We start from the raw sequence: 102,080 nt of genomic DNA, 5'->3' as shown, positions 1-102,080 counted from the left end.
AATGAGAAATCATTGTGGAATCCAGCCATGGTGAGTGCTATAAAACGTCTCAGGCATGGTGGACGCACACCTGTAACCTCAGCAGTTGGGAGGTGGAGCCAAGAGGATGGAGAGTTCAAAGTCAGCCTTAGCTATCTAGCAAGCTGAGGTCAGTGTGACCCCATCTCAAACAAACACACAAATAATGAAACCATATATAAACTGAAATAAGCACTGGGGGACAGGCATGCAGAGCTACAGTCACATGTGTGCATGCACTACACACACAGGTACCATACTCATACATATATATACACACAAACTGAAAAAAAAAAGCTGGTGCAGATGCATCTGAAACCCCAGTACTGGGGAGGCAGAGACAGGAGGATATCCGGCTTTTGCTGGCCAGCCAGACCAGGCAATCTTCCATCTCCAGGACCAGAGGGAGACACAAAATCTACTCTACAGAGATCTATGCAGAGAGGAGAAGAAAGCTCGCCCACCTCGGGGTTGCGTCGACCAGGACAGAGAAGGCATCACTGGGAAGTCAGGGGTCTACAGAGGTAGGTTCCAGGACTGCAGAACAGGCTTCAGGCAGAGTAGGAGATGTAGCCACTGCAGGGCTGTGTGGAGACTGGACTCTAGAGCAGACATGAGGATTTGGTTTCTACCTTTTCAAGCTCACAGAGCTCTGTGACGCTATTAAAGGAGTTAATGGCAGAGCTTGAACTTTAAAAACATCTGCAGCTCAGATATGAGACACTGTGGAAGGGCCCAGAGTGGCCCTGCCGGAGGGTGACTGGCCTGCAAGGCAAATGCTTAAGGGATGGCAGAGGCCTGGGAAGGTCTTCTAAGAGGGAAGGTGAGGAGTCAGATTCTGAATTCAGCCTGCCTCCCTCACTAAACATGGCATGGCAGTTCCAAGGTTGCCTGTGTGCTGATGTGCCTGAGGGTGACCAGCCCTCACCTTCCTAGTGTCTGTCCTTCATGGCCCTCACCAGATGTGTGAGAGACAGAAGTGCCCTCTTCCTAGAAGATACACCCAGTAGTTTTGGGTGCTGAATCAAGACTTAGAATTCCAGTTTTAACAAATTCACCCTTAGCCTGCCCAAGTTACCCCCAGGCACTGGGTTTGAGGAAGGGCTGTTCCGAGTGAACCTGGAAGAGGGCCTGTCTCAGGAACAATTCACTGTATGAACAGATCGTGTCCCTAAAACCTCTGTCCTGGTCATTTGCTTGTTCTCAACTCAACACAAGACAGAGTTTTCTGAGAAGAGGGAACCACGATTGAGAAAACGCCTCCATCAGATTGGCCAGTAGGTCAACTGGTGATTGATGTGGGAGGGCCCAGCTCACTGTGGGTAGGAGCGCCTCTGGGCAGGTGGTCCTGGGCTATATAAGAAAGCGGGTTGAGTAAGTCATGGGAAACAAGCCTGTAAGCAGCACTCCTCCATGGCCTCTGCTTCAGTTCCTGCCTCCAGTTCCTGCCCTGACTTCCATGGATGATGGACTACAAGCTATAAGATGAAATAAACCCTTGCCTTGCATGGTCTTTGGCCATGGTATTTGACCTCAGCAACAAAAACGCTAACCCAAACAATGAGTTCTTCCGAGTCCCTATCTTTGAGAGCTGGAAGTAGGTTGATCGGGTACTTCATTATCCAGTCAGATATCTGACAGAGAACGGAGGTTCTATTAATAAACTGCAAAGGAGGGGCTGGGGAGAGGGTTCTGTCCGTAGAGTGATCACCAGACAAGCTGAGACCCACCTCCAGCACCTGCGTGGAAAGCTGGGTACTGGGGCAGGAGAGAGCTCGGTGTGTAAAGTGCTTGCTGCATAATCATGAGGACCTGAGTTCAGGTCCCAGCACCAACATAAAAAGCCTGGCATTGCCTTGCGTGCGCCTGTCACCCCAGTTTTGTGGAGTGGAGACATGAGGGTCAGTGGGGCTAACTGGCCACCAGCCTAGCTTTAGGCTCAAAGAAATAAGGTGCAGAGTGACAGAGTGGACACCTGATACTCGCTGGCCTCCATATATGTGCCTGTGTGCATGCACCCACACTCGCTTGTACACATACACTACATATATACACAAATTTAAAGAGAGGGGGGAGAGGTATAGATGCAGCTGAAACCCTGGTGCAGGGGAAACAAGGACTGGAGGATGGATGTCTCAGCTTGCTGGCCAGTCAGCCTAGACAATCTTCCATCTCCAGAGTCAGTGGGAGACTCATATAAGGCAAAGGGCTGGAGAGAGAGTTCCGTGATTAAGAGCACTAGTTCTTAGAGAGACCTGGATTCAGGTCCCAGCTCTTACGTGGTCACCTCCTGGACATATTGGCTCACAGCCTTGGGCGACTCTGGTTCCTGGAGATCTGGTGTCACTTTATAACCTCTTCTGCAACAGGCACGCACACCGTGCACATAACAGAAGTGAAGGCAAAATGCTCACACATAAAATAAACCTTTAAAAATAAACCAGGTGACGTGATTGAAACAGACACCGGATGTGGGTGGACCTCTGGCCTCCACGTGCCCCACACACATATGCACACAGTGCACACACAGAGCCCGGGTAAAGCAGGGATTGTCTCTGGAAAACATGGTCACCCCAGGAAGAAGGGAAACTTGAAGGATGTACTACTGTCTTGCCACAGCCTTTCTACCTTCAGTCGGATATTTTCTTCCCTTTCGCTCAAATTATCAAAGAGCAATCACTGGAAAGCAGGAAGCAGACCCCACCACCAAAGACACTTTTATTCCTTATGGTTCTGGCCTTACAGGCTACGTCCTGAAAATATCCCCACCGCGATCACATGGGTGACTATTTGGCTTCACCCAGCAGACCACGCCCAGGAAATGGTCCTTCCAATGGGAGGCTCTACCCAGGTGCTCATTAAAAATGCAGACACTCCCGGCCCAGACCTACTGAACCAGAACCTGCATTTTAGCTGAATTCACAGTCCAAAGTGACTAATACGCACATAAAAGTCTGAGACAAACCCCTGGATTTTTTCCTCACAGTGAGAATAGTCCTTTACAACGTGATCACGCCTGCTTGCACATAAAACTGAAACCAAGCTCTCGTGAAGCTGTGCTTACCGTTATTTTATTAGGGAAAACAATGTGTTTGGGGGTCTGGAGCTACATTTCCGAACCCCCTCCTTGTTCTCAACGAAATTATGAAGGCCCTGAGAGCAAAGCCTAGAAGGTGTGGGGGGTGCTTGGTGGGGTATCAAGGAAAGTGGTATGTATAGGCACTTTCTAGCTGGCTTTGCGAAACGTGCGCTTAGTCACTTTTGAGTTTGAACTTGGAGCCGGGACTTCGGGGCGAGGGGGTGGGGGTGCGTGGGAGAGCTGCAAGGGGGCAGCTGAAAGTTTGCAGAGTCCTCTCAGGGGCCTTGATTGGCGTCCGGAGGAAGGCGAGGGCTGGAAGCTAGAGAGGGCTGGAGCTGGAAGGCTCTCCGGCGGCGAGAGGTCCTGCCCAGCTGTTGGCGAGGAGTTTCCTGTTTCCCTCCCGGCGCCCGAGTAAAGTTGATGAGTGAGTCACTCGCGCGCACCGACCGACGACACCCCCCGCGCGCGCACACGCTCGCCTGGGGGACGGAGCCCCAGCCTTCTGCGCAGCTCTCCTCGGCCGCCGGGGGCCTCCTCCGGGCCTCCAAGCTCCCCGGATCGCCGGCCACATCTGGCCCGCACCTCTGCCCGGCGCGCTCAGGGCGGCCCAGGCACCCTGAGAAGACGAAGAGTAAAGGCGCAGCCCGGGGTCCCCGAGGCTCGGTTCGCGGCGCCCCAGGGGCCGGTCTATGACGAGCGACGGGGGCTACCATGGGTCGGGGGCTGCTCCGGGGCCTGTGGCCGCTGCACATCGTCCTGTGGACGCGCATCGCCAGCACGATCCCGCCGCAGGTTCCCAAGTCGGGTGAGTGAGTGACCGTGGCGCGATGCTGGGGGTCCACTAGGGCTCCCCTCTCCTCCTCCAACCCCCAAGGCAGGGATTGACAGTCGGCCGCGGGTCCCGGCGAGAAGGCGGAAACGGGAAGTTTGTAGCGGCCCGAGTCGTCCCAGCGGCGGGGATCCGGGGAAGATCTCTCGCGAAGGAGGACAGTTCACTTGCGGGAGACTTGGGGACGCTCTTGACCCCTTTGTGCGCGCACGAAGGACTAGGGCGGCCGCGAGGGGCCTGCACCCCCCCGGAAAGGGAAGTTTAAGAAGTTGGGGCTTGGAGGAGTCGCGGCAGGGGACTGGCCGCCCAGCTGTTGCACACCTGGGCCGCGTACTGTCCTAGACACCCCGACTGAACCAGATTCTCGGTCCCCAATTCTACCACCTCCGGAGGGATTCTGGGCCCCGACACACAGGATACAAGTTTGGGAAAAGAACTGTTCTCCAAGGGTTGTCATCTATCCCGCTGGCCTGCCGGGATGGGGACCCAACGAGGGTGGTCAGCTTGACGGCTGAGAATAATTTACTGCGTGCCTACTTAGTGCTGGACTCCAGAGTTGTGCCTGGAGTTAAAGATCTCAGCAGTTGCCATTCAGTAGAAACACCTAACTTAGGATGCCCACCAGGTCCCATAGCAGGGCGGCAGTTACCGCAGAAAAGCAGGAACCAGGCAGGACTTCTTCCTAAGGACTTGCCTGGGAAGTGCAGAATCGCTGACATTTTAACTCAAAAGTTAGAGTTGTTGCCGCTATTTGTGGTCAGTGCCACTAGTTGAGTAAATCACGTGACTCTGGGCCTCTGTACCTTTGTATATCTCTGTGGTTCAGTTTGTTTAAGTTTGTACTCTTTTCATCTTTGGCTTTCCATGCCCTTCTCTGGTGTTTTGGGTGACTAGGAGATGGCCAGGGTCACAGGTGAGGCGATTCTAAGAGTTAAGGATCACAGCAGTGGAGCAGACAAAGCGCAACAGCAAAGATCCTAACAGGGTTTTAACTCTACACTACAGTTTCTTCAACTCTGTTGGGTTTTGCTCGGTCTCCATTGAGCTGCAGCCTCTGATGTTACCCTAGACTCCTAAAAACTGACATGGGTGATTGGAGACTCTGCTCACTTGATAAGAACATTGGCTGTGCAAGCTTGAGGAGCTGAGTTCAAATCCCCAGCATCCATGTATAAAGTTGGGCGTGGTTCCTTGCCAACCCAGTGGTAGTGGGAGAAGACTGGAGGCCCTTTGGAAATTGAGGGATGCCAATCTGGCTCTAGGTGGGGTGAGAAACCCTGACTTAAGGGAATCATGTGGAGAGTGACAAAGAGGAACACCTCTTATCCTCCTCTGTCCCCCACCCACACATGCACATAGACCCTCCCCCAACACACATAAACACGAAAAATTTTAAAAAGAAATGAAAAGAAAACCCGCTGGATTTAGCTGATGACCATCAGACATGACAACCCTCTTTTTCTGTGTACGTAAAACATTTGCTTTAGACTGGGAAAGGACAAAACTCAAGAGGCCCCAATTTAAGTTTTGTTTACAAGATTAAGGTTTGTGATTTTCGAATTCCAGGCTCTGTAGCTCATGAGTCATTTACACACACAGTTTTAAACAATTAGCTGACGGGCCTGCTGGGTCTTTTTAATTTGGGCTTTAAGTAGTTTTATAAAACTGAGACTTTTCACATTTCTATGGAATCGCCATTCCAGAATGTTTGGACAATTCATTTTGTGTTGTACCCATGTGGTCAAAGTTTTCAGAGATGGTTTAGAGTAGGAAGACAGCTCCCAGAGAAAGGCTGCATGGAATTCCACTTGCCTCTTCATTGTCCACACAAGGGAAGGGTGTCAGGATTTCTCTGACATAAGTAGTAAATCGTGAGAACCGTTTTCAAGATAACTTGATGCAAAATAATATGTGAAGGAATGAGAAATTGTTTACAAAGTCTTAGTAAGTCCTTAAAAGAGAAAATTAAATAAAACCCATCTTATGCTTACCAGCCTGCCATGTGAGCAAGCGATTTCAGCGCAAGGTATATATAACTTCTTTTTTTTCTTGTATCTGTGGGTGCTATACATGAGAACTGGAATTGACTGAGCATCCACTTGGGTGCTCATGGGTGTGGGGGCCAAGGGTTGACATCAGGTGACTTCTTCAACGGCTACATTCACCGAGGCAGGTTTCTATGATGGTGCAGGGCCTCTAGCTGAACCCAGAGTGCACTGTGTTGGTTTGTCTGGCTAACCAGCTTGCCTTGGGGACCCTCTGTTTCTGCCTCCTGGGTGCTGGTACTGCAGGTGACCATCCTCCTGGCATTCATGTAGGTGCTGGGGATCTGAACTAAGGTCCCCACACTTGCCTGACAAGAGCTTTATGAGCCAAGAAACAGACAAATTTCAATTTAAAAATATTTGTGTGTGTGTGTGTGTGTGTGTGTGTGTGTGTGTGAGAGAGAGAGAGAGAGAGAGAGAGAGAGAGAGAGAGAGAGAGAGAGAGAGAGAGAGAGAGAGACTGCCCTCGTGTCAGAGAAGTCAGAGGACAACTTCGGGAGTTGGTTCTCCCCCTCTACCACATGAGACCCAAAAACTCAGATCTTGGAGCTTGGCTGCAAACACCTTTACCGGCTGAGCCCTCCTGCAGGCCTCCAAAAACTTAAAATGTTTGTTTTTGATGTATTACATTCACACTTGTAAATGTTCAAAAATCAGAAATGACTTTTAGAGGAAAACAAGCTCTGGACACGTCAGACCTGGGAAGCTTCAGACCTCAAAAAGTATGGCTTTTATTTTTTAGATGTCTACAGAAGGCTCCTCACAGAGGCCTAAACCTCGGTCCCAGTGTCCCAAGGATCACTGGTCCCTGCCGACTCTTTAACTCACCTTGTCCAGGCCAGGGACCAGAAATCTTTTAGTCCTGGAGTTTAATCTTTGGGCCTACTCTGCAGGACCCCCCCCCCAAAATCTCCGCGCCGCCCCCCACATCCCATAAGGTGCATTTTCACCTCCAGGGCACCTCCCCTAGTGACATCTTATTTTTACCAAGTGGCTTTAATGCGGTGCCTCTGTTTTGACTTAGTGCCCCACACTGAGGACTCCTCATTAAACGCCCACCCTCTGTAGGTCTCCGAGACACCCATATCCGTTTCTTCTCCTGCCGTCAACCTGCCTTCTTTACATTTTTTTTTACATTTGTGAATTTTTATTTTAAAATTTGGTTTTGTTTATTTGATCATATGTGACTGTGAGGCAGCTGTGGGTATAGACGTGAGGGTGCCCTTAAAACAAGTGCCCACAGTGACCAGAAGGTGTTGGATCCCCTGGAGCTGGAGTTACAGGTGGTTGTGAGCCTTCCAATGTAGATGATGGGAATGGAATTCAGATTCTCTGCAACACCAGTATGTGCTCTTAATAGCTGAACAAGCTCTCCAGCCCTTGGGAAAGGCTCTATTTCCTTAACGTTAATGGCACCTCATTACTGTTATCTTCCAAACACCTTATTATTCTTCCTTCTCCACCATATTTATTGAATATCTCCTCCTAAGGCAGAAGTTTTCAAGCAGTGGGTTGTGACCAACCCTTTCACAGGGGTCGCCTAAGGCCATCAGAAAACACAGAGATTTACATTACTATTCATAACAGTAGCAAAATTACAGTTATGAAGCAGCAAGGAAATAATTTTTATGGTTGGAGGTCACCACAACATGCAGAACTGTATTAAGTGGTCGCAGCATTAGGAAGGTTGAGAACCACTGTTCTAGAGGGATGTGAAGGCCCAGAGGACTCTACCACAAATGAGTGAGACAGACCCATTCTTACTCACTTTCTTTCTTTGAGCTCATACCAGCATTATGTCACAGACAGCATGGGACACATCAAGGACTTAAAGCATTGTCATGTCCTGTTTGGCTTTCTGGTCCCCATACCCTGAATCCCTCAGGTTCTGCTGAATGCACCGGAGGGTGTGCACACTGGATAGTTGCTTCTCGGAGCCTCTGCATGTGGTTTTCATTGCCGTGTTCTTACTTCACTGTCTGTCCGGGTACAGACCAACCCTAGAAGAACTGCAGTCCTCACTCATTCCGCTTACACAAGCTGGACCAAGTGTGTCTAGCCTGACCTTCTGTTGGAAGGCTGGAAGTAGGGTGAGGGCCACACACCAGGTTGTCTTGAGTTCCAATCCTGCCTCTCCCTTACTGGCCATGCAGCCTGTGAGTCCCTGGCACTCACCTTGTAAAACTGGGATGGTAGACCTGAGGTAGGATGGAATAAAATAGTACTTTCAAGTGCTCAGCCCCATGTTCGTGTCCTACAGATAGCTCTGGTCATTATTAACTCTTCAGTCACACTTGGCAAAGGCTTCACTGACCCCCTTCAATCTGACTTTGCATCCTTCCACAGCCTAGAACATGCCAGGCCTCAATTTAGGCGGCTGTTCCTCCATTCACCCTCTGCTATGTCTCTCTACTGACCACTTTTTCTCATCATTGAAGACCTAGCTTGGGCCTCATAAGGAAACCTGCTTTGAAGGTGCCAGTTGGTCCAGTTGCCCCTCCTCCACTCTCTCTCTCTCTGCTCCTAACAGTCATCTTTGTGTGATTTCCTAGTCCATTGAGCCTTGCAGCCCCTCAAAGGCAAGCAAGGTCTGTCACTCAGAGACCTATCTCCAGCCCCCCCCTCCGGCCCCCCAGGCTGACACATCACTGGCTGATTTCAGGAAGGGCTGAGCTGAGCCCTCCTTCATCCTGCTGGGGAAGTGTGACTGGGGCAAAGCCTTTACCACCCAGGCAGTCCCTTTGTGTTGGGTTTGATCTTGAATGGTAGAGCATCTGATCAACGAGGCTTTGGGTCTGGCTTTGCAGCAGCTGCGATTGAACCCAGAGCTTTGTGCAGACCCCATCCCTCTCTAGAGTCTGTATCTTGTCTCACGAAGTGGCCCTAATCAGCCCGAAGTCCCCTGGGGCAAAGCAGCCCTTGGCCTGCACTGCTTTCCCCTCAGCTCTTAACCGCCAGGGCCCAGCCGGGCCTCAGGGCTCAGCCTGGCTGTTTCTTTGCTATATCATTGGTTCCTATATTCTGACCAAAGAGAGAAAAAGATGTTTTGACTTCTGACATACTCTTAAACTGGTATAGAGGCTTCAAACCCATGACACTTTAGAAAAGTTTTCACCTATAAATTATCCTGTAAGCGCCAGATTCTCTCTCTCTCTTTTTCTCTAAAAGATTGTAGAAAGGAGACAGTAATCGCAAAATATAATGCTGGATTTAAATGCAGGTTTTGTCGTTTTGGGGTGCTGTTTGTTTGTTTGTTTTTGAGACAAGGTTAAACTGTGGCCTACGTTGGTTTGGAATTTGCTTTATAGCCTAGGCTGGTCTCACACTCATAGCAATCCTCCTGTCTCAGCCTCTCACATGCTGCCATTACAGGAGTGAGCCCATCTTGAATTGAACATTTACATTTACTTTTCCACCCAATCTTCATGTTTTGGTGTCTGAGCACTGTATGTAAGGGAAGTATTTCCCCCCCAACACCAGCTGTCTATCACAGAGCATCCTCGGGATTATTTAGGTCAGATATAAACCACTAAGGCACTTCAAAATAGGCTGCATGGAACAGTACTTCCTGGCCCCACCTCGGCACATTCAGCCAAGTGCTGCATAAACGTTTACCCTAATACCTGGCTGGATTCCCTTGCTCCCGCTCTTATGGATCTTTGGATGGCTGACTCATGGTTTTCGGAACCAGCCCAGCAGATAGATGAGCAGTAGTAGCACAGTGTCCGTGGCCTCTTTTGTCCTTCCTCCTCCCTCCCACAGGCACTGGCGGTCTCTGACGGGGCAGAGGGTGACTGATCACTGTGTTTCTGTGTGGGGTGCTCTGAGGCGTTTAGAAAGCTACATAGACACCTGGGCTCACCTTGGAGAACAGTTAGAAAGATGGGTGACATTACTTATTTTGTTTAATCATAGGACAAGACCAAAGATAATTCTTACAATTCTCCATTTTATAAATGAAGACTACTCATATTCATTTAATGTGTGTGTGTGTGTGTGTGTAAGTGGGTCTTGATAGAGAAGATGGAAGGGCCAAAGAGATGTCATATTTGAGAGCGGGGCAACCTTTCCACCTCAGATACCCTCAGTGTGTCGCTCCTGATTGGTTCACATGCTTTTGTGACCTGACATCTTTTTTTTTTTAATTTCATTTTGTACTTCTCCTTATGCATATCCATTGTACATAGTACTGTTGGTAGAAGGACATTTTTCATGGAAATATGCATTGCACCTCTTGATGATCTTTGAACTACAGAAAATCAAAACAGGAACAGTGTTTGGCACATGGATACCTTACTGTTCCTGGCATGACGGTAGCATCATGGTAATGAGAACCAGGATAACCTGGGCTTTCATATCCATAGCAACTCAGCTGAATCATGTTCAATAAAGTTAATTGTAAAATTTAAGTTCCAAGCATATAGGACCATCAGATAGGCCCAGGGCTTAAACAGCTGCTACTGATCAAAAGCAGAATAAATTTGACCTGGCTTAATGAAGATGGAAACATTGACTTTGGAGGTCCAGCTCACTGAAAGCCTGTAGCTGGGTAAGATTCTCGTTTACATAGCAGCTTAATGTGACTTGTTTGACCTAGGTCCTCCTTCGCCTCCTTCTCCTCCTCCTTCTCTTGAGTCAGGGTCTCTTGAAGCCCAGACTGTTCTCTGATTCACTATGTAGCTAAGGTTGACCTTGAACTCCTGATTGTCCTGCCTCTAATAACTGAGACTAGTCATACTGTATATTATACTCCTGGTTTATGTGGTCTTGGGATAGAATCCAGGGCTTTGTGACGCTAAGCTAGCACTCTACCAAGTGAGATTCCAGATGCCCCCCATAGAGCAACTGTCCCCTGGGCTGCTGTTGACTCGGTCAGCCTCTGGCCTCCTGCCTAGGTTCTTGAGGGGGACCTGGCATCTGTGTGTGCTGTTCCAAGTGCTGGAGCTGTAAACCATCAGAAGGAATTAGCTGCAAGGCAAGAACTTGTGATTGGTGAGATACTTACTATCTGGAAAAGGTCAGGCATGCAGGCTCGCCCTCTCTTATCTGATGGAGTATTTTCTTTCAAATTCTTTCAGCATTGCAATTAAAATATGAGCCTGGTATATGAGCAAAAGGAACCCATGTCCTCAGGCCTTGCCTGGGAGAGGGACACTCTTCAGATTTCTGACCCTTGCTCTGCTCCCTTTAGGATCATGTTTTGGGTTATCTGGATTGCCAAACTTCTTTTCCCCAAACCTACATCTGCACCCTGCAAGGATGCTTGGGTCATTTTGTGAAGGCCTTCCTGGCCTCTGTTTGGACATCTTATACTTTAGAGGGGTAAGAAATGAAGTGGGGTTGGAGTGGGGAGAAGGAGGAGGGAGAGAACTCATTAGAAGACATAATTGTTTATCTCAATGTCTTGCTTTTAAAAATTTATTTTTATTTATGTGTACATCTGCATGTTAGTATGCACATGTGCATGTGGGTGCCTACGAAGGCCCGAAGAGGGTGTCTGATGCCCTGGAGCTGGAGTCATGGGTGGTTGTGAGCTGCCTGATGTGGGTACTGAGAACCATATACTTGGATCCTGTGCAGGAGCAGCCCATGCTCTAACTGTTGAGCCATGTCTCCATCTCCTCATGATGGAGCAGGCAGGTCATGGAGAGGAAGACAAGATGTCAACCAGGGCTCCCATTTCCAGGGAAAGTCTTTGAGCAAGGAAGTACTTCTAAAGTTCGCCCAGGCCCTCCAAACACTGGGGAGTTGTATTTGTCAGTCAAGGCACAAGGTGATGATTCGTTTGGTTCAGCAGTGCATTGGTTTGGTTTGTGATTTTACCCATTTTGGTCCATGGCATTCTAATCCTGGGCCTTCCAGTGTCTGGGTGGGCTTGGCATGGGCAAGAAGAATTGGGCAAAAAGTTACATCTGCTCGCTGCATCCTGTTTTCCTGGAGCAGAGAACATGCCTGTTAATGAAATCCAGGACCCTGGCCGTCTTCTAGGGTGAGGAAAACTGGGCTCGCACAGTCGCAGTGTTGTGGCAGGAATGAGGGCTGGTCCCCTAGGCTGTTCTGCTGCAGCGGCTTCCAGAGTTGGCAGCATCTTGGTTTCGTCTCCCCCCTTACAGAGGCGATTAGCACAGGGCAAATGTGTTTTTCTGTATTATGAGTATTTCATTTGAGCAATCCATTGCTTCTCAAGCATTCTTTAAAACTGGGGATTCTAGGACAGTTTAGAAAAGTAAAACCCTTTCAGCTGCTCCAAGCCACAGGACTGATAAAAGCAGGCTGCTTGAAGAATTGCAGGTTTGACTGAACACGCACATGTCCAGAGGAAAGCAAGGGGTGGTCCATATTTTCAACAGATGCCACAGTGGCTCTTCATCGAGTAAAGATCTAAACTGTTTAAAAAGATGGACTCCTTCTGAGGAGGGTCACTCACTAATGCCTTCCTTCACCCCCAAGCTCTGTAGCCTTCTTCCACACAGAGAGATGCAGTTGTTCTGTGCACCTGGTAATAGAAGGATCTGGAATCTTTGTGGACACAGTTACTAACCATGGCAGGAGCTCCCTGAGCTCATCCTATGGACTGGAACATGCTGAGATCTCCCTGTGTGTTAGGGAATACTCAAAACACTTTGCAATTATAGTCTCTTAGTTAGGTTTCCATTGCTGTGATAAACACCGTGACCATAAGCAATGTGCAGAAAGGGTTTATTTTGCTAATACCTTCCTGTCACAGTTCATCACTGAGGGAAGTCAGGGCAGAAACTCAAGGCTCTTAGGAACCTGGGGGCAGGAGCTGATGCAGAGGCCAAGGAGGAGTGCTGTTCATTAGCTTGTTCCTCATAGCTGCTCAGGCTTCTTTCTTATAGAACCCAGGACTCCTTGCCCAGGGATGGCACCCCCACAGTGAACTAGACCCTCCCACATCAGTCCCCAATCAAGAAAATGCACCCCATGCTTGCCGCAGGACAATCTGGTGGAGGCATTTTCTCAGTTGAGGCCACCTCTTTCCAAATGACTTCAGCTTGTGTTTCATTGACATAAAAACTAGCCAGCACATGTAGTAAGTCTGTTAGAGGATTTGATTTGGGGATCTGAACCCACAGTTCTTATGGCATACTGACTCTAGATGGACTCAGTCCATACTAGCAGTTTTCTACCTATAAGAATTAAGAGAAATAACTATGTCTTCAATATCTTTCTACTGCATCAGCATTTAAAATACAGTATCTTGTTTCATTTCCTCAGTGAAATAAAATAATGCCTGATCCATGTACCATGTATGTCACATCTGACAGATGGCCTTAAGGCGAACATGCACCCTGCACTGTAAATGCTGAGCTCTATCTGGATCCTGGAGGAGTTACACACCAGGAACACTGGGTAGCTTTAATAAGACGGGTGCTGGATGGGGAAGGACTGGGGAAGGGTAAGGCTGTAGTGAGTAGTTGAGGGTACATGAGGTAAACCCAGCAGGATTTTCCATGAAGCATTTTAAAGTTAAATTCACGTCTCTTGCCTGGTAGAAGCCCAGCTCCTGGTTTGGCACTGTGGCTAACAAGTATCATCAATGCAAACAATAATTAAGACACCTTGCAAGGGTTTTGTTTTCCTAAGACTGGAGGCAAACCAAATTTTTATATGGTATTACCTATAATGAACTTTGAAATGGAAAGACAATTTTATAAATTATTAAGGAATAAATAATCAAGGGGTTGGAGACATGGCTCCAGGACTGCCCTTCCAAAGGAAGAGTTCCCAGTACACACTTTTGACAGCTAACAAGTAACTCCAGCTCAGAGAAACCTGGCGCCCTCTTCTGGCCTCCACAGGTTCTTCATTCACATGAGCATACCCGCACAGACACACATGCACACAAAGTAAAATTAATTTTGAAAAGATAATAAATGGTAAATTCTCATTTGGGTCTTAGAGGAAGGATGGAAGACTTATTTTTTTTCTAACAATAGAAGATATTACAAGATCATCGGGTAAGATGATCAAAAAGCATGCACAAAATGTAGGAAAAATATTGAGAAGTTTGTTAAGTCATTAATGGACAAAAATATTTTTATGAAGATTTCTATTTGTGGCACTTGTAATTTGTATAACACCATGCTAATAATTCTAAATAAATATTCACTCTCACAGCCAAATTTCTATTCTTAATCATGTGTTAGTTTCTCAACAGAGTGTCTCTAAAATGTATAAACATCACCTTCCCCAAGACTTGAAGGCATGCCTGATGGTATTGCTCACTCACTGGTGCAGGAGATGTAGTTAAGAATGCCCCACCCCGTCTCCCTGATGCACACATTCTGAAGTCTGCACTATGGTGTCAGCAAACAAAAGCCTTCTCCTCACCTCCCGCCTCGGGTTCAGCTAAAACCCTTCATCACTTGCCTCACTTTCCAGTCCCGTGCCAAGGAGAAACCGAGTTGGAAATGTGTAATTACCACAAGACCTTGATCTTAAATGAGAGGTAACCCAGAACTGACCCTTATTTTGAGATCAGAGGGACAGACAGCACGTGGGGACTGAGGCACCGGGCCCGGGGAAGGTGTGCGGGCGGACCCGCTAAGTGTCGGCTTCACTGAGGCTTGCTTTTCATTATTTGTGATGAGAATTGAACTAGAAGAGGTTTTCTGCCTTTTTTTTCTTTACTTTCCCTTTCTTTTCATGTGTGTGTGTGTGTGTGTGTGTGTGTGTGTGTGTGTGTGTGTGGTGTGCGCCTGTGCACACACGTGCCAGGGAGTGGGGAACAGGTGCACGCCTATCACAGTGCGTCTGTGGCGGTCAGAGGCAAACCGAGGAGTCAGTGCTCTCCTCTCCTTCCACCTGCGCTGTGGGGCGGTCTCTCTTGCTTTTACTGCTGCACCACAGAGGTTCCTGGAACTCAGGCCCCAGGCTTGCTAGGTAAATACTTTTCATCTGCTGAGCCACCTCCCTTGCCCAACATTTTTTTTTTTTTTAGACAAACTCTTTAATCGACTTGGAAATTGCCAATTTGGCTTAGGTCCAGGGAGCCTCTCTCTACCTCCCCAGTACTGAAATTACAAGTCTTCACTATGCCTGGCTTTTTAAAAAAAAAAAAAAAAAAAAAGATTTATTTTTATTATTTTTAGTTACGTGTAGGTGTGTGGGTGTGTGCATGTGAGTGTGGGTACCCATGAGGCCAGGAGCACCAGATCCCCACGGGAGTTGGTATTACAGACAACTGTGATCTTCCCAGCAACGGTGCTGAGAATCAAACTCAGGTCCTCTCTAGAAATGGTACACGCTCTCCATCCCCCATGCCTGCCTTTTTATATTGTTTCTGGGGACCCAAACGCAGGTCTTTCTGCTTGGGTGCATTCCCACCGAGCTACCTCCCCAGCCTTCTGAAACATGTAATTCTTTGTGCTAATAGAGAAATTTAACGAAGCTGACTTGGAAAACATGTACTAAATCCCGAACTAATCCAAATATAAAACTACCCAAATCCTCACAGGTCGGACCCACCATTTCCCTGGAGTTTTAAATTTGCCATTATTAAGGGAAAATGTAAAAATGTAGTACCCGGGTTATTTTAGGAACCCCTGGTGCAGGTGTGTGAGTGGCAGACTGTGGAAACCGTGGCTTTGCTTCAGCTGGAACTCCGGCCTCACTCAAGGCAGCCTCACTTGGTTGGTGGGAATGTCATTCTCTTCGGTGAGCTACAATGTTTGCTTCAGGTCTTCCCTTGAGTGGACAAAATGTCCAAGAAGGTTTTTCCCATGGTAGAAAAATCAAGAAGGACTTCACTTTATCCTGAAGAAGTAGACCCAAGGAGTGTCTATGTGCCTTGGGTAGGAAAGGGAATGTGTGTGGGTATAATTAGTGTTCTGTTGCCCTTCAGAGACTGGTCCATCACTTTCCTTAACATACTCTTAGAGAAGACAGACATGGCCATGGCCTGGCAGCTTCTAGACTGCTGTTTTAGGCAGGGAGGAGCTGCTGAGACCTGTAATTGCGTTTCTGTTTAGCTTGCAGACACTTGTTAGGCACAGGGTATGGATGTGTGTGTGGGGGGGGCGGGGCAGGAAAGAATCCGTGTGCAGGAGCACATGCACATGTCCGTGAAGGCAGGGGACCACCTTGGCTTTCATTGCAGGGACCGTCTGTCCACCTGGTGTTTTTGAGGCAGCGTGTCTCATTATCCTGGTTGGCCAGTGAGTGCCAGGCATCACCAGTCTCTACCTCTGCACTGTTGTATTATAAATGTGTGCCATCCAGTGGCTTCTGGGGGTCGAGAGGGTCCATTTTCTTTAAGGGTGTGGCTCCTGGTAGTTAGCTACACTCCAGTGGATGGCCCCATGCCCAGATGTATATGGACAACACCAGTTGAAGTTGATGGGTTATGAAAATAATTTTGTTAAAAAAAAGAGCGTGAAGTTGGGGGGGAGGATAAGGAGGAGGGGTAGATATGGGAGGAGTTAAGGAGAAGAGTTGGGGTCAATGTGATCATAATACATTGTCAACGAACTAATCAAAATATCTATTTGATAAAAGAAGGAAGCATTAAAAAATAAACAAATAACAAAAGAAACCAAAATGCATACCACCATGTCCAGTGTTTTATATGGAGCTGAGATACAACTCAGGTCCTCACATTTTTGAGGGAAGTACTTTATCCACATAGCCATCTTTCACCTCCAAATATAGGACTCTCAAGTGACCATATATCGTGTTCATATTTTATCTCTAGAACCTATATAATGCTTGGAGGAAATGGTCATTTTGAGATCATCTGCTTTGCAAAAATACATACAAAGGAAAAATGAACCACAACCTTTGACTGGCAGTCAGGAATCTCTAAAGTTATGTGGTTCTAGATGGAGGGCCAATCTCTCAGCCCATGCTGGGCACTCTTATTTTTATCAGGACCATGGTTAAAAAAACTTCTGTGGTCATCATTCACAGGGCCATTCTCACGACCTGCTTTTCCCTTCTGGAGGGCAGGGGCCAGTCTGTGTGCCGTCCTGTTTCCCTGTCCCCTCCAGCTGTGGCCTTGCTTGTTCTCCATCCTTCCGCAGTCTCCTCCCTCCCATGAGTTCGTGGGTCAAGACCCCCAATCTCGAGCCCCGGGGCTTCGGCATTGAACATAGTAGGTGTCTGTTTCTTATTGCTGGTGGCAACTAAAGATTTTTCTGATACTCACTGTTTCTTGCAGTCCAGCAGAGTGGCATCCCTGGGAACCTTGAGCCCTTCCCCACACCCACAACCTTGGAGTTTGCATTTGTCAGGACCCTCGAAAAGCATTTACCAAGAAGGGTTTACTTATCTGCTGTGGTTTCAGTGGGTCCCCACAGGCTGGATCCGCCACTCAGGAATGGGAGGATTCTCAGGGGAGCTGGCCCAGTGTCACCAACATCCTTCACAAAGCTTGTACCCAGCACACTAAGCTTGGCAGGGGACTGTGCTCTGGCTAGCCGCCAGTCAACCGAGGCAGTTTCCGTCACTGCCACCTCCCGAAGCTTTTCAGCCACCAATGCCCATCTCACCCAAGGATCTGATTCTCCATGAGACACACACCATTAGTCATGTCTCCATCAAAGTCTGCCTTGACACATGCAGGCTTTAATCCCTGCTGGGCTCTTTGTACCACGCCATCCCTTAAAATGTGTGGCTTCGTCCTCCATGCTCAGTGCCAAGTATGTGCATGCCCAACAAATTAACACATTCATGACAGTTATTTGGGGAGTTCTCAATCTCTCAATGTTGTTACTTTTGAAATTATTTATTTACACAATTTATATAATAAATATCTTCTCTTTACATGTTTATTATTTGTTTATTTTGCTTGCGCATGGGGGAGAGAAGAGGCCTGTCATGGAGAGCATGTGGAGGGGAGAGAACACTCATGAGAGTGAGTTCTCTCCTACAGTGTGGGCTCTGGGGACCAAACTCAGGTCTTCAGGCTTGGAGGTGGGCGAAGGAGCGAGCACCTTCACCCACTGAGCCCTCTCAGCAGCCCATCCCCCATCCTTGTCCAATCTTCCTCTTTTGTTTTGAGGAACTCAATTTGCTGAAGCTCAGAAAGGACCCACTAGACTTTTCCCAATGCTGGGCATTGACTTAAACTGCTCTGAGTGTGCCCCCTCGGATTGGCTTCTGTAGTTTACCCAATCCTAAGGCAGTTTTTAAACCCTGGCTACTTTCATCTTCTGGAATTCTCAGTTCCTGTTAGTGATTCACACCCCTAAGTAATACTGTAACAACACACGGTTCTCAAGACTAAGTTTCTGACCTTTCCAATTGTTTTCTCACGTTTTTTCAATCCCTTGCCATCTGAACTGTACTTGGCATAGAGAAAAAAAGAAGAAAACATTTCCACTGCCTTCTGTGTCTCATGCTGCTTCCTGTTGCGTCAAAGCGCAACTTCTTCATCAGACCGACTTGCGTGCGATCCTTAGTGCCTGGACCCCTTTAGTGAGACGTTTGTTTACAGCAGAAACCTGGTGGTGTGAATGCAGGGCTGCTTGCTTTCAGTTTTACTCTCCAGCTGAGCGGCCACAGCACCAACTGTCTGTCATTGAAGACTCTCCTCATGGGCTTCTCCTTGGTCACCCTTGATTGTCTCTAATCAGTCTGCACATATTTCTGTCAGTTGAATCTCCCTTGGCCCAGCCTTCTGTGGGTTCTCTCCCTGAATCCTCACACATACTTGAGGCATGTGTGAGGGTACATATGTGTGAGGTGACCACAGGACTTCCCTTCCCCATTGAGGTCAGACACTTCTTCCGTGTGCCTGGTGCACACACTAGACAGAGCCTTGCAGATCCATTTCATGAGAACATGCACGGATCAGACTGGGTCTCTCTCATAGCCCATTCCACTATTGCATACTTCATGCCCTGGCTCCTGTTTAATTAATTATTTTTTGGTGTGTGTTTATGGTATCTAAGAGGATATACATTTGTGTGTATATTCACAGTTATGTGTGAAGGTACATGTGTGGGATTGGGAATATGTCTATGGTATATGTGAGCGTACACATGTATGTGTGTGCATGGGTTTTCCTGGTATGTGTGAGGGTATATGTGTGCGTTTTGCTTGGGCACACTAGAGAACAACTGGACAACTTTGGGTATCATTTCTTAGATTCGATCAACTCTTTTTTTTTTAAATAATTAAAACTATTGTAAAGAACTTTCAAATGAAAAGCATTACTCAGTGAGATTAGCCAGACCCAAAGTTGATGCATCTCATGGAACTTCTATAGATCTCTTCTCTAGGGCCTTATTTTGCCAAGTAGACTGGCCTGCCTGGCCAGAGTCTCATATATCTGCCTGTCTCCAAATCCTCAGCAGGGGGTTATCCATGGAGGTCACTAATGGTTGTGAGCCACCATGTGAGTGCTGGGAATCCAACCCAGACCCTCTGCAGGAGCAACAAGTGCTCTTAACCATTGGCACCTCTCTAGCCCCCGGGCTACATCTTTAGCTCCTGTGAGCTCATTTAAATCCCCCATCTTCCTCTTGCTCACTGCCTCTCTTGGAAGCTCATTCATATGGCCACTCACCAACCTTGGTGTATGCCTTCTCACTTCAGGATTAGATTAGACTGAAAACTCTCCAAGGGAACCGCTATCCGTGTCTGAGTCTCCCCACTCCATAGCAAGTGTTCTCAGTACACATGCTCATTTGTGTGCTGTGTTACTTGCTACTCTCAATTCAAAGGCAAAGGGGCAGGCTTGTGAGTCTAGAATACGTGCCTTCTTGCTATCAAGCATTACTGCCAGGGCTTTGCTACCTATAGCTACAGGTGTGCTTCAAAGCATTCCGGGCTTGGAGCGAGTCTGGAGTGATCCACCCTGTTGCTGTCTACAGTGTAACCTCCAGTCTTTCATTCTGTGAGTCTGAGGGTGCTGCACTGGGTGGAGGGGGCACTTAAGGCTTGCTATTCTTTCATACATTGCATTTGTCTTTGATATATTTATTCTTTTGTCCATTGCTTCAGACAATATGATTCTGGATGCTCACGGAACTCATAAAGTCAATAGCCATATTGTTTAGGACAAATATTGGCCCCTGCTACCTTCCTTTGTATGGACTGTGTGTTGTCTTCTGCCACTGGGATTGTTGAAGAAGGGATGGGAGACTGTTGAGGAAGAAGAGAGAGCTAGAAGACTTCCTGTCTGAAAGTGTGCAAGTGTCCTTGTCACAAAGGCGACTCTTTCTGGAAAGCCCTGTTAGAATGACACATTCAGAACAACTGAGTATGAAGCCTCCTAGTCATATGCATACTTAACAGGAACAAGCCGGGAGGGTGTTCTGGAAAGCCCTTAACCCTCTCCTCCACCACGGTGTTCTCAGCTCCATATGGCAACACCAGTGCACATGCAGCCTGGGCACCAGGAGCTGTGTGTTTCCTGCTCTGCCTGCAGGCAGATCACCACCCAGTTCCATCTGGATCATCCCTGTGATGCTCCCTCTCTGAGGAAGGCCTGGAGTAGCCACCGACATCATTACATCCCTCAGGCTTTGTGTGAGTTAGTTTTTCTCACCACTGTGACAAAAGTGCTACATAGAAGCAACTTGAAAGTAAATAGATCCTTTAGTTTGGGTCCATTGTAGTTAGGAAGGCATGGAAGAGAGGCCATGGCCACTCTGGCAGGGCGCCTGGAGCAGGACTTGTTCACATCTTGAAAAGATATGGACAAAAGGACAAGGGGGCAGACAGCTCAAGCCAGAGCCAAAAGCAGCTGCCACCTGCAAGGCTCTCCCCCTGCGACTTATTGCTAAGGTGGCTATGGTCTGGAAGATTTCATGACCTCCCCAAACAGCACCACCATCTGGAGATACAGTGTTCAAACATGAGCCTATGGAGGACACTCCACATTCAGAGGAAACAGCAGGTGTGTAGGCGAAGGTTTCTCTGTCCAGCCAGCAACTCCCAAATACCCAGCAGCCACTTCCCAAATAATTGACTCAGAGACTTACTATTACTTATAGGTGTTTGGCCGATAGCTCAGGCTCATTACTAGCTAGCTCTTACATTTACATTAACCCATTTCTATTAATTCTTGTTTTGTCACATGGCCCATGCCTTACCTGTGCTTTCACATCTTGCTTCTTGGGCAATTCACAGTGTCTGCCCTGACTCTGTCCTTCTTTATCTACCTCTTCAGTTTGAATATACTGCCTAACCTTATTCTGCCTGACTACTGGTCAAAGCAGCTTTATTTATCAACCAATGAGAGCAACACATATTCACGGCACACAGAAAGACCATCTTACAGCAGCAGGTGTGCACCACCCAAGCTTTTACCCACCCTATGGAGTCAGAGGAAAGGAAAGAAAAGTTTGTATCCTTAGTCTTAACAGTCTGACACTTTTCAGAAATGGTTGAGAGACAAGACTCTTAATTTGACACTCCATTGGTTAGCTTTTTAAACTGCTGAAAACATTTGTCTTTCAAGATTTTAATGATGGTTTTGGCGAGGGTGCTTGTGGCCATCATATAATCACTTACACTGTCCCGGACATTACCAGGCATTTTCACAAACTTAGAGTGTCACCTCTCACTCACTTACTAATGAGATGCCTGGAGAGTCCCCAGGGCACAAAAGGACACCCAGTTTCTTTTTAATAATGATTACTTTTGTTATTTTTACAATTTCATAACGCATATAATGTGTTCTGACTACTTCCTCTTTCTGTCCTCTCTTATCTCCGCCCCCCCCCACACACACCCGTCACCCTTCCCTATCCCACCAGTACGTGACTTGGTTTTGTGACCCATTTAGATAAGCAGGGCCACCCGTGTGACAGTTGAGTTGGTGGCATCCAGTTTCTTAACAGTTCAATGTTATCTTCTTGAATCATAGCTATAACTTTAGCTCCCATGAACCAAGTCCATTGGTTTTATCTCTGCCAATATAACAACTTCCCCTTCCACCTCCTCTGTTTCTTTTGGTGTACATATGTATGTGTTGCATGTATGTGTATGTAGTTCATCTGTGTGTGTGAGAGAGTGAGTGTGTGTGTGTGTGTGTGTGTGTGTGTGTGTGTGTGAGAGAGAGAGAGAGAGAGAGAGAGAGAGAGAAGAATGAGGAGACCAGAAGTCAATGTTGAATGTCTCTTTCTATTGCTCACTCTCTCTCTGTTATTATTATTATTTCTATTATTATAGAAAGAGTCTCTCTGAACTTGGAGCTCATCAATTAGTTTAGACTTGCTGGTCAGCAAATCCAGAGATCCTCATATCTCTGTCCTCCCAGTGATGGGATTGTAAGGAAGCACTGCCATGCCCAGCCTTTTTATTTGACTACTGTGAATCTGAACTCAGATCCTCTTGCTGACATGCAGACAGTTTATTAACTGGGTCATCTTCCCATCCCTTGCCACTCTTTGTATATAAAAAACAACTGGCCTAGGTATCCAGTATCTATGTGAGTCATGCTTTGCCAATCAAAACATCTCTGTTCTCTGAATATTTCTTCAGATGTTCATCTTTTACAAGTTCTGGGAAGGGAAATGAAAAACAATATGCAGCCTCTGATACAAGTTTAGTTGTTTTGACCAGTGTAGTAGCAGGCTGCAGGAGGAGCTTTGAGGGCAGCCCTGGGAAGCTTGGGCGCCCATCATTGACAATGTCATTTCTAGTAAATCTTCACTATGATATCACCAGGGTGTCAACTACTTGGCTCTTGTGCTCTCTGAATGGCAGGGTTCTAAAGTCAGAAGAAAATGGAGAGATTAGAGGGTCAGGTGACATGCACTGGTTCCAAGCAGAACTGAGACCAAATTCCGGGAGGTCAGTGTGCACTCCATTGTAGTAACGGGGTCACTCCAGTGAACTTCACACCTCTGTTGGTTGTTCTTCTCGTTGCTGTTGACAGAAGCAACCCAAGGAAGGAAGGCTAGTTTCGACATACAGTTGGGTTTCCCGTCGGTGGTGGTGGGGAAGACATGGCGGCCGGTGAGAGCATAGGGTGCTGGTCTGACTGACCCACAGTCAGGAAGCAGACACACGCATGCTGGTCTTTGCTTGTCTTCTCCTTCAGTTCAAGGACCCAGCCTATGAGATGGGTGGGTCTTCCCTCTTCAGTTAAATCTCTCTGCACACACCCTCACCCCCACCCCCCAGAGCTGTGTTTCCCTGACTAGTCTAAATCCAACCAAGCTGTCAAGAAGTGTCATCTCAGTGCCCATGTTCCCCTTTGTTCCATATAATCTAGGAACACATCAAATGTCTTTTACTGTAGAATGGGTAGAAATGAATATTAAAATGAACATTAAAATGAAATGATGAATATTAAAAACAAAACCCTTGTGAGGAGTGGGAATATAGCTCAGTAATGGAATGCTGGCCTAGTGTCTGTGAGGCCTGAGCTTTAATTCTCAACACCACACACACAAAAATTGCCAAAGTGGTTATTGACCCGCCTCTCTAGTAGTGGGAAACCAGTGCCAGGTGGGCAGGACAGAGAACCAACTTGAATTTTTTTTTCTCAGTGAAGTGGGCAAAGAACAGCAGCCAGGCTTGGGGACTATAGTCTGATAGGTTTGAAGACACCCTATTGACCATCCCTGGCTGTGATATTCTATACTTAATCTTCTACATGATTACAACACTTGGTTAATTAAAAAATGTGTTTGCTTGCATGCCATTTTAAATCTGGAAACTGCCCTCTGAGAGGGTGTAATTCTCCATCCCATTTTACAGATGTGGAAATGGAGGCCCAGAAAGATGCACCCATCCACCTAAGCTGTAATAGGACCATCCATCCACTGAACCGCTGTAACGTATTGCGAATTTATCTTCTCATCTTTCTAGTGTCTGTAGTTATTATGCTCTTTCACTGCTTACTTTATACATAAGTCTAAGATAAAAATCTGTGATCTAGGGCTGGAGAGCTGGGAGCTGAGAGCACATGTTGCTCTTACAGAGGACCTGAGTTCAGTTCCCAGCATGCACATAGGGCAGCTCACAGTTGCACAAAATTCCAGCTCCAGAGGATTCAACACTCTCTTCTGGCCTCCTTGGGCACTGTACTCATGTGCACAAACCAACTCACAGACATACACATGTGCACATAATTTAAAGATGTCTATGTCTGTCATATTTTCACATACTAGTAGCTAAACTGTAGATGAGGTAGGGGGAAAGCCTACTCCTCACTTTGAAAGTTAGAATGCTGGAGAATTTCTTCTTTCAGATCACACTTCTTAGAGGGTTTTGCCTCTCCACCCCAATCTCAATGGAATTCACTGTGCAGTGTCCGTTTTTCCTCTGTTGCTAGTGGGACCAGTCTCTCTTCTGGGCTTGTGGTCTTGTTAATCCCACTGCCGAGGATAAGACCACCACCACAATTTAAAGCCAAATGGAGGCAAGCTTTAATTAAATACTGGCCAGGTGGATGGGCTCTGGCCAGGTCCATACCCAGTTTCCCAGGAAAACAGTCCCTAGTCACGGTTTGCAGGGGCTTCAGTGTTTCCCATCGGGGCAAGTGTACATCCTGATGTACTTCCTGCCTGGGAACCTCCCACCCACATGTAATTAAGCACAGCCAGTGCATATGGGTCAAACAAACTTGTTTAGGGGAGTGAAAACATGTGGCTTGTTATTGCCTATCAGCAAGAGCCTCCAGCATTTCAGGAACTATCTGTCCTTGGTAAGGGGGTTGCAGATCACAGGCATTTTTGTTTCATGATCTCTAAGGCATAGTAATTAAAACTTAAAATGTAACTTAGGCTTCCACAGTCTGCCCTCTTCAGGCTGTATCACCATTCCTAGGAAACACATGTTGCCATTTACAAATGGCTGTGTGTGCCATGCTGGCAATGGTGGGACAATCCTAGAATCCCAGCACTTGACTCATGGAGAAAAGAAGGGTCAAGGGTTCAAGTTCAAATACCTGGGCAGCCTGAGTTACAGGAGCTCTGCCTCAAAAATAAATAAATGAATGAATGAAAGCATAACAGACAGCTAGTTGCTGTCATTCTGTGATTCCCCTTTTCCTGGAGCTTCAGGTGCCCACACATCAGAGGTGTGAACACAAGCATCTCTATATAAGAAGGGCAGGTCTTCACCCTGGGGACAATTATTAACTTTGTGTGCCCTTCCCATAGCTGCTTAATCATGCGTCTCTGAATAAAGGTCTGAAGAAGAAGAAAGGTGCTTCAGATTCAGGATAGGAGTAAGACAGACACCCAATGTGTCATCAGATTGCTTGGATAGAAAACAAGATGGAGTTGGAAAGGTAGCACAGCTTCTGTACAGCTGTGGCATTTCCAAAGGACATGGGATGAAGAATGACCGGAAAGACTGGGGAGATGGCTCAGTGGTTAAGAGCACTTGCTGTTCTCAAGGACCTGAGTTCAGTTCCCGGCACCAAGTCCAGTGGCTCACAACCACCAGCTCTCGGGGATCTCATGGCATCTTCTGACCTCCCTGTGTGCTTGCACACACACACCCATAATAATAAAACAAGTCCTTTTTTAAAAAGAATGGCTTTGGCTAGCAGACAGTGCGTGGCCTGCCAGTTTGCCAAGCTAATTGGCACTCCCAATTTTCCACAGATTGCTTGGCTGAAGCGTTATTATAAAAAAGGAGAAGTTGAGTCATGACATCCTCTGTTTCATTTGGGTCAAAGCATGAATTAGAGCTCTGGTGACAGTGGCTTCATTCTCCCCTGTCCCACTGGTCCTCAGCAGGGGGAGTTTCCTGTGGCTGGAGTGAGCTGGAGGGGCCTCGTGATCCTCCTTCCTGCTGCAGACTTTCCATTAAGGTCAGGCTTCATTAAGTAATGACTGGATTAATGGATTTATGTTAGAACTGGCAAAGTTTTCATCAAATTCTTAGGGATTTTTCACTGTTATGTTTTATGTACTTCCTTCTTTAAAAAGATTGCATATTTTTAAGTCTTCTGAAATAACCTTTTTATGTAATCCTTAAATACTCTATTTTTACATACTGATTTTTGTATTAAGGAAGAAGCCACTGTAACAACAACAACAACAAAACCCTAAATTTGAACATTTCAGAATGACCCTTCTTCAGATTGGGATAAAGGTAGCACACAAAGGCTAAGGAAGTGAATGAAATTGCAGGGATATAGTGCCTTAAAATACATAGTGTTTGTGTTATATCTGTGTAAACTTGCACTTTTTCTGAATGACGAGTTCATTCACGGCTGTCACCTCTGAACCGAAGGACCATTTTCTGTTGAAGAATAGGAAGGTAGTAGAGTCCATGGCCATCATGGCAGGTAGTGTGGCAACAGACAGGCAGATGTGATTCTGGAGCAGTAGCTGAGAGTTACTTATGTCTTGAGACAACCATTAGGCAGAGTAGATCTAACCCACCCCCTGAAACCTCCTCCAACAAGGCCACACCTCTTATTCTTTCCCAAACAGTTCTACCAACTGGGAACCAAGCATTCATACCCTATGGGTGCCACGCTCATTCAAATTACCATAGGGTCCCAAGAAGCCCAGGCAGGTCTTGAACTCCCCATGTAGGTAAGAATGACCTTCAACAACTGTTCCTCCTGCCTCTGCCTACTGGGTGCTAGGGTTACAGTCTTGCCCCCATGACCAGTTTCTTGGATGCTGGGGATCAAGGTCAGAGCTTTGTACATGGTAGGCAAGAACTCTACCAGCTGAACCACATCCCCAGACCTCAAGACACATTTTCACTTTTAAAATTATTTGTATTTAATTTATTTATTTATGTATGTGGCTGGTACACATGTGTCCACATGCATGTGTAGGTCAGAAGACAAATTTGAAACTTTTTGAAGTTAGTTTTTTCTCTTCTTTTGCTATCCTTCCTGGTGCTTGAACTCAGGTCATCAGGCTTGGAAATAACCACCTTGACCCACAGAGCCATCTCACTGGCCTAAGAGACATTACAGAAGTTCATCTTTCTCATGGATGGGAAGGGAAGCACAGGGCTGCATATCTATGGAGAAGCTAGAGGCAGTTGATGACTGCAGGGGTGATGAAGTTGCTTTCTTCAGGGCTGAGACCCATGGTAGGTTTCCCAGGCTACAGTGCACAGCTCAACATCCATATGCCTTCAGATCCACTAACTGGCTCTCTATCTATCTATCTATCTATCTATCTATCTATCTATCTATCTATCTGAAAGCTGACATAAGGTAGAAAGATGGGGGGAGGACTTAAGAAGAGTTGGAGCATGAGAGGTGGATTTGACCAAAACAAGACACATGCATACATAGAAAAGGAAAAAACAAAGAAACAAACAACAAAACAACTAAACAGAGAAGTTCGGCTTCATCAGGACATTCTCCAGGCCAGTCTTTCTTCAAATGAATCTGTTTGTGTCCTGCAGTCTCTGTGAGGACTGGCTAAGGAGTTCCACCCTTTCAAAAGATCACAACTAGCAGAACTCATTCTGAAGAATTTGCCCAGAGTTATCTTCTTCAGAGAAGAAGAATGTTCACAGTGAAAACAAACAGCCCTGGAGTCATGTGCTTATATTACCTGCCTCATCCCCAAACAGGATTAGAGGCTGAGTCATGTAGGAAGACGCTTTGGGCTGGGCCAGACCACACCTGCATAGAACTCTGGAGGTGCTATCCAGACACTCAGAGAAGTGCTTGTAGGCAGCTGCTCACTGGAAGTCGAGCTCTGATGAACTTCCGTCTGTTAAATTCACCACTCTGTAGAGACTGTTTTTCTCTCCCTCTCATCCGTGTTTTTATTTATTTATTTATATTTATTTATTTATTTATTTATTTGTTTATTTATTTATAGTATATACAGTATTCTGCCTGCATGTGTCCCTGCAAGCCAGAAGAGGGCACCAGATCTCATTACAAGTGGCTGTGAGCAACCATGTGGTTGCTGGGAATTGAACTCAGGACCTCTGGAAGAGCAGTCGGTGCTCTTAACCACTGAGCCATCTCTCCAGCCCCTCATCTGTGTTTTTAAATGTTATTGTTTTTAGATTCATCTATTTTGTTTTATGTGTATGAGCGTTGTGTCTCCGTGCATGTATGTGTACCATGTACGTGGCTGGTGCTCAGAGAGGTCAGAAGAGGATGTTGGATCCCGTGGATCTGGAGTTACAGGTGGTTATTGCGGGGACTAGAACCTGGGTCCTCTGCAAGAACAGCAAGTGCTCTTAACTGCAGAGCTGTCTCTCCAGACCAACTTCCTAGTGTGTGTATGTGTGTGTGAACATTTGGATGTACATGTGTGTGAGGGTGGGTGTGCCTGCACATGTGTGTGTGTTCGTTTCACTGCAGGCCAGAGCACAGCTTCCAGTGGCTTCCTTAGAAATGCCTTCTACCCTCTTTTTGAGACAGGCGCTTTCATTGGCCTGGAGCTCACTGAGCAAGGTAGACTGGCTAAGAAGTAAACCCGAGGGCCTTCTGTTCCCACCTCTGCAGCCCGGAGTACGAGCCCACCCCACCATGTGCAGCACCTCTACACAGGCTCTAAGGGTCCAACTCAGATCCTTGTGCTTGCAGGCAAGAGTGTAACCAAACGAGCAGTCTCCACCCCAGCCCCACGACTGTGTCCTTTGCTGAACTGTATTTAATTTCCAACCCTGGCTGCACATCTAAATCATCTGAGAACTTTTAAAGTAATCGCACTGCCTGAGTCAACCCCTAAGTTCTGGCTCACTGGTCTGAGCAAGGCCTTGGCTGCATCTCAATCTTAAAAAAAAAAAAAAAATCCCTAGATGCTTCTGATGTGCAAGCCAGGATTAAAAACACTGATTCAACCAAACCCAGTGAGAGTACAAATAAGGATGTGTCCAGGAATGGCAAGGTATTTAGGCAGGGTCCCACAGTAGAGAAATGCCATTTCCTGGGATCAGCAACTCCCATTCATTGACATTCTAACCAAAAATGAGCAAGGCTTCAGAACAGAACTATGCAAGAATAAAGATTCTTTTGTTTTGGAGACATCCACAGAATGGCGGCTTCCGTGGAGATGGGGTGTAGCTCAGTAGACTAACATGTGTGAAGCCCTGGGTTCCGTCCCTAGTAAGGCATAAACTGGGTGGGAAAGCAAATGCATGTAACCTCAGCTTTCTGGAGAGTGAGGATTCCAGGATGAGAGGTGATCTTTAGCTATATAGTGAACTGGAGGCCACGATTTCCTGCTCTTGAAGCCTACCTGGGATATCTGCAGCAGGTAGAAATGGGGGCAGAGTCTCTCACTGAGCCTGGAACCTGCTGGTTCCTTTAGGGAAGGCTGGCTGGCCTGCTCACCCCCAAGAGCTTCCTGTCTTTGCCCTCCAGTGCTGGGATTACAGGCATGTACTGCTGCTCTTATTTAAGTGGGTGGGTGCTGGGGATCGAACTCGGGATTGTCATGGTTGCAGGACAGGGGTTTTACTGACTGAGCTATCTCTCCAGCCCTTTAAACATTCTCTGAAAATGACAACATGTAGCCATTGGCTATTGAAATCTTTTCAAATCTCACTCTTCTTAGATCCTAAGAGGGCACGAGAGGGACAGATTAAATTCTTTGTTCCTCTCTCTTCCTGTGTCCTCTGTCTGGTCATCTAAGGCTGAGAGTAGCATGGTTGAGTAATATACTCTAACTATCCTGCTTTGTTGGAGGAATGAATGTCCAGCCAGGACATGTAGGATTTTAGCTGTCAACTGTGAAGGGCTCTGAAAACAGTATTGTGGACAGGGAGATGGCTCAGTGACTCAGTGAGTTAAGAGTGCTCGCTGGTAGGCTTGAAGACTTGAGTTCAAATCTCTAGCACCCCTGTAAAAAGTCTGGGTGGTGGTGACTGCATGTGTTTGTAACCGCAGTGCTTAGCAGAAAATGGGGGATCACTGGGGCTTGTTAGTAGGCAACACACACACACACACACACACACACACACACACCACACCATACCACACCACACACATGTACATACACCATACCACATACACATACACACACCATGCCACATATACATGTACACACACACCGCAACACATACACACATACACCACACATACCACACACACATATACACCACACACTCACAATACACACATACACCATATACTCACACACACATGTACACACACACCACAACACATACACTCACATATACCACACATACCACACACACATATACATAACACACTCACACATACACGTGTACACCACACATTCACACATACACACATACACCACACACTCACATATACACATATATACCACACACACATACACACACTCACACACATATGCACACATACACACCACAAAACACACACACATGCACAACACCACAAACACACATTATACACATGCACACAAACACACACACACACACACACACACACACACACACACACACGGAGGTGAAAAAACAGCATTGTTTCGTGGGAGTAGAGTGTGCGTCCAGTCTCAGCGTCTGCCTATAGGGTAGTGGGATTATGGGATTATAAACAGCTCAGACTCATCCTGGACAGAAAAGCAAAAGTTTGGAAGAGTTTGGGATGAGAAGGAGCACAGGGAAGGCTGTGGGAGGGGATGGGTTAGAACAGGGCATGGATGGTGGCTGGCTTGCATGAGAAAGCCATGACGAAACTCGCAGTTTTGTATGTTAACTTTAATCTGTCCTGGAGACACAGGGAAGGAGGGAAAAGAGTGTGGAGAGAAGGTGGGGACATCTAGGGCTGAAGAATGCCTGCTTCTAACTGGGCTTGATGTCTATCAACATATCCTGCAGAGAATTGGCTTCCCTGGGGCCTTGGGGTTTCCCCTGTGAGCTGCTCACCTCTTTCTGTCCTGGGAGCTCAGCAGCATTGGTAAGCTGTGGCTGAAACCCTACAAAAAGCCTTGCATTTAAAAAAAAAAAAAAAAAAGCCAGTGTTTTCTCTGAAATATTAATTTCCTTGCTCTAGGCTGCTGTGGACTTTGACTGGAAACTTAATCTCAGTGCCTCAGCTCTGCTTTATGTTTCTGTCATTGAAATGAGGCTTAACGAGAATTACTTGATACCTTGGCAAGCCTCCCTATTTTGAACAGTCTTTTATCTTGGGGCCAGGGATTTGCATTTGGAGAGGCTAGGCCAGCTGACTCCAGTCCTGGCAGGTTGCAACTTGTTGCATTGCAGACCTTGTTGGCCCATTTCTCTCACTATTAGAACCTTCTGGCCATGCCACTCAGGGCTTATGGGTTTAGCAAGGATTGCTAGTCCCTGTCCTTAATTGTCCTCTGCTTTTGCTCCACCAGGGACACCAGAGCCATCAAACCATCTAAGCCACATTCCCCGAGGGCAGCGCTTTATAGATGGCACCCAAGGCAGGAGCAGGTCTCTTTCCCCTTCTCCAGAATTCCGCTCCATTCCCAGCCCTGCCCTACATCTATGACCTCTCTTCTTGACATCTTTGTTTATCTTTTTTGTTTGCTTGTTTTGTTTTGTTCTTGCTGTTTTCATTTGCTTGCTTGTTTGCTTGTTTGTTTTGCGACAGGGTCTCATTCCCTAGCCCAGGCTGGCCTGGAACTTCTTGCCTCCTGCTTCCCAGTGCTAGGATGACTACCAGGAGCCATTTTTAACCCCAGAGAGTCTTCCTTTTCAGGTCTCCCTGAAAACTGAGGCTGCTAAGTTGACAGGCAGTTCTTTGACTGACTGAGAGATAGTGTAAGTGGTTGTGAATGTGTACACATGTAGATGCACACGTGTGCAGTTGTGTATATATGTGTATGCATGTGCATGAGCATATGGAAGTCAGAATTAAAACCCAGGAACCATTAAACCACCCTGGTCCCCTTTTGGAAGGCATGCCACATTGGGCTAGATTGACTGGCTGTCAAGCCCCAGAGATGTGCCTGGATCTCTTCCCTAGCACAGAGATTACCATCAAACAGGAGTGCCTCCTCCTCCTCCTTCTTCCATGGATTGTGGAGATTGAACTTTGGGTCCACATTCATGCAAAGCGAACACTTGACCCTTGACCCAGTGAGCTGTCTCCCCAGCTGCTGGGAGATCTTTTCCTGATGAAAATCTCTCTATTATTGACCACATGTGACAAGTGGCTAGTGTGACACAGAACTGAATATGTGATTTTATCTACCTATTTACTTTTATTTTTTATTTTTTTAACGTTGGCAGTATTGGGTATTGAACCAAGGGCCTCAAGTGTGAGAGGTAATTGCTACCACCGGGCTACTGTGTCCAGCCTGATTTTACTTATCTTAATCTTAAATGTAGTTTGATTTTGGCTGCCTTGCAGCTTGGGATCCTGCCCTTGACCTCAGGACTTCAGGAAGGTGCCTCTTGCCAGAAGCCATTCTGAGGGCTCTCTGCCGTCTGGCTCCAGGGCCTGACCACTTCACGGCCAGCTCCTGAAGGAAAGAAACTCTCCTTGACTTCTAACCCAATGTTCCCTCCACTGCTAATTTGGACTGCTTAAACCTTGAGCTTATCTTTTACAGATTATTTACACTCTTGTATCTGGATTTAACACCACCACCACCACCACCACACCATTGTCTCATTTCCCCTGTGAACATATTCCAGTTCCTTGGGCAACAACTATAAATACGATTTCATTTATTTTGAAGATCAGATGAATTTGGCAGAAGAGAAGGACTTTTTTTTCCTGACACCTGAAGATGGGATATGGGAGGAGTTGGACTTGGGGGAACGATCAACAAGTGTGCACTAAGAGGCTGCCAGGGCAGGACGGCCAATGTTAGAGAAGGCCAGAACAGCTGGAAACTTAAAAAGTCTGTTTAAGCTGAAGAATGGACTCAGGTCATAAGTCAGAAGCAAATTTAATGGAAAGGACCATTTAGAAGGGTTTATCAGGAATAACCTGGGGCCATGACTCATCCTGTAAGTGCTCAGGCTTGGGAACCTGGTTTCTGCTTCCCAATACACAAAACTGGGCATGGCATCTGAGCCTGTAATTCCAGCCCTGGAAAGGCAGATGCAGGAGGATTCCTGGGGCTTGACCAGAGAGTCTAGCCAAATCAGTGAGCTTCAGGATGGGAGAGACTCAAAAGTTAGGTGGAGGGTGATAGAGGAAGGGCCCCAGACACTGACACCCAGCCTGCGAGTGCATGCAGGAGAATATCTTACACACAGAAGAATATCTGTACACACAGGAGAATATCTGTACACCCAGGAGAATATCTGTACACACAGGAGAATATCTGTACACACAGGAGAATATCTGTACACACAGGAGAATATCTTACACACAGGAGAATATCTTATACACAGGAGAATATCTGTACACCCAGGAGAATATCTGTACACCCAGGAGAATATCTGTACACACAGGAGAACATCTGTACACCCAGGAGAATATCTGTACACACAGGAGAATATCTGTACACACAGGAGAATATCTTACACAGAGGAGAATATCTGTACACACAGGAGAATATCTTACACACAGGAGAATATCTGTACACACAGGAGAATATCTGTACATACAGGAGAATATCTTACACAGAGGAGAATATCTGTACACACATACAACACAGGTGCAAGAATTTAAAGTAAAAGAAGTAAAAGCAGCCTATGTGGTAAGGTTATATTTGAGCAGAGGTTGGAATCAAGGTACAAAGAGGGGGGTCTTGGAAGTGAGAACACTACAGTGGAAGGGAAAACAGGATGTGCGCCCCAAAGCTGTGGCTTGTCACCTCCTGCTTTCAGCCCACTCTATGTCTTCTGATATTCACTTCTTTTGCATGTATTGGTGCGTGTTTTTACAAAAGACTTCTCGAGACCTGGGATCCAGGTGGCCTGACTGGTCTGGATAAGAACACGATTAGGTTAGAGTTGATAGAACACTTCCTACCTACATACATTCCTTAGTCACCTCCAGCCCCGAAGGCCGCCCTCTCTCCAGCATGGAGGTAGGTTTCCTGAGCAAGTTGTCTGAATGAGGGTCAAAGTGAAGAGGTCAAAGTTAAGTTGATGGTAGAGCTTCCATAAAAAGGCTTCTTCAGAGGTCTGAAGCAGAGCTGAGGTTGTAGCTCAGTTGATGGATAAAGTGCTTGACATGCAAGCATGAGGTCCTGAGGTCCTGAGTTCAATCCTCAGAAACCATGTTAAAACAACAACAAAAAACTGGGTGTGATGGAATCCTAGCATTGAGGCAGAAACAGGTGGATTTCTGGGGCCCATCATCTAGCCAGCCTAGCCAAATAGGTGAGCTTCAGGCTAGTGAGAAACCTTGTCACAAATAAGCGTGTGTGTGTGTGTGTGTGTGTGTGTGTGTGTGTGTGTGTGTGTGTGTGAGAGAGAGAGAGAGAGAGAGAGAGAGAGAGAGAGAGAGAGAGAGAGAGAGAGAGAGATCTGAGGAACAACCACCAGGATTGTCCTCTGTCCTTCATACATGTGGCTACACATGTGAACACACATTTATAAGCACACAGGCGCCCGCACAAACATTTGTGCTGGATCTCCCTCTGTAGACCAGGCTGGCCTGGAACTCACAGAGATCTGCCTGGCTCTGTCTCCCGAGTGCTGGGATTAAAGGTGTGCGCCTCCACCGCCACCACCACCCGGCACCATTTCTATTCTTAATAAATGAGCCAGCCTTGGGTACTTTGCCACCACAGCTCAAATGAGCTAAAACAGCAGCTTTAGTGGAATCCTCCTGGGCTGTTGCTGTTTTACTTTGTTTTGTTTGTGGCGGGTGGGGGAGAATAGCTGACTATTCCTGTTGGAGGGCAGCCTCCTGCAAGTCACACATACAGACCTTTATGCTGTATGCTGCATATCATCTTCCTGTCAGGACAATGAGTAATGCCCAAGGAAGGCAGCCATCAGCTCACACTTTCTCATCTAAGCACTCTGTGAGAAAACAAGAAAATTGCCCAGTTTAAGGGCAGATTCTCAGATTTCATTTCAAATTTCCTGCCCTTTGTTGTCTTTTCTTGACGTCTGAACAATGCTGGAGACTCAGTTCTTCTTCCTTTCACTTCCTCTGCTTAGAGACCACGCAGGGGAAGGTTCCAAAGGGCCCGGTGTTATCTCAGAAACGAGGTGGATCAGAACTCACAGTCTGTCTTCCGAGGCCAGCCTGTCAAGCAGATTTGACTGCTGGAAATGACCATTGTCTTAAAACCACGCCAGGGCCGCACAAAGAACTGATTTTGCTTTCATTTCCTGCGAAAGGACTGCATCTCTGGCCTTTGATTTGCATTGAGAGGAGAGAGAGCAGCTTTACTACGTGATATTCAAGAACAATTTTGAATTTTTTTTCCACTGTAAGAGTTTATTAGGGGAAGGGCAACCGAAAGGATGTGTTTAGGCCGATGGGAAAGATTGTGCAGAAAGAGCAAGAGTTTGTGGGGGGTTTTTTGTTTGTTTTGTTTTGTTTTTCAAGACAAGTTTTCTTTGTGTAGCCCTGGCTGTTCTGGAACTTGCTCTGTAGACCAGGCTGGCTTTGAACGCACAGAGATCAGCCAGCCTCTGCCTTCTGAGTGCTGGGGTTAAAGGCGCATGCCACCGCCGCCTGCAGTTTTGACTTGTAAGTGCACTGGTATTTGTTGGACAGGCTGGGCATGTGGCCCAGGGGGTAGAAGGCATCCCTAGCACACACAAGGCTCTGAGAGTCCAGAACTGCTGGAAACTGGATGTAAGTAGTGGCACACCAGCCAGGGACTCCAGCTCTCTGCGGGTGGAGGCAGGAGGATTAGAAGTTGAAGGTCATCCTTGCTCTATAGTGTGTTCAAGGCCAGCCTGAACTACATGAGACCCTGTGTCAAACAAAGCAAAACAAAACAACAATAACAACAAAGATGGGATGGCTGGGTAAGATGGCTCAGTGGGTAAAGCTGCTTGCTGCCTAGCCTGCTCCTGGAGTCAGCCTCCGTGATGGAAGCAGAAAACCAAATCTCATAGCTGCGTTAGCACTATGACATGCACGTCCACACATGGACACACACAGTAAATAAATATTTTAAAAAACCCTAGAATTTAATACTAAAAATATATCGAGCCCATAGTAGATGGTAGAGCCAGGGCTGGAATAACCATCATTTCCCAGGAGTGGACAATCCTTCCTCAGGATGCTTACAACTGGTTGTCTGGACCAACTTGAGCAAGTTGCTAAACCACCCCCCCACCCCCCACCCCCCACCTCTGAAAAACAAGAGAGCAGACATCGGTGTTCTACAGCTGCTCATCACACACAATCAACTCATTGATTACGAACTAGATGCAATCGCCCCTGGGCTACATGTTTCCTTAATGTTCAAGCCGAGGCCAGGCGGGATCAAGTGGACGCTGGCACTTCTAAGACTGAGGGTGTTTGAAATTCTCACAGTATATGACTGACTCTACACTGGAGCGTCCTCCTTTGCCCTGGAAAAGCAAAAAGCAAACAACACACACACACACACACACACACACACACACAAAAAAAAAAAAAAAAAAAAAAAAAAAAAAAAACTAGAGGAAATGCCTACAGGCTCTGTGTGAAAAGTGGTCTTTTGTCACTTGGAAGAATTTCCCTTCCTCTGAACTTGTGATACCCAAATGACATTGTGAGTTTAGTCTTGAGAGCATGCTCAGTTGCAGTGATTCATTCAGTTTGTATGTGAGCTTTGGGTGGGATTGTGGACATTGTAGAGAGGGAGTCTATGCAACAAATAAAGGAAACACAACAACATACAAGGGCTCATTGGGCTCCATGGCCTCCCTTCTTCTTGTCTATGTACGTGTGTGAGTTGGTGTGTGCACGTATGTGCTCCCCTGAGTAGAGGGCAGAGGACAGCTTTGGGAGTTGGCTCTCTCCTTATACCACATGGGTCTCAGCCACTGAACTCTAGAAGTCAGGCCTGGTAGCTAATGTCTTTATCTGTGGAACCATCTTGCCTGCTTCATGTCGTTTTGTGAGTCCCGGGCTTACTGCTTCAGTAGGCTGGCTGGCCTGCAAGCCCTGGAGCCCTGCTGTCTCTGCTTCCCCAGGACTGGGATTATAAGCCTGCACCACCACACTTGCCCTTTTTATGTGGGTTTTAGCGATCAAACGCAGGTCCTTATATTTGCATGGCACACTTTACCCACTGAGTCCTCTCCCCAGCTCCCTTTTCTTACAGGCTAATCCACAGCATCCTATTCTGTTTGGCTGGGGCTGAAACACATTTGTTTCCCAGCTCTTGGGAGTTGAATTGAAAATGTTGTCCAAAACAAATAGACCTTAAAGATCCTCATAGACAACTGACCTGTTTGGTTCATGAAAAGACACAGAAAGTTGAGCGGCTAATTGCTCAAGCACCCAAAGCCCGGTTCGGAGCCTTTTCTACGTTAGCCAGCTTGCATTTCCAGCTTGCCCCTCTCTCCTCCAGAGCAAATCAGAAGGCAGTGTTACTCAGTTAGCCCTCATGCAAAGAAATGGCTGGAGGAGAGAGTACGGAGTTGTTTTCTGTCTCTCTGGATGAGCAGAACCCCTGTTACCTGGACGCCCGAAGATGCACTACTGCGTCTGTCACCCGAGTTTCTTTCCAAGTCTCTCGGTGCCTGTGAATCTACGTCTTTCTTTCAGAAAGCTGAACACAATATAACTTCACTTCAGTACTTCAGAACCCCACCGTTTAAAGGTGCATTGTTGCCTTGTCCTGTGTACACTATCAACGTTCTAATGAGCGTGTTACCAAGCAGAACAGTTCTCACCTGACGAACGTTCGAGAAGTCAGCAGAGGACCTCACGATTGTGGCTCTTAAGTTGTCGGTTCCAAGCTGGTTGTGAACAATCTCAACAGACAGACAGACAAACGCATCTAGGGACTGTCCTCAGGACCTCACGTGTGTGTGAGGTGGGTGCTGTACTGCTGAGCTGTGTCACAGCCTGCGTGCGCACAGTTCAGAACCGTTGCTTTAGTTCGAGAAGGGTTGTTTAAAAGTCCTTGCACACACTGATTATTAGAACACAGACGCTGCCCTTGTAGAAGGGCCACATGTGCCTTATGTTCTGTCTAGAACTTCCCTGTGCTGCCAGACTCCTAGCGTGTAGCAGCCCCTAGACAGGGTGGGACCATGGGATTAGTTTCCTAAATTATGATCTTATAGTCTATCTAAAACTTTCATTAATCTGCTAACCTCAGAGACCCCTCCCCTCCAAGCTCAGCCACCCCCTCCCCTCCAAGCTCAGAACCCCCTTCTCTCCAAGTCCAGACACCTTACCCTGCTGCAGTCTATAGCCAGGTTCACTGGGCTGTTGCCAGGTCTCTTGTCTCAGCGCCTCCTGTGGAGGATGGCCAATTTTACTGAAGGAGATTCATTTGAAGCCCATCCGAGCACATCTCTCTGTTGAACCTGGGAAGAATCTTTATAATTTATGGTTTTATTTTACCTGTTGAATGTTTTGAAGTACAGTGGTAATAGAACATACTATGCCGCCATTGTCTGTTCACTCAAATTACCAGAAACATTTGTCAAGGTCCTTAAACTGCTGCCTTCCATTAGAATACAGTGACAGATTTACCATGTTCTTCATTATCTTGTCATTATTTTTTAAATTATTTTTTGATTTACTTGTTTTCAATAGTATGAGTATTTTGCAGCATGTATGTAAGTGTAACATGTGCATGCCTGTGCCTGTGGAGGTAAGAGAAGGTCAGAAGAGGACATCAGATCCTCTCAGACTGGAGTTACAAATGATTGTGAACCACCTTGTAGATGCTAGGAATCGAACGTGGGTCTTCTTCAAGAACAAGTGATCTTAATCACAGAGCCATCTCTCCAACCCCCTCTTGCCATTTTTTTCCTATAATTTTCCTCATGGAGGGACTATTGTATGGAGCATTACTTGTCCAAAGAGAGGGCTGAGGCATGCTTAGAGCCTTCTCACACATTCTTCTTGTGTGTTCTCCGTCTGAACCCTGAAAGGTGCCTTGTCATTGCTCAGGAAATAGAGGCTGCAGGAAATTGAGTGGATGCTGTCCATGGCCCCACAGGAAGTCCAAGGCTAAGCATGAAATCACCCTTGGTCTAGTTAACTTTATGGATTTGACACAGACTAGAGTCATCTGAGAGGAAAGCCTGATTGAGTAACTACCAAGATCAGGTTGGTCTGTAGGCATGCTTCTGGGAGATTGTCTTGCTATTAATTAGTGCTGGAGGGCCCAGCCCACTGTGGATGACAACATCCCAAGCCATGAGCCTGTGTAAAGCATCATGCAGCATCCTCCGTGGTTTCCGATGCAAGTGAGCTCTCCAGTCAGAGTCAATGCTGCACGGAATAGCAAACAGTCTGCCTTGCCACTCCTTCTCGGAGTTCTATCCCGACTTCCCTCAGTGATGACTGTGGCCTGGAAGTGTAAGATGAATAAACCTTTTCCTCCCCAAGGTGCTTTTAGTCAATGTTTTAGCATGGGAACTAAAGAAAATTAGAACGACTCTTTGTCGAGTGCCTGGGTTTCATTCACTTCGCCGCGCTCTGTTATAATCGTCTTCTAAAGAAAGTGAGATGATGACCAAGGGCCAATCTCTTGTCTAAGAATCCCATTGTTAGGCTTGGGATTTAGTCTAGTAGATAAGAGTGCCATGGGCAAGCATGAGGACAAGAGTTCAAATCCCTAGCACCTATGTAAGAAGCTACACTCCTAAGAGTCATTTTTTAAAACTTCTCTTTGTCTCTCTCTGCCTCTCTGTCTCTCTCTGTCTGTCTCTCTCACTGTATGTATGTGTGTGTATGCGTGTGCGTGTGCGTGTGTGTGTGTGTGTGTGTGCGCGCGTGTGTGTGTGTGTGTGTGTGTGTGTGTGTGTGTGTGTGTGTGTGTACAGGCTAAAGGTCAGTATTGATTGTCGTACCTTAGGAACCATCCACCTTAAGAGTTGTTTTAAATGTTTGTTGTTTTCCCCATTATGGTGTCCTGATTTGGGAACCTGTGACACCAAAAGGAGAGAGGAGGAGGGAGATGGGGGAGGGGGAGGAAGAGGAGGAGGAGGAGGAGGAGGAGGAGGAGGAGGAGGGAGAGAGAAAGATTCTCCTCAAATGCCCAGATAATCTAAATTCCTTCATTTCCCAAACCAAGGGAAAGCCAGGAAACTGTACTGTGGAGGTCTTGGAGTTGCTTGGGTTCTAAACAAGGAAGGAGGGAAATGGAACTCCAGTTCAGTTATTTGATGTTTGGGACTTAAAAGAAAATGATCACTTTTCCATTCACCTAGTTTGTTTTATTTTATAAATGGCTTCTTTAAAATGTCCTTGTCAAATATATTTTTAAAAATCTTCAGGGACAGCCAGGGTTTCCCCTGAAGTACCTATTGGATTAATCTGTCTGAAATACAGATAATTATTCCTTAATCCCTAAATGTACTTGCTTGGTGAATACAAATTTGTGTTTATGTGCTTTTCTTGAAAGAGCTGTAGAGACTATTAAACTCATGAGCTATTAATGGAAGCTCCTGAAACCCTCCCAGCCAAATTCTCCTGGTAGAAGCAGTCCTATAAGCCTGGGTGCCCATGCAGAAGCGCCTGCCCCTCTGCTGAGCCCCTTTCCCATAGCCGGTATGGTAGTGGGTTTTAGCTGGGGCCACAGGAAGGTGGTTTGCAAGTGGTGCACTCATCAGCCTTTAACTCGGAGATTTTAAACCAGGCATAGAGTTTATACAAATCTCTCTACAGACAACTAATGAACTGTGCTTTTGAGATGGATACGATCTGGGCATCTGCTTTTGTTAGTCCACTTTTATTGGGGCTTTCCCCTCTTCCTTTCCAGTCTTCTTGCATTCTGTAACTCTGATTTTTGCCCACAGTCAATCCTGTGAGTAGTGGACAACCCTAAAGTATCAGCATGCCCTTCAGGTGAGAGACTCAGCCACCTGGGGACCATTGCCCAGGGATGGAGCTAGGCAAGGATGCTCCAAAAGAACTTGCCTTTGCCTCTGGGTAAAGTTACTGGGTCTCCCCATTGGCCAAACTTCCAGAAAGCTTGAGGATACCCAACAAGTGAGCATAGTCCAATGAAGAGCAGCCTCCTGCAGCAGAGAGGCAGGAAGTGGAGGTGGAGAGCACATCCCTAGGGCAGCAGAAGCTGTCCAGCCCAGGTGTCCACTCTGTACCCGTGTCTGCATCTTGCTTCTTTCCCTGAGTGCTGTAGCTTGGGCAGTTACAACGACAGAGCTGCCTCCTGCTTTGGGTTCACTCTACTGTGCTGTTTGTGGGGGCCTTGAACATGCTGCTGTTGCATTGAAACTGTCAGTGAATGGAACGCATGCCTAGAAGTGGAAGAGCCAGGTGAGAGGCTGCTTGCATTTGCTCTTCTCATAGATACTGTCAACTCGCCAGGAGTGCAGGCCTACGCCACCCACTCTGTGAGGGTGTTTCTCCCCCACACCTTGGCCAGCTAGCTGTGGGATTTGACTTGCTTATCTTTTCTTTCTTCATCTCACTTTCCCTCTTTCTTCTTGCTTATTCTTTTTCTTTCTGTCTCCCTCCCCTCTCTTTCTCTTTCTCTTTCTTTCTCCCTGGCTTCCTTCAATGCTCCCTTCCAATTTTCCTCCCCATCTTCCATTTTCTTCCCTCTGCTCCCCTCTCTCTTTCTCTCACTCTCCTTTAAAAAAAATGAAAATGAAATAAGGTCTCGACCTATAGCCCAGGCTAGCCTGGAACTTACTATGTAGCTCAGGCTGTCTTCAAGTTCACAGCAACCCTCCTACCTCAACCTTGGGAACACAAGCATGAGCCATACCATGCTAGACTTGGATGATCTTTGCCAGGACAGGGCAAGTGAGGTCAGTGCCCACTGTAGCCTGAGTTTTTCTCTTAGTTATGTAGTTCAGAGGCTTTAAGTCCTTACTCTCTGATGACAGGAACATGAGCTGCTACTAAAACGTTTCCCTTTCACAACAACAGGAGAGAGGAGCAGCCCCAGTGGGCTGGGCCACTCATTTTTAATAACCCTCGATTCTTGCATTATTCATTGAGATTGTTTTACTCACAACACTGGAAACATAAGGCACTAGCATTTCAAATAGATTTTAGAGCATTAACTGTCATCCTTGAAAGGGTTTAACAAAGTGTTAATAAAGTATTTTGCATGTGTATACATACATGTTCATGTGTGTATATTGGGAGCAGAAGATAACTCTGGGTCACATTCTGAAAGAATGCCGTCCACCTTTTTTCGAGACCGGGTCTCTCATTGGCCTGCAGATCACCCAGCAGGCTTTGCTGGCTGCAGATCACCAGCAGGCTTTGCTGGCTGCAGATCACCAGCAGGCTATGCTGGCAGCAGATCACCAGCAGGCTTTGCTGGCAGCAGATCACCAGTAGGCTTTGCTGACTGCAGATCATCAGCAGGCTATGCTGGCTGCAGATCACCAGCAGGCTATGCTGGCTGCAGATCACCAGTAGGCTTTGCTGGCTGCAGATCACCAGTAGGCTTTGCTGGCTGCCAGCAAGTCCCAGGCATCTTCCTGTCTTTGCCTCCCAGCACTGGGATCAGAAGTGTGCCATTGTGCTCTGCCTTTTTACATGGGACTTAGGGTTGAACTCAGGTCCCCATGCTTTGCAAAATAAACACTTTACTGACTGGACTGTTACTATCTCCCTGCCCCTCTTAATAAAGTACTATGACCACAAATCAGTTGTGCAAGAAGGTGAATGGATGCCTCTGGCCACTGGTACCTTCCTGCAGCCTCCATGGTTTCCCAGTAAGATAAGTAATAGCTGCCTAATAACAGTATCTAGGGACTCACAGGACACTGCCACCTGAAGAAACATGCTCCACTCTCCCACATCAAACTATTTTAATTACACAGGGAAATGGAGTCAAACACATTTTTTTAAACAAACTAAAACTCAATGAGGAAGCATTTTTGCATTTGTTGGATGGACTGCAGTAATTGGCCACCATAGTCGGTAGAAAAGGGAATTTCTGATTCCCACTGACTTGCTTCTTTGCTCTGGGTGGGAGGTCATGTGACTGGCCAGTGGACTGGTCCCACCTGGTCTCCGGAGCCGTGGGTGTTAGCTGCCTGCATTGAGAACCACATCGCTGTCTGCCGGATGGTGGCCTGGGTGTCTGACTCTGAAATGCCAGCTACAATTAAAATCCATTCAGAGAGTGAGTCTTTCAGTGTGGGGCCAGATGGTGAGCTGGCCTCTGGGCCTGGGATCACTTAAAGAGGCCGAGCTCGAGAGAAAAGCAGATGGAAAGAACTGTGAGAGGAGACACGCCTGTGAAATGCAAGAAATCAGCCTTCCATTTTGTCAGCTCTAAAATCCACAGAGAAAGGGGAAAATGGCGAGTCTCCATGCTGCCTACAGTGATCTCCTACCCCAGAGGAGAAGGACATCAGGCTTGCTAGGTGGGTGGTTGTGTTGGGTATACGTGGCTAGATGCTTCTAGTGTGTGTGTGTGTGTGTGTGTGTGTGGTGTGTGTGTGTGTTTAAGCCAAAACACAACTTAAGGTGTCATTCTTCAGGTGACAGACCCACATAAAAAAAATATTGTTTGAGATAGGGTACTTCACCCCTCACTAGTTTGGAGCTTGCCAAATAAGCCAGATTGACTGGCTAGCAGGCTCCATGAATATGCCTGCCTCTACCTCCCCAGTGCACTGCCCTGCCTACCTTTTCTTCCTTTCTTCCTTTCTTCCTTTCTTCCTTCCTTCCTTCCTTTCTTTCTTTCTTTCCTTTCTCTCTCTCTCTCTCTTTCTCTCTCTTTCTCTCTCTCTCTTTCTCTCTCTCTCTCTCTCTCTCTCTCTGGTTTTTTGGTGTTTGTTGTTGTTGTTGTTTTGTTTAAATCATGGGGTCTAGGGACTAACTTTAAGTCCTATGTGCTAGTCAAGCCCTTTAATGACCGAGCTATAGTTCCCATTTCCCGCTCAGCTTTAAAGGAAACCTTAGTCCTGGTGCTGTCATGAGGCTGTTTTGCAGATGCGATCGGCAGCTGGAGTCAGTTGGTTTTAACTTCGGGAGCTTGCCCTCCATCATGTGAGTCAGTTACACACCAGAAGAGTGAACACTGTGGTTTCCTGGGGAAGAACTCTGCCCAGAAACTTGAGCACGAGCTCCTGCCTGGTTTCCATCCCTCCAGTCTGCCCCACACATGTCTGATGCACCAGCCCGTACAGCTCTGTGAGCAGGTGCACTCCCTACACCTGCAGAGTCAGTGATTCCCTGGAGGGCTTCCTATGCATATTAATATTTGACAAGCACAGCTTCAAGGCATAGTGAGTTCTATTTGTGGCTTGGTGTGAGTTATTCTTTGAGATGTGTGGCCTGTCTTTAACTGCATCAATGGCAATGATATTCTGAAATATGCAGCACCGAGGCAGACATCACAGGTGTCTTTGGAGTAAATGAGCTGTCGGGTTCTCCCCAAACTGGGCCCATAATAGGGGAGTGAATGAATTCAGAGTTATATGAATGAATAGGGCTGTTGAAATGGATCATCGGATATAAGTCCTTGTACAAACCCAAAGATCATAGCTGGATCCCGGAGACCCATGAAGAACTGGAAGGGAGAACTAAGTCTACAAAGTTATCCTGTGCCCATGCTAGGACATGCTGTGCCCCCACCTCACACACACAATTATGATAAGTAAGGAGAACCAGGTTCAGTTACATGAACACATGTCTGTAAAATGTTAAGCAGTCTTGGTGAAATCCTGATTTCCTCCCAGCCTTTCAGGTCACTGGTAGACACCATTTCAAAGACATGGAACAAGAAACCTTACTCCTAACTGAAAAATCTGACTCCTCCTTAGGCTGCTCACCATAGACTCTTAGACAACAGGACTATTCTAGAAGTCAATGCCGCCATTCAGGGTCAGAACCTAGTGCCTCTGGCTGCAGGCAGCGAATGTGGGGAAAATATGAGAGAATGATGGTGTAACCTGGGGTGAAGGTTTTGCTATTACTCAAGGGCTTGTTGGAAGAGAAGTGAAATGTGGTGAGCCTTGTGAGTCTGTCACATGCTGTGACAGCTGTCCCTGTTTGCAGGCCAGAGTGAGGCTTTCTAGGTGAGAGAGCCTCTTACTGGAACTTCTTTTTCGAGAACATTTTGAATAATTAATTTGACTGCTAAGGGTAGAAAACTCCCTAAGGATGGCCAGCTGCTAATAAGAGGATCTGTAGCAATTAAAATGTGTTGCCTTAATATTAGACTGTTTAACTAAACACAGGAGAGTAATTCAGCTATCGGATTGGAAGGCATTTTGAATTTTGGTTAGAGGTTGTTGAAGAGTAAGTTAAGTTGTCTTGGTGGTGGTGGCTTTTTTTTTTTAATGTGTGCACATAGGAGGTATACAGGCATATGTAGGTAGACACATGTAGTGTGTGTGTGTGTGTGTGTGTGTGTGTGTGTGTGTGTGTAGGCCAGAGGATAACCCTGGGTATTGTTATTCAGGCCCAGTTCCCTTTATTTTAGAAGTAAGGTCTCTCATCTTTCTGGATCTCACCAATTAGGCTAAGTTGGTTGACCAGTTAGCCCCAGGATTCCACCTGTCACTGCCTTCCAGCACCAGAATGACAGCTGTATGCCACCAAGCCCAGTTTTTGTTGTTGTTGTATTGTTTTGTGTTTTTACACAGGGTCTGAGGACTGAAGTTTGATCTCAGGCCAAAAGTTTCTTTGGAGTTTTAGAATTATATCTTTGTTCTGAGCTGTTTCTCTAGGTGCATTTCCTTGCATTATAATCCATTTGGCCCCTGACATATCACAGATTAAACATAAGAAATTACTGCCTGATGCCGAAGGGCGTGGCTGGTGTGGTTTCTTCTTATGGACGGGGATGGGCAGTGTGACTGTCTCCACCCATCCTCATGAGCTTACCAGGTCTTTAGGGATACTTGAGGACACAGAGGGAAGCTTGGGATTCTTCTTGTTGCTTACAGCCTGCCAGGCATCTGTGGACCTCTTGAAACATGAATAAAAGCTGATATTTCTCTGCTCCCTAACCCAGAGTGAGTTCATAAAGCTTTTATCAGAACTTGAGACCCACAAGATGGTGAACAGTGTTGTAGTCTGAACATATCTGTCTTACTACACAGTTTCACAAAGACCTCGAGGGCTGCTGTCACATAGAGGAAAGAGGATGTTGGCCTAAAGAAAAGTCTGAAGGTTTATGGGCTTCTGAGGGCTGATGTTATTGTTCAAGTGGGCATGTCCTCTCTCAGCTATAACAGGGTTACGGGGTGGGGGTGAGTTGTAGCTGATGTGCCTCAAGTTAAGTTTACAAAAAGGAAGCCAAGGAAGTAGTAAAGGAGAAAGAGGAGGAAAGAAAATACCCTGGGCAAACCTTGACAATGGTGGCTTTTGCTCTCTTGTAATGGTGGGAAAAAAATAAGAGAATAAAAAGTGTGTCCCCAGCCAGAATATTGAGATGGTGCGCTGTAGCTCCAGCCTATTTCTTAATACACACAGTGCACTAAGCAAGCACACACTCCCCTTATCCACCACCCCTCCTCCAAATGCCCGTGCTTCCAAATGTGAGGTGTGGGCTGCTGTTTGCCTCCCCCCCAAATTTGACGAAGATACTGCCCCTTGGGCCTCCTTGGAGGGCAGCATGCATGCTGCATCTGTGCATGTCTAGGCATTGTCAGCTCAGACTGCTGCAGAGAGAGGGATGCATCAGGAGTGGTGTGCATTGCTGTCCTAAGCTCCTCCCCTTCTCTGCCCTCCTCTCCCTCCCCTCCCTCCCCTTCCCTGTCCTCCTCTCTCTCTCCTCCTTTTCCCTCCCCTTCCCATTTCCTCCTCTCTCTCCCTTCCTTCTTTCTTCCTTTCCGTTCTTTTCTGTATTTTCATGGCCCCTTCTGTTTCCTCCCTGTTAGGTATGTTTTCCAGGCCCCAGACCCAGGCACTTCCCGTCAACACAGCCGTATGGCGGCTGCTGCTGTCATCAATCTCATCTGCTCTTCTTGCCACTGTGTCACTCCCGACTTTTGTCACTTCTCTCCCACATCTAGGCTTTGCTAGCCAGGAACTGGCCAGCCTGGGAAAGGAGATGAGCATGAGCTAACCCTGTCTTTGCAGGTTGTTTTCCCAGGGAAACTCTTCCCGGCGTTGTTGAGAGGCTTTCCTTCAGCACCACATACATTGTGTAACTGTTTGTAGGTTTTGTTTTTGGTTTGGTTTTGAGACAGGGTCTCACGGAGCCCATGCTGGTCTTGACCACCCCGTGTGACCAAGGATGATCCTGAACTTCTGACCCTCCTGCCTCCACCTCCAGGGTGCTGGGATAATAGGCATGCACCCATGGGTTCTGTTTATGTGGTCTTGGGGGAACCAGAACTTGAGCATGCTACCAGCCGAGTCGAGTCGCAGACTCATCTCTTGTTTGGTATTTGTTGTGCACTTCCCCCCTTCCATTAATTCTGTCTCGGTGATCTTAGTCTCCACTGCACATCAGAATCATCTGGATAGCTTCAAAATCTCCCAAGACCTAGGGCTGGAGAGATAGTTAGTGGTTAGGAGTGCCTAGTTCAATTGCAAGGCCTGGAGTTCAGTTCCCAGAATGCATACCTGGGATCTCACAACCACCTGTAACTCCATCCCCAGAGGGGCTCCAACTCACCCCCAAAGGTAACCCACAGCCACGTGAGCACAGAGACTTTTCTGTTGCTGTGACAAAACATGGCCATGGCAACTTATAAAAGAAAGAGTTTAATCCGGCTTATGGTTTTAGAGCATCGGAGTCCATGGCGGTGAGCAAAGACATGGTGCAGGAACAGCTGAGAGCTCACATCTTGATCCACAAGTAGGAGGAAGAGAAAGCACACTGGGAATGAGCTAGTTTTCAAACCTCCACTAGCCCCAGTTTCTCCAGACTGAACTGAACCTCTTAACCGGTCCCAGTTTCACCAAGAAGAAAGCAAAGATTCCACTATACAAGCCTATGGGGGTATTCTTATTCAGCACACCACACCTAACACAAAAATAAAATCAATCCTCAAAAAAAAAAAAAAAGACTAAAAGTCTAAAACCCAATGGCCAGGCTAGCCTCCAGAACCATTCAATCAGGACACCTAAAAGCTACCCAAGGCTTTGCTGTTTCTCCATCTGTGTTGACACTGCCCTGTCCACAGAGAGAAAGCTGATAACCACCCTAAGATTTTAAAATGCTAGGCTGGATTGCATCTCCTAAAGACTTGATTATCTGTTGAGGAGACCACCAGAGCCCCCTAACCAGCAAATAATGTGTTTTTAGAACAGAGCCAATGCCAAGAAAAGAAAAGAAAAAAAAAACTGACTGTAGAAAATTCAGTCTTCTATTTCATTTTATTATCTTATAGGGAAATCTAAGGGATCAAATGAATTGTTTCACAAGTGGATCCAAACATAACCATTGCTGAAAAAAGTATATCCATTGTTGTGTTGGTACCAAATTTAAACAAGGCTCCGGGCTCTTGGTGCCTATATTTTTAGCTAAGCAGAACAGTCTGGGAGACATTGAGGATTTCAAAATAGCTGCTTACCTAAAAATACACTTCCTGAAATGAACTGGAGACCTGAGAGGGATGAATGGGCTCGCTTTTTTCCCTTCTGTGTTTACCGTCACCACAAGAAAGCAGATCTTAACTACATACGCTTGTATTTTTAGAGACCCAGGAAGCAGGTGTTGTGCCCAAGCAACAAAAAAGGTCACAGGGTGAAATGTTGAGGACAGAAATCTAAAACTCACATAAGGGAGAGTGACTGGGGGGCACTGAGCTGGTACCCTCTGGGCAGGACAAGCGAGCGCGGGGAGAGTACAGGGCGCCCTTCTCAGGCCTCTCCCAGAGGACCTCTTGGAGAAGCCCTTCCCAGTTCCTCAGGCCAGCATCTGTCCTACAGCCACTTGCAATCCAAGTGTCTAATCTCAGTGCACCATAGAACACTAGTCCATTCTCCTCTGCTTGGTTGAATCCACAACAGCTTTGTCTTACTCCGTCAACTCTGAACCATGTTTCTAATAAGATCCATTCCTCTCTGTTTACCGACTGCACACAAACCTGACCAGCCGCCTCCCATGCCTGCCGCCATGCTTCCTCACCATGGTGGACTGTCCCCTCAAACTGTGAGCCCGAAGAAACCCCCCTTCCTTAAGTTGCTGCTTGCCAGGTGTTTGGCCAGCAGCGAGAAAAGGAACTGAAGTAGATGCTGTCTATAGGGCAGGTGCCTCGTCATACACCAGAGACGCTGTATTTAAACAAGGCAGACTGAGACTCCTGGAACTTCCGCGTTGGTGGACAGGTTAGAGGGAAGTGTGTGACCCAAGAGCTTGGCCAACAGTAAGACAGAATCTTGTGGTACTCACTAGTGGTCATTTTAGGATGAAGGGTGTCATTTAATCAGAGACCAAAAAGGGTGACAAAGATGTAGAAATAGACACTAAAAGCTAAACTAATGTTTTCCTAAAGGCTGCCATAGCCTCCAATGTAAGGAGTAAGGGGTGAGCAAGCGGCAGTGTGAGGAGATGTGGTCAGAGAGGTGCTAGGCCACTAGTGGATCCTTAAGGTGCAATCAGTTTTCCACGTAGGGTAGGGGCAGTGGAGGAGGGGCAGAGGGCAATGGTGGAACATGAGAGGGAGCAGGCCAAGTCTGGGGAGTGCGAGTCTGGGAAGACATAAGACCGGCCATCTTGTTCCTAGCCTACACCTCGAGAGCTGTCAGGGCCTTTGCACAAGGGATGGTTCCACCAGTGACTTCCGCTCCTGGTCCACTGCCTCTAGGTGGACAACTGACTCCACCTCAAGGACCTGCTAGTGGCCTGCCACTGCTGTGACCACAAGTCCCCACTGCAGTCACCCCAGCTCGCTCACCCTTCTTTCCTCACCTTGAGGATGTGGCAGGATGGAGCACATCAGTTCAATCCTTCCTTCAGCTTCTGCCACTTGGTGTTTCACTTTGGCAGTGACCTCTCCACCCACTGGGGTGATGACCCTTTTCTGGTGCCTCTGTCCTATGTGCCCACCTCCACTTTGTTCCCCTCACCCTGGTCTGTTTTAGTTAGTTAGTTAGCTAGCTAGCTAGTTAGTTAGTTAGTTTAGACAGGGTCTCATGTAGCCTGGACTGGCTTCAACCTCACTATATAGCAGGGGATAACCTTGAACTTGTGACCTTCTGTCCTCTACTTCCTAAGTCCTTTGATCATGGGTGAGCACCTCCATGCCCAGCTTACACAGTGCTGAGGATGGAAGTCTGAGTTTCTTGATAGTCAGACAAATACTCTAGGAACTGAGCAACATATCCAACCCCAGCAGAACAAACTTTCTTCAGAAGAACTTGGAACACCAGGGCACTGGGCCAGTCTGTGTCTTCATTGATAAGGTTTTTGTAGAATTCGTGCTTTATGTGCATCATGGACAAAGCCCGAAGCCACTATGCATCCCTGTCACCATTCCATGCAGTGCACATTCCTCCTGGTATGAATCTTAGAATTCTAATCTGATACGGGATTTCTTTTTTGTTACCTTCCCCCACATTCTTTCTTTTGCTTATTTATTATGGAGGGTGCATGCACATGCCATGTCCCTTGTGTGGAGGTCAGAGGGTGCAGTTCAGGAGTTGCTTTGCTCTTTCTCACATGGGACCCTGGGACCTAGCTCGGGCCATCAGGTGTGTGTGGAGAGGGATAACCCTTTGCTCTTTCTTTCTCCGTCCTCAGTTAACAGTGACATGATGACCAGTGACAACGGTGGAGCAGTCAAGCTTCCGCAACTGTGCAAGTTTTGTGACGTGAGATCATCCACTTGTGACAACCAGAAGTCCTGTATGAGCAACTGCAGCATCACGGCCATCTGTGAGAAGCCACACGAAGTCTGCGTGGCTGTGTGGTAAGAGGGCCTTTGGAGAAAGGGGGTATTGTCTTTTGTATTGCCTTACATGACCCTGCGACCAAACACCTGGCCAAAGTGGCTTTGGGATGAAGGGTTCATTCTGGCTAACAGTTCAAGGGGGAGCTAGTTCATCTTGGCAGAGAAGACATGGCTGACAGTCACGTGGTGTCAGCATTTAGGGAGCAGAGAATGAACCAGCTGGAAATCGAGTGTTCATATACCTGAGCCAATCGGGCGCATTTCACATTCAAATCATAGACTTTGTTTTCCATCTTTGTAAGTCATGCACGCTCATGGCAAGAGTCGCTGTTTGTGTTCCTCAAATATGGATACTGATATTTATCCCCCCCCCCCTGTCAATTATTAAGTCTGATTTCTAGAATACTTATCTTCTTATTATGGTTTGAATGTGAAATGCTCCCCCACCCCGCAGAGGCTGGTGTATTTGAACACTTAATCCCCAGGTGGTTCAGTTCATTTCTCAGCATCCACATGGCAGCTCATAACCTCCTGTAACTCCACTTCTAAGGGTTCTGACACCTTCTTCTGGCCTCTGCAGTAAGCACACACACGGTGTACATACAGACACCCACAGGTACACACAAAATTAAAACAATTCATTTTTAAACAAATACAATGCACATGTAGAGCCAGTCACCTGTGCATTTCTCAAAATGTACACCATGCCATTTATCCTTTGATCTCTAGGCCAAATTAGTCTCCAAACATGTAGATGGCAAAAAGATAATCTGTTTCCAACACCATAAATTGTTTCTACTTTTCTGTTCTGGAAAGGTCATTCTCTCTACTATTTTAATTATTTGTTTTCTCTCCCTGCCCCTTTCTCAAATTTCAGGAACTTACATTTCAATTAAGATCTTTCTTCCCACATTGTTTTTGGAACCAGCTGTTGGCATGAAGTGCCCCTGTTCTCGCCTCCCCACCCCAAACACACAGACAGAGTGACTAGTGGCCAGCCAGCAGGAAAAACAGATCATGGGCTTTAGAAATGGCTTAGTCAGTAAAGCGCCAGCTATACAACCATGAAGATCTAAGTTTGATTCCCTGAAACAGCCAGATGTGGTGACATGCACTTGTAACCCCAGTACTCTGGAGGCAGAGACAAGAACATGCCCAGGTTTGCTGGCCATCCAGCCTAGCTGAATTGGCAAGTCCCAGGCCAGAGAGAGATGCTGTCTTAATAATCAAGGTGGACATCTCCTGAAAAACAGCACTTGAGGTTGACCTCTGGCCCACATGTGCACATGTGCACAGATACACATATATGCACACACACACACACACACACCAAAAATTTAAAAAAAAAAAAGATCTACCACCATGTTCCTAGGTAGCCTCTTTACGAACTCTCTGGTTAGACAGGACACCAACGCTGACACATATGCTAGAGGCAGAAGGCACAATGTGAGCCTGTGGTGGCCCAGGAGTGGGAGACTTAAATGAACCAGGTCCTCAGGAACCCACTTTTCCACACCTTTTCTGTGTAAAGATTCCAGTAAGGCTAATGCTTGAGTTTTTAGGTGGAGATCCCCCAAGGAGAGTTGTCTTGTTTATAATCATAAGTAGGCTCTGAGATGAGCAAAAGGAAGGGAGATAAGCAAAGCTGATGCAGGAGAGTATGGGACAGCTTAAGAACATTGGAGAACAGGAAGTGACTGCTGTTAGAAGTAGAAGTAGAAGAAACTACTTCCTGGGGAATGGACAGACTTGACTGTTCTATCCAGAGATTCTCCATTCATTCTCTCTTTCTGTTCCTCTCCCTCCCCTCGATGACCCTCTGTACCCCAGGAGGAAGAATGATGAAAACATTACACTGGAGACCGTTTGCCATGACCCCAAGCTCACCTACCATGGGTTTGTGGTGGAAGACTCCGCTTCTCCCAAGTGTATCATGAAGGAGAAGAAAAGGCCCGGTGAGACTTTCTTCATGTGTGCCTGCAACGTGGAGGAGTGCAATGATCACATCATCTTTTCAGAAGGTGAGCTCTCTTCTCAGGTTGAGTCCTCCAGGAGAGCCTGCTGCGCGGAGCTCTGGAGCATGCTGGGAGGCGTGTCCACTCCTCCAGAGACAGAGCTCTCAAATTTAATTCCCTGGGCTTCATCTCGATATCTGGCCTCGACCAGTAGTTTCTTTCTCCTAAAGCAATGGCTCCCCAGGTCTGTTCTCAGGGCAGCAGCAACAGCAACTGAGGATTTGTTAGAAATGCAAATTATTATTATTATTTAAAATTTATTTTCTCTATGTGTGTGCATAGACATGTAAGTATGTGAACAGTGTGTGTGTGTGTGTGTGTGTGTGTGTGTGTGTGTGTGTGTGCCAGAAGCCAATTTTGGACATCATTCCTCAGCAGCCATCCACCTTGCTGTTTGAAGCAGGGTCTTTTACTTGGGACATGATTAGGCTGGGCTGGCTGGACAAAGATATTGTTTTATATAATTATGGATAAATAATGAGTGTAGCCAAGTATGCTACTGAGATATTTTTAATTAATGAATTAATTAATCTGTATATTTATTCACTTTTATTCATTTTAGACAGTCACTATGCTGCTTAAGTCAGCCTGTAATTCACTATGTACAACCCAGGTTGACCTCAAATATGAAATCCTCCTGCCTTAGCCTCCTGAGTGTCAAGACTACAGGAATGATTACTTGTAGCAGGAATCTTAGAGAGTCTTATTAATAAAATCAAACCTGTGAGCCAGGTATTTGGGTGAAGCTGGAAGATCAGAGATACAGAACAAGCCACAGCTACCTCACCTTACCAGATCCTCAGCTGGTCTTGTTTCTTCAGAGTGGAGGCCTCTGAGTCCTCATCTAGAATGGGTCTCAGATGAACTGCTGCTGGAAAGCCTGAAGCTTAACCAGCCAAATGCTTAACCAGCCAAATGCCTCTAGTTCCTGGTCCTCACACCTTATATACCTTTCTGCTTTCTATCATCACTCCCTGGGATTAAAGGCTCACTTTCTGGGATTAAAAGTGTATGTCACCATGCCTGGCTGTTTCCAATGTGGCCTTGAACTCACAGAGATCGAGGGATTTCTGTCTCTGGAATGCTAGGATTAAAGGTATGAGTGCCACCATTTTCTAGCCTCTGTATCTAGTGGCTGTCTGTTCTCTGACCTCAGATAAATTTATTAGGGTGCACAATATTTTGGAGAACACAATACCACCACAATTACTCTTGACATCAAGATGTTTAAAAACATTCCTTTCATTCATTTATTATTTCTATAAAATAAAACTCCCTTTAAAAAGCCCAGTTGCTGGAGCCTGATGACTGTGTACAATGAATTGGCAGCTCCACAGTCCAGAAAGTACCTTTCTGCAGCTCCCAGTAAGTTTCCTCATGCCCTTTGGCACTGAGTTCCTGCTGGGGCTCTTATTTTTGCTTTTTATAATGTTTTTATTTTCCTCTTGTGTTTTCTGTCTTCTGGTTAAGATCAATAGCCATGGCCTTGACACAAATCCTTTAAAGAATGGGTATTGGGTGCCTTCAGTGTCTGAGGGCATGGTGTTATTGCATTATTCAACCTCCAGATGCCCCAATCTCAATCTCTGGATGGATAGATGGATGGATGGATGGATGGATGGATGGATGGATGGATGGATTGATGGCTGGAGAGATGATGAATGGACAGACAGAAAGATTGGCAGGTCTTTTTCACCTGTCTACCTGCTGCATGCTAGACCCTCCAGAAGAAGGGACAGATTACAGAGAGACTTTGTCATCTAGTCAGAAATCCATCCAGCTATGAATACAGACCAAAGCAATATCATAAACTTACATAATACTTTGTGCGATGTGTTTTTTGCAATTTGTTTAGTATTTTACTTTGTGTGTGGTTGATCATGTGGCTCTCCAGTGTGAGCTTTGTAGTGTAGATGACAGCATGTCAAAAGGCTAGGCATGCCTGGAATTGTTAAAAAAAAAAAAAAAAACTAATGTCTTTGCTTATGCTGCCATCAGCCATGAGGCCAGGCTTTGTGAGATGCCTGGGGGCTTCAGTGCATTCTACATTAACCAAGGAGGAGGAGGAAGAGAAAGTCTTTAAAGCATAGGAAGCAATACCCTGAAACTGCCCAGTTCTCACAGCTGCCCCTTAGCACATCTCCCTTCCCAGCTCGGAAGATCCTTTAACTGCAAGATGTGAGAACCTACCCAGTACTCATCTAAATTCAGAATGCAAATTAGAAGAGGGAGCGTTATGATGGCCAGGTGACAGCCATCCATCAGGCAAGATGTGGTGGGTGTCAGGACTGAAGTGCTGACTACGGTGTAGGAAAGGAAAATGTTTTCAAGAGCAGTTGCCTGGTACCCGGGAGAAGGCATACCAATTTTGCAAGACATTTATCTATTTAATTTTTCTTTGTTTTTTTTTTCTGTGTGTATGTGGTACCTGTGTGTGTGTGTGTGTGTGTGTGTGTGTGTGTGTGTGTGTTTATGCATATCTACACATGTGTGTGCACTTGTGTGTGCACCTGTATTCAGAGGCCCAAGGTTTACATTGGTTGTTTTCCTCTATCATATTCTACTTTGTATGTTGAGGCAGACTCTCTCTGAACTCAGAAGTCACCTTTGGGCTCTTCTGGTTAGCCATCTCACTCTGAGGACTTCTATCTCTGCTTCTAGAGCACTAGGATTCCAAGAGGGTTGGCACAGCCACAGCAGCTGACTTTGGTGTGGGTTTGGGGATCCAAACTCTGGTCCTCATACTCTGAGTGCAGCAAACACTTTGCCTGCTGAGGCATCTCTCCATGCCCCCTGCAAGACACCTGCTGATCGTCTCTTGGCTGAGTTCGTTAGTTCCTTTCTTATCCCATTCCTCTCTTCCTTCCTACCTAGATAAAATCTTGTGTATCCCAGGCTGGTTTTGAACTCACTATATAGCAGAAAATGACTTTGAACTCCTGGTCCCCTCGCTGCACCTCTCAAGTGCCAGGATTACAGGTGGGCACCAAGCCTACCCGCTTTTATGAGTCTATTAGTGATCTGAACTCCAGTCCTTAAGTTTAAACACTTTATCTGCCAAGACACCCCCCAGGCCAACCTTGCTTTTTGAGACAAGGTCTCTTGATGACCCAGAACTTGCCAAGGAGGTTAGGCTGCAGTGAGGCCCCAGGGATCCTTCTGTCTTTGCTTCCCTGATGCTAGAATTCTGAGAGTGTTTTCTGGCTTCAGGTCTATTCTGGCATCTGGGTCCACAGCTAAGTTCTGGCCAGGCCCTGCCAACAGAACATCCAGATGTCTGGGTACCACACCACAGCACACTGGAAAGGCTTGCTTTGTTTTAATATGTGCTTCTCTCAGTCTTCTCTTTTCTCCCCACATACCTTCCCCAGTCAAAGGGAGCATGCTGAGTCTAGGATTTCTGATCAAAGCTAGCCACAGCCCTTATGTTGCTGGATAATATTACAAATTAGGCATGCTGTTCCCGGGTTGACTCAGGATCACAGCAGGAAACTGTTAAATAAGAATGGAAGGCGTGCAGGGCCTTTCAAATCAGTGACTGGAGCAATCATGCTCTGGACCAGGCCCTCCTGCTTCCTTATTGCCGCTGAAAAGCTCGCTCAGGGCTCCGTGGCCTTCTCTCAGTGTGGACATGCCATGCTTTTGACTTAGTGTTGTGATGGCATCTCCAGAGCCCCCAGCAGCCGCCACAGAACCCATCTGTGTGAAACATAGCTGTCCTAGTCAGGTTTCTGTTGCTGTGACAAAGACCATGACCAAAAGCAACTTAGGGAGGAAAGGGTTTATTTGGCTTACATTTCTCAAATCATTAGTTCATCACTGAGGGAAGCCAGGGCAGGAACTCATGGCAGGAACCTCAAGGCAAGCACTGAAGCAGAAGCCATGAAGGAATGCTTCTGTTTGGCTTGTTCTACAAGTGTACTCAGCCTGCTTTTTATATACCCAGGACCACAAGGGGTTGCATTGCCCATGGTGGCATGGTCTCTGCACATCAATAATTAATCAAGACATGTCCACAGGCCAGTCTGATGGAGGTAATTCCTCAGTTGAAGTCTCCTCTTCCCAGATGCCTCTTGCATGTGTTAAGTTGACAAGAAAAAACAAACAACCAAACAAACAAACAAAAAACTACACAACATAGCATCTCTTGGTCCAAAGGGAATGAGACTGTTTGTTCTGAGGCAAGTAGGAGTGGGCGTGGTCTGGAAACAGATTCAGGTCGGCCTGGAGAATATGCTCCACGGTGGAAATGGTTACATTAGCCTTTTATAGTGGTAGCACAAAAGGTGGTTAAATGCCGAGGCATTTAGTAAATACATTGTTGGGGGACACCAGGCAGACTGGTTCTGACACAGCAGAGAAACCTCTCCAGGTGATTTCATGCTCTATGTGATGCCATTGTTACTTTCTGGCCTAGCGGAACCCAGGGGCCTGCTAACTGCTGAGCTCATTCCAAAGGCTTCACCTGATCCTTAAAGGATGCTGGGTCCAATCCTCAGGTGGGTGGCAAACAGTGATTAAAGGGGAGTAAAGATAGCCTGAGAGAATTGTCAGTCTGCACTTGTGGCATTTTAACTGAACCATGAGAAAGACTGGATGGACTACTCAGTGGCCCTTCTGATCTGCAGCACAGGGGTAGCTTTTCTAGAAAACTCCAGATTAGCCAGGCAGTGGTGGCGCACGTCTTTAATCCCAGCACACGGGAAGCAGAGCCAGGCGGATCTCCACGAGTTCGAGGCCAGCCTGGCCTACCAAGTGAGTTCCAGGAAATGCACCAAAGCTATACAGAGAAACCCTGTCTTGAAACACCAAAAAAGAAAAAGAAAACTCCAGCTAACATGCGGCCTTACCCACGCTTGGTAAGAGCATGCTTCTAAATAGGACAGACAAGCTGTGTGCTTCCAGCATCTGCAGCATCACAGGGCCTCGGGGACACTGAAATGACAGAAGCACCTAGAGGTAGGGGTGAGGGTGGTCACCGCAATGATGGCTCAGCAGTTACGAGTGCTTGCTGCGGATCCAGAGGACTGGAGTTCTGTTCCCAGTACCCAGGCCTGGTGGCTCAAACCATCTGTAATTGCAGTTCCGGGGGAGCGGCCACCTCTGGCCTCTGAAGTACCTACAACCATGTGCACATACACATACACACATAAATGAAAACAAGATCTTAAGATAAAAGAAGCAGCAGGGGGACTCACCCAGGAAGGTAGAACCAGAGAGGGCTTTGCTAAGTTCACGCTCACCAAGGTAACAGGACCCAGAGCAGTCATTCTGGCCAAAAACAGAACAAAAAATACCCATTTATTTGGTCCAGTTGGGTAATAGACTAGAGGGTGCATCCCATGGATAAACTCTTCAACTGTAAACATGTAAAGAAAATGGGATGCCTTTGCAGTAAGCATTTCGACAGGCACTTCAATATTTCCTAGAAAATGTATGTGTTTGTGGCATGTATGATGTGTGTGATATATGCATGTGTGACCGTGTATGTGTGTAGAGATAGGCATTGTGTGTGTACACATGGAACCTGGAGGTTAATGTTCGGTGTCTTCCTCTGTCACTTCCCTTCTTATTTTTGAGACAAAGTCTCTGATATTGAACCTGGGGCTCACTGTTTCAAGGAGGCTTGTCAGCCAGCAAGTTCAAGGAGGTCTCTGATCCCATGCCCCTGTGCTGGGTCATAGATGAACACCTCACACCTAGGTTCTGTGTAGATCCACTCCCCCCATTCTGGGGTCATAGATGCACACTTCCACACCTAGGTTCTATGTAGATCCACTCCCCCATGCTGGGGTCATAGATGCACACCTCCACACCTAGGTTCTGTGTAGATCCACTCCCCCATGCTGGGTCATAGATGTACACCTCCACACCTAGGTTCTGTGTAGATCCACTCCCCCCATGCTGGGGTCATAGATGCATACCTCCACACCTAGGTTCTGTGTAGATCCACTCCCCCCATGCTGGGGTCATAGATGCACACCTCCACACCTAGGTTCTGTGTAGATCCACTCCCCCCATGCTGGGGTCATAGATACACACCTCCACACCTAGGTTCTATGTAGATCCACTCCCCCCCATGCTGGGGTCATAGATGCACACCTCCACACCTAGGTTCTGTGTAGATCTACTCCCCCCATGCTGGAGTCATAGATGCACACCTCCACACCTAGGTTCTGTGTAGATCCAAACTCAGGTCCTCATGATTGCATAGCAAGCAGTTCACCCACTTATCCATCTTCCCAACCCTACCTTAAAATATTTTAATAGACATAGGAATTATATATATTTGGGGAGCAATGTGATGTTTTGTGTACGATGTGACATTTAGATTACAATGTGTAACTTAAGTACATGTATAACCATCTTCAGTACAATTGGCGTGTCCCTTACTACACACATTTATCACTTCATTGTGTGAAAACTTCCAAAGCCCTCTTTAGTAACTATTTTGAAATATTTAATTAGTTTTTCTCAACGCAGTGCCTCTACTGTGTATAGAACATTAGATACCATTCTTCCCACCCACTGCTCTCCTGTGCAATTGGCTGGCCTCTCACCACACCCTTCTCACGCCCAGAATCTACTACTCCGTTCTCTACTGCTGAGAAGTTAACCTTTTAGTTTCCAGGTAGAAGAATGCACACATTTGTCCTTCTGTGTCTGCCTTATTTCACTTACCATATTTTAGCACCATTCACACTACTGAAAATAGGAGAATTTCATTTTTAATCACTGAATGATGTTCCACCCAGTGTGTGTGTGTGTGTGTGTGTGTGTGTGTGTGTGTGTGTACATTGTTGCATAACTTTTCCCGATAAGAGAAAAAGGCATCAACTACAGACCAAAGTATGATTCTACCAAAGTCCATCTTGGCAAAGCAATGAGTGTATCAGACTTGCCTACAAAGCACTAGTGAGGGGGAACTTACAGGATCATGGGTGACCTCCAAAACAAAAGTGTAACCCCCAAATCTCTCCAGCATGGATGACAACTTCCCAAGATATGCAAAGATGGACATCCCCATGTAGCAGGAATCTTAAATGGTCTTATTAATAAAATCAAACCTGAGGCCAGTTATTGGGGTGAATGCTGGAAGATCAGAAAAGCAGAACAAGCCACAGCTACTTCACCTTGCCAGTTCCTCAGCTGACCATGTTTCCTCAGACTGGAAGCCTCTGAGTCCTTATCCAAATGAATCTCAGCTGAACTGCTTCTTGAAAGCCTGAATGTTTAACCAGCCTAGTTCCTGGTTTTCACACGCTTTATATACTTTTCTGCTTTCTGCCATCACTCCCTGGGATTAAAAGCTCACTTTCTGGGATTAAAGGTGTGAGTCACCATGCCTGGCTGTTTCCAATGTGGCCTTGAACTCACAGAGATCCGGATGGATTTCTGCCTCTGGAATGCTAGGATTAAAGGAGTGTGTGCCACCATTTTCTGGCCTCTATATCTAGGGCTGTTCTGTTCTCTGACCCCAGATAAGTTTATTAGGGTGCACAATATTTTGGGGAACACAATATCACCACACCCTCATCCACACTTTATATGTAGCATAGACTTCAGTGACTCCAAACACTGAGACCCTGTGCAATTGGAGTGGAAGGACATGTAGAAAGAAGTGGCTGAGATCTCATTGTATGACAATTCTCCTTTCTCCCAGTTTAGCAAATACTAGTTTTGTCTCTTTTTAAATGACAGTTATGTATTTGTGTGGGGGAGATGTTTACTCCCACTGTATGCATGTGGAAATCAGAGGACAGTTTTCAGAAGTAGCTTCTCTCCTACCAGGCGAGCCCTGGGGATGGAACTCAGGCTGTTTGGCTTGGCAGCAAGTACAGGTCCCGGTGCTTGCCTTTTCTTTTTGTTTTTAACCATAGCCCTTCTCAATGGGGTGAGATGGCATTTCACTGTGCTTTTGATTTTCATTTCTCTGATGATTAGTAATAATGAGCATTTTCAAAGTCAGCAAAAGCAACTCTTAAGTCCTTGTTTGTGTTCCTTTACCTGTGAGAATGCTTCTTCTATTTTCTAATAACAGAGGACATCTAGGCATGTCTTCGGGTTGCCTTTTACAAGCTGCTCTGCTGACTTGGGTCTGCAAGAGAGATGTTCGTTGGCCCAGGAATCTCTGGGGATGACACTGTGGCACTGAAGAGAGTTTGTATGAATTGTGTGGCTTTCCAGGGGTTTGTGATGTATGCTGCTGGGGCTTGGAATGTGGAGAGCAAGAAAATGAACCACAAAGAAGTAAATGAGGTGGCTTCTAGAAGCTTCCAGATCCCAATGACTATTCCTGATCATCCTACATTTGCTTCCCACATGGAGAAAAAGAGCTCATTATTCTGAAACATTAGAGGCACTGTGGGCGTGTAGCAAAGAGAGTTAACATCGGAGGTGAATCCTAGACATCCAACGGACTGGGTATAAGGCGAGCTCCTCTGTTCAGACAAGACAGAACCATTCCCAAGGCCCAGACTAAGAATGTGCAGGACCATCATGGTGATAAGGGCTTTGCCAGGTTGGAGCCTCCCATTCAGGTGTTCAGGGGGACAGACCCTTTCAGACTTACCTTGTTTTCCAGTAGTGACTCTTCTTTTGGAGACAAGGTCTCCTTTTGTACCCCTGGCTTGTCTGGAACTCACCATGTAGGCCAGGCTGGTCTGAAAAATCACAGAGATCCATTTGCCTCTGCTTCTAGAGTGCTGAAATTAAAAGCATGTTTTAAAAGCACCATTCCTGGAAAAATAATCCTTTCTCTTTAATTCTCTAATGAATGAGCCATTTGAGACTAGCTATGTTGGCAAGCTCTGGATTAAATTGAGAGACCCTGCTGCATAAGGTAGATGAGTGATGGAGGATGGTTCCTGACATCCACCTTGGGCCTTCACATGTGCAGGCATTCACACATATGTACCGATCCACATACTTGCAAACATCTACCTTGGACCTTCACATGCACAGACACCCACACACATGCCCCACCTCACATGCAAAAATGGATACATACATGCACACACACACACATGCACACACACACACACAGAGAGAGAGAGACAGAGAGAGAGAGAGAGAAAGAGAGAGAGAGAGAGAGAGAGAGAGAGAGAGAGAGACAAGAATGGTGATCTTGAACGGGGTGCTGTGAGGATAAATGAGCTGTGGACTTTGAGAATGTCCCACAGCAGAACAAGCATGCCTGGAGCTATGTACAGTTCCCATTGGGGCACTTGGGGTGCTAGCAGGTGACTACAGGCCATCACAGGTCATGTGTTCTCCCCTGCCCTGATGTTTTCCCATCTAAGCTGTGCTAAGGTGAAAAGCAGGGTGGGCATCACAGATAGTCCTAGCACCTAGCAATGGTTTGATGTTCCAGAGAAGGCTGTAGGGATGCTGTTCCCTGCAAGACATTAACTTCTGTTAATGTCAGTTTTGGTTTGTCTCTTGTCTTTTTGTTTTTTATTTGTTTGTTTGTTTTGACATTGCAGAACAGCATTGTCATTTATAGAGTTCATGGCTGAGAACATTGCTGTGAAGTTACAAAATTAAATTTCAAAAAATAAAATTTTGTGATGGGGTCTGGGGATATTTGGAGAGTGCTTGTCCAGCATGCATGAGGCCCTGAGTTCAATCCCCAACATGACGTAAACTCAAGGATGCTGGCACTCACCTGTAATCCCAACACTCAGGAGGTAGAGGCAGGAGGATCAGAATCAGAGTTCAACACCAGCTTGGGCTACATGAGACCTTGTCTCAAAAAAATGTAAGTGTATAATTTAGTGTTGGGATGCTTGTAATGGCTCTTCTTGGCTGCACGTGGTCATACCAAGCCCATGACTGAAGGTTGGATGCTTCTCCAGATGGAAGCCAGGAGAAGTTCCACATACTCTCTACCTAGGAATAATTGTTCCTCTTTTTAAATAATAATTTATTTTTTGAAATTACAATATAATTACCTCATTTCTTCCTTTCTCTTTCCACTCTCCAAAATCTCTTGTGTACCCTCTTGCTCTCTCGCTCACATTTCAAATTCCTCTTCTTTAATTTAATTGTTGTTCTTACTAGAGCACGTGCACAGACAGGGGCACATGGACACACAAAATAAATCATTGTTTTTAAAGAAATAAACCAGGACTTTCCAAACCACTTTTGACTCCAAGTACAGCCCTTCACGATTCTGTAGGGAAGCGGAGCATTTCGTGACCCAGCTGTGTGCACTGCTGACCTCAAGCTTCCTGCAGGCTTTAGTAGTTAGCGTGGAGACACACATGGGCTAACCTGAGATGCTGAGAGGAGGGTGGAGAGCAAGGACTCCTAACCACAATGCTTCATTCCTTCCTCTCTCGTGGTAGAATTTCTTTTTAAACTAAAACAGCCTTTTGGTTTGTGAGCCTTGCTCTAGCAGGAAAACAAATGATTTTTTTCTTTTCTTTCTTTTTTTTTTAAAACAGTATCAGACATGTGGTTTCCTGTCTATGTTTAACTTTGCTAGCAGTACATCTCAGCCAGCTGGTTCCCTCTGGGGCCTTTGCAACCTTAATGGTAGTGCCGCCCGCCATCCAGCCAGTCCGTTCTGAGTGCACCAGATGCCTTGCACACTTGACTGCGTTCCAGTGCCTTTCCAGTGAGAGAGGTTTAGAAGTCCTGCCCTCCTCACTCTCCGGAACACCAAACTCATGCTGAGGCTCTCCAACCCCAGCACCAGGCAACTGGCTTCTTAGAAGAAATGCAGGGGTTTGTGTTTGAGTTTTGTTTGTTTTCTTTTGAGACAGATTCTCATATAACCCTGGCTGGCATTGAGTCTTTTACATAGTTGAGGATGACCTTGAAGCCCTATCCTCTTGTCTCTGCTTCATGCATGCTTAGATTGCAGGCCTGCACCACCATGCCCAGTTTATGACCTGCTCAGGAGCCAGCCCAGAGCCTCACGAATGCTAGGCAAGCCCTCCCAGTCCCGACCGTGACCTTTCTGCTTCTGCCTCCGCTTCTCAAGTGCCGAGATGACTGATGTCTCCACTAAGCCCAGTGTTTGGGGTGCTGGGGATCAACTCAGGGCTTCCTGCGTGCTGGGCAAGCAAGCACCTGAGCTGCATCCTGGTCCTTCTAGATCTTGCATGCAAGCAATGAGAAGAATGAGTGGCCCCGTGGCAACCCTGAAGACCCTGCTCACATGTTGCCTTCAGATTGTGCACTCAGCCCTCAGAATAGCTGCTTTCCAGCTCTGCACATTTGTTTTGAGAGGAAACAAGGCAGATTTGCTTTCTAGACTAAATATAGAATTTAAAAACAAGAAAAGAAATAGGTGTGGAAATATGGTTGAGAAAAATTGTTACAATAAGAAAATTATGAATTAAAATTGGTAGAACTGTCTCCCAGAAGACCACTCCGTCATTTGAGTGGTGACTTAGAGCTGAAAGAGCCTCTGGTTCTATACAAACTTGAACTTGAGAGCATATTCCAAATCCTTCAGCACAACCTGAGTCTGGACAAAGAAAAATCCGAACTGCGTTTTGACTCAGTCAGGCCTAGCATAGGAAGTATTTGAAGTAACTTAAGGTAAAGCAGCTCTCTTTTGTAAATTATCTTTTTCCTTAGCAGGGGTTCTGAAGCTAGACGTGGTGGGAGGTTGCTAGCGTGGACTTGTAGAACCCCATTCTCGATGAATAACTGCAGAGGGTGTCCAGTGCATGCACCTCCTGCCCTGGATTCATACGCTGGATATGAGTGGTTGCTGCAACAGCTGGACCCTGGGGCTGGGACATCACTGGCTGCAGATTTATGTCCCACCCAACTTGCCCATATGTGTTTCACAAACTACACACACACAGGCGATGGCAAATGGTCGGTGTAAGACTGTGTTTGCTACTTTTAGAGAGTCCCGTTGTATAATAGGCTTTAAAAAATACTCCAAGAAGCTGGTGAACTTTGTGCGCTGATTTTTATTTCTAACCAGGCTAAAGTCTGGAGACTGGACATCTGAACTTCTCTCCGTACAGTCACCTGGCTTTTGAAAGTCTTTTCTGAGAGTAAGCTCCCTTTTTTCTTGTCATGTCATTCATTCTATCTGTTATAAATGATGATAACAAGGCTGGGAAAGGTGGCTGGGTCGGTCAAGTGCTTGCCTTACAAACGTAAGGACCTGAGTTGGTTGGGACCCTGGAATCCACCTTCAAAAGCCGAGTATGGTAGCATTTCCTTGCAATTGCAGCACTGGGGAGCAGAGACAGGAAGGTCCCTGGGCTCACTTACCAGCTAGCCCAGCTTACTTCCCGAGCTCAGGCCAGGGAGAGACACTGCCTCAAAAACAAGGTGGGCAGCTCCCGATGAACACCTGAGATGGGTTCTTACATCCACACACACATGCACATTTATGCATGTGTCCTGCTTCACACACAAATGTGCACATATTGCCCACACACATACACATACTCCAGAAACGTTGACTTTTAATAAAACAGTTTGCATTTGTCCTTCTGATTTAAGGAAAGCTATATATGGGGCTGGAAGGATGGCTCAGTGGTTCTGAACACTTGCTGCTCTTGCAGAGGTCTCAGGTTCAGTTCCCAGAATCCATATCAAGTGGCTCACACCTGCCTGTAACTCCAACTCCAGACAAATCTAACATATCATTTCATACACTGTGGATGTCAAATTAGGTGTTGAATTTCTCTGATTTTTCCAGGCCAGGCCGACATAACTGCCTTGGCGGGCAATGCACAACTCCCAGGTGCTCTGTAAGTTCTGCCTTAGCTGCGCTTCCCTCCTTCAGGGTCTGGCTTAACTGCTCTGGGACCAGGTCTCAGGAATGTTTTCTAATCCCCCGAGACAGCCCAGTGTGTAGCCAACACCAGGAACCACTGGACTCCAGAACAGTTGTTCTGCTGGACTCTGTGTCTCTCTTTGTGCTCCCTGTGTACCCTGGATAGAGACATTAGTGGACCAACAGCATCCCCACAGCAGAGGCCAATATTCAGTTTAAGACTAAGGAGAAAGAAAACAAGCCTCACAATCTCGAGAGGAACAGGATGATGTTTTCAACTAACCGTAAAAAGTTAGTTCAGTGAGGCCCCTGATCTGTGGAAAACACACATCTGTGGCGTTAGAACAAACCTTAAGAGTGTGAGTGAGAGTTTATGGTGACAAGAACCCAGGAGGCAGGGTGCACGGTTTATGGTGGTAGTTCTCAACCTTCCTAACACTGCCATCCTTTAATTCAGTTACTCATGTTGTGTGACCCCCAACCATAAAATCATTTTCAATGCTACTTCATAACTGTAGTTTTGCTACTGTTATGAATCATAATGTAAATATCTGATATGTAGAATATCTGATATGTGACCTCTGTGAAAGAGTCATTTGACCCCCATGTTGAGAACCACTGGTTTAGAGCATGATGTACCAGGCCAGTGCATCTCTGCTCTTAGGATTCTGGAGCACAGGCAGGAGACTGGCAACCAGGAAAATAACGGAAGGGCCAGAGCTCAAGGCAGCTGGGTCACAGTACATCCTGTGTCAGGAAGCAGAGGGAGATGACCACCAGTTCTCAGCTCACTTTCTTTTTTCCATTAGCCCATACAAGCGTGGCTCCTACAGTCAAGATGGCTCTGCCCACCTCAGTTAATCCAGTCCAGAAACCACCTCACAGACATGCCCAGAGGTTTGTCTTTTAGGTAGTGGTAGAGCCTGCCAAGTTGACAGCTTTAACCAGGGTCACATAGAGACAGGATGGTGCAGGCTTCTTGGCATAAATACCGTGGACTAGCCACTGAAGAAGTAGCCATACTCTATCACTGTTGGAATTAACTCTGTAATTAAAGGATTTTCTGTGTGACTCCTAACCTGGGCATGTGTGCTATAGAGAGTGGGGAATAGCTCTTGTTTTCAGGTAGCCTTTTAGCTTCAAGCCAGTGATCAGCTGCCCTTCCATGGGGTCAGCTTTAACCTTATGGCTCTGGTCCTCAAGCTGTTCTTACTCAGATTTTAACTTCACAATGACAAGCTGTTTGAGGTTCTCTGGCCGAAAGGCTAACAATTCAAAGTTTAATCTGTGCCCTAGAGAATCTGCCTCTTTTCTCAATTCCCTAACTTCTTGCTCCTCCAACACCAAAGATCATGCTGCAAAGCAGAGGCCATATTGAACTCAACGTAAAGAATGGTGTATGAATGTGAGTGTGTGTGTGTGCACATGCACGCACATATACATGCATTGCTGCATGCGTGCATGTATGAATGGAGGTCAAAGGACAATATCAGATGTCATTTTCATACACTGTCCATCTTTTCTTTTTGAACTCAGCTCTCTTACTGACCTGCAGCTCACCAAATAAACTAGGCTGTCTCGTCAATGAACCCCAAGGGTCCACATGCTGCTGTCTCCCTAGTGCTAGGATTGGAAGCACAGACCACCATTCCCAGCTTTTTAAACGTGGGTTCTGAAGGTTGAAGTCAGGTCTTCCGGCTTGTAAGGCGAGCACTTTTCAAGTAAGGTACCTCCCCAGCACCCATAATGACTTTGAAATATCCCGTGTGGGGCATTTACTCACCAACCCCACAGCTGCCCAGAGTTTTCTTGAGTGTGAGCAGCAGGAAATATTAGATAGAAGGATTTATATGGCAGAGATAAGCAGATAGAAAATAAGAGATAGCCTTGAGAGGGCCTAGAACCTTTTCCAACAGGCCCGACTGTCTCTGTCCCAGGGTATTTATAGAGACACCAAGGGGGTAGAGCAAAAGACCTTCTCCGCCCCCCCAGCACAGCCAAGTGCAGACCATCTCAGACACCTGCACTCAGGCCCGTGGTCCTAGTCATCCTCTCTATGAGGACCTGCTGGGTAAAGCCACGAGGAACCTGAAACTGGGCTCCCACAATCCCAGTATTTGAACTTTGTGCCAATTGTGGCTAAAATGACGGACCTCTCTATTGTAGCTCTCAACTTGAGGTTTTACCCTCATCTCTCAGGAGTATACTAGAAGAGGCAGTTGCATTGAACTGAACTTTATTCAAAGTAGAGTCAAGAAGAAACCCATGCAAAGGAAACTATCGGGTAGTGAGGGGGGCTGCGGGGATGGCTTAGCTTTGAGAAATTTGCAGTAGGAATTAAAACAAAGCACACAGAGAAATAGCCTCTTCCCTCATTACAGGAAAAGAAATATTCTCAAAATCTACCCAGAATGCTTAGCAGCACTGCCACCATGGTGCCAGTTAAAGTTGTCCTGTGTCCCCAGCCAGCTTACTCTCCTGTTGTTTAGTTAAAATCGTCTTTAATTGCTTGCTTGCATTTGTTTGCTTTTCGTGGAGACGATGAATGGGGAATCCTATCTCACTCTGCACTCCTCTGCTGGTTAATTGACTGGAATGGGCTTGTGGATTGTTTCCTTGTTGGCCAGTCTGAACACAATCGCGCCAGCACTCTGCCAGTGATGCTACCGGGAGACTTAGTTTTAGGAATGCATCGTCTCTGGCAGAAGACCAGAAAACCTGCCCTAGCTTTGTGAGACGTACTTCTGAAACTTGAAGGTGTGAATGAGCCACCCAGGGAACATTCCAATGCACACTCTGATGTAATGAAAATTTAGAACTGGGGCAAAGACTCTGCTTCCCAGTGAGCTCTTAAGTGATGTGCACTCATGCTGCTGGTCTGGGGACCTCACTTTGAATGGCAAGGTACCAAGAGATTTAGCACCATGGCAACAAGGTGCTTAAAGATTCAGGGGATGGCAGCAAGATATAGGAACTCTAGAACTGTCAAATATATACAGCACCATTGCTGAACTCGCTCTCTCTTTCCCTCTCCCTATCTCTCTCCTTGTCTGTCTGTCTATCTACCTACCTACCTGCCTACTTAGCTACCTACTTATACACACACCCTCACACAAATGTATACACATGGGCAAAACACATCTTTGAGTATGTGTGAGTATATATATATATACATACATACATACATGAATATATATATATATAATACATACATATACACATAGAGATACTTAGACAGAGATACATTAGTAAATTGAGCAGAACTGTTCTGGTTTGATTTCTAATGTGTGATAAATACCATAGCTGAAGCAACTTGGGGAGGAAAGGCTTTATTTGGCTTATACTTCCAGGTCGTGATTCACCACTAAGGGAAGTCAGTGCAGGAGCCCAAGCAGGAACTAAGCAGAGACCCCGTGGTCTCTGGTGTTGCTTACTTGCTAGTTCTCTGGGTCATGCTTGTCTAGCTGTCTCATGTAGCCAGCCCCACCCACCTACGGTGCCGCCCACAGTGGGCTGGGCCCTCCCACATCTATCATCCATCAAGACAATGGCTTACAGACATTGCCACAGGGCAAACTGATCTGGGAAGTTCCTTGATTGAGTTTCTTCTTCCCAGGTGATAGTAGATTGTGTCAAATTGACAATAAAACTGACCAGGACAAGGTCAGAGCATTTCTTTTATAAAGACACTTTCAGTCGGACATGGTGGTGCACACCTCTAATCCCAGCACTCGGGAGGCAGAGACAAGTGGATCTCAGTGAGTTCGAGGCCAGCCTAGTCTACAGAGCTAGTTCCCGGACAGTCAGGACTATACAGAGCAACCCTGTCTCAAAATAAATATATTAATAAGTAAAAATTAAAAAAAATAAAGATACTTTCAGAATTTATCTTATAGTTTCTTCTCAATTATATGTGATCAGATGCTCTGTAAGGCTTGGACAGGTTTTTTGCTAAAATTGTAGGAAGGTTTTTAGAATTCCTCAAGAATAGAAATTCTGCAACATTCACTCAGTCCTGTTAGCACTGTAAGAACTGTGCATGCACACTCTGATGGTGAAATCATAAAACAAAACAAAATAGCAAACAAACAAACAAAAAAAAAAAAAAACCTCAAACAAGTTCTAGCTCTAAGCATGAGGAAGAAGAGTTGCTTTTTGAGGGAAAAGGGAGGCAGCTATCTGAAGGCAAGTTGGGGATCATGCGGGGTGCCTGGAAAACATACTTTATTATCAGACTGGTGGTTTGAAGATGGTTTGCCTTACAGTAGTTTGCTCATCGTGACACCTGTTTGATGTGCTTTTCTGCATTTGTGTCTCATTGGACTGAAGGGGGGGTGGGCAGAGAACAATCAGAATACTAATTTACAGAGGACAAGTCTTGTTCCTGGGCTAAGGGTGTTGTTTGGGTCACCCTTGTGTTCTAGTTTCATTTTTGTGGCAGTGATAAAATGCCTGACAAAAGGCAGTTTGTGGAAGAAACCTTTTATTTAGCTCACAATTCCAGGTTACAGCCTATCATGGAGGGGAATCAGCTAAGGAGCTTGAGACAGCTGACCGCATCATGTCTACAGTCAAGAGGGAGAGGAATGAATGCCCGTGTGCTCATTGCTCGGTTACTTGTGCTCAGCTCCCTCCCTCCACATTCATACAGTTCAGGACCACCTGCCTAGGGAATGATGCCACCCATAGAGGGCTGGGTCTTCCACAACAGTTAGCTTAGTTAAGACAATCCGCTACAGGCATGCTTGCAGATCAAGCCTATGTGGATGATCCTCATTGAAATCTCTTCCCAGGTAATTGTAGTTTCCGTCAAGTTGACAGTGAATGCTGACCGTAACACTTTGAGATGGAACATTTTAAATTTGCTTTGGTTTCCTTTTTTGGCCCCTATCACTTGCTAAGAAGTGTCCAATAGGAAATTCGACTTGACACTCTGAGCCCTCTTTTCACACTATTGTCCCATTTTAGGGATAAGAAATTAAGAGTATGGGTGATGTCCCTGGGACAAGTGACTCTGGGTCTGAATGGCTGCCCAGTCTTTGTTCCTCTCTTGCACCTAACGTCCCTAGCACTGAACCGTTGAGATCATCTAAAACTTTTTGCTCTGCGTGTGTCCCACAAGAAAGGCCAGATCTAGCTGAAAATGAGAAATAATTTGCCAATTTCAGAGTCCAAAAAATTAAATAATTTTGAAAGATTTTTTTTCATTTTCTTTGGTTTTACCTAAAAGACAAAGATTAATATGCCATAAAATTACTCAAACTGACAGAAAAAGTCAGAGGAGAATGCCATGGTGTGCTCTTATATACAATGATTGAAAAGTAAACAACTTGTTTTCCAAATAAAGCCTTGTATATACACACACACACACACACACACACACACACACACACACACACACATAGAAACAAGTGACTCCCAGGCTCCTTATGTCCTCTGTCATGCCCACATCTGGTGCTAATGGCTAAAAGAACTTAAAACTGAAACTCTGATTGTTTTGAGTCAACGTGACTTAATACAAACAAATAAGGAGGTCACCATGGAGACAAAAACACTCTAAATGGAGACCTGGGGGTGTTGCTCAGTTAGTACAGAGATGGTTTAGCATGTCCCGAGGTCCTAGATTCCACCTCTAGCACCCTAAAAATTGGGTATAGTGATACACACCTGTAATGCACTCTGGATGTGAGGCCAGAGGATTAGAAGTTCAAGGTCATCTCCAGCTATATATAGAATTTGAGGCTAACCTGAGCTATGTGAGATTCTGTCTCAAAACTAAAGCAAAACTAAAACAAACAAAAATTCTAAATGGATCACGTCTTGATAAAAACCTGGTGAACATAGATGAATTTAAGAGATAGGCTCCTTGTTAGTATTTAAAGTTGTTGAGCAATTCTAAGGAAGGCATTTGGAGTGTAAATTCATTGATGTAAGTGTACACTAGGAAGGAATGTGGGTGGCAGTTTTCCACTCACCTTGGTGATCTGGTGTGTATGTTAATGAAAATTAGATGACATCTAGAGAGATCCTTGAAGAGATGTCCCTGAGTCTCTAAGTGCAAAGATGTCCACATGTCACCATGATCATCTGGAGCCACAGGATATGTATGCAATTGTCCAGGAAGGAAGTGGAGCTAGAATGAGATACACTGTGGAAGGAAGGGCATCCTGTTCCAAGCCACTACCTTAATTAGGACTTTAAAATTGACAGTGTTCATTTATTCACCAGCACCTACTGGAGGAAAGTGCTGTAGGGATCTTTGCTAAGTAAGCATGTTATGAGCAGGCCAGTACCTACTTCCATATTGTAGGAAAACAGAACCTGACTCAGGACTGCTTTAAGTAAAGCATACAATGCTTGTGGATGAGTCATTTAGTACCTACCTGCCAAAGTTCACTGTATGCTGCCTGTGTTTCCTGAGAAGAGAATCACAGAGGGTTTCCCACTGCAGCATGGAGCTCCTTCCCAGACTCAGAAAGCTACGAGCAGAAGCCCCAGTTGCTTATGTGGAAAACCATGCACCAACCCAGGCAGATCTACCAGTGGCACCTGCTACCCGCATGCCAGGGTGACGGATCAGTCTTAAACCTGTCAGAACGCTGTCAGAGAGGCCAGCACTCGGATCCCTTCCCTTTTCCAAGGGCACTTTGTTTTTTGTGCATGTGCACTCTGGAATAATTGAAGTCAGATGAAGCCTGTGGAATTGCTCAGAGAGACTTGTAAACACGTGTGAAATATTACCATACTCAAATGCAATGATCTCATGTTTTTATAGATGAATACGTATTTCTACAATAATACATGGGCAGGCTCTAACAGCACCTCTGAAAAGAAAGAAAAACCGAGATGTCTAAGTGATAAGTAAAGCATACATTTGTTAAGGCGTCTCTTCCAGATATACTGTGATATGAACATGTCTATGATTTCTACTGGTGACATAATCTTGGGTACACCAAACACTTAGAAATGATTCAAAGTATGTTGGGGGGCAGGAGAGACGGCTCAGCAGCTAAGAGCACTGACTGCTCTTGCAGAGGACCTAGGTTCATTTCTCAGCACCCACACAGCAGCTCACAGCCACTTGTCACTCCAATTCCAGGGTATTCAGTGCTTTTTCTGACCTCTGAGGGCACTGCACACACATAGTGCACATATATTCATGCAGGCGCACACACATACACATGAAATAATAATTGTCTTTAAAAATAATAAATGACACATTTTAGTTGAAGGTGAGGGAAGCTGAGGCCTTTGGCTCATTAAGTTCACAGAACCACTGGATTCCACTCATAAAACCCAGGCTAAGAACATTTGCTATTATAAACATAAAGCCTCATTTAAAAACAAAAGAACAAACAAAACAAACAAACAAACAAACAAAAATGAATCTTGAAGAAATTCTACCCAGAGCTATCCCTAATTTTATGTTACATAAAAAACTTTGCATGGAAACTAGTCATACTAGTTTCACAAGTGTGACTTGGGTCCCTGTATGTATGAGGCCCTGTAGCAGGCTCCTGAGTTCCTGTCTCATGTTAGAGCTTTTTCTCCTAGCAGGAAAAAATTGCCTACTTAGGGGCAGTACCCCACTGTGGTTTGGAATTGAGAATGAGAAATGGTCTCTGTGTCTGTGGCATGGCCCTTTAGTCGCCCCACCTGAGAACTGACAGTACGGCTCAGCTGTTTAGAGCACTGGCTGCTCTTACAGAGGACCAGGGTTCAATTCCCAGCACCCACATGAGGGCTCACAACTATCTATAACTCCATTTCCAGGGGATCCAACACCCTCTTCTGGCTTCCATGGGTACCAGGCATGCATGTGGCTGCACAAATATTCATGCAGACAAACACTCATACACATAAAGAGAAAAATAATTGATCGTATCACTGAGCAGATAGCCACTGAAACACTTGGTGTAGCCTCCAATAAAGACACGCACTGTATTCAATTGAAAGGTTACTTAAAGCCAGTCTTCATCGGCTCCCACCAGTGTCACCGGTGGGACATTCAGACATCATGCCATGCGGCTAAGCTCTGTTCCAATAGAGCTTGTGGCAAACATTGCTTATCGCCTGAGTCAGTCTTGGGAAATTAAGCAGTCTGAACTTCAGCTTTCCTCTCTGGGACATGGGTCTTAAAATACAACAGTTTCTACCCCGCGGAGTTTCCTCAGCAATTAAATACAAGAATTATGTAAGTTCTGTGAACCCAGCCAACACATGGTATGTGCTCAGTTTGGGAGTCTCTCTTATTTGGGGGTTGGCAGGAAGAAACACTTTCTGTGACCTCTGGGCCCAGGAGACCCCTGTGTGGCCACATCTACAGCTCTGTGTCTGACAGAGAAGCCCAGGGGCCAACATGGGGCATGCCTGGGAGGCCCTTGTTTAGGTCCAGCCACATTGCAAGCTTCCTTCCGGCCCGAGTTGCTATTGTGACTCCCTTCGCCTCCTCTTTGAAGTTTCTAGATTGACAGATGCTACTCAGTCACTCCACGCACGTGCAGCTTTACATGTAGGTTTAAAGAGGAAAAGGAAAAGGCCACAGGAAACTGGAGGGGAAAGTGATGCTTGGTTTCTGACCTTAAACCAGGGGGTTTCTAGAACCTTCTGCAGTCAATGTCACATGTTAATTACAGGTTGGGTGCTTGCCTGTGACTTAGAAGAAATGGAAATGAGTGAGGAAACCTTTTCTGTAAGTAGCTAGGAATTAGACACTGATCAGTAGCAAATGAACAGTTGGTGCAGACGTTTTAATGCATCGGAGAGGCAGGTAGTGATTGAAAGTCTGAATTGTATTTCCTTATATGTGGAAAGGGATATTCACAACGGACCAAAAGTAAAGTCTCTCCAAATTCTTCCAGTGTATTACAGGGTATTAAAAATAACATTTATGGGATAGGGGGGTGCTGATTTTTTTCTATAAAAACAGTACCAGATAGTAAATCCTTTTGGCTTTACGGAGCAGAGCTGATCTTTATAGCAGGAAGGTCTCTATTAAGAGAATCCACAGACGGCCCCTCTCTCCTTCCCCCAGCCCCTCTGGTTAACAACTGTTCAACGTGTGGGGGTGTCTTCATCACAAGGCTGTATGAAAACTGACTAAATCTGCCTGCTTTAGAACATAAGGCAGTGTTCACCTGCCAGCACAAGCAGGAAATCATGGAAGTGACCCAGCCTGTGCCAGTGGCCACTGTATCTCCGTGGTATCGGATGACCCGACCATTGCCCCTACAGAGCCTCATTGTCCTGAGACAAATTTTCAGTCAGTCAACCAGCTGGAGTCACATGGGGAGCTGATCATTCCATGTCTCCACATTCTCCTCCTTTGGCTTCGTTCAGTGTCTCTGGAGTGACTGTGTCACATGCCAGTTAGGAACCAAGCTCCCTCTAGACACCTTAGTCGTCTTCCTAGCCATCTGGCTTGAACACTCACCGCTCCCCTAACCCAATAACTGAAGTAGCTGAGTATTATCAATTGAATAATTACAAATCCTATGTCTGACATCAAATCCATCTCAATACCCTCTACCAACTCCTTCCCTCCGTCCCCTTACGGAGACATTCTGGAAAGGGTCCTCAGATATGTCACATATTCTTTCTCCCTCCCGTGGCCTTCTTCCTGTGCCTCATGGGTGGTTCTCATCTGTCAGAGAACAACTCAAAGATAGTCCGTGCTCCTGTACCTCCCATGTTTCTCTGAGCTTTCTCATGCCCCATCAACCCACACATTGTACCATATACTTGGCTCCCTTCTGGAATGTCATATATTTTGCTCAGCATTTGTGTGCATGCACTAACTCCTCCACTGGTAGTGTGAGGACAGTGGCATGCCAATAGTAGACAGTCAGGAATGCTGTGACTATAGAGTCAGAACCTAAGGCCTGCTCATTAAGGAGTACTTCAAGTCCAGGTGAACAACACATGCCTAGAATTCTGGCATTCATGTGGATGTCTTTAACTATCCTCTGCCCATTATAGTTACTAATCATGTCCTTTTCCCAAGAGAACTAATAACACATGATCAAAGGTGGCAGATAAACTAAAGTTGCATTGTTAGGTCTTGGGTGTGTTGTCTCCGCCACAAGCAACCAAATGCATGGCAAAAAGAGGGACATTGAGTGGCCAGGAGACTTCCAGAGACCACTTCCAGGCCCAGAGCTGGTGTTTCAGAGTAGTCTGAGAGGGAATCAGAGTGAGCAGAGTGAATTGGAGGTTAGGGTCATTAGGAACAACAGGACTGTGACAGTCTCGGCAGCAGTGGTTCCCAACCTCCCTGACGCTGTGACCCTTTAATACAGTTCTTCATGTTGTGGTGACCCCCAACCATAAAATTATTTTTGTTGCTACTTCATAACTGTAATTCTGCTACTGTTATGAATTGTAATGTAAATATCTGTGTTTTCTGATGGTCTTGGGGAACCCCTGTGAAAGGGTCATTCAACCCTTAAAGCAGTCACGACCCACAGGTTGAGAACCACTGCTCTACAGTTTTATCAGGTTCTAGATGGTTAGGTTACTTTTGTATTGCTATGACCAAATGACTTGACCAGAATTAAGGAAGGAAGCGATTATTCCGTCTTGCAGTATGAATGGATACAGTCAGTCACGGGGTGAAAGCGGGCTGGAAGGACCTGACCACAGTGCATTCATAGGAAACAGGGAGCACACTGAAAACGAGGTTACACATCTCAAGACTCGCCCTAAAAGACCCACTTCCTCTAGGGAGTGAGGTTCCACTTGGTGAAGTTTCTATAAGCTTCCAGAGCATCACCAGCAGTTGAGAATCAAATTTTCAAGCATGTGACCCTGGCAAGGCGCGGAAGGGGGCCATTTAACACTAAATCACATGACTACGTAAGGAACCATTTAAAAGCAGGAGTCATGCCACTTAATTTCTATCCCCGATCCTCAACCTTAGTTATTGTTCAGAACATTGTAGTTACTCAGCTCTGACTGTGCTGACAGGCACGAAAACACAGCCACACAGGAAGAGCATAGAAGCCGTGAGATTACATAACACAAGGCACTTTACTAAGTGTTCTTGGCTTTTCTTAGAGAGTTGCATTTAAGCTAAACTTTGAAGAGTAGGAGGTGCTTGAGTGGATGATCTCAGACCAGGATTATCTGCGCTCCTTCCCACGCTCCCACCTGCTCTGTTGCACATCCAGGCCATATATATGTGTTTGTGTCTGCAAGGTACACAAGTGTGCAAATGTATGCATGTGGATGCTAGTGGATTTCTTAGGAATGACCCTTTTTAGGACAGGGTCTCTCATTTGACCTGAGACTCACTGTTTTGGCTGGACTGGCTGACAAGTGAGCCTCAGAGAGCCACCTGCCTCCATTTCCCCAAGCCTGGAATTACAAGTGTGTGCATTTTGACATGGGTTCTGGAGGTTTAGCACAGGGGCTCATGCTTGCAAAGCAGGTGCCTTACTAACATATCCATCTCCCAGTTCTCCCTTCATGTACGTGATGGCTGCTGAGGAAGAGACTTGGAACCAGTATCTCCCAACATCCTATGTATCAAACTTTGGTTGATATGGTATCCTTGGTCTTACCTGATTTGGTTTTACCTTGGGAAGACATGGATGGTGTGCTAGTATTTAGCATCCCTGGAAAGAATCACTATCTAGTGTCCATGGACACAGTTCAGATGCTACTGTGTGTAAATGCGTGATTGTAGACTTGCTTCCTGGTGGCTCACACCTCCCAAACCTAATCCTTCTCTCCTGCTTTATATCCACATCAGAATACACCACCAGCAGTCCTGACCTGTTTCTGGTCATTATCCAAGTGACTGGTGTCAGCCTCCTGCCTCCGCTGGGGATTGCCATAGCTGTGATCATCATCTTCTACTGCTATCGTGTCCATCGGCAGCAGAAGCTGAGCCCCTCCTGGGAAAGCAGCAAGCCCCGGAAACTCATGGAGTTCAGTGACAACTGTGCCATCATCCTGGAGGACGATCGTTCGGATATCAGCTCTACGTGCGCCAACAACATCAACCACAACACAGAACTGCTGCCCATCGAGCTGGACACCCTGGTGGGAAAGGGCCGCTTTGCTGAGGTCTACAAGGCCAAGCTGAAGCAGAACACTTCAGAGCAGTTTGAGACTGTGGCCGTCAAGATCTTCCCCTATGAGGAGTACACGTCATGGAAAACGGAGAAGGACATCTTCTCAGACATCAACCTGAAACACGAGAATATCCTGCAGTTCCTCACTGCTGAGGAGCGGAAGACAGAGCTGGGCAAGCAGTACTGGCTGATCACAGCTTTCCACGCCAAGGGCAACCTGCAGGAATACCTCACGAGGCATGTCATCAGCTGGGAGGACCTGCGGAAGCTGGGCAGCTCCCTGGCCAGGGGCATCGCTCATCTCCACAGTGACCACACGCCTTGTGGAAGGCCCAAGATGCCCATCGTTCACAGGGACCTCAAGAGCTCTAACATCCTCGTGAAGAATGATTTGACCTGTTGCCTGTGTGACTTCGGGCTGTCCTTGCGCCTGGACCCTACTCTGTCTGTGGATGACTTGGCCAACAGTGGACAGGTAAGTGAGAGCTGGTGCTCCTGACCCTGACCTCACACCTGGCCTCACCTCTACCCCTTTTATTTTCTTTCTGAAAATTTTCAATTAGAGACGTGTGTGTGTGTGTGTGTGTGTGTGTGTGTGTGTGTGTGTGTGTGTGTGTAGGTGCACGTATGTGTCAGTGCACACACAGGTATTTGTGTGGAGCCCAAATATATTCCTCCATTGCTACTCACCTTGTTTTGTGAGACAAGGCCACTTGCTGAAACTGGAGCTCACCAATTTAGCCAGGCTGCCTGGATAGATAGCTCCGGGGATCCTCCTGTCTCTGCCCTCTGCACACAGCGGTGGAATTAGAAGGGTGCGCCACCACAACCACCTTTAGCATAGATCCTGGGAACTGAAGTGCTATCTTCTGGCTTGTGTGGTAAGCTCTTTGCTGGCTGAGCCATCTTCCCAGACCAGTGATTCCATTTTTGAAGCATTGTCCAGGATCCACATGGGAACCCTTTGACTAAGGTGCACTGGAGGATCTCCTTCCCAGGTGACAGCTGATGACTGTCACCGTGGGCCCATCAGGAGCATTGCTACTTTCCACAGCTGGCAAGCAGGGCTCTCTCTAAAAGCCTCCTCGGAATGAAGCGAACTTGTGAAGTTTTTACCTTGTCAGCACTCTCTCCATAGCAGCACATGCAGTGTGGAGGTCATCTTGCTGAGACACAAACAAGTTAATATGTCAGGTCAATGACTCACAGAGTGCTCTGTTAAAAAGAAAAATGTCTTCTAAGACACGCCAGTAAGAACTATTCTTTGGAACAATGGCATCAAATTATTTGACCTCTGTATGACAGGACAGTGATTGACATTGGAGGAACTCATATATGCTGCAGTATCAGACATTTCCGTTTGAAAAACTTCCCTTAGAAATAGCTTTCCCTTTTCCCTGCGGGCCCTGTGTTTGTTTAATGTCAATCATAAAATTGATCACAAGCCTAAATAACCAGAATACAGCCACACATCACATTCATGGAATCCATTGTATGATTTGGTCTTTTCATATGACTTTAATTTAGCAGAGATTTATGAAATTATGTCATATGGGTCACAGGATAAATTAAAATTAAATGGTCGTTAAGTGACTCAGATGGGTGGCAATTATTTTCATCATGAGTCTTAGAGTTTCAAGAATGAAGAAAAAAAACCTGATTTGCAAAACCAAAAATAAACAGGCAAGGGGATGGGGAGATGACTTAGCAGCTAAGGGCACTTGCTGCTCTTACAGAGTGTTAGACTAGGGATTTTGACCAGGTTCCTTTTCTCTGCCAGTTAAAGAATGAAAAGATAGGAAAAAGCCTGGAGGGTGAAGGATTGGAGTGGAGAAACTGAACAACAACAAACAGGAACGGGAAGAATCAGCAGTTGAAGAAAGGTGTTTATTGGACTGAAAAGACACAGACCTGTAGCAGACACACGGCAAAAAGGCCCGCAGAGCATAGAGGGGATGTGGAAAGTGAAAATCCAGGCTCTTCTTGAGGGCTGGGGTTTGTCTTCTCTGAAGGGTCTTCCTCCCCTAATTTAAGGTTGGTCAGTTTGAAGAATGATAGAAGGACTGGTAGACATGATAACATGTCCTGACTGGGCCTTGAACTTGGTGACCCTCTCCATCCGGAGGCCTACTGTTGGGAGAAGAAAAGCTCCTCTCACTGTCTGTCTGCCTTTCATGGAGTCTGTCTGATTCTTAGTCCCTCCAGAGGACCTGGGTTTTGTTCCCAGCACCCACATGGCAGCTCACAATTGTCTGTAACTCCAGTTCCAGGGGCTCCGATGCCCCCTTCTGGCCTCTGCAGGCACCAGTCACACATGTGGTGCATGCAAAATACTCATCACATGAAATAAAACTAAATAAATTACTTAAAAATATAAGCATCTAAAATATCATAGATGTGGCCCTTGAGGTTATCTATAAGAATATTGAATAATAGGATTGCATATGCAGCCAGATTAGTGGCTCTGGACTGGGACACTTGTTTGAGCGTGTTTTGTTTAGAGTCTTTGAAGAGTTCTCAAAGAGAGAAAATAACAGTATGTGTTGTGTCTGCCTGTGTAATTCTCATCATTTAAAACAGCACTATGATTTTTTTGAGAGAGCATCTGCACAGGGCTGCGATGTAGCTCAGTCAGCAGAGTGCTTGCCTAGTGTGCATGAAGCCCCGAGTTTGACTCCTAGCACCACATAAAGTGACTGTGGTAGTGTACGCCTATAGTTTCAGCACTCTGGAAATGGAGGTGGGAGAATCAGCGGTTCGAGGTAATCACTAGCTACAGAGTATGAGGCCAGCTCAGGATACATGAAACTGTGTCAAAAAAAAAAAGGGAAGCAAGGAAGGAAGGAACGGAGGGAGGAACGGAGGGACGGAGGGAGGGAAAGGAAGGGAGAAAGGGAGGGCTAAGAAGATAGAAAATATCACACCTCAGGCTGAAGAGCTGTTGCCAGTTGATGGCTGCTGGGGGAGACGGGAGAAGAGTCATGTTCCTTCAGTGGTGTGGCCACTGTTAGTTACCCTGATCCTGGGGGAGACGGGAGAAGAGTCAGGGAGAAGAGTCATGTTCCTTCAGTGGTGTGGCCACTGCTAGTTACCCTGATCCTGGGGGAGACGGGAGAAGAGTCATGTTCCTTCAGTGGTGTGGCCACTGTTAGTTACCCTGATCCTGGGGGGGAGGAGTATGTTTTGTGGTGGCCTGTAGTCCTGGGGAGACGGGAGAAGAGTCATGTTCTTCAGTGTGTGGCCACTGTTAGTTCCTGTCTGAACGGAGAAGTCATGTTCCTTCAGTGGTGTGGCCACTGTTAGTTACCCTGATCCTGGGGGAGACGGGGGAAGAGTCATGTTCCTTCATTGGTATGGCCACTGTTAGTTACCCTGATCCTGGGGGAGACGGAGAAGAGTCATGTTCCTTCAGTGGTGTGGCCACTGTTAGTTACCCTGATCCTGGAACGCCCGCACCAACGCTTTTCTGAGCAACACTAATCAAATGCAGTGGACCATTTAAAAAAGACAAGGAAGTAGGTAGGGGACTTGTTAGCAAGAAAGGGTTCTAGAAGTAGGCAGGAAATAAGAGAGGAGAATGAGGGTGAATATGATCAAAATACATCATATACATGTATGGACTTACCTAGGAACAAAAGAAGAAACCTCTAGAAACAAACAAAACATCATCTGTGTATGAGAAACCTCAAGCTTAAGTCCCTTCAACAAGTTCCCTCAGAATTAAATTATGTGCTTCATTCTGTGTTTTGTTTTGTTTTGTTTTAAGGTGGGAACTGCAAGATACATGGCCCCCGAAGTTCTAGAATCCAGGATGAATTTGGAAAACGTAGAGTCCTTCAAGCAGACAGATGTCTACTCCATGGCTCTGGTACTCTGGGAAATGACATCCCGTTGCAATGCGGTGGGAGGTACGTACTTGGTGACAGTGCAGTCAGAGGTGGGTCCCCACTCCAAATGATGTAATGGTGTCTGTCTTAGGCATGGTTCCAGGGTTTGGCACAGAGCAGTGAACGCCACACTGGGAGGCAGTTGAGATCGTGTCGTGCATAGCTCTTCCAGGATTACTCTGAACAGCCAAGGTTTCTAAGTGAAAAAACCACATTGGGAATATAAGGCTTTATATCTCCTTTCATACAGCTATTTAGAATTACTTTTCTCTCCCCAGATATCTTAATATCTTGCAGGAGGTGGTCACTAGCAACAGGAATAAGAACGATTTCTATTTACCTAAAAGATGAGCATCTGCCTTTGGTTTCTTCTCATTTGGATTTAAAGGACTGAAAAAATACTTGACTAAACATTTACTCTTGTAGACATGACTTATTTTCCTCAAAACTCAGCAGGGTGGTTTGATACGTCTATTTGGATTTTAAAACTCTGGGAACATTATTGAAGATGATGGCTAGCCCCTAAGACTCCTCTGCCTTTCCTCTGGGAATGCCACCGTCAGCTATCGCCTTTCCTTCTCTTTCTTTGAGCCTTCTCCCCAAGCAGAGTACCACAGCTCTCCCAGGTTCCCTTGTTCTCATCTCTGCTTGCTGTCCATCACGTCCTTCCCACTGTGACAGACTGCCTTGGGGTTTCCATCACTATGAAAAGGTACTGACCAGAAGCAAGTTGGGGAGAAAAGGCTTTATTTCATCTGACAGTGGGTTCAGGTGAACAGTCCACTGTCCAGGGAAGTCAGGTAGCTCCTCAAACAGGGCAGGAACCTGAGGTGGGTGCTGATGTGAAGACGTGGAGCAATGCTGTTTACTGGCTTGCTCTTCATGGCTCACTTAGTCTGCATTCTTAGAGCTCCAAGGACCACCTGCCGAGGAGTGGCACTGCCCCCCAGAGATCTGGACCCTCCCAGATGAATCATCAATCAAAAAGATGACCCCACAAATCAGTCTGCTGGGGGAATTTTCTCAAGTGAGGTCCCTTTTTCCAAAAGGACTTCAGCTTGTGTCAAGTCGACATAAAACTAGCCAGCACAGAGGCTGCCATTGCCTTGATTATAGATAACAATGGACATCCCTTGAGTGTTCTACTCATACTTTGTCTTGGGGGTATTGTTCCCAGATGGCCAGAAAGAAAGACTGGTGGTTCTCTACATTCTGTCTCCATCACCCATGCTCCACTGAATACTTCCCATCAGGTCTCACCTGGAAAATGAGTGCATCCAGCCTTGTCCAGATGAAGTCAAGCTTGGCTTCATTCTCGCTGACTTTTTGTTTTATAATAATATTAAACTTATAAAACAGCATCAAGAAGAACACAGAGAGCTAAGGAGGTGTCTTCATCACTAAAGTCTTACCACACAAGATTGAGGACATGAGTTCAGATCCTTAGCACCCATGCAAAAGGAGGGTTTTGTGGAGGGTGCCTGTAATTGTAGTGCTAGAGAGGCAGACTCAGGATGGCTAGGCAATTGACCCAAATCAGTTTGCTTCAGAATGAGTGAGAGGAACCCTGTCTAAAAACATGAAGAACAGTGTCAGCCTCTAGACCACACACACACATCCCCTCACAAACATGTCCACATTAAATAATCAACAGAACAAGCCACAGCTATCTCACCTTGCCAATTCCTCCGCTGGTCCTGTTTCCTCAGACTGGATGCTTCTGTGTCCTCATCCCAATGGCTCTCAGCTGAACTGCTGCTTAAAAGCCTGAATGCTTAACCAGCCAAATGCTGAACCAGCCAAAACGCTTCTAGTTTCTGGTCCTCACGCCTTATATATCTTTCTGCTTTCTACCACCACTCTCTGGGATTAAAGACTGGCTTTCTGGGATTAAAGGCGTGTGTCCATGCTTGGTTTTTTCCAATGTGGCCTTGAACTCACAGAGATCCAAATGGATTTCTGTCTCTGGAATGCTAGATTAAAGGCATGTGCTATCACTGCCTAGCTAGTGGCTTTTCTGTTCTCTGACCCAGATAAGTTTATTAAGGTACATAATATTTTGGGGAACACAATACTACCACATACTCCCAACTAAACAATCAAACAAAAAATTTTAACAGAGATCTAGGTGTGTAATTCCAGCACTCAAGATGCTAAAGCAGGAGGATTGAAGCAAGTTGTGGGTCAGCCTAGGCTATATCGTAACTTACAGGCCAGCCTGGACTGCAGAGAAGACCCTGTCCTAAACACACAAACCAATAAACAACTGTAACAACAACAACAACAGCAATGCAGACTCTTGCCCACCCACCCACCTTTAGTCCAGTTTAAAACTTAGCCTGCATTCAAAAGAGAAGAGACGGGTTAACTGTATTGAAGCCAGGACATTAACATTGGTGCAGTGCTCTGTGTTGACCCCTAGACCTCGCTTACACTCCAGAATCACCAGGAATGTGCTTACACTCCAGAATCACCAGGAATGTGCTTTCCCGGAAAAGGACTCAGGTTAGGATTCGCATGGATCTCACTGAGCTGTTTCTGGAGTCTTCTATGACCTTAATACTTGTGAAATTGAAACCAGCACCTCAGAGCCTGCACCTACTTTGGGTTCTGCTGGTGTTTTCTCATTAGATGGAGATGACATGTCTGGAACAAGGATGCCACAGACACTGTGGTGACTTCTCTGCACATGGAAGGGATGCTGATGTCAGCTAAGAAGTCTGACTGCCACACAAGGGAAGAGACTCTGACTTGTCTCTGGCCTCACCTGTTAATTTGAGGGTCTACTGAGAATTCCCACTTTAAAGGATTATCACTGTGGCATTTGCCTCATGCAAATGTTTTTTTCTTACCCCTTGTTAATTAGTAGGTATTTTACTCTGAGGGAATCTCTACTCTTCCTCTCACTATCCCTTGGTATTTATCCATTATTTGTGCAATTCTATCAGCTGGGTCAATGGGTATTTCTTCCATTCTGTGGATGTCCAATAATGGTATTACTTATTTTGTTGCTCACATAGTGGCCTCTCTGGTTACTAACCCAAACTTGCCATCCCAACTGGACTCATTACTGGTTCTGAGTCCTCATCCCTTGCAGAATATGTTTGGCTCCCCATAACCCCAAGGAGGATCTAGGTCACCTTTTCCTCATCCCTTATTGAACCACTGTCCTCTATATCTCTGGCTTCTGTGGAGATGGTGATTCCTATCTGGCTGGCACAATTCTCTCCTGGTTTCCTGCCTAAGAGGTCTTCTTCTACACTCCTAAAAGTAGCTGTGTGTGTGTGTGTGTGTGTGTGTGTGTGTGTGTGTGTGTGGTGTTTTCTTCATAGTTAAATTTGTTTAATCAACTACTAGCCATCGTAAATGATTTTCTGCTTGGAAGCTTTGACAGCTCCAAAATGACTCTGTAGACTGATAGGAATGGAGTCAAAGATACCGCTGTCCCCGACAGAATCAATTTACCTGGCTAGCGGTATCTTCTCCCGAGCTCTGGGAGCCGCCGTGCTTCTGTAAACAGCCCCTGAGATCGTGTCTGGTCTCCAGTTCTAACAAGGTAGTCAGCCCAAGGCTCTGGTGCATTCTGCGTTCATTGTTGTCACTGACAAGAGCCCTTTCCTGTTGATATTTGCTGAGTGAGGAAGAATTGAGGCACACATGAGACAGAGCCACGCTTGCCAACTTTTATGGTTTCTAAAAAAAGCTACGGGATAAACAAGTTTCCCCGTGGAAGGAACCAGGATCCATTTCTTTAGTTCATCTCAGAAAAACCCTTTACAACCTTCTGTGGTAAAAACGGGCAGAAATTGAATGGAACCCCTCTTGGCATCCCTTTGTTTCGGCTGTCCTTGTTTGTTGGTAACTCCCCACCCCTGATTCTCTAGTCTCCACTCCCTCATAGACATCACTAGATTGAAGTGTGTGACATCATGTGGCACATCCCTGAGAACACGTCAGCCTCTTCTAAAAGTATCAGATTTGTGTGTGTATGTGTGCATGTGTGTGTTAGTGTGTGCGCACCTGTGGAGGCAGAAGCCAACCTCTAGTGTCTTCCATGGTACTTCTCCGCTTGGTTTTTTGAGAGAGAGTCTCACTGAACTTGGGCCTGTCTGATTTGGCTAGGCTGGGTGGCCAGTGAGCTCCAGGGACCCACCCGCCCCTGCCTTCCCGGACTGAGATTACAAGTGCATGCCACCACATCCAGCTTTTTTAACTTTAGTGCTGGGAATCCAAACTCAAGTGCTCATGGCAACTGAGGTATCTCCTCAGACCCTTACATCATTTTCTAAATGTCTTTTAAGACAATTTAAAGACCTTAAAGATAACTTGGTTAACCCAGGATTTATGTCAGAAACATTTATTTTCATGTGATTTTTATACATGGAGAGCACATGAAACATGAAATGTGTCCCCCGCAGACACAGGCTTCTGCATCCTCGTCTCTCCAGAATCGCAGGTGGACAAGCCGGTCTGGTTGTCACCCCAGAATTTTGGAGTCTGCTAGAAAGACTTGCACTTAAAAAAAAAAAAAGCACATGCTTTTTAAACATATACACATACATATTATATTTATCACCTTTCTAATACAATAGATAACAAGTTACTCTACTTGCTAGGGGACTTTGATGTTTCAGTGTAAGAGGGGAACTGTAACTGCTTCTTCCAAAGTGTGATCTTTACTCACATGATGATGTATGATTATTCTTTTCATCAGCTGTTGAATTCCAAAGAGGAAGGGTAATAATAATAATAATAATAATAATAATAATAATGTAATTACAATAATAGTAAGCAGTAGTAGCAGTAGTAAACGCAGGCCCCTTGAGATGGCTCAGGGCAGAGGTGCTTACTGATGATCTGAGTTCAATCCTTGGAGCCTATGTAAAGGTGGAAGGAGGGAACTGACGTTACAGAGTTCTGACCTCCACATACATGCTGTGGCTCATGCACCCACACCCTCCCACAATAATCATTAATTAATTAATTTAAATAACAATGCAGAATATATTTCTATTTTTACCCCACAATTGGGTCAGCTAATATCCCTTCTACATGAAGCAGGATATTTGGCATTATGTGGACAGATGTCCCAGGAGAATTAAGTCCTTCCTGCCTTACTTTAGGATTCTGTGATGATGGTGAGTGTGACTTTCCTGTGGATGCCAAGCCTAGCCCCTTCATCACCTTAGGCCCCTCCTCCCTTCTCTGGCCCCAGCCGGCCCCAAGCTTTGTCCTCACTGAGAATCTCCCCATCAACTCCTTTCAGGACCTGTCTCTGGACTCCATTTCAAGCAGTTTTCTGGGACTAACACTGTGGTATGAACTTCCCTGCAGTCAGGGGCTGTCAGTTATACAACAGCTGTTAAAGGACCAGCAGAAGGAGACAGACAGGGAGCTAGCTAGCGTCCAGGCCAGCCTAAATCAGTGGATGCCGAGGGAGGAGCAGTGTGTCAGCCTGGACTCTGTGCAGAGCAGCCCCAGGGAGGGAAAAGCGCACAGCCCAGCCCTGGGGGTGTTCCCCTCGGCATTACCAGGAAGACAGTGTAAACAGATGATGAATAGTTAAGTCTGAAGCTGAATCTAAGCTTCCTTTTGCGTGCAGTTCACCACAAAGCTGCCCAGACGATCACAGAAAGGGGAGAGTGGAGTGAAGAGGAGGAAGGTTTGGTCCAGGTTAAGAAAGCCCCCGGGGAATCACAGACACCATCGCCAAGGCAGTCACTTCATCATCAGTGTGTTGAATCCACCAGAATCACATTTGGGGCACACTGCAGTCAGCCTCCCTACACAGATGAGAAAACCAGTGTCCAGGGGTGGGACAACCACGGAGCCAGGACCCTGTAGCCACAGGCCTTCCCTTCCTGGGACAGAGTCAGCCTGATTGGTGGGGAGAACAGGGAAAATGAATACCCAGAGTAGTGTGTGGGGGTCAGAGCCCCTCTATGCATCCTGCACTGGAGGCACAGCTCTTGAGAAGTACTGGATGAGGCAGTACTCCCTAGGGACCTCATTTCTGAAAATCTGCATCCCTGAATTTTCCTGTCTCCCTTGATGAATTCCAGAGTGTGCATGCATGTGTCTGGGTCTCTCTGTGTGTTGTGAGAGAGCTTGTATGCATGTGTGTGTGTGTGTGTGTGTGTGTGTGTGTGTGTGTGTGTGTGTGAGAAGAGAGAGAGAGAGAGAGAGAGAGAGAGAGAGAGAGAGAGAGAGAGAGAGAGAGAGAGTAGACCAGAGGTCAACCTCAGTACTGTTCTCAGGCAATGTCCACTTTATTTTATTTTATTTATTTTTTTTTTTTTTGAGACAAAATGTCTCATTTCCTTAGAACTTGCCAAGTAGGCCAGACTGACTGGTCAGCCAGCCCCAAGTATGCACCTGCCTCCACCTCCTCTAGAATGACAGGCATGTGCTGCCACACCTGGGATTTTTAATTTTGGTTTCTTCTGATAAAATCCAGGCCCCGGTATTTGCTAGGCAAGCATTTTACTGACAGTCCTCTTCCCAGCCCCCAGATCCCAGTTACCAGAGCCAAGGCTCTGCCTCTGTACACGGATGCCTTAAAATCTGACTTCTTTCTCCTGCTTTCTCCAAGGATGTAGTCCTTCATACATTCCTCCACTTATCCATTTCGTTCACTCACTCAGGTGACATCTAATGAATGACTCTGTGTCCAGGCACTCTGCTCCCTGCTGAGGAACAGGAGTCCGTTTTTGTTTGTGAGGCATGGTCTTGCTAGGAAACTCACAGAGGCGTCACCCTCACGACTGCCTCAGCTCAGCCTCCTGGTACTGGAATGTTGGGAAGAGCACTACACCTGGCAGAGCAGAGGTCCAAAGGGTCCCTCTCCCCCGGCCAGCAGCTCTAGTGAGGAGTGAAGCCGGGATAGGTCAGCAGCAGATCTGGTGGCCAGCAAGGGATGGGTGGGTGTGATCATTTTAGCAAGAAAATTCCAGCAGACTTCAGACACTTTGAGCATCTCAAAAGATTCATTAAAAAAAAATGAAGAGAGCAAACTGAGTTGTTCAAGGAGAACAGGATGGAAGGGTGGTTGGTGTGCCTCTGCTTCCTAATGGAGAGAAGACAGGAGATCTCCACTGGGCAAGGGTAGAACTGAGATTGGCTTCTCTTTTACAAAGAACCTCTGTCCCAGGCCAGGGCTTGGCCCGGGGTCCGGGCAAGCGTTTGCACAGTGGTGTGTGGGAGTCGGATGAGGGAGGTGTCTAAGGCCCCCTCTGGGGAATACAGCAGGCACCGCGATGTATTCATCCCCAGCCAGCACTGGCCCACATGCAGACCGACCCAAACCCTGGTCACTTGGACCTCAGCACAGAAGCTGACACCCAGCGGTCAGTGAGCAAGGGTTTGACGCAGAGAGCTCCTTCTTGAAGAAGTATCGAAAGAACAATGGGCCAGGCCGAACGGAACAGGGAAGGAGGCTTGGAGAAACTTCAGGAAGACCAGGATGGAAACCATTTGCTTTGACTGGACTCCAAGACAGCACCATTTGGAAAGAAAATATAAAACCAGAGGAGCGCTGCCTTAGGGGACGCTGTCCAAAGACAGCCACAACAGCTGTGAGGCAGATGCTGATGGCCAAAGCCGTACCCATGCTGTCTGGGGGCAGGTCTGTGCTGATGCAGAGAAGGGCAGGCTGTTTCCCTTCAGAGGAGCTGGGGGACCTCCTGAGAGCAAGGAAGAGCAGCAGCGGCTGGTCCTCAGCAGGGGGAAGGGAAGGAAGAGAAAGTTCCAGGCAGCAGAAAAACAAAGGTCTCTTAGAGAAGGTGTGTTTTGAACAGTGTGGGGACACAGGACATTCAGTCCGAGAACTCTCAGGATGGGCTGGTTTAGCTGTGGTGGAGACATCTGCTGTAGTCTGAGCACCCTGGATCCCGCAAAGAGGAACCTGAGTAAACAGTGCACTGGTGCCATGCCAACCCCATCCTCCCCTGCTGTCTGCCCATCCTCCCCTGCTGTCAGTGGTTAAAGAATAGGACTGTCTTGTTCTTTCTCCACCCCCAGCCCTACCACTGCCCCACCTTTCCCAAAGCCAGAATACACAAGTGTTTGGGTACACTGCAGGGAAATCATAACAGTTAAGGGGATTTCTTTTTAATTAGTAGTTTTTACATAGCTTGTTTAGAAATTACCAACTGTCTCCATCTAGCAGACCCTAAAGAGCCCTTCCTGAGGGCTTATGCCAGAGAGGACCTCACCAAGGTTGGCAGGAAGGGAGACATTTGTCAGGTTTTCAGTGGGTGGGGTATCCCCTAGCAGTGCATGCTGTGGACAGGATTGGGGGAGCACTTTCTGAAATGCCAGGTGGAGAGAAGAAAGTATAATAACTTCTTAACAAGACAAGGCCAGTCTGCAGGGTCCCTGAGATTCCAGGAGCAGCTCGGAATCCTTTGTTTTCCAGACTCACTTTTCTTTTCTTCTCTCTCTCTGTCTGTCTCTCTGTCTCTTTCTCTGTTTTGTTTTTCAAGACAGGGTTTCTCTGTGTAGCCCTGGCTGTCCTGGAACTAGATCTGTAGACCAGGCTGGCCTTGAACTCACAAGTACTGCCCCTGTCTCACCCCCCCACCCCCCACCTCCCCCCTCCAGGAGAGCTGGGATTAAAGGCCTGCTCCAGGCAGCCCAGCTGAGCCTCTGTTCTTAAAGGTGAACTGCAGGTGTTGGATCACATCCCTCCAGAGTGCTCCTCAGCATCCTCCACCTGGCTCTTTGACACTCTTAAAACATGCTGAGACACCTCCATTCATGTTCCCTTACCATGACCCAGCTCCCACTGCCCTGGCACATTTAAAGCCAATGTGCTTAAGGTGCTTGTTTCAGACCCGCTATAGGATAAGGAAGGACCCCAGAATGAGTCTAAGTGACTTTACATTTTCATGAAATTATTTGTCGAGGAGGCACACGTATGCCATGGGGTGCTTGTAGAGATCGGAGGACTCTCGCCTTCCACCACGTGGCTCTCGGGATGAATCTCGGGTCTTCAGGCTTGGCAGCAGAGGCCCTTACACCCTGAGCCGTCTCAGGACTGGACCAGGTGACCTCAATAGCAACGCGGTATAGCTAGAGATGCCCAGCTGGCCTCATTTTTCCTACAGTTCATTTCTGCTGTGCTTTGCTGAAGCCTCTCTCCATTGAACTGAGGGCAACTCACCTGATCTTTTATGAAAAGTAAATCGAGAAGTGCTCACTTATAACCAATAAGGTAATGGTTTAAGCACCGTTTAATCTCACCAAAGCCACCGTTGTGGAAGTGATGAGAGGAGATTGGGTTTTTCTAGAAACTTTCATTTAGTGATTTTATGGGTTTAAACATGTGCATTTTCTAAAATACTTTAAGCACCGATAAGAAAGATAAGTAGATGGGCGGAGTCCATGTGACTTTAGCTTTCACTGAACAGGTGGACTGCAGTCTTCCAGGCTGGAGATACCAGGAGCCAAAGCAGTTCAGGCCCCCAGTACGCTGTCAGTCCTCCATGCTGCTCCGTTCCTAGGACTATTTCATGTATGGTACAGAGTATGAGATTCCCTCAATGGCCGTCAGTGCCCATGCACCGAGCACAGGATCCCTGCCTGGAAAACTTCTCCCTCAGAAGTCTGACCTCGACCTTGTTTCTCAGAGTTCAGGTTTTAACTCAGGGGTCTGCTTCCTTGTTCCGAGTTAAGGGTGGATCTCTGCCAAAATCTGAAGCAAATTTGAACCAAGGAGCATTTAGAAAACCCAGGAGGGAATGACTTTCCGTGCATCGTTCATGTCCCCAGGTTCAGAGAACAGCAGATGGGATTGCCTGAATAGCCACAAAAGGAGTAAGCAGGACCTCTTCTTTGGTGCCCAGAGCAGATGCTAGACACGTCGGCTGGTGGCAGGTATCCACACAGCCAGATGTGAGTCATCTCGGCACACTTGTGGGACACGAGAGAAGAAAGCAAGGCCAGAAGTAGGGTGTTCAAAATGAGGGGAAAGACCCCAGAGAGAAGAATCAACAAAACCCATGATAAGCAAAAAAGTGTAGCATGTGTTGTTATCTGCCGTGGAAGCATATAGTGAGCAAAGGTGGCGTTTTCAGGGGTTAATAAAAGTTCGGTTTGAAATGTGTGCAGAAGGATACAAGGTGGCTCAGACAGTGGGGGCACCAGCTGCCACGCCTGAGCTCTTGAGTTCAAGTCCCAGGACTCAGATGGTGGAAGGAGAGAGTGAGCAACTCCCACAAGTTGTTCTCTGACCTCTGACCTCAAGAAGTGCACCAGAGCTTGTGCGCAGATGAATAAATAAACAAATGTGATGTGCGCACTTCAAATCCTGCCCCCACCCCACTCCTAACCTGAGCCATTACTGAGTGATGATTGATTGACTAATTTTTGAAAGGGTCTCACTTGTAGCCCAGACTGTCTGCCTAGAGGTCTCTGTGTAGCCCTAGCTGGCTTCAGATTTACCATGTCCCTCGGCCTCAGCCTCCCCAGTGCTGAGATGACAGGTGTGCACCACTGTAGCCTCTGAAAGGTCACTTTCAAGGGACAGGCACCCACCAGTTTGGATCACATGATCTTCTTTGACACCCCCCACCCCTCCATTTTTCCATTTTAAACTTAGAAGCAGCATCGCCCTCAGATCCTCCCGGTGTGGCACAGACGGTTGTCTCTGCCAGCGCCTTGCGGATGAATGACCCTTGACCTCCCTTCCCTATTTTAGCCGAAGAGAGGAAGTAGGACTTTAGAGCACAGGAAGTCTTACAGCTCCCAAGGTCTCAGGAAAAACAGGGGAAACTTGGTTAAGCTTTCCCTTGCTTTGGGAAAAAATGTATGCCTTATCTCCTTTTCCACCTGAGCATCCATTACATCATCTCTGCAGCCACCTTCTCCCGTTCTCCTCAGAAGCCTCCTTTGGCCCACACTGAACTTAAACATTAAAGTAAGTGCTGTGATTGACAGCTGTGGCCAAAGCAACTTAAGAAGGGAAAGGTTTATATAGACTCATAGTTTGAGGGGCCAGTCCATCATGGATACAGGAACATGAGGTGACTGGTGGTCACGTTCTGTGTCCATCGTCATGAAGCAGGGAGGGAATGTATGGATTCAACTGGATTTCTCCTTTGTGCCTTTTGATTTAGTTTAAGAATGGAGCCCATTGGATGCTGTTGCACACATAAGAACAGGGTCCTCTTACCCTGAACCTCAAGAACACACCCAGAGGTGATTCTCCCAGATGATCCAAGTCTGTCAAGGTGACAATGAAGAGGAGCTATCACAAATGACTTTGAGGGTTCGAACTTGGAGTGGAATAAGCTAGCTTGAGTCAATGATTCAACCATGAAAGTGTTTGCTTTGCTCTTTGGGCCTGGCAGCCATGAGGTGGACAGTGGGCCAGAGTGTCATCTTGATATTTTCCTCTCATTTGTTGCAATGTCCTGCCTGTCGTTTCTGAGCATGGGCATGGGATTGTGGCTTCTGGAACACTCTCTAAAGTGTTCCCTGGGAAGGAGAAAGCAAGGAAGCCTTCTGGACAGGCAAAGGCACTTCATCAGATCCCCATAATGCTGTAATGTTCTGAGCATCCTTTCTACTTCTCAAGGAAGGGCTTTGCAAGCTCCTTCATGGTGGAGTGGCAGTTATCTTCATATAGGAAGCTAAGCAGACAGAAACCAAAAAAGAAAGAAGGAAGCTCTTCATGGACAGCTGGCTTGGACCAGCATTGCCAGAAGTAGGACCCAAGTGAAGATTTGCAGGCCATTGTTTATTGAGGAGCAGGTCTCATGGGAAGCAGAGACAGTCAGGGAGAAAGAGCTGAGCTGTGATTTCTACACCATTCAGAGAGCCTGGCCTCAGCCTTGTCTCACAGAAGCTCTTAGAGTGGCTTGTAGAGGCAAGAAGAAGATTGGACTAGTCAACACACATGTCACCTTGTGACATGGCTGCCACTGGTGGGTAGGTGTCATGTCCAGGCATCCCCAGGCTGGGGTATTTCCACCAGCCCAGTATAACTCTGCAGAGAAAGGGGAAAGATCGAGGCCCGTTGTCAACACTTGAACTGCTCTGGAGGACGTGGCTTGGTAAAGGGTGTCTAGTCAGGCAAGAAAACAGCTGCAACAGCAGCGAAAGAGTTAAAAACGGAGGGTCTGTGGCCCAACGCAGCATAGAACGAGCAATTTATATGTCACACAAACCTCATGCCATCTTGACCTGTCTGTTGGGTTGGATTGGACCATGAGATAGTGTGGAAGGGACGATGGTGGTCCCTCGGTCACTCCATTCACTGCAGAGGAAGGAGGTGATGAGCATGGTGTCTCCTCTGGAGCTGGCTCTGACCCTCCTGGCTTCAGCTCTTGCTTGAACTCATCCCAGTTTGTATTTACTGGGTGCTGTCTGCGTATAAAGCAAAGCTGGAAGCACCAAGCAGAGAAAAACACAAAATCCCCCTCAGTCTTCAGCCTCAGCATCAACAGTCTGATGGCGGATAGGGAATAGGAGAAAGAAGTGGTGTTTACGTACCCCACAAGTCAGATTTCAGAATTTACCCTAAGACCAGTGTGTAGATGAATTTCTTGGGATGTTTGAAATCAAAAGGGGACAAAGAGGGTTTGTGTTCATCTCAATGTCATAAATGCAATTGCATTCTAAAATATAATAAGAGAAAATTAAAAATCTATGAAAAATAAGCTACTAAAAATACCCTGTGGGTATTGATAACAAAGAAGGAGAACATAAAGTTAGGAACAGGGGAGGGGTCACTGGGGAGAGTTAGAGAGGTGGTAGTAGATGGATATCATCAAAATGTAATGTATAAATATATGAAAATTTCAAAGAATAAATAGGAATACTATTTTTAAAAATCAGCCAGCAAATAAAACAATAAAATAAGATCCTGACAGCTTTTCTACCGGGGTGAGGCTGAAAAAAGCAGACACAACTCCTGGGAAAAAGAAAGAGAAAAATAAAACAGGCTAGTCCTCTTTCAATTCCATTTGACCACGGAAGCATCTTCCATTCTTAGCACAGAAGGCAAAGTACTGACATTTTTGCTCATTAAGGAAAATTATCAAGTTAAAGGCCAAAGATCCTGCAAACTTTTGGGGAAAGTGTGGACTGTAGCCCAGCCTTCCCCTTCAGTACACACACACACACACACACACACACACACACACACACACACACACACTTTCCTTCAGTGGTGTTGGTGATTGAACTTGAACTCAGGACCTTGTGCATGCTAGGCAAGTACTCTACCACTGAGCTACATCCCAGCCCCAGAACTCTCTCATCTTCCCCCTCTGAAACTGTATACTGACTATAAGTGCTAACCCCACATTTCTATCCCTTCTCCCTGATATTCATCTCCTAACCCCTAGATAGACACCATTCTCTCTTCATCTCTGTGAATTTGTCTCTAAGGAGATTTAGCCCCTTCTTACTGCCATAATGCAATCCTTGCGGCTGAGTCAGTATTGATAAAGGAAAAAGCTTTCTGTTGACTCAGGGTTCTGGAGACAAGGAAATCCAGCAGTGCAGCCTGGTGCCGCTCTTCTCCCCACCACAGGGTGAGGAGACTGGCTGGTTTTGTCTGGATAGGTTCTCCCTATGTATCCTAGGCTAGCCCTGAACTCATGACCCTCATGCCTCAGCATCCCAAGTGCTGGATGAGACCTTGTACTGCCACAGCAGCTTTAAACTGGCTGTAATAAAAGATGCACTCTCCAAACAATCCATGGAGGCATTAGCCTGATCCATGAGATGGATCCATGGTGATCCATGAGATTTATTAGTGAAGAACTTCCCTCAGCCAACTAGGAAGGTCCTACCTGGCCCTCCATATTGGTGCCTCATGATGGTGCTGAATCTCCAGTGAGTTCTGGGGAGACATTATGTGGAACCACATAATATTTGCCCTTTAGTATCTGACTTACTTCCTTTAGCAATGTCTTCAGGAACCATACAGGTTACAGCCTCTTTCAGAATTTTGACTTTGTAGGGCTGATGTTCCCATAAAATTGAACACATTTTGTTGAATCTGTTTGTATACCATGGGCCTATGGAGGACCAGAAGAATTGTAATACATGTGGCTTTTAAAAAGATTTTATTTTTTATTTTTGTAATTATGTGTAACTGTATATGAATGTGTGCCTATAAAGATGTGCACATGAATGCAGTGCCTATAAAGGCCAGAAGAGGGCATCAGATCCCCTGGAGCTGAAGTAAGTGAGACCCCCCCAACTTGGGTGCTGGGAGCCAAACTCTGGTCTCCTGGAGGTGCACATGCTTACTGCTGAGCTCTCTCTCTCTCTCTCTCTCTCTCTCTCTCTCTCTCTCTCTCTCTCTCTCTCTCTCTCTCTCTCTCTCTCTCTCTCTCTCTCTCCATCCCACGATATGTAAGGTTTTCCCACCACCAAAGAACCTCTTTCCTTCCTTAGAAACAGTATCCCCTCATTGAGCATGCCTGCATTGATGGGAAAGCTGGGTCCCTGTCTGCCTTATTCCCTAGGTATCAGCTATTAGCATGATGCCTAGAAGGACTGAACCATCACCAGTAGAATATTTCCCAGCATTCTTCTACCACCACCCCTTCCTTCTCATTTTATCCACTATCGTTAAAAGTGTTCTAGCAATGACAGGTTCATCCTGCCATTATTTCCTCATATTATCCAGCCAGGCACTCACCAAGCACGTGTCTCCGGCCGTGTGCTGCCCTATGCTTAACTGGCCTGTGTCTTCCTGTTTTCTTCACAGAAGTGAAAGATTATGAACCCCCGTTTGGTTCCAAGGTGAGGGAGCACCCCTGTGTGGAGAGCATGAAGGACAATGTCCTGAGAGACCGAGGGCGGCCTGAAATCCCCAGCTTCTGGCTCAACCACCAGGTAAGAAGTGCTGGCTTTGAAAGGTCAGAAGGTGCATGCAGGGAAGTCTGCTTGTGGGCCATAGAGAATTCTGGGAGATGGAGCTTAACTCTGAGTACAGGGCACCCGGTTCTCTGTAAACCTGTCAGGTTTGTGTCCCTAAGGAAAATTTCAATATAAGTGGATGACCCTGTTGTCGTAAGTTGCCATCACCAGGCTTATACAGCATACACAGAGAGTTTTCAGATGACTACTGTAAGACACTGGCCACTGTTCCCAAGCCCTCTTGATTCAGTGCTAAGATACTTTGCTAGCTGTGTCTGCCATCTACTCCTGCGCCTTCACATCAGGAGCCTCTATCTCATTCCCTCTGGGCTCCGACTTTATTCTGCTGGGGTTCTTCACCTTCACAAAGAAATACTTTGCAGTTGGAAACAAGCAGGGTTGTCCAGTAGCTGATGTGCTTGTATCTTCTGGCTGTTCATGGAGATGAGAGGGAAGCCTGTATGAGCATGCGTGGGAGGCCGGGAAAGCAATGAAGAAGAGCTTGCTGGTAAAGGAGGCAGAGGCCAGCCTGTTGAGTGACATCCACACCACTCTCTGTCATTCCTTCCAAAGAACTGGAAGTTAAGGCTGCTCATAACAGAGGTTGGAAGAGAAGAAGAAAAATTAGGTTGTGAATGTGAGAAATTGACCACATGTGTGATATACTCAAGGAAGAGCCTCAGTGAACAGAGCGTTTTTCTCTCTCTCTGGAAGAATGACTCTTTTCCACCCAGCAAAGCCATCTATCGCTCTCTTGGATGAAGTCCTTCATCCTTGCTGGCCATGGGTGCATAGGTTTGCCTAAAGGCACAGGGAATTCAAGTGAGAACCAGGAACAGCAAGCCAGGCTCAATCAGGAAGACAAATAGGGCAGGAAGCCTGTTCAGAAGCCAGTCCTGGCCCAGAGCCAGCCCTGTGATCAAGGGGTAGGTAAGCCAGGCTTCCCAGGGTCAAGGTCTTCACCAGACTCTCAGACAAATTGTCTTTGGTTCTAAAAATACAAGACTGTTTGAAAAAACTCAGGAATTAGAAGGTGCAGGAATGGTGTGTTCTGTTGAAACTCAGTCACCATCTCTTGAGGTCTCTCCTGTGAAGCTCTTATAATGAAGCCGTTATTCATTATGATAAAATTCTGAAAAGAATTTGCATAATACATTTTTTTCTCTTAATGAGATTTGTTGCCCTATTGATTTCAAGGTAATGCTTAATATTTAATTTAATTTACTGCCTGTAATTACTGTGTCAAAACAAAATAAATGTTTCTGGTATAGCAACAATAACACTCTACTCTTAACAGGGCCATCAATCAATACCATCAGTTAGGTGAATTATGCAATTAATTCCACATCAAGAACTGGGGGTGGGGGAACTCCCCAGATGTTGTAAAAGTTGCTGGTATTGACAGGCAAGTGCCAACTCCCCACAAGAGTGTTAGATGTATCTGTCCTGCCTGTATGGAGGTCACCAGGGGCAATGCTGGCCTCTACATGGAAGGAGCTGATCCTATTTCCACCTCTCAGACTATTTACTTACCTTCTGATTTTCTGAAAGGACTTAAAATAGTAAGAGAAATCTTTTTGATGAAAAATGAAATGCAGCCTGTAGAAGAGCACTTTGCTATCTGGACCACCTTTCCTACATAGGGGTGAGGCTCAGTGGGTGGAGCTGTCTTGGGGAGGACAGGCTATAAAATATCTTATAGTCAGGTATATTTGGCATACAAAGGCAGCCATGTCAAAGGGCCTAGCTTAATGTCAACTGGAGATGACTGGGACATCTTGGGGCCACCCTTGGCAGTCCTGGGAGCAACTTCTGAGTCTTTCTATGAGCTATGGACTTTACAAAGTGAACCCAGGCTAATGCCTGTCCCACTCTGGGCTTGGGTGTTCAACCCTGCTCAAACAGAAGAGTACCTATGATCTAGCCATGTTACATTCTGAAAGTAAAACTCCAAAGGCCGAGAAAGGCAAGGGAAAGAGAGAATCCAGCCTAAGGTGGGAAATGGGGGTCTTTTAGAGCCTGTAATAGATATATTTCTTACAATCTATACAATGTGTGCCACCAAGGGTGGATCCTAGGTACTGGAGAGATGGCACAGTTAGTAAAGGCTTTGCAAATGAGCATGCAAACCTGAGTTTGGATCCCTGGTACCCATGTAAAGAGCTTGGTGCCGTGGTGTGCACCTGTAAGACAAGTGTGGAGGAAGACATGACAGAAGGATCCCAAGTCAGTGGGCTCTGGATTCAGTGAGAAACCCTGTGATCAGTGAGCTCTTGGTTCAGTGAGAAACCCTGTGATCAGTGAGCTCTGGGTTCAGTGAGAAACCCTGAGATCAGCTAGCTCTAGGTTCACTGAGAAACCCTGTCTCAAAAACTAAGGTGGAGAGTGATATCACCCTTTGACACACATCTTCAAACACATGACCACTTAGAGAGACTGAGTCCTACTCTGATAGGACATCATTTGATAATGATATATTGATGCTAATTTCATGGAGACCACTCACTGATGATGCCCTTGGGACCCCTCCCTTCCTCTGCAGGGCATCCAGATCGTGTGTGAGACATTGACAGAGTGCTGGGACCACGATCCTGAGGCCCGCCTCACAGCCCAGTGTGTGGCAGAGCGCTTTAGTGAGCTGGAGCATCCGGATAGACTCTCTGGGAGGAGCTGCTCCCAGGAGAAGATTCCAGAAGATGGCTCGCTGAACACTACCAAATAGCTTTTTCTGGGCAGGCTGGACCAACCCTCTAGAAGCTGCCCTCTCACCAAAGACCAGAGGCAGTGGGATGCTGTCCTGACTGATGCTTCTGGAAAACCAAGGACTTGCTCCCTTCTTCCTGATAGCTGCTCCATGTTCAGAAACAACCACAGCAACAGCAACAGCAACAGCAACAGCAGCAGCAGCAGCAGCAGCAGCAGCAGCAGCAGCAGGGCCTAAGTGAAAGAGAGCATTCTATGCCTTGGACTTTGTCATGGCATAAGCTGTATTAGCACTTCCTCAGGAAATGAGATTGATTTTTACAACAGCCAATAACATTTGCACTTTATTAATGCCTGTATGTAAATATGAATAGCTATGTTTTATATCTATATATCTATATATGTCTATATCTTTCTATCTATAGCCATACTCTGCATGGAGACAAAGAAAAAGATCAAATGTTCCCGGGAAATTATTTTTTATTGGAGAGCTCCAGAATGGAGCAGAAGGGGCTCGGGACAGCATTAGCACTTGACAATCACACACGCAATGGTCCCCTGAATGTGGGGTTGGGGGGACAGTTGCATGAGAAGGATCCATGCCTCACAGACTGCTTTGGCCACAAAACACTTCATTTTGCAATAATTTTCCTCTACATGAGGGTGCTTTCCTAGCCAGGGAGCTAAGTTCCAGTCCACCCCTATGCCCCAGGGTCTCCCATGTGCCTTGCTTTTCATTTTACCATGGACATTCAAGCCTAATATCTGACTTGTGAATCTTCAGGCTTAGCCTAGGAACTTGGCCCCATCTTTCCACTTTCATAAACTGCCGGAATCAAAGAAGACAGTTTCCTCACCCATAAAATTGTCCCACCATCTACTCATAGATTGTGTCCTTTGATTTTCTTCTGTGCCTGAGTTACTATTATTCATTCCCAGCTGTTATCATTTTTTTTTTATTGTGTCATACCCCACATCCAGCTCCGCTGGCTCATTGTGTTTAATTTTTGTCACTCTCCTGCTGGCATTTCTAGCTTGCCATGATAGCACCAATGGGTTCTATCTTCCCAGGTTCCCAAATGGCAGACAGGATTTGAATGACACACTCTGCCCATACTATACAACTGTGTCTGGGGACACTTTGAGACCATATTTTGCTTGGTCAGCACAATGTCTGAAAAAGTTGAGCTTCATTTTAAGTATTTGAGATGTGACAGAAAAATCTTAATTCTAGATAAGGAGGGAAGGGATTCCTGGGTCCCTCTCAGAGGGCATCATTTACAGCAAGAAGGTATGACTCTGTGACACACAGCTGCTTCATTTCTCACTGGTAAGCAGTCACTTTTCACATTACCCACACCCATCCCAGTGTGGAAATGAAAGCTACTCCTAGTCAAGAACCATTAAGAAATGAGCATTTGGAAGCTAAAAAAATAGGTCAGCAAATAAAAATGAGTGCTTTACATGCAAGAGAACATGAGTTCAATCCCCCAGAACCTATTAAAACAGCCATGTTCATTGGAAGACACTTGTAATCTCAGCACTGGGGAGGTGAACATCCCTGGGAGCTTATTGGTCAGCTAAGAAGATTCTGTCTCCAAAGCAAGGTGAACAAATAACATCTATCCTGACAAACAACATCTATCTTTGACCTCTGACCTCCAGACATACATGTACCACATGTACATCCTCACATGCATACACATGCTAGAAATGTGCATTCATGCCACCTCGCTTTGGTAACATGTTAAACTGCACATACCTTGTCTGATGTTATGATTTGAAGCTGACCATGAATTGGACCTCAGAGGACCTCCTGTGCATGATTCCCATTAGGTCAAGTCTCTTTTGTATGCACATTAAGTTCCATTTGTCTCTGCAAGGGAAGCTCTCTGCTCTTTCTTTATGGTTCTTGGTCTCTGCATGGTCCTAACCTTTGCAGAAACTATGAGCGAGGATTTGAATAGGGGACATACAAGAGTCCTGTGAAAAGTCTGGGAATATGTGTCCACTTGGATGAGCGCAAAGAATGTGCTTTAATAGGAAGCTTGTTAATCCACCAACAAATGTGGATATTGCAAGCAACAGCTTCTTTTTTAAAGTGTGTTTTTGAAGCTACTTATTTTCAACCAAATAGGAACATGATTGAAGGACCACCAAGGAGCCTTTTGTTCTGTCTGGACCATGGAAAGCCTCAGATCACAGGGGTTTTAGGATACATGGTCAAGTTGGGGGTGGGACAAAAATCTACGTACTCCGCCCCATGGACGTGTGCTGTGCAACACCTTGGAAATCCCCCAAACCCACTTGCACCTTAGGGCTTCCTGATGCCCTCCCAACAGCTGTTGTGCACCGCCCTCTAGCGGTGAATTTGTAGAATACCGGTCCACTAGTGGGATTTCTAGGGTTCAAAAGTGATCTCACTTCCGGGTCATCATCAGAAACTGGAACACAGTATCATGTTACTGTGGCTTGTTTTGTTTATGTCATTTTTTTTTATCTTATTCAAGAAAAAGACCAAGGAATAACATTGTTGTCATTCCTAAAAATGTTGACTTTTGTTCACTACTCTGCATAAAGGGAAGGTTTTATTCTTTTATTGAACACTTCAGCCATACTCATGTATTAAAATAGGAATGTGAATGCACAATATTCTTTTTATATCAAGATCTAAAGCACTTATTTTCATTCTATGCCATTTGTCTTTTATATAAATAAAAATGTCTAGTAGATCAAATAAATCAAAAGTTCATGGACGATCTTGGTTGGCTCTTGTTGCTATTCCCAGTAACTCAATCACTTCCCACACTGGATTATCCTGTAGCATGGCAGAAAATGTCATTGAGAAATCCTCCCTGACTTTTTCACACAGGTTGTCTTTTCACAGTGTTGCAAGTGAATTTTTCCTGTGCAAGAGCACACACCGTGTCCTGTCTGCTCACCTCAGATTACGGCGCCAGTGACAAACCAAAGTACTGGTCTCCTCAAAGGCCCATTTGGCAAGCAAGCGAGTTAGCATGCTTACTTATGGAGTGTGGTACAGGGTGAGTTAGAGGGGTGTAAATGAGCCACCGAAGAGTCTCACCCCGCATGGATGATGGCTTCCCCAAAGCTGCTTAG

General features: G+C 46.3%; 1 protein-coding gene across 2 annotated transcripts; it reads left to right on the top strand.

Annotated features, from left to right (window-relative positions):
- The first annotated feature begins 3,415 nt into the window (after positions 1 to 3,415).
- Positions 3,416 to 101,717, top strand: Tgfbr2 (transforming growth factor beta receptor 2). 2 transcript variants are annotated; one of them, XM_028886524.2, is made up of 8 exons: positions 3,416 to 3,902; positions 23,654 to 23,728; positions 50,491 to 50,659; positions 52,472 to 52,662; positions 77,166 to 77,965; positions 81,257 to 81,398; positions 96,106 to 96,233; positions 98,800 to 101,717. In XM_028886524.2, the coding sequence occupies exons 1-8, from the start codon at positions 3,809 to 3,811 to the stop codon at positions 98,977 to 98,979; spliced, it is 1,779 nt and encodes a 592-aa protein (XP_028742357.1). In that variant the 5' UTR covers positions 3,416 to 3,808; the 3' UTR covers positions 98,980 to 101,717. The 2 variants fall into 2 exon arrangements, with proteins under 2 accessions (XP_028742357.1, XP_028742358.1); XM_028886525.2 differs by lacking the exon at positions 23,654 to 23,728 and having other exon boundaries at positions 3,417 to 3,902.
- Positions 101,718 to 102,080: the final 363 nt, after the last annotated feature.

This window comes from Peromyscus leucopus, chromosome 7 (assembly GCF_004664715.2).
Source record: "Peromyscus leucopus breed LL Stock chromosome 7, UCI_PerLeu_2.1, whole genome shotgun sequence".
Lineage (NCBI taxonomy): Eukaryota > Metazoa > Chordata > Mammalia > Rodentia > Cricetidae > Peromyscus > Peromyscus leucopus.
Note: the sequence above shows the minus strand (reverse complement) of the source record. Positions and strands in the feature narration are given on the sequence as shown.

Excerpts from the sequence above, each read along its gene's own strand:
- Tgfbr2 (XM_028886524.2), top strand. The coding sequence starts at position 3,809 with ATGGGTCGGGGGCTGCTCCGGGGCCTGTGGCCGCTGCACATCGTCCTG. Across the intron at positions 3,903-23,653 it reads GCCGCAGGTTCCCAAGTCGG|ATGTGGAAATGGAGGCCCAG; the intron begins GTGAGTGAGTGA and ends CCCATTTTACAG. Across the intron at positions 77,966-81,256 it reads ACTTGGCCAACAGTGGACAG|GTGGGAACTGCAAGATACAT; the intron begins GTAAGTGAGAGC and ends TTTTGTTTTAAG.